Genomic DNA, 141251 nt, shown 5'->3' with positions numbered 1-141251 from the left:
TCGAATATTTTGGCGTGATCAGTGAGGTGTAATTCCAGGTTTTCGACCCAACTCGCTCTTGTGATACTTGCTACCAAAATGATAGTGTTCAATTTGGAAACACCGCCTATATGGTAAGACTGTAATTTTGAAGACAATTCATAATGCGGGAAAACTTTTAGAGTACTGTTTTCATGCAACTTTATAACCCTGCTGGACCTGTTGTTGGACTTGGTATGGATATCCTAGCTATGTTGCTTGGCGAACAACCAATAAGGTAAATTTCTTTTAAAGCTCATACATAAATCACTGTTTCCTTATTTTTAGAACAGTATCAGCTGCCGGAACTCTTTTCGACGGCTACAATGACCCCTTTATCACTTTGATTAACAGTCCGCTTACCAAGGTACACCCTTCTAAACTGTTCCAGTTTCTTTGAAAAAGGAACAAAAATCGTGGCATGATAAAAAGATTACAAAACAAACCATAAGACTAAGATGATTATAGAATCTGCTGGCGATATTAGGAAACCCCATTCAACTTCCTCAAGTTCCAATGGGTGGCTTCTTCCCACAGGTATTTTGGTAATTAATTTCTGACTGAAACAATATTTTTGTTTTTTTAGTACAGTCACACCTCCGATGGAAACTATACAATCAGAACTGGAAAAGACAACACTGACTAGTATGTTTGAAACTGAAGAGACAAACAGAATTAAGTTGTTTTCAGCACCGGGCAAATAACATCATGGAATGGAATGACACATTTGCCATGGTGGAAGGATGAAAAAATTGCTGACGTTCGGGGATCGTGTGACGGAACTATTCAGAAGCCGGGAATTCAGAAAAAAGACTCTGTCGTTCAGTTCCAATCGTTTTTGTGCAGGTATTTTCAAACGAACCATCTCAATTCAGCTTTATATGTTTAGAAAATATAATCTTCACTACCACGAGAGCAAAACAGTAAACTCCATTCCAACTTATGGATTCAAAGTTGAAGATGATTCATATGACGCCATCAAGATGCCTGGATATCGCTACGGTAATGTTGAAAAAGTGGTAAGTTTCCTTGCGTTATAATTTATGATCAGCAACTATAAATAAATGTTTAGAATTATTTCCCAAACTGGCCATGCGGTCCAAACCACACAAGAACTGATAACGGAAACTGCGCTCAAATTGATTGCAACCAATACGACAACTTTTGTAACACATGTTGTGATGGTGCACATGTCAATGGAACCTATATCATGCCACAGGGAATGGTACCAGCACAATGTATCCCGGGACAAAACATTCCATTGCCATTCGGAGCGATTCTGTCGGCACCCCACTTTTATGGAGCACCGCAAGAGGTGACAAACGCAATGATTGGAATTAGGCCAATTCCGGAGAAACACAATCCAGGGACCTTCTATATCAACCCGGTATGAATCCATAGAAAGAAAATTAAGAGATATTAAAGCATTTTAGACAACCGGAAGTACTATTGGGGGAACATTCCGAATGATGTTGTCAATTCCAGTGTTCAAATCGTTATCTTGGACGTAAGATATCAAAGACAAGATTCTAAAAACTGAAAAATGCTATATTATAGAACCATGTCAAATGTCCCCAATGCTCTCCTACCTGCATTTGCTCTGGAAATTGGAGTAGTGATGAAAGATTATGCTGTCAATTACATTTACTTTAACACCGTAACCGTTCCAAATATCATTCTCGGTGTGGGAATTGGTCTCACAGCTGTTTCACTGATAGCTGTGCTCATATGGGGCTTTTGTTATTTCCGTACGAAACGAAATCAGAAGCCATTTGTCTTACAGCAACACAGAACCGAGCCAACATGGAGTCTAGCTGAATGATAATAGTTCAATATTATTATTTATTCTATTTTGTAAATTTCGGTATCGTTTTCTCAAAATGCATAAATAAACCACACTAGTATATACAAAATGCTATGAGACTATCGTTGATTGTGACGAAAAACAATTGAATGTGACATGGATTAAAGCAAAATAAAACAGTAGTTCGATGTACATAAATGCTCGTAAAGTACAAAGCGTATGAACAGGAGAAGATGAGTTACAAAATACTCGTGAATATGTGAAAGTTTGGTGTAGAAAGTTCGGTTTTAATGGTAGAAAAAGTATTAATACAATGGGATCAACGTCGGAGGTAGTTGTATGCAATATGAAGAACGGCTCCAATCAACATCAACAGAAGACCCTTTTCTCTTCGCTTTTGTGCTACAATTTGGCTTTCCAGTACTCCAAGTCGGTTCACCAGGCCAACTGAAAACGAAAATTTGATATCGAAATTAAATTCGATTTACCTGAAAAACGTTCAAGTTTCAAATCTAGGTTTATGTTCAAACAATTTTTTTACGAAACAGCTCGGCTAGTTTGAGCCGGCCGCGGATTTCACAATTTTTCTTCTTGTTCAGCCGGCCATGGCACAACCTTGTCTGCCAGGAATTTGAGCTAATCATGCCCAACTCGCATTAAAAATTCCAGATGAGAAAGTTCTGATGAGCAAGAAATTCCAGATGAGCAAGTTCTCATTTCCTTTTTTGTTGAATATATTTTGCCACTCACCCATTCGTTTCTGCATCAACTTGACTTCTTCGTATGGATTCGCTACATTTGATGATTCTAGTGATGGCGGAACCACCTGAAAAATCCAATTTTATCCATGAATCATCTAAAACAAACTCACCATTTTTTGATTATTGTTGTGATTCATTAAATCTTCAGAAAGGTCGAACACGTTGAGATGGTTTGGAACTTCCATTCGTAGAGACTGCAATTTTAGAACCTTTTGAATTTTTTGCAGAACAAAAGTAGTACTCACAGCTGATCGAAACACTCTTCGCTCTTCTGGAACAAATGTCGAATTTCCATTAATTGTGATGTGCTCCGGAACACTCATTTTTTCTAAAACTGCTTTTCTGGTCGACTCGAATTTATTCATCTGAAATATTTTAACTTGACTTGATAAATATGGTTTACCAAAGAATATCTATATTTTAGATCAGTCCTCAGTTTGAAAGTTTCGGTCTCGTTTTTAACCGAAGACCCATCTATGTAGTTTGATTAGTATGACTTTCCTACAGACAAGAACTCCACCATACGTATGCAACAAAAGATTCATAAACAAATAACTACTAAAGAATGTTTCGCAACATCTCTCTTCTATATCCCTCAAGAGGAAAACGCAATGCATTTTTCATATTACTACGTCTCGTCTCTTGGGGGGATGCCAAGACATGCATTCCCGTCTTTATGTAACAAAAATGTCGCTCACCAGCCTATTGAAAGGGTCAATCTGCATGAGGTCGGCACCTGTCACCGACAGATGGTCCGGTACTTGCATCATCCACACTGGAAATCTAAAAATTGATTGAGTTAGGGGAAAAAAGAAGAAGAAGAACAGCGATACAAAAAGATAGTAATTGATCGGACCTTGAACCGAGAGGAACGTGATAAAGGGAAAAAAACAGAGATAACAACGGTTTCATTACAATCTTCTACTACTATGTACCCGGTTGAGACGGATAGAAGGTTATGGGAGAGAAGAAAAAGAGGAAGAAGGGAAGTTAATTATTTTCTAGTAACAAAAAACGAGATATCAATCAGCAGAAAAACAAACTAATATTAATGGAAAAAAACATTGGGTACTTGTTGCCATGGAGTCGTTGTCGAGCTCATTTCCCCGTTTGTTTCTCTTCTGGTGTAGAGTCGTTGGCTGAAATTCGTATTGTGGAGTATTCCAGTTCAATCTCAAGTTTTTTTAAAAACTTTTCCACAATTCATCGGAGGGAACAACAACTTGGGGGTCAAACAGGTTACAAAAAAGCGATATGTGTACAAATTCCACAATTTGCCGGTACAGAACTCGAATTATTTGTGATTTTCACCCGAAATTATGGGGTTCGTAACCCTAAATCGGTTTGTACCCTAATGATTGTTATTCCCATCGAGTTTTTCCCCAATTTTTTATATTTCAAACCGTTAGTTTGAAAGAAAAATCAAGTTATTTTCAAGTGAATGCATTTCCATTCACCGAATGGACCAATAGTTCAAACAATAGATGAACTTCTTTTGCTCTTATGATTTCTTGAGTAACTTTTCTCAGTTTAATTTTGATCCATATAGTTCATTGACGTCGCGTGTGAAACTCTGAAAGTTCTCATACTAGCCTACTTTCATCTTTCGCTTGGTTGATCACCTGACTTTTCTAATTTTCGCATAGGCATTTCTCTCGTTTAGTTAGTTCTAACAGAACTTCATTGTTACTCTCTTGGCTATCACTGTACATTAGCGGTAAAAGATATACAAAACAGGATTTTCGAATTGCTTCTCGGTCATTTAGACCATATTTAGGTGTCTGGAGCTCGGTTGACGAATTTCCGCTCACTTTGGAAACTTTGGAGGGCGAAAAACAGACCTATAGTGAAAATGTTTCATTTACGTTATTTTTGAGTATTCCTGCGTCTTCAGCTATTTGCCGATTCCTGAGGGACACGTTTCTCTCACGTTTTTAATACAAAATTAGGCCAGAAAGAGGTGTTTTTCAGAAATTAAAAGTTATCTGGATAACTAGAAATTCTCAAAAATTATTTTAATGTGAAGTTTCTAATCTAGGTTGGTTTACACCTTTCAAACTTTCAAACTGATTGGAATCTCGGCAGCCGAGCTCCAGACTCCTAAAAATGCCGGAAATCAACGGAAAATACCTTTCCGTGAATCTTATTGACCGTTATTGTGTCCTTTTGACGCGATTTTCGACTTTTCTTCGAATTTGCAACATTAAAAACTCACTCTTGAAACACTGAGTTCTCATCGCGCACTCCATAAACGCCATTAATTGTTCGCCGCACGCGCCGTTTTCCATTTCCTCATCACTTGACGTCTTCTGACACGAAATCGCTTCTCTGAAAACCAAATTATTTTCTCATTTTGTGTTTTGGTTTTGTGTACCTGAACTCATATCCACATGGGCTTGCAACCAAATGACTGACGCAGTGACACTCAAAGTTTACGGAGCCATCGGGGTTTTCAGGGCCTGTAAATCGTAAATGCTCATGAAAATCGTAAATTCTCATGAATCCTCAGCAAGGAAATAGCACTGCACCTCTATGAACAAGATTTTTGATCAGAAAATAAAACACTAACCTGGATTGTAGCTTGGATAAACATCATTTGGGTCAGTGTTTGCCAACTTTCGGCAATACGGATCATTGATATCGTCCCAGAATTCTTCTTTTCCCATCACATATTTTTGCTGAAAGAATTTACTAATGTTTTTCAACTTAGTTACTAAAGTTATTGCGATTTATAAAGCGTTAAATTCAACTTACATCATTACTTCCGCCAGTCGTGGTGCTTTCGGTCATCTGAAAGATAATTAATTAATGAATAATGAAAAATTGAAGTAAAAATGAGCATAAAGGACATTTTTAACAGTTTCTATATCTTTTCGCTGAAAATACAGCAGAAACGTTTTGAAAAACACAATTTTCTCTGAGCGTCAACAACAAATCTCGTAAATCGACACATGCCGCGGCGAGAGAGTGAGAGACGGCTGAGACCTGCTAAACAATGCGCGGGTAGCGGAGCATCGTTTGAGAGCTTTATGCTGTGAGGGTCCCCTCCATCTCTATCGATTCTTTGAGGTGAGCAGAAGTTTCGGAAAGATGTACATGCCGGAGCATATATCTGGAACCGGAGATCCGATTTCGTTGGCTGGAATCGAGGTAAGGAATTTTCAGAGCAAAAAATAAGCGAATTTTTCTTTTTTCAGTCGTTTTCGCTCTCCGGTAACAGCTCAGCGTACGAGAATCGTGTTGTAGAAGCAGGACATGACCATTTCTTCGTTAGTATCAATGAAAACATTTTACGCAAAACGAGGAATTTTCAGTATCAAATCCCGGAAGAAGCTGTTGGATCCATTGATTACATGCAAATCATGGAGAAATATCAAGTAATGGAGGCAAATGTCTTTGAAAAATAAGACGATATTCATTTCAGCAGTTTGTCGCCAATCCCGATGACGATTATATTGAAGTTGACCCGGTTCGTCAGTTAAAGAAAGTTGGAAGTCAACTAAGTGAGTAAACATTGAAACAGGTTTCTAGACCCGTTTCCGGCCAATAAAATATACAAAAACTTGCTTATTGATCACTTTCGACCATTTTCAGGAGTCTGGAGCTCGGCTCTCAAATCTCCGGTCACTAAAAAAATTTGGGAGGGTATAAAATAGACCTTTAATGAAAATTGTGCATTCGCAGAATTTTTCTACTATTTCTAATTTTTTAGCTATTTGGCGATTTCTCAAGAACACTTATTTTTTGCTGATTTTTGAACCGAAAACTTTAAAACAGGTGCCTTTCAGAAACCGGCAAATAGCTGAAAATTTGTGAAGGCAAAGTTTGTAATCTAGATCTGTTTTACATACTCCAAAATTTTCAAAGTGATCGGATACTTGTCTGCCGAACTCCGGAATTCCAAAAATGCCAAAAATCAACTGAAAATCACGTTTTCGTATTTCTTATTTGCCGGTACTAAATGTTTTATAATATTGGAATAACCGAGATCTTTAGAAATATCATTTTTTATAAAATATTGAAAGTCAATGCGAAAAGTTGGTTCAGGCGTATTTACTTTAGATGTTTGAAACTCTCGTGACGCTATTAGTTAAACAGAACAGTGTTCCTTATCTCTCTCACCAGAGCACCGTCCCTCACCAATATACTTTTCCATTTCAGAAGAAATCAGCCTCACCTTGAACCATCTCATGGAGGAGAACGAGAGACGAGACCGTCGCGAGCATGTTCGTAACGTTTAATTGTTTGAAGAAATACCGACATTTGTGTACGAAGTAGAACGTTGGTGTTTAAACTGACCGGGCATGTGGATCTTCGGAAAACACATGGCAATGAGAATGACGAACAATAGTATTGTTTTCCCTACTGTTGTTTTCGAAAACGTGTTTTCAATCGAAAAGTTATGACTTTGAGGATCTGGGAAAACGGAGTACGACGAGGATTCTCTCAAATAACACATCATGAAGAATTACCTGGGAAAATATTCATTATAAATTCTGAAAATTTTACGTGCACAACACAGATGCACAGTTTGAACATGTAATTAACACGCACTTTTCTTACAGTACCGGTTAAGAAGATATACAAAAGCGTGTTTTCAGTTGATTTCGATCATTTTCAGGGGTTTGAAGCTCCGCTGTCAAGTGTTCAATCACTTTGAAAAATTTTGAGAGTGTGAACCAAACCGAGATCGAAACATTTGCTTTCACAGGATTTTTAAAAAATTCCTAGTTTTTCAGTTATTTGCTGGTTTTTAAAGAACACCTGATTTTTTCACATTTCAGTATAAAAACACAAAAACCGAAACGTTCTTCAAGAATCGGTAAACAGCTGAAAAAATAGGATTTTCAAAAATTCGGTAAATGAAACGCTTTCAATCTAGGTCTGTTTCAAACCTTCAACATTTTTCAAAGTAATCGGACACTGGACATCCGAGCTCTAGACTCCAGAAATTGGTCAAAATTAACTGGAAAACACGTTTTCGTTTATCTTATTGACCGGTACTGTATTTAGAATATTGTAGGATTCCTGAACACAAAAAACAGGATACAACTACACGTAGTCTTTCATGTATCTTTACCCAACATTCACCGGTTATCTTTCCAAACCCCACACATCACAATACGTTCGTCTATTACACACACAGAAGAGTATCTTAGTCTATGGGTCGTCGCAACACACTGTGTGTGTGTGTCTGCCCTGACCCTCATAATGAGTGCACTCTCTGTGCAAGACGACCGACCTATCCTCATAGGTCCCGATGCGTTTATCGATTTTCTTCATTTTCCCCTCTTTGCAGTTCATGTGGGCTGGTCTCGCTGGTCTCACCGTCGTCGCGTTTGTTGCTTTGATTCGAAAATGATGAAACTCTTCAATTTTTGTGCCATAAAGACCGCAAAATCTCAACTTTATCCCGTCTATCCTTTCAGTGGTCACTGAAGTTGATACTCAAAAACTTTTTCTTTTCCGGCTAGTCGTTTCTTTGCTTTAAATGTACAACCGATGTTTTAAAATGAATCTCTCTGTCTTTTCTTTTTCTAATGTTGTGAATTTTTTCATTATATAGATACTATAGTTTTTTCAATGTTCTCTAAATAAATCGCTCTTATCTTTCTCCACTGATTTTATTCTTTGCGTTTTTCGATTCTTTTTATTTCGATTTTTGTAAAAATGAAACATTTTTCGATATTTCAGGTAAAAATACAGGTTACTACACATGATCACACGGGTTTCACTTCTTCGCCTACGTCATGCGAGGACAATATTGGCTAATTCAGGTGAGAATTTTAACTTTTTTAGGCTCAAAAATGATGATAATATTCCGAAAAAGCGTCATGATGCAAATGCGCTCGAGTGGAATGCCGTGCTATCTGCAAGCAAAACACCTAAATTGACTAAAAACAATTGAAAAAATATGCCAAAAAGGAAATTTTTCAGCCTCAATTAGCTCCAAGACGTCTACATTGACTATCGGAAACGTCAGCGTGCAGCTTCAAGATGCCAAAAATCCGGATTTCGTTCCTGCCTACTATGGATTGTCAGGTCAACCACCACAAGATCTTCTTCCGCACCTCAAATGGCTGATTCAGAAAGATAAACTGAAACAAGACGTTTTCCTTCTAGGTGTCCCTGGAAAAATCCGGCTAGAATTAGTATTGAGATACCTGGTGAGTTTTTCAACGAGTTCTGGATTATAAAACGTTATTTGATTATCAGGAAGCAACAAACAGAGAATTCGAGTACTTACCGATTACCAGAGACACTACAGAAGCAGATATCAAGCAGAGAAGAGAGATTCGAGATGGGACTGCGTACTACACAGACTTGGTGGGTTCTTGGAATTACGAGGACGTTGCAATTAGCTAATTCTTTTCTTTGTTTTCAGTGTGCAGTTCGTGCAGCTTTAGAAGGACGAGTGTTGGTTATTGACGGCGTGGAACGGGCTGAACGGAATGTCCTGCCGATTCTTAACAATCTTCTGGAAAATCGTGAAATGCAGCTGGACGATGGTCGCTTCTTGATGAAACACGACAAGTACGATGAGCTCAAGTCAAAGTACGACAAAACGACGCTAAAGAAAATGGGATTGGAGAGGGTGTCAGAGAACTTCCACATTATCGCTCTCGGTCTTCCAGTCCCAAGATTCACTGGAAACTCTTTAGATCCACCATTCCGAAGCAGATTTCAGTGTAGAAACATCGAAGAGTTGTCTTTCAATACGTTCCTAGAGCAAGCAAAACTTATCGCTCCCAACATCAAAGAGTCGGAACTCAACGACTTGATATCTGTGGTTTATGCATACAATTCGGAGGCGTCGACGACAAAACCAAGAATTGCCACATCGGTTGTGGAGAACACGCTGAAAATTTGGAATATGAATCCTGGCTACTCAGCTGGTCAAATCGTGGACTACACTTACCCGGCAAAGGAAGTACTATCGGAAAGTGAAAAATATTTGATAGATACGTTCAAAACTAAATTCAAGCTTTCCAATAAGGAGAAAGCGCGCAGTCTGAAAAGCAAGGAAGGAAACACATGGGTTGAGATAAATGAAAAAAAGAATAAAAAGAAAGTAAATCTCAATTTACCAACTGCTCCTCATCCCACCACCTCGACAGCTACTTGGGTTCCTACTAATCATCAAGAAAATCTTCTCGCTGATTTGGCATTGGCATTCTCAAAAGGAGATTTTATTCTCATTGGTCCCAAAGGATCTGGTAAATCCACGGTTCTCGGGGAGCTCTCCAAACGAATCAACTTCAACTACGTCACAATGGTACTGCATCAAGATATGAACACTCGAGAACTAATTCAACGACGTCATATGAAGGAAAACGGAGATACAGTTTGGGAGGACTCGATTCTGGTGGCTGCTGCACGGAATGGAGATGTTTGTGTTCTGGATGGTGTCGAGATGGTCCATCCCAGTGTTATCATGTCGCTGGCACAGCTGGTTTACCATCGAAGATTCGATTTGCTAAACGGAAACCGTTTGATTGGAGAAAAAGAGTTCAAAACTATCATGGAGAGAGATAGGATAGATGAGGCAGCAATGAATCAAAGGTTTGCAAAACAAAAATGTTCAATCACTAAAGAAAAATATGTTTTGCAGAGGCGTTTTCCGAATCCCCTATTCTTTCCGCCTACTATTTGTAGGAGAGTCACAATCTAAAGACCACAAATGGATCAATGAGAATGTACTTTCCCTTCTACCATTCTACACTGTTCCGGAGCTCTCGCTACCTGAACAAGCGAAAATCATCTCGGAAATTACCCATGGGTCAAACACAAAAGCAGTCGACAAACTTATCAAGTTTGTGCAAAAGATTAAAGATTCACATGATTCTGGAGTGAGTTTCCCTTGTTAGTCAAGTTTTTAATTATCGACTTTCAGCTCAAAACTACAGCCACATCTTTGTCACTCCGTCGTCTCATCCACATTGCTAAGCGAGACTTAATGCAGCCAGGCCATCTTCGTGAGCTTGTGGAGAAAGCTGCTCTGTCAAAATTCTTGCCTCAAATCACGAAAGAAACATTCGAGCACGAATTGAAAGCTGCTGACCTCATCAATGACACCACAATTCGTACCAAAGAAGATCAGAAGTATCTTGAAATGATCCGAGCTGCGACTGAAAGAGCTGAAGACGAGGCACTGATTCCGAACGTGTTGTTCCATCACAATAAACAACACGATGAGGTGTTGGAGGACATGGCGAGAGATATGAAGCTGGGAAGTCATCTATTATTGATCGGAAACCAAGGAGTTGGAAAGAATAAGCTCACTGATCGCTTTCTTCACTTGATCAATCGCCCGAGACAATATATGCAGCTTCACAGGTGGGAAAGGTCATCGATTTGAGATTTTATTAACTTTTTTTTCAGAGACACAACTGTGCAGACCCTAACAATGCAGACAGTAGTAGAGAATGGTATCATACGTCACGAAGATAGTGCATTGGTAAAAGCAGCGAGAAGTGGACAGGTAGGCTTTTTCACAATCTTCTTTTTTAATGTTGTGTGCATATTCTAAAAACATTGATTTCAGATTTTGGTAATCGACGAAGCTGACAAGGCACCACTGCACGTCATTGCAATTTTGAAGAGTCTCCTAGATACTGGTAACTTGGTACTTGGTGATGGTCGATCCCTCCGTCCAGCTTCATCGTTCACGGAGGCTGACAAAAAGAATGAAAAGCTGGTAGCAATTCACCCCAACTTCCGAATCATCATGTTAGCCAACAGACCTGGATTCCCATTCTTGGGTAAATAAATTTTTTGAACAATATCATTAAAACTGTTTGGTTTCAGGTAACAATTTGTTCGCTGTTCTCGGTGACCTCTTTGCAATTCACATGATTGACCATCCAGGAAGGCAGAGTGAATTTGAGATGATTCAGAAGTATGGTCCAACGGTTGCCACTGGCACGCTCAACCAATTGCTCACCATTTTCAATGAGTTGCGTGACAAAACAGACCAAGGAATCCTTCAATACCCATATTCAACTAGAGAACTTGTCAATATTGTAAGACATTGCAATGTGAGTTGACACCTGTTACAAAAAGAAAATTTCAATTTCGTTAAAACTTTTCAGGAGTTCCCAAATGACCCGCTACCAGAAGTTTGCCGAAATGTTTTTGATTTCGATTCCTACAGTGAGGACACCATCGCAGTCATCCACGAAGTCTTCCAGAAGCATGGAGTTCCCCTAGGCTAGTCTATTTTTTCTTTAACTTTTTCATAAATATTGTTTCGTTCGATTGTTAGATGCCGCCGGTTTTTGCGAGATAAATGATTAATTTTATGTTTTTTCATCGCATAAAAATGTTTCAAATTTCAGGTGTGACTCGAAAAAACGACAGTGTATCGCTCACAGATAGAATTTCGCTAGGGGAACTGAAAAACCTTGGAAAATGGTCAATGAAATCAGTTAATTTCCCAAAAGAATACGGATTCAAGCCACCAGCACTAATTGATATCGACCCACCAGTTAAATTAAGTTATGTGGAGAAAAAACTTGACAAGCAAAATCTGCGAAGCGGAGTTTTCTCCGAATCACACTGTGTTTGGAAAATTCCAATGGATACAACAAATGTTATCGGAGACGCGATTCGTGTGAACGACGATTTAGTGGTGACAAGTGTGAATCCTCCAAAGCTATTCCATTGTAAAAACTTCATGGATTCTGACGTGGTAAGCCAGAAATATATTGATTTTTTTGAAACCAATTTGTACAGGTAGAAGAAATCAATCTTCAAAGTTTCCTTCCACCTGTCAGCAACATGTATCAACCGGTCATTCGCCTGGCATATCTCGGAGGCGACAATGTTCTGATTCACGAAGAAGAAGCCAACTTCACAGCTGTTGTCAGTTTACCCGATCAAATGGGAACCGTGATACAAAGAAATTCCAGTTTCACCAAAACAATTGGAGCCAGTAAGTTTTAACCTCACAAGTTCCTGTTAAATCATAAAATTTTTAGTGCTGACCGGTTCCAACTATCCATGGAGACTGTCCAACCAAAAATGCAATCACGCTCTGGTTTATGAATGGTAAGCGACTTGTTGATCTTTCTTTTTTCTGAAATCTTATTTTATTTTTTCCAGGGGTGGAAACCAAATGCTCGTCTACACTGATGAGAAACACGGAGTCACAGTTCAACACGGGTCTCTTCCGTTCAAAATCAAACGAGTTTACGCTAATGCGCCTCAAAATTGGACTGTTGTGTCGGAGGTAGTATTTCGGAACCGAATTATTTTCAATTTTCTATTTGAATTGTTTTTCAGGACAATGAAAATTACATTCTCAAATTGGATAACGAAAAATGTCTGCTGGAAAAAATTGATAGCAACGTGGAAACGGGATTTGACTCAATTGCCACAAAACTGAGAGGCAATGAAATGACAATAGTTGCGGATCCATATTACTTCATTAATACAAGAACTGTAAGACTCTGTTTATCTGCACAACTTTTCGAATAAAAAAAATTTCAGGATGGTGACGTGTTTGGAATCCCGCGTAAACCAACTGAAAACTATCTTACAAAACCTGGCTACTACCGTAATATGGAAAAGTGTGCAAATGTTGATGTCTCAAGAGAAGCTATATTTTTGGGTGATACGCTGGTCCGTGCTCTTCCCACTTTTAGAACACCCAAAGAATATATAGATGAAAGTGAGTTTTCGAACATTTTTCGTGATAAATTATTTGTTATTTTTTAGAAATCGACCCGTACCAAACGTCTGGATTTTTGGAAAGCATTGACTTGGCCGCAAGTAAGATCAGCTATGTACCAGTACCACAAAGTGCCAATCCTGTAATGTATGAGTAAGTTAAATGTATATATTTCAAGTGTTCAAATTGATTATCCAGGTCATGGGGTGCGAAAATGTCGAAAGCTCATTTCCAACTTATTCCATGGGATGATGAGAAAGTCATGACTGTAGACATGACAGGGTTCATCAGATCGTTCGAACTGTCCTGGTCTACACTGGGAAAATCATTCGACGACTGGAAACGGATGACCGGTGGATCAGATGACCACAATCTAAGAATGGAGTTTGATAGACAGCCAGATGATGTTGATATGGAAAAACTTGAGGAACCGAAACTCGGAAAGTGAGTGCTCACAAATTTCAACAGGTCCGAACGGAATTTCCGCAACGAAAACTTTCCAGGTTCGATCCCGACAACGCTCCTCATCACGGTGGAAATCAATGGATGGGTGGTACTGGTGGGTACAACACCGCAGGTCTTGGCGGAATTGGTGGTCCGTTCCGACTAGATGCAGGTCATGACGTCCATCAAATGCCAGATTTTGCAAAAGAGCAAGTTCCAAAGCATATATTGAAGAAAGCTAGAGAGATTGCTAAACAAGAGTACGCCAAGAAACTACGGGTGAGTAGAATTTTGAAGTTTATTTAATTTGACTCATAAAGTTTCAGGAAATTAACATGTCAGAACATGATGCAGATGGGTACGAGAAAGTGTGGAAGAGGGTGCAGGTTCCTTCGAAAAAGTTGGCTGCTGTAATTGATCAGCTTGAGGTATGATCTTGCCAATATTTAATTCTTCTATTAAAATTTGCGGCTTCAGGCTAAGAAAAAAGAGCGAGAGTGGACGAAACATCAAACGAGCGGAGATTTGGACGATGGAAAGTTGATTGAAGGTGTTACAGGAGAGCAGAACATCTACAGGTATTTAATTGCATATTGTTTTAATGTATTTGTACTCTTGAATCATTTCAGACGGCGTGTTGACAAAGTTCCCGATCCAGGGGCACCGCAAACAAAACCAAAACGTCTTCGTCTCTGTCTAGATGTTTCTGGATCCATGTACAGATTCAATGGGTACGACCAACGGCTCACAAAGACTATGGAAGCCGCACTGATGACAATGACGGCGTTGGATGGAAAAACAGACAAAGTGCAGGTTCGGTGATTTTTGGTGTCATCTACTAATCCTTGTCATTTTTTTCAGTATGACATTGTTGGACATTCTGGAGACTCGCCCTCTGTGTCCTTTGTCAAAACGGATCAGCACCCAAAAAATAACAAAGATCGTTTAGACGTGTTGAAACGGATGATTGCTCACACACAGGTAACAAAAAAATGTATTCTCAAAATTTTAAACTTTCTGTTCCCAGTATTGTGCTAGCGGTGATAATACAGTAGCAGGTTTGGAATGGGCCGGATGCGAATTGAATGTGAAAAAAGACGATTTCGACGAAACAGTGGTTATCTTGGTGTCCGATGCTAACTTGCGCAGGTAAAACTTTGACCAACAATTCTCACTGAATTTTCTTATTGTTCAGATACAACATCCAACCAAGAAAAGTCAAAGATGTCATGACTCGACGCCCTGGAATCAATTCATTCGTCATTCTCATTGGAAGTCTCAGCAACGAAGCTGACGAGATTCAAAGCCAATTGCCTGCTGGAAAAGCGTTTGTGCTTAAAGACACCTCGGAGTTGCCTAAAATCATGGAAACTATTTTCTCGTCCACCATTGCTCAGTGATTTGTTGTGAAAATTTTATTGGAATTTTATACGATTTCTGTTCATGTATAGTTAGTGCGTAAATGAAGAATTGCTGCATAGTTACGTGAATGCAAACATAAATGTTTTGAAAACATCCATTGCGTAAGAAGAATAGTTCTCTTCTGCGATTACGCCGTAGCGTGTACGGTACCAAGAAAACTTGTTGTCCATAGCAAAAACATGTGAGTCAGCAGCAGGATCTTGCCAAAAATTCTGGATATTTTTTTTTGAAAAAAATTTTGCGTAGTTCTGAAATTTTGGAAGAGTAACGTGACGAATGAAAAAATCAAAATTTCCCATTTTTAAGTAAACTTTCGCAGGTAAATAAGTTTCAGAAGAAAACGTTCAAACACTGATATTTTCAAATGAAATAAAGACATTTCTCACTGACATTCATTAAATATAGATATCATGGTCCGAAGCAAATACGAGCGAGTTTTTTCACAGGATTAGGTACGGTACCGGTCAGACTGATTAAGAAAAGCATGTTTTCAGTAGATTTTTGGTCATTTTGACCATTGTCAGGAGTCTGGAGCTCGGTTGTAAACTTTTCGATCATTTTGAAAAATTAGGAGGATGTAAAACAGACCTATATGAAAAACTTTGCATTCACAGAATTTCTCGAGAACTCTTAGTTTTTCAGATATTTTCTCATTTCTGAAAGATATTTCTTTTTTTGCCCATTTTTGTATTTAAACGTTGAAAAACTGGTGCCTTTCCGAAATCGGCAAACAGCCAAAAAATGTGGATTCTTCAAAAAATTCTGTGAATGTCTAGTTTTTATTCTAGGTCTGTTTTACACCCTCCAAAATTTTCAAAGTGATCGCAAACTTGATAAGCGAGCTTCAATCCCCTGAAAATGGTAAAGTTGTTTTCGTGTTTCATATTGACCGTTTTCAAATATTCCGGTAAGATTATGGTATTTGTTACTGTTTTTCATTGACATGGTCCGAAGGAAATGCAAACTGTGTTTTTTTCAAATAACCAGAGTCGACGTTTTCTATCCTGATCCCTTCCAATATTATTCCCGGGCGCCATTGGTGATCACTCGATCCCCTCCTACAACTTCTTTTTGTTATGATCCATTTCTCAGACTCGTGACTCGTGACAATAGTCATCTCACCCATTCACCCCTGTCGTTCCCCTTCCTTCTAATAGATTTCACCTTCAGAACAGACCACTGGATATTGTAATTAAAATCGCTCAGAAATCGAATCGTTGAAATATGCAGATAAATAAGCAGGGATGACGCCAGTGGTTTCTCCGCGAAAGTTTTTTGTCATACTGTGTTTTTTCTCTTCCCACACACGGCTCCGTCAACTAGCAATTGTCTTCGGATAACCTTGGGAAGTCATACCATCAAACGAAAGTCCGCGGATGGGATGGGGACCGCATAAAAAACCACCACCGACTTGTTCCACGTTTTTTTTGCATAAGTTTCTCCTAGCCAAAATTTTTCACATCCATCATTTCGGTTTCTTCCACCCCAAGGCCACAATGTGTGGTTTTTTGTGTACGTCGGCAAAACAAAAACCGGTGGACCTTAACAAAAAAGTAAATAGATGGTTTCGATTCCTGAGAAAAATCCGCGGAAAAAAAGGAAATAGCAAAAAAAGCGGTTTTTATCCCTTTCCGTTTCTTATGCAACACTAGACACAATATATTTTTTCTGTTTATTTTATCCATTTGAAACTGTGAAAACGTTTTCTTCTAACATCATTTTTCTTAATATCTAAACTAGTTTTTTTTTCTGTATTGCAGTGAAGAAATCTGACAAAAAAAGGAGAAAAAATTCAAAATGGCACCATCTGTTGCACAAGATGAAAGGAGGTGAAGAGAGATTCGTGGCAGTAGATTGGAACACTAGACGATAATGAAAGAAGACGAGATAAAGAAAGAAAAGAAAACCAGAATGCTTGCACTTTATGCTTCTGCCTGTCTACATTTTTTCTCCTTTTTTCACACCTGGTTTTGGGTTTCAGGACAGAGATTAAGAGCTGAGATTCAGATATCGTCCAAGATAAACGTTGCAAAGATCGAAGCACTTGAAGTTTTCATCTTATCTGGACCACCCATTAATTTTCCGAACATTATCATCTTTGCAAATCCGACAAATCCTGAAGAGAAACAGATATTTTTCAAAGTTTCACAAGACATACATATTTACCAAAGGGACTAACACAAGAGCAATTATAATTAGTATGAAAAATAGGCCAATTACACTATTCAGGCTCATTCTACCATAAACCTCAACTCCGTGGGTGGTGAACTTTGCAAACACAGACACATCTCATGTACACGTAATTACAGTAACCGGACATGTTGTCAAGTTTTAAATGACGGATTAGGAATCTCGACGCGTTGCGCAACACGAATAATGAGGTATCGAAAATGGAATGTTCGATTACACGTGTTCGATCTTGTTGATTTACAGTTGGTTTCCAGATGTTATCGGGGTGTGGATAGATGGTACTGGTGGATAGACCCTATTGCGTGGTTTGGGTTTATGGGAAAAATTATATGAGCTACTGCAAGAGTGATGTGTCATGACGTGGAAGACTGTAAACTAAAGAGGAAAATACATGTGATTTACAGCCAGGACACCAAGTCATATAATCAATACTGCTCAATTTGGGCGTTCCATTTGACTAAACTTCTCCTTCTCAAAATAATCCTAGTTTTGCGCGGCAATATTAACTGAAATTTGAGGCTGTTTTTTTGAATATCTTTTTTATTATGAGATTTTTCAAATTCTGAACTTTTTGAAATTTCATTTTTAACAATATTGATACTGTGCCAGTCAATAAAGTATACCAAAACGTATTTTCAAATTATTTCGACAATTTTTAGGATTCTGCTGCTCGGTTCCTAAGTTTAGCCGAGTTTAGTTTTCACTCTGAACATTTTGGAAAGTATAAAACAAAACTAGATCGAAAACTTTGTATTTGCAGCATTTATCAAAACTTTCTAGTTTTTCTAGATTTTTGCCAATTTCTGAAAGGCACCTTTTTCTTGTTTTTATCGAAAAACAAGCCAAACAAAGATCTTTTATTTCTATCAGAAAACGGGAAAAATCCAAAGAAAAGGATCTTCAAAGTTATCGAAAACATGACGAGCGAGTTCAAAACTCGTGAAACGGGAAAACTCGTGAAACGGGTGAAAATTAATGGGTGGTCCAGATAAGATGAAAACTTCAAGTGCTTCGATCTTTGCAACGTTTATCTTGGACGATATCTGAATCTCAACATAAAAAGACGTTATTGTATATCTTAACGTTCCATTACAGTTTCTCCAACTCAGAAACTATCCATATCCGTTCTCGTCTCTTTCTTGAAAATTCCCCGAATTTTCCCTACCAACCCGAGGAACAGGAACCTCCCTTCTTCCCTACATTAGCATTTTTCCACAGGATTGCGACACAAGAAACACGCAACACTGAGGGCATTCAAGTTAAATCACAATTTAGAACTTTCTCCATGCGATTTTCATTTTTCCCATTCCTCTCCCACCACCATTTTCCACCGACAGCTTCACTTTTTTGTCTCCCCACGGTTACAGGAAAAAAAAAGCGAAGCTTCTCGTTTTTTCTTTCGTTTTTCTTTTCTTTTTTTTTGCTGCCATCCGCGCGCATCTCATCGAATTATACTGGATCGTTCGGGCAAAAAAGGAAAAAGGCTTGAAAGACAGAAGTGGAGGGAGACTGTAGAAGAGACAAAAAACCGAAGAGGAGGTGTGGGGAGGTGGAAGACGTTGGGAATAAAAAAAAAGAGAAAGCAGAACAACGAGAAAACTTGCGATTTTTGTCTATGGCGAAGGCGGTAGTCGCACTTTGCATCGTTTTTTTCAACAAAGCTTCTGCCATTAATGCAATCCCACACTTCCTGGGTAGTCGTCTGGGAGCTTCTTCAAATTTTGGCGCGCTAGGATTCCAGCTGCGTTAGTTTGGAATACCGTAAAACAACATTTCAGTTGAGTCACGCTGGAATCTGTCTACAGTATATTTCGATGTTTTTTTTCGTAAAGTTTGTCTATCATTGGCGTATTGCGTTTTCTACAGTATCTTTTGATTCTCAGTTCTAATGGCTTCATGTTTCATTTCTACAGTATTTTTTGGTTCTTAGTTTTATAAAGTTGGCTTTGATACCACGTCTAAATTGGATCTATCATTGATAATTGGGAAAGCTAGAAAGCTGAGCAGTTTTTAATCTCGAAATTCCAGTTTTTTTTTGTCTAAATATTCCTCATTTTCTTTAGAGAGCATCTTTTATCAGTTTGATATCATCTCTTGAATCTTATCGTGCAGTTATATCAGATATAGGTAAACGATTATCGTTTTTGGAAGCTTTTAGTAATAGCTGCGGGACATGGTGTTTCTTCTTTGTTGGACTGTCAGGGTACACGTGACTTCGTCCGCCTGGTACCCTCCCGACATGTGTTTGCAAGCTAACTTATTCGCTCTTCGACCATAACAAAAATACGTATTTCTTCAGTCAATTTGCTTGGTCAACTATTTATTTGAATCTAGAACTTCGTCCACTCGTTTCTAGCTCATATTCCTGAATGGAAGGGGAGCAAAAACAATTTCTATCTGATCTGCCTAAAGGTAACTCATCGAATGATGGAAATTTATTTACTGGTTTCGATTCCAAACACTTGTATTTAGACTCCTCGCCGTTCTCTGAAACGAATATAAAAGTGAAAGAGGAAGATCCATTTCTATTCTATCCGCTCAAAGACAACTCATCAGCGGATGCTGATTTGTCTCCTGGTTGCAGTTACGAACTCTTGAATTTAAAACTCTCACCGTTTTTTGAAACGAATTCAGAGGTGATTGTGGAAAAGCCTTTTCTGTTCGATACGCCAAAAGTCAATTTATCAGAGGATGCTAATTCAATAACTGATGCTGATCCTGGATACGCAAGTTTTGACTTAACGTCATTCTTTCATGGTAATTCAGAGGTGAAAAAGAGAACACCATCTCTTTTGGACTTGCTTAGAGGTAACGTCGAAAGCGGGAAACTCGTTACTCGGTTTTAATTTTTAACTTTTGAATACAGCATACTTGTCACTCCCTCTACCAAAGTCAGAGGTCAAAGAGGAAAATATATTTCTCGAAGGCTTTCCCAGAGATAACTCATCAGATAATGGCGATCTTGAATTTCTCAATGCGGAAACTGAGTCTCAATGTTGTTACAAGGGAAAAAAGGAAAAGCTATCTTTCATCAACTCAACAAGGGATGAAGCAAGTTCTGATGCTTCCTCAGCAATAAAACCTAACTTATCAACTATTACTAACTCAACCACTGATACACTAACAGAGGATAAGAATGTGGAAAGCGAAGCAACATCCGAAGGTGAGTGAAACAAAACAATTGTTCTTATCTCGGTTCATCTCTTCCGCGATGGTAGGTTAAAGAGAAGGAAATACCCGACCTGGTTTGAATTTTGTTTTTGACTTTTCGTTTTTGACGATTTCTTCTTAGCGCATGACGAGTTTCTTGATTTAACAATGGAGATTGTGACTGTAAAGCGGCTAGACGTTTGTGATGATTGGTTATTGAAAATTGGGAATTATGTTCTGATGGGTTCTGGTTATTGTATCTTTTTTGGAAACGAATTGAGCTTGCTTTTCAGTCCCGTGTAACTCTTTTTCTTCTTTAGGAGCGTCGTTCTTTACTTCTCTCGACTTTTCTTAAAACCAATGGAACCAGCTTTAGAAACCAGGTGTTACAGCTTTCATCATCATACCTATCACACACCTTTTAAAATAAACCTGACGCATTCTTAATTTTAAAGGCATCTTTCTTCTCTCGGCAAATGGTTCTAGGCAATATGCCGGTTCTGCCCCAAGCATTGTTAACCTCTTCTTTCCCTCCTTTTTTTCCCTCTCAATTGTCTTTTTCGCCCATTTGCATTCCAAAATGGTTCTTTCAATTTTTATGTGTCTATGTGTATGTGTACCTGAAGAAATTCAAGTCCTGTCGTTGATGTGAAAATGGTAAACTGATCTACCACTACCATAATTTTTTTTATTTCAAGTCTCCTCTGAGAAAACGGTTTTTTTTCTTCACATCAAAAACAGAATTAGTCATATTGCCCTTCACCCCCAGGTGTGGAAAATGGGCGGAGACTGACAGTATTCTATTCTGTCGTTTTCACACGGCGAGAGTGACAGAATATGAAAGTTTGATGGCATCCTGTAGACAGGTTTTTAGAGAAATTGATGAAGTGAAGAAGATTGACAGTGAGACACGAAAAAAACCAAGCCTTTTTTCTATTTCATATTGTTAGGACAAGAGATTTAGAAATCTTTTTTGCAGCGTTTGAAGTGGTTTAGAATATATGAAGTGATGATAGGTTACGATCTTAGCAGAGAATATGTGTTACTTGTATGTGTTCTGTATCATTTGGGGAATCTTTTGATAGTCATTGATAAGCACTCCTTTTTTTGAAACCAGGTTAAGATTAGAAACTTTGATTGATAATTGATGTCACAGTTTATCTCTTCAAGCCCAAGTCAAGTATTGAAGCTGTTATAGAACCTTAGCCAGAATAGGATTGTGCTACTAGAACAAATAGTACGAACTTGAAATTTGTAAAAAAATCGAAAACAATCGCAGATGTAAGTCTAACCTCACGTGCTTCTTCTTCCCTTTTTTTCAACAATTTCTTTTTTCTCACCTCGTCTCCTCTTCTATTTTGCCGCTGTTTCTTGAATCTTTTTGGAATCCTCACCGCTGTGATTGCGTAAAACGTAAGCGGCCGAAGACGACGCAACGCCTAGAAAAAGATAATAGACTAGCATCCATGTAAAAATCCATCCGATGTTGCCGTATGAAGTCTCTTCAATTTCAATATTGCCTCCGTCGTTTTATTCGCGAGGTTCGTTCCTGTCTAACGATCTGCCAAGTTCTTTTTTCGCATTCTTTTCTTCCACGTAATATGTTGCATTCATTTCCTCACACTGTTTTCCTTCCTTCCTGTAGACGTTCTGTCGTTTTTCATCTCTGTATCTCGAATTCTACTCATGTTTTTTTGTTCAACGCCATCTGAAAGGTTTTCAAAATGTTGCCAATCTGAAAATTGGAATTCTTCCAATTTCGTTTTGTTACTTCCAATTTGCGGTCGGTCGATTGTGAGAACTATTTTTTTTTGGGACGCTGTATTATCTTATCACAATAATGATGACTTCGTGTCTCAGACAATGCCCTTCCCTGTTCCATAAGTGATCAAGTTTCGCAACAATCAGTGTGTTTTTATAAGGATATCTAATTAAAAAGGTGTAATGAAGTTTCAGTCAGTAGTTTTTTCTCTGATTTTTCTCTTGCGATTGGTGTTTCATGCCTGTGCCAGTAATGTGGAATATGATTTTCGTTGAAGCTCATTTCTGAATCAAATTGTTCCAATTGATTGTTTCAATTACAGAGCTCAATCTGAAAATTTATTTTCACAAGTTTTTCCCTTCTTTCAATTTATTTTTGATAAGCTATGATTATCGATAATTATGCGGTTTAAAAATTACCGTAAACACTGTAACAAAAGCCCACATTTCAATCTCTTTTCGAACTCAATTATCTCGATTCTCATTAAAAAATTTCAAAATTTTATCAACTGATACAATTTTGATATTACAATATCACAAAAACTTATGTAATTGACAGATTTTTGATAACTCTTTCAGAAATGGAGATAAATGAACTTAAAGTGCAAGTGAAAGGTTGCGTCTCATTTTGGTTTTTACGGTGTGCAGAATTTGAAATCTATAAAAAAGTATTATGGAATTGATTTCAATGCAGTTTTTGAATATCGAACTATCACATTTTTGAAATTTGTTAAATTTTGATTAAGCTTAATTGCACAAGGTTTGTTCCAGAGTAAAAATATTCCGAACCTTATTATACCGGTATTTTTTCTAATACAAACTTAACCAAACCGTGCACTCCGAGTTTAATTATCTAGATTCCAGAAAAAGATTTGAAAATATCTCAACTTATAAAATATTGGTGGTGTTATGGTACATAATTGCACTGTTGACCATCTTTTCATATCTTTCACAGACATAAAAATGATTAAGTTCAATTATAGATTTTGTCTCTCCTTTTCACTTTTTCTGTTTCATAACAATCATCACAACTCCAAAAGTCATTGAAATGGCCTTCTTACAGTAATTCGAAATTCGCGAAAATCACTTTTTGACTTTCGATTCACCGCTTTCTCAGCTCGATCGTCCTTAAAATCAGCCCTTATAAGATTAATTGGTAGACTCCCAGAGAAGAGGTGCTTTTATAGTTGGTATCTCTCTCTCTATTTTTTGATTATCTCGCAATATCTTGAGTGAACCGGCTGGTTGCGTAATCAAAGATAGAGCGAGCGAGATGGGGGCAAGTTTAGCGGGAGATGATGAATCAAGCGGTTGGGTAGGTAATGTAAGTGAATTGACATGATGAAGAGGTAAGATGATTAGAACAATGCAAAGAAAAAAACGGTAAAAATCAACTCTCGCTTCCTTTTTCCCACCACCTGGGGGTAGAGGGACTGATGTGAGACTATAAAAAAATGATCGAGACCACCACTCCACCCTCGACGCCTACTGTGATGCGCATAGAGAACAAGAGACAGAGATTTCAGTTGAAGTTACTAGGAGGTAAAAAAACGAACTGTAGCGGTGCCTGGCACGACCCCCGGTAAAACGCCAGTGAATTGCCATACTCACACGTTGGCTTTCTTTGGTCGCCGTCGTTTTTCTTTTCTTCCGAGACGACGTCTCCTGGTTCTCCCTTTTTTCACCAAATTTTTTTTCTGCCTCCCGATCATCTTACCCTCATCCTCTCTAACCCCACCGACGTTCAGTATTTCAGGCCCCGGTGTCGACCTTCAACTACAACCCGCTTCAATTCAGTCCCCACATATAGGTAGCCGCTGGCGGATTCACTGGTCGAATACGGACGGCGGTGTCTTACGGTATGTATTGGTCCATCACTCTTCAGGTGTGGCAGAAGGAGGAGATAGGGAAACGAGGGAAAAGAAAGAGGGAGGAGTACCATCTCCCTCTTTCCTTCATCCATCCTGCCGTTGGCTCTCTTCGGCCGCCGAAGGGGGAGTGTCGGAGAGAGTAGAGATCCAACCGATCCGCAACCGAACCCCTGACTCTCACTTTTCCGACTCCGCCCACTTTTTTCTTCCCGTATACCATGCCATCGCAGGGAGGTCCATTCCATACCATGTGCCATTCTTACCTTTCATGCTTCCCCTATCACCTACCGTATACCTTTTGCTTATAGTTCTATAATTTCAGAAGACAAATGACCGACGTAGAGAGAATGGTGTTGCGACCAAATCACGAAGGCGAGCAATGTCCAGTGTGTGGGGACAGAGTATCCGGATATCATTATGGCCTTTTAACATGTGAAAGTTGCAAGGTTAGTCTCGAGATCTTCACTTTTCACCGCGGCAAATCTTCCCGCGGAGAAAAAAGTGGGTGGGTAAAATGATAAGGTCATTTGTAGTAAGTGAGAGTCCCGACTCAGGGACATGTTCGAGCCCTTCAAGGACAGCCAATTCTAACCGCCAAAATCATTCACTTGTTGCCATATGACCCTCATCGGAGTGGTCTCTAGTTTTTTCTCTCTTCTTTTATTTTCATTTTTCCATTTTATATGGACATTCATTATTTCCTCTTTAATCTTTCCTATTTTTCAGGGCTTCTTCAAACGCACAGTCCAAAACAAAAAGGTGAGTAAGACTATAGAGGTAGGCGAAGACAACACTACGGGGTTACTGTAGATGTTTATCGCTTCCTTCTCCTTCAAACGTCGTATTTTCAATTAAATGATTTTTTTCAAGTTCCAGCAATATCAATGCTCAGCAGATGCCAACTGTCATGTAGATCGGACGTGCCGGAAACGATGCCCAAGTTGTCGGTTTCAGAAATGTTTAACGATGGGAATGAAAATGGAAGGTAGGTACCGTCCCCCACTAGAGATATCAATCATAAAAGAGTCACCCCACACAAACCGCTAAAGTTGATCCATATCTTGTTTTTGGTCTCTGGGAGCATTACTCGTTCTGTTTCGCCATATAGATTGATGTGATAATGTAGGGTTACAGTGTAGGTTAGGTTCTTATTCTGCCAATCATCCTTTTTGCGCCTTTCCTGACTTCTTCCTCTACCCGATTTGCACTTTAAGACAAGGCCAAAAGCTTGTTCATGTAATCATCGCTTTGACGCGTTTTTATGGATTTCCTACTTTCTCCTTTTCATTTTTTTCTTTCGTCTCATTTTCTTCGCTTCTATTTCGTTTTTGCAATGTCTTCACAAAAACGATATATTGAAGAAAAGATGCAAAATTGGATATGAAACGATGAGAGTGGGAAGAGAAGAATAGAATTGACAGTAGAGGGCTAAAACCGGTCCATGGACCTGGGGGTGGAGGCGCGCGCATCTCAAATGCTGTGTGGCAGGCGCTCTACCATTTCAAATGTAGGCAAAAAAAGGAAACACCTTTGCAAAAAAGGCAACACAAAGTTCCAGGAAGTAAGCATTCATCTTCCGGTATTCGGAAGAGAAACAAGAGGAATCTAAGCACGCAAATAGGTTGTAAAAGTACAATAGGAGCCGGCTCGATAATTAAAGGTGTAAGGGAAGTGTACAGTACCTCCAACGCGCTTTTGTTGGGGAAACATGAAGTGCCGAACACATTCATCGCGGTCTTTTTTCACCCCCAAATGATGAGAGGAGTCCATCTCAATTGCGGGGTGTCGCGATGTTTTGCGGCAAAAATGGCTGCACTTGCCACTTTTCCCTCTTCACTACATCAAATGGGCCGTGTATTGTGTTGTGTATAGTCATCTGTCGGTAAAGGGGTCGCAGATCTGTAAATTGAAGGGGTGAAGGAGTTGAAACAAGGAAGGATAATAACCATGTAATTGCAGCGGTACGTGCCGATAGGATGAGAGGTGGAAGAAACAAGTTTGGCTCGTTTTACAAAAGGGACCGAGCACATCGGTTACAGAGGAATGCAATGAGAGTTACAGTAATACCATCATCTGGTGTCACATCACAACCACAAACATTTTACACACCCGCAGATCATCAAGTTTCGAGCAGGTAACGAGATTTTTAGGAGAAGCTCCTGTGAATAACAGTGATAATTTTCAGTACAACTGACCAAAATACGCACATTCATTATTATGATCAAACAAAAGTAAAAACTGAATTCATCAAGACAGAATATGACGCACATCTTCAAAGCCCAACATTATCTAGCAGCACTAACCAACAAAGTGAGTTTGCCTTTTTCTATTGGCCCGCTTTGTATTAACAGTTAGTGCTTTCAGTTTCCGATTTCATTATGCGCCCAGGATATTTGGTAGATCATCAAGATAGCATTGCAGCACTTCTCAACACCACAAATGAGGATCATCTCATTCGCTTCCCAACCACATACCCACTCGCCGAGGTGAAGCAAGAGCCATTCGACTACAGTGAGCATCACTTTGTACATCATCCACTTCTGGAGTACCAAGGATACACATCCACTGCCAACTACGCTCCAATGATGCCAATTCCAACAGTTACCACCGCTCAATCAGTAGTGACATCCACTTCTTCCAGTGAGTTTTATAATAGCTTATAGAAGTTTGAATGAATAATTTTCAGGCACCACCGGAAGAGTTTCCGAGCCAACCAGAACATCGCCAGTTCTTCCACTGTGCCCAGCACCAACTGAGAAGACAGTAGATCACTTTTACAACAGCAACATGGCTGAGATGTGCAAGACCCTTCCAGATGATTCTCAAATTATCAGAATATTCAATGCCGCTAAGGGAATGAAGGGAGAAGCGCACTCTTTTGCAGTTACCGTAGCCGACGAGAACTTGAAAGTGATTGTCGATTGGGCAAAGAACAACCAATTGTTCGGCAAGCTCCAGGTAAGATAGATATTTTTTGAATCTTTATTTGTCCATTTTCCCATCACCAATGTTTTATCCGCATGTTCTCATCCTCTTTATCCTCTGATCAAATGAGAACCCATAGAGATAAATTGCTCGCTTCCGGAGATCAAAGAGGGCCAATTGCCCTTACAAAAGGAAGCGCACCTCCTGAATAGATACATAAATACAAACACCTTGTCCATTGTTTTCCTTTTACCGACACCCATTATGTACTACTAGTAATTTCCGTATTGTAATTGCACCGCGAACCATCCTGCCACTTAATTCTCAAGTGTGATAAGTAATTCCTCACTAAAGTGCATTTTCTTCCAGTTGGATGATCAAATGAATCTTCTGCAAACATCATGGTCCACTGTACATCTTGTCGATATCACCAATGCGATGATTCACGGAAACCTCAGTCCAACATACAAAATCACGACTGGAGAAGAGTAAGTCAGAGGGGACCGATTTCTTAATGAGTCGATCAACTTTTTGCGCAACATCCCACAACTATAAACAATTCCCTTTGTGCGGTCTCTTCGAGATCACGCTACCAAGATTAAGCGATAAATCTTTGACTCATCTCGATTACTTCCCCCCCCCCCCCTTTTTTTGCCTCTTCGCAACGTTTGGCTGCCGACCTGACGTAATCATTTTCTTGATTCTCGGGACCCCGATAAAATCTACTGTTTGGGGGGCTCATCGTATAATGTGGTTGCGTGTTTTTTTCCCAGCGGCATTTTTGGTTTTTATAACCCAGGATTACCGTTTAAGGCTGGGATTACGTAATTGTTGAGACAGCCGCCGGGATAGTTACTCAAAAGTTCAAGAATGCCTAAAGGAGCAATAAAGAAATAAAGTTTGCCCTTTTGCAGTGTTTCTGTTGGAGCCGTCGCTCTTCTTGGATACCGACTCTATGTGAACACCTGGAACGATATTGTAAACCGATTGAGAAACATGGGATTCACCAAATTCGACTACTGCGCTTTCCGCTTCTTGGCTCTCTTCGACCAATCCATGGATCACTTCCAAGCCGTGTCTGCTGCCAGATCCCGAGTCCTTCAAGCCTGGGCTGAAGTGCGATGCTCATTTGTCTCTGGATTCATGAGTATTTTTGAGGAAATCAGGTAAGCACCGTTAATAAATCGCTTATAATCGTCACGACCTTGGAGACGGTGGGGATTTTATTCATCCTCCTCTCATCAATCTTTTGCATCCAAATTAGCGTCGTGCTGTATAATTAGTGCTCATCATGCCTTCCTTCGTTCCTTCACACCGTAAAACTTGTTGTATACCGGGCCAAAAGACAAAGAATGGGGGGAAGAGAAGCTTTCGAAGGGGAAGAAAAAACTTATAATAGACGGAAGGCTCATTTATTCTGGTTGGATAGGTGCGCGAGGAACGGACAGATTTGACAATATGTAGATGGTATTGTTGCGCAGCAGGTGGCACTAAGAAAAGGGGGATATAGTGAATCTTAAGAATGAGGACTAAACGCACATATGAATAGACAGAAAACAACTTGACTTATGAATATGAATAGAAAAAGAATTAGAGGAATTCATTATTCATAATCTATATTTTTATTCCAGACGACTATCCCACGATGCCGTTCGATATCTATGGAGCCTTCAATCCAACTTCCCAGAGCTTTGGGCTAGCTTGAGGCCGGATACATCTCTTGTGCTGGAAATGATCAAGACATCTGCCACCCGTCCTACTGATGTCACATCAACCGTTCCACACATTTCAGTACCTCTGCAACAAACCACATACGCTCCTGTAGTATATATGACATCTTAACCGGATTGAAAAAAATCAACAAATCATTTATGAAATACCTTTAGTTTGAGAGATCTCGCTCAAAATTTCTGTAACACGGGGTCTGTGCTTTCTAAAGCACATTATCTATATATAAGAGTTCATCATCCCAATTAAATATCTATCACTGTCATTTCTTACCTCACCCATCTATTCAAAAACATTCCCGGCATAATTTGTTTTAATCTGAGATCTACTGAAAATTGTGATTTATTGCGTTGTCCTCGATAATTTTCAGATGTTGTAGTTTGTCATTCATGTGCATTTTCTCTCACTGTCTTTTCCATAATCTCATATCTGCGTTGTTTTGCTTTGTGTTACCTTGTGCCCAAACTAGAATTCAGCTTTTAACTCTTGATCATTGCTCGTCTCATCCACCATCAATCCCGTTTGTTCCGACTTTTCATGTAATTTTTCAAAAATTTGCAAGTTTTCTCTTTTTCTAGGTTTTGATTTCTTTAAAATACTTTTACTAACTCTTTTCCTGAACACTGTCTCACATCCCACGCGACACACTTCCATTCTCTGTCTCTTTCTCTCGTTCCCAAAACTTTAAATTTGTTCTCTTCTGCAAAACGGATAAGTGTTTTACATGCAATTAAGAATATTTGTATTGTACTCTTTATGCCTGAATTCCCAAAACTTTTGTTTTTTGCTGAAATTTTTTATGTGTGATTTTCTTTCATTTATATTGTTTTCTATGTGCAGATGGTATATAAAATTTTCTTAAAACTGAAACCTTTGCACTTTTTGAAAATTTCAGGAATTTCAAAATTATTTACAGAGTTCAAGATTCAGACCAAGAGTTCTTAAACACCTACTTCACAATCTTTGGTCTGGATTCAAATTGTTCTTTATTCTCTACTTGTGCCTAGTCAACTGTACTTTCTTCCACTTTTCTTTAAAAGTACGTACTTGTTTTTTTTTTCGCTCAGCGATTCTGTGGACTTCCCGTTGGACAGTAACCATCTGAAATGTAGAGAGAGGGTTATGTCAATCATCAACGCAAAAAAAGACATCACTATCTTTCCCATTCTCCGTCTCTGACTTTTTTATTGTTCCGACAGAACCTTAAAAAAAGTGTCGTTTCACTTCACTCACCCATTCCTCCCCCAGGTATAGACGCTTCTTTTTTTCCTTCTTCTTCCACCACCCACGGAGATGGAGAGGCCCAACGATTTAGCCGAACTGGTTTTATATGTCTTCGTCTTCTTCTCATTTCTTCTATTTTTTTTGGCTGATCAAAGAAAGAAAGAATGAAAAGAGGTACCCCCCACCCTCACACGCACTGTCGATTCTCTTCAGTTTTTCAACTTGCGCAGACATCATTCTGAAAAAGGGGCAGATGAAGACACAGGGTACGCATAAAAAATCAAGAAAAGCAGTTAGGGTGGAAGACGAGAAAAAATGGAATTGCGCGAAATCGATTATGCTGAAAGGAGATGTTAAGGTACTGTAAAACAAGAACAATGAAATTCTCACAGATGGCACTGAACCAGAAGATTTTATGTCACACGACGTGTCTTAAAAAATTTTGATGCTGACGGGGTGTTGGAAGGGGTTCAAAAGCGTTAGCACAGGTGATTCGCGAACAATCTGTTACGGACGCTCCGCGTTCGCTCGCGGTTGAAATAGGAACCGCATACGGACCGCACGCAAACCGTTTTCAGTAATAGCAGTACATTATTCGAATTGATCCGCATCCTGTCCGTTTGCGAGCTCTCTTTCCGATCCGATTGCGAATCATAACCAAACAGATCCGTTTGCGAATCAAGTGTTTTATCGAGTTCGCAAACGGATGTTTGGTCATGATTCGCAATCGGATCGGAAACGGAGCTCGTGAACGGACAGGATACGGATCAATCCGAATAATGTACAGCTATTTACTGACAACGGTTCGCGTGCGGTCCGTATGCGGTTCCTATTTCAACCGCGCGTGAACGCGAAGCGTCCGTAACGGACCCGTTCGCATTTCACCTGTGAGTTTGAATTATTAGACATCATCAGAACAAATCCACAACCGATAAATTGTTGAACTTCTAGTCGGTGGTTGGTTAAATTCCGCATAAAACCTCTATTAATGAACTCCGAAAAACTTATCAGAAGGTTCCGACCTAGTAGTATTTCTAATATTTTATCTCGACCCAAATGTGGCCATGACCTTCTTTACAGCCGTTTTTAGGCAAGTTCCGAGCAAAGCCTGGGCAATATTCTTCCAAACCCCGGAATCCATTTCAAATCTGGCAGGAAGTTAAAAGCCGACAGCCGAATGGAAGATAACAAATATTGTACTATCTAGCTCATAGACTTTGTTGAGAGAAATTGCGAACAATACCACGAAGTAACCGTACCAATATCATCAATACCAATAGAAGAAAACCATATACTTGCACTTCAAACTCAATTAACTCAGTTTATATGAAAAATATCAAAGACGTTTCAACTGACAAAATGTTAAAGTCATTATAACAAACATTTTATCAGTTGACAAACTTTTGTTATCCCTCACAGATATTGAGATAATTGAGCTCAAAGTGCATTATAAGGTGGCACTCTATTATATTATTTACGAGTTGTCAGAAGAAGTTCGATTATAACGTAATCAAATATTCACATCTCGTTAATTACGATATTTTTCAAGAATTCACTCGAATACTCTATTGTTATTTTTTACCACGAACCGGGACAACGCAAAATCAGAAATTCATTTTAAAAAATAGGAGGAGTCTTAAAATAACCTTATAAATGGAAATACGAACTGAAAAGTTGGCAATACAAGGTTCAAATTTTGACTTTGACCTGGAGCTGGCAGATGCTTTTTTTTACTCACAAGTACGTTTAGCATTGCCAGACATTTGTGCCAGGCTAAATCTGGTTGACTTCGATAATTCCTCGATCTTCGATAATTTGAAAAGTTTTCTGGGAAATCGTAATTGCTTTGTTTTGCTAACATTTTTTGTATTGTATTCAAATTCCATCTCCTCCCATTATCCCAAAAACGGTTTTGAAATTGTTGACAACTTCTTCACCAAAAATCTTATTTCCACCCAACTACCGTAATCGGGGTGTGTGTGTGTATGTGTTTGCGTGCCGACGCCATCTGCCGCCTTGATTCAGTCGGGTGACGGCATGACGAGTAACGGAATTTCTCATGCATATACCGCTTCCACTCTAACCTCCTTCACTCATCTTCGTCTGTCTTTCTCCTTTTTTACCAAAAGACCTGCCGACCTCATCATCAAATTCTTAATCGGTTTTCGGAGCGAAATTGGGAAGTTGAAGTCAAGTCAAACCAAAACGGACTGACAGTTTGCTATTCATTCATTTCACAACGTACACAACAAGAAGATGTTTTTATGACAATGGAAACCGTTTTTTTTTGTCTGATGTTGTTCTTCAGAATAGAAGTCATCAGGCAAAAAAAGAGAGGGGAGAAGGTGAACGGAGGAATTGAGATGCAAATTAGGCTGTAAATTAGAATTCTATTTGCACTAACAAAGCCCCAATAAACAGGATTAGTCATGTTTAATAGGCAGTAATCACATTCAGTACCGCACTCCATGGGAACTTTACAGATTTTTTTTTGAAAATCTTCAAAAAACCTAAAGGTATTCTCCAAGATTTCAAACCTAAGAATTCAAAAACTCTAGAAATCTCAACGTTGAAGTGTCAGATTTCTGAAGTGTGTAGTCCTCTTCACCTGAGCTCATCTCTGTGGAGTTCGAGTGACTTGTGCTCTGTAATTATCGCTTACACCGCGCACACTATGTTGACCTCTTACGTGCCTATTCATTTTGCTTTGTTGTGTTGTATTGTTATTACAAGGGTGGATGTGTCTTGTAACATATTTCGGAGAACTGAGATTTCTTAGGAATGTGAGGTGAACTGTAGAGGAAATTTGCCTTTATCGGTTAAGATCTTTGCCAATACAACGAAAATTTTTTTGGAATAAATGTAAAAAGAGAAGTGGTGTAGAGGAAATTTCGTCTATTCGGAGAATTGAAATCTGAAAATTTTTCATTTCGTGACGCGATGTTCAGACGCGTTCACTACAGAATTCTTGTCTGAAGAGCCACTTCCAGTTCAAAATGAGAATATCGTTGAATCAACTCTGCAAACACTTTAAACCGGTAAACACGACGGTTTTTGAAAATAGCATACATTTATTCAGCTCGATTATAATACAAAAAAAATACTGGTCGAAATCCAGAAATTACACTTTTAAAAACTCGGCAAAAAAGTACTTAAAGTACCATTTTTCAAACATTCAACATCAGATTTTCAGTCAGAATGAGAAACATTTGTTCTAAAGCAATCACAAATTACACATAAAGCAGTAATTATAATACCGTTCTCTATTTTTGTTGGGAGAAAAAGAAGAATACATATAGAAATGGATATATTCAGTATTAATATACAAATGACAAGCTTGAAGCACATTCTCTACAAGGCATTGGCAGGCATACAAACTGAAAAAAACTTGTCTGTTTTTTGTTTTGTTCTATACTGTTTTTTGTTCGTTGTACGAGAAGCACCGGGAAATGAATAGAACAATCATTAAAGAATAATTTAAATGGAACTGGGAACAGTGGTGATAGATCGTCTGGTAGTGCTCTCAAAATGAGTGCTGAGCAACTGAGAGCAAGCTGGATTGTTTCCCTGAAAAAACGAAAATCCATATAAATGTTTCAGGCTTTTTTGGCTTCTATATATATATAGCTAAAAATATCCTACCGGACTCACTCGTCTCATTCCACAAGCAGTTTTGACTGAATCCCAAAGAGTAACAAATGCAGCTCGGAAGTGTTCGTTACAGTAACCATAGAGGAATGGGTTGACGATCGTGGACCTGCAATAATACAATTATAGATCCTTCTTGTAGACCTTAGAAAATTTCATTAGGTTCTCTTTTCAATGAACTTGTGTCATTGTTGTCCCTCAATTCATTTAAAATTCATCAACATCTCTTTGATCATTCTACTCATTCAACACTAGCTCACTCATACACGTCTTACTTCTCGAGAATGACTTTTAGTTTTGTTGAACCTTGCAATGTTCAAAACACATCAGCTCAACTTACGCCATAGAGATACAGTGAGAGATAATTCCGAAGAGATAATCCTGATCAGCAATAAATCCTGGAAGAGCCGAGTAGTCCCGAAGGAAATTGAAACCAACAGCTGGTAGCCAGGAAAGGGCAAATGTGACAGTCTGAAATTCAATTATTAACATCCAGGCATATTCCTAGGAAACTCTGAAAGTCTTCATTTAGCGTCTGACTAACCATGATAATGAGCATGCGGTTGGTCCTGAGACGTTTTTGCGTAAGCTGACGACGTGCTTCAGACATCAGCTCTTTTGGCTTCCCCGCACAAAGACTCCGTTACGTAATTTAAATGAAATGGATGCGTAACAGAATGTGATAATAGCGAGTGGGAAGACAAACTGGATGATAAACACCATGCTACCTGAAATTCTTATTATAATACTGAAAACAAATTCTTCCCACTAACCATAAATACTTCTCAAATGGGCATCCTCTCGCCAATTTTCAGTGCAAAACTCTCCACAAAAGTTACTATACTTTACAAGCTCCTGTTTGAGGAACAATGGAGCGGAAAGTGCGATAGCAATTGCATTATTGAAAATGATCATTTTGAAAGCAAGATTCTTGCGGATTGGTCTGAAACTTTGAGCCTGAGTGAAATTCAAAAAAGACCTAGAACTCACTCCGAGGTTGGATGGCAAATTAGAATGTATCTGTCAATGGCAATTGCAGTGAGAGTCAAAGTCGAGAAACTCAATGCGGTTCCCTGTAAGAAAATTTATTTCTGGCATCAAAGAATGCTTAAATTACCTGCAAAAGGGGTAGGAAGCGACAAAGTGGTGCTCCAAAGAGCCACACTTTGGAAAAAGCTGAAATCGGTGTGACCGAGCCACTGAAAATTGCGACAAAGAGATCTGACACTGATAACGACACAATGAACATATTCCTAACGGATTGCAGAGCTTTGAATCGTACCACAGACATTACCACTAGTAGATTTCCAGTGCATCCCACTCTGAAAACTCTTTATTGTTTAACCGATAATTCAATAATCAGATATCTGTTTGTTCTTTTAGTGTGTTATGAATGTTTTTCGAAAATCTTCGAAAATTTTTGAAACGATTAGAATGAAAACGCTACTAATATCTTTGGAATCCACTCATCTCTCATCTATGATCCTTTGAGCGGCGTCTCCAAAAAAACCAACCGGAAAATTTAGAGAAAATTTGGTTTTCCGTTTGACCTCGTCTCTGTTTCCGGAAAACCAATTGAGCAAAAACAAACATTGAATAGTATGAAAGCTAGAGTTACACGTTTTGCCTCCTTTTAGTGTATTGAATTGATTGGGCCTCGTTTCAGTAGTACTTCTAGAGAATAAATCGGTATGCTACGCATTTTCTCCTTATGTAAACTTTGTGATTTGAACTAATGTCCAATTTTTGGAACTATTGCACAACGATTATTGGATTGCACTTTTTCTAATCCCCCCGTAGGACCTCTTTCTTGTTGTTCCTTCAAGAAAAAATCCTACTTGGAATTTGGTTTAGCTTTCCACTATAAGCATCAAAAACCGGGAACACTGGCTGTGGAGTTACTCATCTGGCAGTAACCCCCATCCCCTTTTTTGACAGCCATAATTGAGTTCCCCTCGTTATTTTTCTTTGTCTTTCCTTCTTTTTTTCAGAGGAGACCTACTGTTGAGTTAATTTAATTTCACAAATTGGGAACTTGTGAAACACTCAATGGATTCCCTAATAGAATACCGAACAATTGGGTGGTGTGGTCGATGTTGCTGCTCAATGAATGAGCAATGTAATGTTGACATTGAATACAGAGTGAGCTCTTCACCCTCATGACATAGATCTTAGTTTTTTATTTTGTTTCAGACGCCTCTTATGGGGTTCGATGGTATTCAATTTCGTCATATGGGTCCCTTTACAACTCACATTACGATGAAAATGTAGATTGTTGCCAGAATTGAAATTGTGATCGGGTGAAGTGTCAAGTCATGCTTTGTTTCCCACAAGTAGGAGCGAATATCACGACAACTGTTTGTAGGTGTCATTGTGTCTGGATCCAGGCTGAAAAAACATGGTTGCTGTAGTTCTGCATAAAAGTTAAGAAGATAAAACTAGAGAAATCATAGTTCAATTAGATAAAAGGCACTACGAATGACAAAAAGGGGCTAGCCACATAGTAAGAGGATATAACTTTATAGTTTTCATCCAAAATTTCTAATACTACCTAAAACAGATCTCTCAATTTGGCAATTATACAAAAAGCACAAATTTTCTGGAAATTTTTTGGTAGTACGTCGAATACAAAAACATAACAATTATCAGAAAACTAGTCGCTAAAACTCTACGGCAGAAGGAACCGAAGACCCGGGAATAGACAGAAGAGGAGCACCCTCTTCCAAAAATGGGCGGGACATAGTTTTTTTTGTCTCTTGCGTTTTCTTCCAATTTTTAAAGAAGGCGGTCTTGGAGACGAGACGATGGATAAGGCAAGAGTGTTCTATTTTTCGCGCTTTTGACGCTGATTAATGGAGCCAACACTAGGAGCCAATTTTGCAAAAGGAAATTGGAAGGGAGGAGGTGAATGATGATGTTGGGGAATTTGAACATCATGATCAAAGAAAGCTGATATCTACTAACTTGGCTTGAAATGATGGTTGTTTTATGAAAAATGGATTTGTTATAAAAAGAAATTGGGCAAGATTAATTTAAGGATACTGCCAACGTCCACGTTCACTGGCCGCGACTAAAATTTAGGCAAACGCGTTACTCATTATTTTTAGCCAGTCTAATAAAAACGAACATCACTTTTCAGTAACCAAATATTTGTGAATTAAGATTTTGTGATCGGAAATGGTGCGGATGTAAACTTCCTTATTATCGTATTTTAAACGAGTCGGCCCACAGAATGAAAATAAATAGCAACGGATGAACTCTTTATTAATGACATCAACTAGACATAAAACATAATTAACGCCTTTTTTAATTTCTTCAATTAAAAGTTAAAAGAAACAAAACACACTATTAAGGCTGACACATTTTTCCTAACTGGCAAGGATCAAGAGAAGAGTCACAAAAAGAAAAAAAAACAAAAAGTTTCAACTTTTTTTTTTAAAACGCTTTGAATGGAGTTCAGACATGATGTCAAGAGTGGATATTGAAATCGCCAAAATGTTGGGAAAAAGCTAGAGAATGGATTCGATTGAAGCCCGAAAAAAAGAGAGGGTGGAGGAGTAACTTTTTGGAAGGTGAATCCAGCCAACCGAGAGTTTGGCATTGTTTCTTTCGGAGTCTGAGAGCAAAGAATAAGCAGAGTAGGAACATAGTGGAGGGAAGTAGTTAGTCTTAAAAGTAATTATAACGTTATTTTTGGTCTTGTTTAAAAAGTCCAAAATATTTTGACATCATGTCTGAACTCCATTCAAAGCGTTTACAGAGCAGTTCAAACTTTTGATATGAAAAATTGCCTTTTAAAATATTTCGTTTGTATAAAACAAATTGCCTGCTCTTTTTTCATTGTCACTAGAGAAAAATATTTGTTTCAGTTTTTTCGGACTATTCTCGGGTGCCTTTCACATTTCAAAGGATTCAAGAAAAGATTGGGATAAGAAAGTTTGGAAAAAGTTATCTAGGATTTACAACCTTCAACAGGAAAAAAATAAAATAAAAATCCCTGGCGGACATTTAAATTTTTTGTGTTCAGAATAAGATAAATGGGCTTGATATAAAAACGGATTGAATGTGACACATTTGAAAATCCCCTCTATAAAATCTTTAAAAGTTTCTATCACTACGGAAAACTAGTCTCTAGAGTTATTTGGAATCTCTTTGAACTGGGATCTCAAGTTTTCAAAGAATCTGATACCAAAAATTAACCAAGGGATTCTATTTTTCGAAAAATAAAATACGATCCAAAAGATTTTGAGATCATTTTCTGCGGATTTTCTTGTAGGAGGAATGCACTAAAGAGATGAAATAAAAACAGAAAATGTTAATGTGGATTTTTTTTTCCGTCTGGAGAGCTTTAATTCTTGGTAAACAATTTGCAGACTGAAGTTAATGATCTATTTTCACATTTTCATTCCAGAAATTACTACTCAGTATTGCACTTCTTCTGTAGGAAAGAAAATGTTTTAATGTTTGAGTGAAAGGAAATCTCAAAATGTGAATTATCTGTTGATCATGAATTTCAATTCAAGGAAACAAGTTAAAACAAGGAAATTACTAGAAGTGTATGTGTCTGTTCATGACGAAACTTATATTATTTGAATGCCAAGAAAAAGTCATTCACCTGGCTCAGTTTCAGCCGCCGGATACATCTCCATGTTGAGTTATTAATGTTATTGATGTCAATGTGATATCTGAGGAATGATGTATCAGACTGATATTTCAATCTTAAGTTGCATTCAACAAAATTATCCGGTAGTTAAAAAACAGGCGGAGATAATGTACCGCATGTACTGTACTGTACTGTTCAATCTCAATGACCCAAAGTGTCAATTTTCGTTTTTTTTTTTTCATTTGGAATACCTTAAGCAGTAAAAACTGCCTGAAGCTCAGCAGACATCTAGCCTCAAACCTGCACTTTTCGACTGGGTAATTGAAATAAAAGTAAATAAGGAATGTTTTCAACTCTGCCTACCAAATGGATTCCCGACCCACTTTATTTGGTTGTGAGCCAAAAACAGAATACTTCTTGAATGACATTAAATTAGTCTTGAGGGAAGAAAAATAAAAACAAACAGAAGGAAATGAGAAAATGAATGAGCGCTTCGGAAACAAATTCTTGAATTTCATCTAAAACCCGGAAAATATTCGATTTCTAGGACAAGTTGAATTAGTCTGTAAAAACACTCTCTAAAAAAAGAAAGGAAGAACAAGGGAGAAATTAAAAAGTGGGTGATACATTTTATTTTCCAGTGTGCGTGCGGAGCAAAATAAAAACTCATCACGTTTTACTTTCCATTCCCGAATTTTTTATGCAGAACTTGAAAAACGACTACTTCAAAAGTGACAAGTCTGTTTTTCTCTTTCTCGTGCTGAGAAAAACACTTTGGTAGAATCCTTAGATCTGCCAATTTCAGCAATTTATGTTCTTTGAAAAAAAAACAGAATGACAAATTTCAAATATGTATACCTCTACCGAAGTGTCAAAAAAGGAGAAAACTTATGTTCTGTGTTCAGTATTTCTCGCAAAAAGTGATTTTTTAGAAAAAGAGACAAAAAGTGACAGGTTTCTTGCAATGAAGCCGAATTCCAGAATCACATCCAAGGAAGATTGATGATTCTTATATTTTAAACAGTTTTCACAAAAAATTAAAATTAAGTTTTTAAAAAAAGTTTTCCGTGTCCCGACGCGTTTGGAATTACGAACCCTAGGAATCTGGGAGTCACTACTTCGTTCTGGCTCCAGAAATCCCAGATTTAGGATTTTCGGCTGAGAAACACCGAAATATCAGAAAAGTAAATATCATATGTTCTGGATTCAGTTTTCTTGCGAAAAGTGATTTCTACATCAAAAGAAGCCGAAAAATGACAGGTTTCTTGCACTGAAGCCTAATTCTAGAATCACAGTTCTTCTCAGAAAATCTATGATTTTTATATCAGATAAGAATGAATCACGTGGGCGTTTATAATGCTTCCAAAAAGGATTTTTGCTAAAATTCTAGAACAAAAGGGAATAGAAATGCCCTTTCAAATGACTCAGCTTACTTATCTGATTGTTTCATTTTACTCTCCACGTACGTAAAAAATTGAATCCAGCTTTATCCCATTAGTTTTTTTTCCAAATCCACAAGGCTAATGTCACGAGTTAGCATTAGTTAATTAATTTTTATGTAAAGCAAGTTCAACAGTTTTTTTCATTAGAAACAGATTTAGAAAACAAGTTTTTGTTTCTTTGCTCACTTGCCAGATTTTACTAGTATTCCAAAAATTCCACCTACCCAGTTGGGACCAGGTACAACGGAGAGGTACAACAGAGAACAAGTACCTTGATCGTTTTTGTTCTTCTAACTAGAATCGTGAATTAACAATAAGGGTGTGTAGGGAAAAAAGTAAAAAGAGGAGCAAAGTACCAGAAACGTATCGAGAAAAAAAGAAGGAAAGGTAAAAAAACTGAAAATAGTAGAGGAAAAATATATGGGAAGAAACCATATTTTGAACGCTTACTAGGACCAAGGCACCACTTCTTTTTCGGGAGGAGAGGTTACGTCGCACTTCGAGAAGTAGGCAGTAAACAGGATATTGGTAGAGATTTTCTACGTATTTTCTAGGTCCTTTTTCAGGGGGCTACTTGAAGGATCCGCTGGGTGGTAGGTGAAAACGAAGAAAATAAGAAAATCTTAAGACAAATCAAATTTAACGGACGAAACACACCGGCTAGCAGCACACAAAGTAACTGGACCATGAAAAAAAAACTAGTAAAAGATAGAGAGAAAAAAACAAAAGCAAAAAAAAAGAGAGGAACTGGTCGAGAAATATTTGAACATTAATTTCTAAGCCCAAAATAATAATATGCAAATGTTTTCTTATTCTATTTTTGCGTGTTTTGATATACTACGATGTGGGTAAAATTCAGAAATACCTATGACTCGGTGATGTTTTGAAAATTATTATTTTCCCGGAACTTCCAAAGTTTGTTGAAAATTCTTTTAAAAATTCAAATCTAAAAACTTTAAATTTCTATGAATCTTGCATTAGTTTGCATGTTTCGATTTGTCATGAAAATCGCCGCCTTTTTGAATACTTCTTCCTTGAGAGGTGGGTGGAAAGGTTTTTGGTCATTATGACCTGATCATCGACAAAAAGTGTACAGTTTCGACAGTTCACCGACAAATAAATAAGTGAACATGTGTCGAATTACTTTTTCTTGCACTCGCTGGCCCACTTCCAACAATACAGAAATCACCACGCTCTCGCGAAAGAGCACAACTCGAACAATGAGGAAAAAGAGCGGAAAATGAGAAAAAAAACCGTCGAAAGGACATATTGATCTTTGGCTGACTTCCAGGAGGCCAAAATTTGATAGTGGAATTGGTTGTAATAACAACATTTACTATTGTTCAGTTATTGAGCAGGTGCATGTTCAGACGTTACATCAACTCAAAGATAAGGTTAGTCACAAAACTGTGCTTGCGTATTTATCTGAGTTTAGTGTTTTCGAGTGTTCAACTTTTTGTGATAACTCTTCATACCTTTTTAAAGATGTAAAAACCAACAAATGAAAGTAAAAAGAGGGAAGCGAAAAATGTTCGGTAGTAGAAAAAATAGGCGACAACCTTCTTTGTTATAAAGGTTGAGAAGGGAAAAAGTGTTTCTTCTTCATTCAAAATAGGAGAAAAAAGAAGTTTCGTGGGACTCTCGTTTCTATTGAAAAATGAATAGGGGTTCAGGAATCGAATTGTTATTTTATTTTAAGGGTTCACGCGCCCGCGGTACACAGAGTTGTTGCAAAAATTCACACAAACAGACAATTTCTAACATTTTTAGAAATTTTTAAGAAAAAGAAAAATGTTTTGTTGAACATGATCCGCCCCACATCTTATCTTAAAACGGCTTTGTATTTTTATTATCTCTCTCAAGCTCTAAAAATTTTCCAGACATACAAATTAAAAACATTGAGGGCACATTTGGGGCATTTTTTCATATCTGAGGGTGTAAACTTTAAAATAATTGTAAATAAAGAAAAAAAACGTCTACTGAACAAATATAAGGATAGGCCGGAGTTCAATATTTTTTGTGATTTTTGCTTCTAAAAATTACAATTTGTTTGTTTTCAAGAGAACACAAGAAAAAAGAATAAAATGCAAATATGTAAAAAATCTCAATGTCTCACGTGTGAAAAAATGAAAAAGTCAATAGGCTTTTATTTGGGATATTTGGATTCTCACACAAGTCGCCACACACAAACATTGAGCATTTCAATATTGCGTGTGTTTGAAAGTGTACTTTTTTCGCGGCTGAAATTTGCATAGCCTTCACTGAACATGTTGTTTTTCCGCGTTACCAAATTCAGGGGATACTCCTTTTTTCTACTGATTGAGTTTGTTTGGTTTTACAGAGGATATAGTGTTCGGTGGTGGTGATCAGATAGAATGAGTTTCGAATTAGATTTAAACTCACTTTGGTGGAACTTCCTCCAAAAATGGAAGTTCTTTTTTTCTAATTGCTTTACAGAAGGTACAGTACCGGTCACTAAGATGGGCAAAAAACTGATAATTCTGTGGATTTTGGCCAATTTTGATGATTTTCAAGAGCCTGGAGCTTGCCTATCAAGTTATCGACTACTTTGATACTTTCAGACAATGTGAAACTAACTTAGATTTAAATGACCTAGATTTGCATTCATAGAATAATTCGAAATTTCCTAGTTTTTCAACTGTTTGCCGATTTCTGAAAGACACCTCTTGTCCCACGTTTTCCGTATAAATGGGGCTAAAAAAGAGAGTCTTTTCGAAATCGGCAAGTATCTGAATAACTAGAATCTCTCAAAAATTGTGTGAATGCAGAACTTTCAACCTAGGTCTCTTTTACATTTTCCAAAATTTTCAAAGTATTCAGAAACTTGACAGCCAAGACACAGACTCCTGAAAAATGGTCAAAACGGCCGAAAATAAGTTGACAAGTATGTTCTTCTTGACCTGTACTGTAGATCAAAAACGATTGTTATCTCAAAAACAATTTGCAACCTCCAGCTGAACAAAAATCATGACAAAAAGGAAAGCTTTGCTACAATTTGAATATCGCGTGCCGCTCAAAGATTTTGAACCGAATGAAGAGCACTTCAGAATATTTCCTGTTTTGTTCCATAACTTTTTTCACCACGTGATAAAACATGTTTTCTTCTTACAAAAAAATTTCTGCATCGACTAATAATAAAAAGGGTCCTAAGGCTGCTGCAACTATACAATTGTAACCGGTTAGAATAAGTGATTTCACTGCTTCCAGGGTTAAAAAAAAGAAATCCAGATCCCAATAGCTCTGCAAGTTTAATAACTCTTGTGCATAGTTGAGTGGAAGTAATGACACTTGAAACTGTGCTTTTCAAAAATCAAGGGTGTTTTTCTTTTTGAACCCTAAACTTTAACGTCACACTTCATGCATTTTTGAAGAGAACGCGAGTACACAAGTACATCATCATTTTGCAACTTTCTATCTTCTTTTTTGGATGCACTCAGATTGTTAAGTATCTAGTTTGTTTTCCACTTCACACGTGCACCCAAAGTCATATGAAGCTCATTAGGAAGTGCGAGGGTGAACCAAAAACAGGAAAAGTGATATCAGTTTTTCCAATTAACTTACTAGGAGTTGTTGAAAAGAGTCTCGGCGGTGTCGGAAATAGTGTCTGTGGAATTCATATTTATTCTGAAAACATGAAAATAACTCTTCCAGATCGGTGACGCTAAATGAAATGTCATAAGAGCACAAAAGTGGAACGCAGAAAGAGGCGATATAGGCGAAGTGCGAAAATGATGGGCACATTGGATTTCTAAAATTTTTAAGTGTCATAGGATTACGGGAAATGTGAAAAAATTTAACGATGGATTAGAAGAAACACATGAGAGTCTTAAAAAATAAAAAAAACTACTGTTATATTCGTTGGCTGTCAGACAACTTTAAAGTGTAAACGATCACGGTCAATTTCATGTTTCTATTTCAAGATTCGACTACTGTAGACTCCAAGGATCAAAAATCTAAAACGAAAATTAAAATAAAAATTCAAAGTCTACAGTAGTCCACAAAACAAAAGTGAGAGAAAGTTTTGGTCTTTTCTCCTAGTTTCGAATCCAATGGGGTTTTCCAATCTCGTGGAGCTCTTTCCATTACTACCAGGCGTGTGATGCTGTTTGTGTGCACTCACTAAAACACAAAGAAAAAGTTTGGGAGAGAGAGGATTGATCTAATTGAGTCCAATATCGCTAAATGCACGTTCAATGGTAATTACTTTATTGAAACGACCCGACTCGAGAGATGTGTTCCTTTTTAGAAACAGAAACATGAAACAGGGAAATGGAATTTTGTAGTCCACATGGGAAATCCCAAAATCGAAGTTTTGTCCTTTTCAGAGCGAAATATCTTAAGCTCACTTCATATCTGGAAGAATTTTACTAATGACTTGACCTAATTCGTAAGTTTAAAACGTATGACTGATTTTTAGATTAAATTCAGTACATATTTGTCACTGCGAGGAAACCGTTTGCTTTAAATATCATTTTCCATAGTTCCTTGTGTATTGTATCAAAAAGCGGAAAATGCTCGAAGGTTGGACTCCGTAAAACTACCGAATTTCCTTCAATTTTTGCTTTTCTGCTTCTGGAAAGGAACACTTTCAGAAACTAAACTTTGATTTCTAAAGTAGAATGACAAGGAACTAGTTTTTCCTCTGTTTGAATTCCTTTTCAGACTCAATATCCGTTTGGTTGAACATATTTTTCCTGAGATTGTTGTTTTGTTTAACCCAGAAACTTCCAACATTCCGGTCACAATCTGACAAAAGGTACTCCATCTCCGGTCTATCCCACCTAAGAGAGTTTCAATTTGACTCATCGAGAAAACGGAAGACACACTGGGACCAACAAAAAACACAGAAGAAATGGGAAGAAAAATAGACCCCAAGATGAAATAAATGAGTGGGACGAAAGAGAAGAAAATTGTAAAGGAAAGCCTTAAAAAACAGAGCGAAGAAAAAGAAAAGCAATTGAGACTCTAACGAAAAAAGAAGGGTCCACAGGAAGAATACTATAATTTATCTCTCAGTCAGTCTGTCAGTCTTTTTCTCAATTGGATCCTTCTATTCTCAATTCTCCTCTTTGTTTTATTTCGGTCCAGAGGGGATGAAATTGGTTTTCGTTCTGGTTTTAGATCCTACCAACTGTGGGATAAGGATTAAAAAACTCATAGTGGGAGGAAGATGACGTTTTGAGCAGTAGACGATGAAAAAAAACATTGAATGGGAAAGGACAGCTTCCGCGTATGCCCTCCCTCAATTATAACAATTTCAATAAATTACTTATCTTTTCAAAAATGAAGATACTGCAATTTTTGCAATTTAGTGCAATTTTTCTAAAAACAAAAACACAACATACGTCACGTAGAAAAAATTGAATAGTTTTTTTGAGTTTTCCAGGAAATACAGTTTCAAGAACATGAGCTTGGAGAACAAGACGACATGATGTTTGAATGGCTCACGTTTTATTTTTTAGATAAATTATAAATGGGAAATGCTAATTCCAAATTTAAGAAATCTAGTAAACCGGATTCGAAATTATCAAAGTGAAGCCGTAATATTTGGAACGACCAATGATTAAGATTTCAAGAAAAGAAATGAGAACCGAAAAAAAGGACACGTCATGTCTCCTCGGTACACTTTATATACCCCCAAGAGACGTTATTCAGTCATGACTGTACCTTTACCTAATTTGTATTACCGAAAATCAGTTGTACCCAGACCGAACATCAATGTGATCTGGTTCAACCAAAAACAAAGACCAGTAAAATCGCTATCATAAAATTGTTAGAATGGGTGAAATGAAAAATCAAAACGATTTTAAGGCATGTAGATGGTTGTGGGGAAAAAACATACAATCAGGATATATATGAATGTTTCAGATGGATGGCCAACGTGATATATTGCTTTTTTGAGGAGATGCTGTCCTCAAAATATAGCGAAAAAGTTATGAAAGCACTGAGGGAGGCAGCATAAATATTTCATAGTATATTTTCTGGAAATGAAGCTAATCATCGAAGGTTGTCTGCACGGAAATATATAGCCTTCAGTCTGTGAGTAATTATTGAAGATGTTGGTGAGGTGCAAAACGCAAGAAAACAACAGGAAACAGCATGTGCAGCATGGGATTCTTTGAAATTCATCTAGTCTACTCTATGTAGTAACAGTAGAAATGATTGTTGAGATAATACCAAAAAGAAATGTTTTTCTAGATTAGTCAGTCGTAAAAGGTCAATGATTTCCAAAAAAAGGTTAGCTTACATGGCTGGTTATAAACGTATTTCGTTTTATGGCCTTCTCATAAAACCCTAAAAAATTTTCTAGGAAATGGCTCATCAACAAAACAAGAGAAAACTAAAAAGAAAACGAGAAATAGATCTGATCAGGAGGTGGATGTTTCAAGTAAACAATTCGCACACATACATTTCCCGGATGGCTCGATGTCCTCCATTACGTCAAGTCGACGAAAAAAATTTGATTAGCCACATCTCAATGGGGGTATCCAGACTGAATTGTCTAGATGAATGAAACATGTTCTCTGTGTGATTGAACCATATGAGCATCTTTGGGATTTCAAGAACTCATAGTTCATAGGTTACACATTCTTGTGCTATACTGCACAAAATGCCTTGATTTGTTGACTTTTTTCCAGAGAGGACGCCGGCTTGCGCAAATAAGCGATGAGCAGATAAATTGGATGGGGCGGTAAGAAAAAAGGGTGAGAAAAACGAGGGAAGACAAGCTCAAAACACAAGCAAAGAAAAGAGCGAAAAATTGACTGAAATATGATAGAAAAATGGGACCGAAGAATGCTTTAATTCCTTGAAGCAACCCTTAGACTTCTTTGTGCGGGCTTGGATTTTCTGGAATGGGTTCGAATTTCGAGTGCTTCTAAGGGCCCAACTCTAGTGGATGAAAAAGGAATGGATGTGAGTGAAATGTACTTGCTTCGAAAAAAAAAACGAAAAGTAGAGAACCGGGAGGAGAGTTTTAAATAACAAGGAACGGATTTCAATGGAGGGAGTTACTCAAAAATTCGACACGGAATTTTAAAACAGAGATCAGAACTGAAATGAGAAACTCACTAAGATACTGTAGTCCAGAAATATTTGGAATAGCCTTTTCGGAATTGTTGGAATATCGAGAAGTCATATTTTCAAAATTTCGAAAAATCGGAATATTTTGTTTTTGCAAGATTTGCAATTTCAAAATATTCCGATTTTCGGAATTTCGGATTTTCGAAATATTCAGAAAATTCAAAATTTCGGTATTTTGGAATTTCGGAATATTCCGATTTTTAAAGTTTCGGAATCTTGGAATTTTGGAAAACTCCGATTTTGTTACTTTCGGAATTTCGGCATTTTTGAAAATTTTTAAAATTCGAATTTTTTGTAGAAATTTCATTTTCACATCAGAAAAAACCAAAAACTGGTACACTGGCAAGAAAACATTTCGTGTGCGCCTTTGACATACCGTAGACCAGATTTATCTAATTCCGAGAATAAATCTTTAGAAACTTTTTGACCGGAGCTGGTTTCCAAAAAAAAAGTTCGAAGTTTTATTCCGGAAAAATCTTTCGGAAATGTTACGACCGGAATTTCATTTCGAATTTTTCTCTAGGAGTTATTCCGGTCGGAATTTTTAAGATTTAAATTCTTGAACAGTTTATGATCAATTTTTCTGTCACCAAGACTTCTAAAAACTGATTACAACGATGTCTAGGTTTATTCTCTTATTCCCCATCGACTTCGAACACCTTCGAAAAAGCTAAACACAAAACACTACGTTCCTCAAATCGAAAATTATTATCTTGTTCAAAATAGACCAGCAACTTTTTTGATGTGATTAATAGTGTTATTCACATCAACGCGTGAGAGAATTAACATGTCAATAAGTACGAAAAGCGTTCATGTGAGAAAACCTTTCGTCAACTTTTTGATTTTTGCTCAAAAATTCATTGAATCAAACAATATTTTGTTAGGCTCTTCAAAAAGCTTGTAGCGTGTTGTATGTAAAAGTGATCGTGCCCCGCTTTTTTTCGAAATCTGAATCCTTACCAGAAAACTGACACCTTCTTGGTAACATCCCCAAAAAGAGATGTTTGAACAATGTAGAAGGAGAGGACTAGAATCTTCTCTTTTTTTTTTGAAACCAATTCTGAATTAAATGATATTTATATCCAATTAGTCATGGGAGGCATGTAAACGATAAAGAGGGGTAGGAGAGAAGCTCTAAAAAACTGAAAAAATGTTTTTTTTTTCAGTAGTATGAGCAAAACAATTAAATGATCATCAAGTATCTCCAAACCATGATCAGCGCATTTTAGGACTTCGCTTGTAGATGTTCAAATTTTGTAATTATGAACAGCTGAATAGAATAAAGACACAATTTTTGTGAGGTTTTTAAAATGAAAGAAGAACTTCAGGAATGTCTAATTGGATTTTATTCAATTAGGAATTTCCGATGAAAAATGAAAAGTTAAAATAACCAAACCCGGCTCCAGAGATTCAGAATAAAATTAACATTATTTTCAAAAAATTAAAAACGAAACAAAAAAATTCAAAAAGTGATGCCGTCCGCAGGATTCGAACCTGCGCCCTCCGGAGAGGACTGCGACCTGAACGCAGCGCCTTAGACCACTCGGCCAGAACGGCGGTGATAGACCTACACTCACTTTGAGTACACATCACACAGACGGCAGGGGAGGTCGACGTAGATTTTGATGAGGCAAACAAGTAAAAAAAGGACACTCACACACAGAAACATACAACACAGGGAATAAAAGAAATGGAGTAATAGAGACAAAAGTTGAGGGAGACTTAATATTCATTGTTGTGAATAGAATGTTTAAGTTTGGAGAATTTTTCTCGGGAAATTTATTCATGAATTTATTTTCTGGAACTTAAGGGAAATTGGTATTATGAATTTATATTTTTTTTTTTCGAAACTTTTCAAAATATTGATAAATTATTTTCTTACTTCATTTTCACATATTTTGCTAATTTTTTGTTGGTTTTCGTCGTTTTCTTATTGTTTCTTTACAGAAAATTTTAATGAAAACCGGAGAAAACTGGCATAACACATTCTTTTAAATTGAGATAGGTAATCTTTGAACAATTTTTCGCAAAATGTCTCTAATATCTTTCTTCGGAAAATTCAGAAAAAAATACGGTTCCGATTTTCTGGTTTGAATAAGTCTGCTTGCAACTTTTTCAGATAAAGTTTTTTCAGATAAGACTTTTTCAGATAAATCTAGTTTCAGATAAAAGTTTCAGATAAAATTTTATCTGGGACAGAACAATTGCCTGGAACCTTTGTGGACTGACTCATTTCCGTTCATTTAAAAGCAGTTTCTCAATTGATGACTGAAATATTAGCTGACAATTGTGAGTAACCAGTCTAGACAGTTTCTTCTCACAATACGGGTGAGTTATGTTCATTGGAGAGTTGAACGTCATTATAATTGCTTAATAAATTACTCATGGCTGACCCCAAGCGGTTTAATCATAAAGTTTTTATGCAGAATACGAAAAAACAGAAAATACCAAAAACGGAACGAAGAAATAATGGATCTTCAAAAACATTTCAAACCGGGGCATAAAAATTTCGAGATTTTCTTTTTTGAACATGTGAGCCCACAAAATAGTTAGTCATGAAATGAAAAATTCTATTACACAAAAGGAACCGTTTTTGAATACTTTCAGTGTGACGGTTGTTTTGAATCTGTGCATTTAGTAAAAAAAACACAAAGAAAAAACTTTCATTGTTATTGAGAAAGCCCAAAAATTGGAATCGAATTACAGAGATGACAAAAATTAATAAACAAAACATCATAAACTCGCATCGAGAACAGCTGAAGAAAGCTGAACTTGATGTTAGAAGCATAAGAATGATTGGATAATTGGAAACACGGGCTAGGTCGAATTGGATCACACAATTTTGTAAAACAGGAGCTTGTGTATATGTAGTTTCTAATTGTGTAATGTAACAGAGACACAAATGTACACCCGGTGAGTATTTATTCTTGATCTGGAATAAAAAACAAGCAAACCCACACATAGAATAGATACATGTGCGTCCCGTTATCCACATTATAAGAGTTTTTTCTTCTGGCTCGAGACTCTAGGAGAATTATAAACACGACTAAAAACTGAACTATTTTTCTGCAAAGAATATATTTCTTGAAGATTAAGAAGTTATGCTTGAATTTGAGCAAAATTGTATATGAAAAAAAGGGGGTTAAGTATGGAAAATACCCAGAAATTCATATAAAGTTTAACAAGGGAACCTCAACACCTCGTAAACCCAGATTTTGATGACAATTTCAGTGTGTGTTGAGACGCCTATTTAGACACCTCTGAACATTTTTAATACCGCCGGCCAGTTTTAGGCGAGTATGATCGACTTCAGATCAATTTCAGTGCCATAGATTGCATTTAGATTTTATTTAATCCCAGAGCATTTCAAAGCATGAAATGTAATGTGTTATAATTAGAATTTGATGAAATTTCCTATTTCGAATGTTTTCTCAAAAAAAATTTTATTCAGTTTTGAATAAATCTGGATAATCTTGAAAAAATTACAAAATAACTAATTTTTCTGGAGAAAAAGTTTGAAATTTGAAATTTAATTAAATTACACAACAAATTTCATGCTCTAAAACGTCCAAAAACTTGAGAAAATCGGCTTTAAAAACGTTATTTTCGCACTCTTAAGGTCAATTTTGTACTGAAACTGATATAACGCGGCTAAAACTGGCGGGCGGAAACTTTTAGGAGTGGCTAGTTTTGGAGATTTAGTAATAATTTTTAGTGCGCTGCACATAAATGGAGGAAAATCACGTTTTGCGAAATTTAGTGAATTTTTTCTAACTAGGGAAGGTTGTAATCGGGGGGTGGAACTTCGGTATGAGACCTATATCATTCGAAAGCTGAAAATGAGACATTTTCAAATATATATTCTGATTTTGCTGAGGAGCTACCAGTTTCGAGAAAATCGGGTTCGAAATCTGAGAAATTGCTAATGCAAAGGGGGGGCCCCATGGTGATTTTTTTACGAAAATTTTTTTTTTGAAAAAAAACCTGAAAACTTTATGGGATCATTTTCTTTTATTCAAAACTTATGGAATACTTGTGTTCAATGCTTTGAAAAACTTTTTTTTGAAGCATTATTCAAACTACATTTTGATTTTTGAGAGAAAGACATTCGATGATTGGTGAAAGATTTCGGAAGTTTTTTTATTGTAATTACAATTTCAAATGTTCCTCTACGATCTGACAAAGTTTTCTCGATTTTACAGAAAAAAAATTTTGACGAAAAATATCCATGGGGTACCCCCTTGGCATTTTCAAACTATTTTTCGAAAAATTTTCAAATGTGCTAAAACGAATTCTAAACAGACAGAAACTTTAAAATGAGTCTTTTAGCAATATTTGGAAGCTTTATCCTTTTCGGAATCGAGAGCTTTTAATGTTTTTTCGATTATCCTACAATCCATATTTCTTCGATAATCACCCAGTAGTACTCAAAACTTGAGAAAAAACATAGATTCACATTATCTCTCATTGATTTGTCACTTTACAACCCCAATAACGAACAAATCTTGTGGATTTTGAAATAAAGAACTGGAAAAGATTTGTAGTGTTGCTTCAAGAAATTTGCAAAAGCTATGGAGAACTTGTGAAAAAAACTTGTCAAAACTTGTGAAAAAGTAAAAAATAAGTATCCAATTAAAATTTTTCTTTGAAAAAAATGCGTTCATAGCATTTTGAAGATCGCCACAAAAACCAAAAATAAAATCAAAAAACAATAACGGGAAGAGGAATCGAACCTACAACCGGTTGGATACTCTTCATCCCTCCTTGCCACTACACCACTGATGTCTTGTTCTTTCACTTCCCCCAATCTATATAAGAAAGAGGGGAGGCGCGGCGCCCTTAAGAGTCAAATTTGAGCCAAATTTGAAACTTGATTTTCTCGAAACTGGTAGCTCCTCAGCAAAATTTGAATACATGTTTGAAAATGTCTCATTCTCAGCTTTCGAATGATATAGGTCTCATACCGAAGTTCCACCCCCCAATTACAACCTTCCCTAGTAAGTTTGAGGATAATTTCGATTATTTTGATTTTCAATTTTGAGGGTGTTCTGGAGTTTCGCAGTTAATGACCGAAACAGACAGGCATAAAGATACTCTCAACTCGCCCACCTATTGATGACAGCTCCACAGGAAAACGCAATATTTTGATTTACGGTTTTCTCGTTAGTACGTCAACTGATCAGGTTACCATTCGAAAGACACGGCTCTCTTAACATGTTTCCCGACTGTCATAATCCAAACATTTTGTCGAGTTCCTGTGCTCATCGTAAATCAAGTTAGAGGTGTCATAAAATCGACGGTGTTAATCAAAGAAAGTTCGCGCGTGTCTCTTTTCCCCGCCAGACGTCTTTTTAGAGTTTATACCATGCCGTAACATGCAGACAAATACAAACAGGCAGAAAAGTTTCCAAAGTATGAAGTATAGCTTTGCCCAAACAAAATCCGATCCACAATTTTATGGGCATTTGTGCCAATATTGGGTTATATGGGCATGTGTGCCAATACATATTCTTGTTCATTTTTTGTTTTCCCCACCAAATTACTTTATGTCACAAATCCAACTTAATTAACTGTCATTTCATTACACATCTTTTCTAAAATTTCTGTCTTCCATTTATTCTTTTTTTTCTTTACATAAACAATTGAAGACGACCATTAGGCAGTTCCTCTTACATTTTTGGTAAATGAATGAAAACACGAGAAGATGTCGACCTCGGACAGACACATTCAAACACACGCCAAATAAACCTGCGTAACTAAGAAGTCGTCCTTTAGATGAGTTTCCCTCGGACTTTTGCATCCTAGACCAGTTTACACAAATTTCTTGTTTCACGATAAAGAAATTAAGAATTTAATTGAAATTTTAAATATTACGGTACACGTATTTGCATTGATTCAAACAACCAAAAACCATTTTTGAAAACTTGTGACCATCAACTTGTTTGTCACAAGGTTCTATTATCACTCCAACCAAGTGGACCGAATTTCAATTCAAAAATAATTAAAAGAAAGTTGTGGACGCACTCTAATTATCTATATTTCACCTTTTTCTAATGGTTTCCCCAAACAAAACCCGTTAATCAGTGCGACCGTCCTCCGTCTTCACCATAATCTCTAACTTTAATTTTTCCATCTATCGCATATTTTCAATCATATCTTTTCCCTGCCTATCTCACGTTTTCATTTGAACTTTGTTGCAATTCTTCTCTTCTGTCCGGTCACTGCTTCACAATCTAACATTCTCATCTTTATGTCAGTATAAATAGAGGGACATTCGGCGCAAAATTTTGTTGCCGTGTGACTTTCTTCTCGTCTACTTTTTGCTGGCAAAAAATGCTGCTGGTTATGGACAATAATTTTCTTGAAAAAAAGCTTCGATTCCCTCATTTGATTCCTCTACACACAACAAGCCCCCTCACCCCAAATCTGCCCAGGTGCGCATGAGAGCTCAGCTCACATTTGGCCAGATTAATATTCGTTTGTAAACCACGTGAGAGATTAGTTTTCTTACATATAGTTTTAATTCCTCACGTCTCCTGGAGACACACTCTCTCTTGTTGCTTTTTGATCTGTGTCAGCAGACGGAACCGAGATGCTAGAAATCTGTATTAAAGATTGTTGTTGACTGTCATATGCTTTCTGAATATCCAAATTAGAAAACTCCAATCTTGTGATCTCTAGAAGCTGATCTGATTTTTGAACAGTTGATCTCGCAAAAATTGAATCCACTGCAGAAACAATTCTGATTGAGTACTCTCCTGCAGACGCTAAATTCTACCCCCCCCCCCCATTGCTTAAAATAAGAATTTAGTTTGAAAATGACTGTCACTAAACTCTTTCTGATGTGATAAGACAAAAAAGAGAGTAGCAATAGTCTTGAAGTTAGATATTGATAAAATTAGAAAGTGTAATCATGGTTTGAAGGTTTTAACTGATTGAGTTCAGCTTTCTGGGCGTTTTTATAGAAGCGTTGAGTATTCAACCTTGAATAGTCCTAATCAGGTTTCAACAGTTTTTTTCGTTATATTTTTATACATATTAAGAATATCTTGATAAAAACGTTTATCTCTTCAATTTCGTTCGATCAGATTTTGTATTGCGTGATTCTTCATTCAAAAAGTGGACAGTTCTGGAAGTAATTTTATTTTGTTTTGTATCTTTTGACTCTCTACAATTTTCCAGAAATCACGTCACTTCACTTGACATGTGTTCGGTACAGATTTGTAACGAAGACGTCACGCCAATTGCTACTAGATGCTAATAGAAGTCGCGTGATATGCGGACACATGTCACAAGATTTTTCAGTCTCAGCTTTTTCTTGGTTTTGTATTTCCTTTTTAGTCTTCTGTTGGCTGAAAATGGATTAGTTTTCGCTGGTGCCAGCTCACATGACTTGGACAAAAAATTGATCTTGATAGCTATCTGGCCGCGCGATGTTTCCGCTTTTTCCTTGTGACAGGATATAGCACCAACACACGTCAGCGCTCAGCGGAATATATACTAGCGATCCCTTCAAAAACATGCAATTCATAAAACAATTCATAAAAAAGATGAAAAGAGAAGAATCAAATGCATAAAAATGGTACGAAACCCATATAAAATTTATTAGAAACATTTTGGTGTTCACGACTCATTTTTGACACGTTTTTTTAAGTGAAGCAAAATTAGAAACAATTTAGAAAAATTCAGTTCAGTTCTTATGTCACATTTCTGAAGCGACCGTTATTGATAAAAAAAATCAACAATTCACATTGTGAGCTAAAATTCAAATCGAGAAATTCGAAATTCAAGGTAAACTTTGTTTCCTGTGAACTGACACTTTTGACTAGGAAGATAGATTTAAAGATCCCCTGAAATAGAAATGTTTGGCAAAATATGTACACAATTTTTCATAAACAGTTTTATTCAAACAAAGTGCGACTCTTAATTTACATGTTTCAGTGTCCTTGAAATATATCTTTGTTCTGCCATTCCAAACGTCCTTTGTTCCTTTTATGTCCTATCAAGATCCTCTACGTTTTCGGAATGCGATTTGGCGCTGTTTCTTTCTTTAATCTTTTCCTCTCTTCTTCTTCTTTTTCTGGCAAAACGTCCTCAAAGAGAGGGAAATGGGCGGAGCCAGTTTCTTCTCCTTTTCTAGGTCTCGTTTCTCTTTCACCCACATCTCGCTTATTCCCCACTTCCGCTCACTCTCCGCATAAACACACTAAGAGCGTGTGCTCTGGCTCCTCCATTGATTTTCTCCCTTTTTCTCATTGCTGCTCTCGTTTACTGCTTTCGTTTCTCTTTTTTTTCCGTTGAAGTCCCTTTACCTGCCTACTAATTCATATTGCCATCAATTTTCAGTGATGGTTTCGCCAGAGTACCAGTGATCCTTCCGTCTGATCCTATCGTCTGGCGACTTCATCGGGCAAACACCACATTGAGACTTGAATAGCCATCATGCATTGTATCGGAGCAAGTGATGGCAATCGCTTTTTATAACATAAAATAGAAAATGTGAGTTGTGGGTCATTTCAGATGGAGTTACGTGGGCTTCTCTGGTGTGTGAGGTTTAGTTATTTGATATGTTTGATATTTGGGAAACGGATAGAAGATTATTTATTTTTTTGAACTGTTCATTTTCAATTCAACTGTTGATTCAAACTTCTTTCAAAGGAACTTAGATAATTGAGCTCAGAGTGCACGTACAATACAGGCCGATGAAATATACAAAAACTAATATCAAGTGTTTTCTAGCCATTTCGACCATTTTCAAAAGTCCGGAGCTTGACTGCAAAACTTCCGATCACTTTGAAAACTTAGGAGAGGGATGTAAAACAGACCCAGATTAAAAACTTTGCATTCGAAGCATTGTTTTAAAAAGTTTAGTTTTCCAGCTAATTGCCGATTTCTGAAAGACATCTGTTTTTTATTCGTTCAGTACGAAGACTGGCCAAAAAAATTGTTTCAGAAATGGGCAACTAGCTAAAAATCTAGAAACTTTCGAAAAATCCTTCAAATGCAATTTTTTCAACCTAACGACTCATGAAAGCCGAGCAGACTCCTGAAAATAGCCAAGATGCCTACAAGGCATAGTAAATGGTTCTCAGATAAGCCAATGTTGTAGATGAAAAAAATATTGGTTTCACATATTTTACACATTCGATATTGGCCATTTTCATCTGAAAAGTTTAATTGAACAACTTTTGACTGGTGTTCTTTTAGGTACTTTGAAATGTTATCAAATTCCGAGCAAACACTAGTTTTACCGTAACCAACAAGCCAAAGTACTTGCAGGCTTTTCAAAATTAGCCACCATCTAATGATTTTAAATTGATTTCAAATAAAATTGGCTTCATTCCGAACGGAAAAACATGAAGAGTGTAGCGAGACATGTACTATTTGATTAGCTGTGATATTTCTATTGTTGTTTCCTAGATTGTTTCCCAGCGTGATGTGAGCTAATTTACGAAAATTGTTAAGCAAGCGCCGATTCCCAATATAGAATTGAGAAGATTTACGGATTTTGAGCATAGCCTAGGTAATTAGTGTAATTGCACTACACACCAGAATAACAAATGAGGGTTTCATACGACTACTACATCTCAAAATATCAAATAAAGACGTCAATTAGTTCACAAAACAAATCTCTTTTTCAGACGAAAAATGACCCCGTGGCTGAAAGATCTGCCACTTCTATCCATGCCTCTTTACCCTGTCTCTTTATCGAAACAATGTTACCAACTATAAAATAACAAAGTGAGATTTGAACTGACGATCACAGCAAAATTTGTTTTTTTTTTCAGAAAACAAAAAATGCAAGAAACCAATTTTCTTGTTCAAAAGTGAGTTTTACTGATTGACAGTTTTTGTTCTAAGATTGAGTTTTCAGAGTATATCTGTGTTCTCCCATTGTCCTGTCCATGTCTGCGTGTGTAGCGGACCTTCAAAACAAGAATTTAAAAAATGGAAAAAAAACACAAAACAAATGAAATCAGCAACCAAAAGCAAAAGTGGGTTTGATAAAAAAACTTTTTCAGACAATGAGGTTTTTTCTCAGAAAGTAACGAAAAAATTGTAAAAACTCGGGAAGAATGGTTCCCGGCAAAAATCAAATTTGTCGATCAAAGGTGTCGGCAAATTACCATGTGGTCCCAGTGTCCTCTGCGGCCGTATATTTGAATACCGCCCTTTGTCAACGTCAAAATCAAATATCCGGTGGATTCATCTAGAACGTCAGAGTGATAAATAGAGAACTTTTTTGAAACCTGACATTTTCAGTGTATCTTTTTGGAGACCCCTCGCTGAAAGCCGTGGAACACGTCCTGCGAGACAAGTGTGCGCAATAGTTCGGATGAATTTTTCATTGTCTGCCACTTGTTCACTATATATAATCAAATCTCTAAAGTTGGAAATCCACTTAGAGCAACAAAAGTAATATAAGAATCTACACAAAAATCATTAATAGCAATGCATTTTTTCAGTGTTTCCCCTCAAAACGCCCAAACTTTGTACACCGTAACCGCTTGTTACCAAAGAAATCCTAACTTCAAAACCAATTTTTATTAGACTCACACATCAAAAATCTAGGTAATTTAATAAAAAAAAATGAGGAAGAATTAATTTTTTCTCCAGAAAAACCTTCGGACCGTCAATCCGTCAAATAACCACCAAGATGTCCCCGCTATAGTACAAACTGGTAAAAATGTGCAAAATTAGACCCGTGAATAATTTTGTTTTGCAGTTGTACATAAATCTTCAAATATCCTTTTGTACCATTACTTCCACCCTTGTGCCCATAGCGCCTTGGGCTATTGTCTTCTACCATATTCTGTGAGTCTGAAATTTTGAAAATTGAAAATTTGAAAATGTTGTTTCAGATTCTGTATTGCGTCCAAAAACGTCAGAATGCCCCTCAAAAATGTAAGAAACCCCCAAAAACCCAAAAAAAAGTGAGTTACCTTAGTTAGAAGTTATGGATGAAATTTTGTTTCTCTGTTACAGAAACAAAAATAGTTGGATATGACATGCTCCGGATTTCGAAGTTTGTTAATGTCAATCGGCGAGCAGTTCCGTCGAAATTCAAAAAAGTGAGTTCAATGGAGATTGCTGAATTTAGTTTTATTTGTTACAGAGAAGACAATTAACTTTAACCACAACAAACTTCGACACTCACCTACAAGTTCCACTCAAACTACTCGAAAGCTCAACAAAAAACTCAAAAAGTACCGGAATGTTGGTTGTTGCCAATTGTTCTCACTAAAAAATTGGCTGCCGTTTGGCTAGCCTCATCAGTAGGTTTCGCAGTTTATTTCTATAACATTCAAGTAAATTTGCAGGTCGTCCTCTGGAATCCAGTTCGAGAGTGATTAGGCGTGGAAGAGATGTTTCCCAATTCGGCGTGATCACTTACATCACCGAGTACTGTATTTCAATCATTAAAACAAGTCTCCCCCAAAAATCATAAAAAGTAGGGGTTACTGTTACTTCCAGAAAAATATAAATTTTGCAGAAATTGTGTAAACCTTCAAGAGTGCAGATGGAGATAGAATGTGATGAGCTGCGAAAGAGAATGATGTTTTTTTCGTTGTGTGAAGCCTGATGTCCGTCACCGAATCCCGTATAAAGTATACACTGCTACTCTTCTTCACCTTTCCCGTCCACCAATTAACTACCCATTCCAACTCGTTTTATCTTCTCATCGTCGTTTCATTTTGAATCATTCTTCCAAAGAAATTCCTGTTCAGAGAAAAAAAAGAAAATCATTTTCTCGAAGTCCATGTTCTCATTTCTATGACCCACCTTCAACCACCAACCTTTGATATGATCTGTCTTACTTCTTTTGAGAATTTTGTTTTGAAAAGGTCTTGGTACTGCAAACGGCCGAAGTAGTGGCTCTGGAACAGTTCAGTACTTTTCTGGTCCATTGGAAACTCAGAATGTCTTAATTTGAATCAAATTTCTTTATTTTTAAAAGGACGATATTATTAATAAAGAAATGATGATAAGCAGTGGTAATTGCGAGTCATAAGATGAAAAAAACCTCATTCGTTATCGAGGGTTACAGAAATCGCGATACAATGATATTAATTCATTTCCAAAGAACTAAGCTCGAGAAATCGGAGATATGTCTTGGCATTTTGTCGACAAAGTGGAGAAGAGAAATTATTTGGGCCACGTACCATCCCATGTTGGACCATTCGTCATCTGAAAATTTTGGATATTAGTGGAAATAAAATTGCTCTGAAAAAAATTCGCACGATTCTGACTCGTTTTTGTTGTTAGAGTTCTGATTTTTTTTTAATAGGAAAAATTTTGATCTGAACTGAGGAAAAATTAGAGTTTCGTGAAACTTTAAATTGAAAAGTAGTTTCTTTTTTGTCTTTAAAAGCAAAATGATTTTTTTTTGTTGCAAATTCACTTTGACTAACCAAATACAATTGTTTCTGAGAAAAAGCTGGCATCTTTTGGTTCGAAGTCCGTTGCTGATGAAGTTCTCGTGTGCTCTTGGCGTACGGTCAGTAGTCGGCGACGTACCATCAACGGTGGCAGACATCTTCTCGCGTGCTCTTGGCGTACGGTCAGTAGTCGGCGACGTACCATCAACGGTGGCAGACATCATTTTCTCGTGTGCTCTTGGCGTACGGTCAGTAGTCGGCGACGTACCATCAACGGTGGCAGACATCATTTTCTCGTGTGCTCTTGGCGTACGGTCAGTAGTCGGCGACGTACCATCAACGGTTGCAGACGTCTTCTCGTGTGCTCTTGGCGTACGGTCAGTAGTCGGCGACGTACCATAAACGGTGGCAGACATCATTTTCTCGTGTGCTCTTGGCGTACGGTCAGTAGTCGGCGACGTACCATCAACGGTGGCAGACATCATTTTCTCGTGTGCTCTTGGCGTACGGTCAGTAGTCGGCGACGTACCATCAACGGTTGCAGACATCTTCTCGTGTGCTCTTGGCGTACGGTCAGTAGTCGGCGACGTACCATCAACGGTGGCAGACATCTTCTCGCGTGCTCTTGGCGTACGGTCAGTAGTCGGCGACGTACCATCAACGGTGGCAGACATCATTTTCTCGTGTGCTCTTGGCGTACGGTCAGTAGTCGGCGACGTACCATCAACGGTGGCAGACATCATTTTCTCGTGTGCTCTTGGCGTACGGTCAGTAGTCGGCGACGTACCATCAACGGTTGCAGACATCTTCTCGTGTGCTCTTGGCGTACGGTCAGTAGTCGGCGACGTACCATCAACGGTGGCAGACATCACTTTCTCGTGTGCTCTTCAACGCTTAACGAAGCTCGACGGGCGGACGATACTACAAGAGGAATTTTTATTTTCATTTTCATTTTAATTTGAAAATTTCGTATTGTTTTACAATTAACTTATTTGTATACCGTTAAACAGTTGTTTACGAAAGTTAGACTGGTGCGAAAATTTTGGCAGTTGTGGAGTCCTGTTCACATTTCACGTCAAGCAAGGAAAGATGATCAGAAGAATGAGAACTATCTAAAGTTTTTGTATCCTACTGTGAAAATATCTTCGACCTAGAATCATTTTCCGTATACTTATGGCAATGGAAAAATAATCTATAAACGTTTTTATCAAGAACAACGGTTTATTTCAAACCTAAAAACACCGAATAGTTTATCAGGCTCTTGGCGTACGGTCAGTAGTCGGCGACGTACCATCAACGGTGGCAGACATCATTTTCTCGTGTGCTCTTGGCGTACGGTCAGTAGTCGGCGACGTACCATCAACGGTGGCAGACATCTTCTCGTGTGCTCTTGGCGTACGGTCAGTAGTCGGCGACGTACCATCAACGGTGGCAGACATCATTTTCTCGTGTGCTCTTGGCGTACGGTCAGTAGTCGGCGACGTACCATCAACGGTGGCAGACATCATTTTCTCGTGTGCTCTTGGCGTACGGTCAGTAGTCGGCGACGTACCATCAACGGTTGCAGACATCTTCTCGTGTGCTCTTGGCGTACGGTCAGTAGTCGGCGACGTACCATCAACGGTTGCAGACATCTTCTCGTGTGCTCTTGGCGTACGGTCAGTAGTCGGCGACGTACCATCAACGGTGGCAGACATCATTTTCTCGTGTGCTCTTGGCGTACGGTCAGTAGTCGGCGACGTACCATCAACGGTGGCAGACATCATTTTCTCGTGGGCTCTTGGCGTACGGTCAGTAGTCGGCGACGTACCATCAACGGTTGCAGACATCTTCTCGTGTGCTCTTGGCGTACGGTCAGTAGTCGGCGACGTACCATCAACGGTTGCAGACATCTTCTCGTGTGCTCTTGGCGTACGGTCAGTAGTCGGCGACGTACCATCAACGGTGGCAGACATCATTTTCTCGTGTGCTCTTGGCGTACGGTCAGTAGTCGGCGACGTACCATCAACGGTGGCAGACATCATTTTCTCGTGTGCTCTTGGCGTACGGTCAGTAGTCGGCGACGTACCATCAACGGTGGCAGACATCTTCTCGTGTGCTCTTGGCGTACGGTCAGTAGTCGGCGACGTACCATCAACGGTGGCAGACATCAGTTTTTTGATTGGCCACTCTATCTACCTTATCTTTCTTGTTTGTTTCAAATGCCAGCCTCATATTTTGTTATACTACGGATCACCAACAACATAACATCACTTTTTTCACGGAAATTTCAAGTTTAATGGAGTCTAGAGCATCGTATTCTGTTGTTAACCCTTCGTATCTTTTGTTAAATGACCTCACCTTCCGCACATGATTAGAGCTGGGTACTTCTCATCTTCGATAATTATTTTAATCTTCGATAATTAATCATCCAACCACTGAACCGTACCATGAGATTGTAGGAAAAAATGTTCATATCTAAACATCCAAATCAATTTTATACAGAAGTTTTGGTAAAAATCGACTCAACTTTTTGACTCTGCCAAGTGACTTCAATGTTCACATTGTTTGGTTCACTTTCGGATGATGCCACTGATTTTTCACGAGTGGTTAGAAATATAACCGATCTAGGTAGAGACAATTTAAATTTCAGTTCGCATTTCTTTTGTAAAAATAGTACAATGAAAAAATTTCATTATGATGTAGGAAATTTTAAGAAAACTGAAATGGTTGGGAAACACAATTTTTCAAATTATAAATGGTTTTCAAACTTCATCTATGAAAAATACAGCATGACAATTATAAATTTAGGAAACGAATCGAGTTCATAACTTTCTAGATTACAAAACTTGAAATTTTACTTGTAATTGATTTAAGGTTTTTTACAGGTTTATATTTTTTTTTCAAGCTGATTTCATGAAAACAAGCAAAGACTTCGAATGATATCATGTTTTTCAGAGAACGACAGGTGAAGTTAGTCATCTGTATCAGTTCTAAAAATATTCCTAATCAAAACATACCCATCTGATTCCAACCCTACTCCTTTCAATAACTAGAATAACCAACACATTGTTACCAGTGAAAAAAATGGCGTCGCAATGAACTTGGCAAGTAAATTGAAAAACGTTTTCAAGTGAGGGTGCGAAAATTTTAGCAACAAGTTAATTGAAATGAAACAATTAAACTTGTTCTATTCTTCGGTTCTTAACTTCAGCCATTGCTCAGGCTTCTCTCATGAGCCATATTTTCTGTTTTAAGAATCCAGAGCAGTTTTGAAATAGTTTTTCGCGTGTTTTATTTTTCCCTCATGTAGGTAGACAGGTGATAAAATGAAATCAAAACATAACGTGGGACTTGGTAGTCGATCACAACTAACAATATAGGATAAGTTTGAGATCTGAAAACTAAACATTGAAAATAGTTTCTCGGTTTTTGAGTTTATATTGAAATTGTCAGTCCTCTTCATTTTCTATATTCTTCACCGCCCACACATTTTCCCCTTTTTTCTCCATAAAATTCTTCAAGACGTCGTTGTGACCTACGGGAGCATTCTCAGTGTCAGTTTGATATTTCAGTGTGCTCACCAGAGCATCTCATCTTTCATAGAGCGACATTTAAAGCGTTTTGTTTCTGCTTCCTAAAAAGTGTGAGTCTTAGATATCGTTTTTTTCTCTAGTGGTTTTATTTGACACCTAAAATATAATCAAGATGTCTGTTCCATTGGTAAGATCACAAATGAAATTGGGAAATTGAATCAAAATCAAGAGAGTAACTTCTTTAAGTAGACTGATTGACGTTTTTTGAAAGGTAATATTATCACTTCGTTACTATATCTGCGTCAAAGTGATAATTGAATTCAAGAGAAAATTTGTGCAAGGTTTTTTTTTGGAATTATTTCATTAATCTGAAAAAAAACTTTTTCCACTAAAAACGTGTTTTGAGCCAATTTTGGGATTATGTAAATTTTAAAGAAAACCTATGCAAAAAAAACTGGACTTCGAATTTCGTTAGTATACTCAGAAATTTTCAGATTAAAGAAAAACAAGATCATTTGTAATACTTCAAACTTGATTATCTTCCAAGCATTGTGTATTTGTTGTCGGCTACTGTATGCGACTTACCTTGTTTATTTGTCTAAAAGAAATTTTGGCAATTCTATAAAAGCACAACTTAATCAAAGATCCATCTGTTTCACAAAATCTCTATTTTTTTATTCTCCCACCCCTCAATAAATCTATCAAGATTCTCTTCATTTGGATTTATCTATTTGCTTGTTTTTTCTCTCTCTTCACCCAAACATAATTATAATGACTCAATTGCTATAAAATTGCCTCGAGGCTTAAACGATTTACCGGACAAATTTTCCTTCCTGGATATTCTAACATTTTTAAAAATCTTCTTGAGTTTTCAAAAATAAATATCAACCCAAGCAGAAGAAAACGCATTTTCTTCTGGTCCTTGTTTCTCAACCAAAACGGGACTGCTCCTAGTGAAAAAAGATGACCCCGCCCACTTTTCTCCGTCTTCTTTGTCGAGTCCTCCGCATTGTCGTCGTCCTCTAGCTCCACCTCTTCTCGTGCTTCATACATTTTTCTAATTTTGTACAAATCCATGTGGCAAGGTCTCAGTTTTGTTTCAATGTTTCCCTTGTTAGTTTTCGTTTTGTGGTTCATACATCAATTTCTAGAATGTTCAATTCATAGAAATTTTCTTTCAGATTTTACCTAAGTTTTTTGGCTCTTTATGATAACTATCTTCTCCTTTCAAAACTCTAGAGAATTTTCACATTATATTACGCGATTCTGTGTTTTTGTGTTCAAAAACATTTCATGTTCTGTGAATTAGGAGTCGTTCTCATTATCAGTGTGTTCGTATTTATTAAAAGCTCCTCCCATTTTCATTGCCGGGTTTCCTTCTGACGTTATTCTCCTCTATAACATTATACTTCATTTCTGTTTCAGAAAATGGAAGGGCTAAATATGAGTTGGAATGCACACGAGAGAGTCGATCTAATGGTACGTGTTTCGGATTGGCGGTGTGTGGATTCTGTTATGATTTCGCGGAAACTCGACAGGTTTCGAAGGAGTACGAGCAGTTCAATTTGGTGAGTTCGAAATTTGAAAAATAATTGTTTACGGCTGTGACGAACAAAAGAAAAAAGTATGCAAGTAGGCTAGGACAGGAATCGATGCAATTTTGATGCTCGTAGCACTTTTAAATTTTTAAAAGAACCTTCAATTGATCACAAGACTTCTTTTTGAACTTTTAAGTCGCAGGTCGATCATTTGAGAGTAAAAAACATGAATCCACCCTTTTTTTTCTCTATTGGCACAGTCTTCCCTTCAGTCTTATTGTTATTCAGCTCACAATCAAGTTAGGTTCACAAGTTCTCCACAGCTGTCTCCAAAAATTGAACACGGAGGCAATGAGTGGTGAACAGGGAGGCAGAAAAAGCTTGAAGTTTCAGACCGAGCAGTTTCAGTCGTCTGAAGAGCTCACTTCACCTAATGAGCTTTGGTTGTTGGGAGAAAGTATTGCAAAAAAACTAGAGATGAAAAACAAAATTGGGAGTTTAGAAAAGATATTATTTTTATTTTTGAGTTCTCTCAACTCTGAATGACTCGGATAGACTTTTCCCACTTGCCCCATATACACTCATTTTTTTTCCTATTTTTTGCAACACTTTCGCAACTGTTAATTTTCTCCTTGGATGAACTGTGGCAAGTGGTTCAAATTAGAATAACTAGTTTTTTCACCATAAACATCTTCACACATTTTATAAAAAGGAGGTCAATTGGCAACATGAACCCTCATGCCTCCTCGTCATTTAGTTACTCTTTCTCAAAGAGCCCACAGCACGCCACACTTCGCTCCAAGACTGATTAGTTCAACTCGTTCTCTAATGACGAAAACAAAAAAAGAGGTGCTTGCTTTCTTTCGGGGACGCTTGACACGCGCACCAACCTTTTTCTGGAGGCCCCAGCATCATCCCAGCACACACAACCCCAGGGGAGCATCAGAGCAAAAAAATTGAAGAGTGTTCAGGAAAAAAGAGGTGAAAGTGATTAGAGAGAAAGCCTCCCGTTGGAAAGTAGAAAAGTTATTGTAATCCTTTTTACTGTTTTTTTTTTCTTTGCAGATCGTAATCGGACTAATGCTCCCAGCAATCGGATGTCTTGGCTTGATTGGAAATACACTCTCGGCTTTCACCTACTCACGGAGGGAAATGATTTCAAGTTTGAATGTGTGAGTACTGTAGTTTTACGATGTACCTACTAAAGTTTTCTACGAAAAAAATCGAATTGAATTGAAAAGTTTTTTTTTCGAAATTCATTTCAAGAAGAGCTTTATGATGGTGGTACTGTACGTTTGTGTATTTAATTAGATTGAAAGCTTTTAAATCATAAAATAAGGACTGATGGCGTCGGATGAGTGCGTGTGTGTGTGCCAAAAAAACTATTTTATCACTTTAGTAATACTGTAGTTTTATGGTGGAACTTCTAAAAAATTTTGTTAAAAAATTCAATTAGATTGAAAGGTTTTTTTTTTAAATTTAATCCCAGGGATGCTCATATAAAATTTATGATGATGGTACTGTCAGTTTACGTGTTTGATTCGAGTGAAAGCTTTTAAACCATCAAATCAGAACTGATGGCACACGAAAAATTATATCTTAGTATTACTGTGGTTTTATGATTTGAAAGCATTCTCAATCAAATGCAAATTAGAGTCTAGGTTTATAAAATTTCAAACCAGCAGGGATCAAAAAATTGTCAAAAATAGGTGTTGGTATAATTCCTACAAACCGTGAATCCTGTAATAGACGAGCTCCCACACTGTCAATTTTGAGAACAATTATCTCAGTTCCTTTAAGAGATTTTGAACATGTGCCGACAGGCAAAATACCAATAATATCATGACAAACAGTTTATTAGTTGACAACTTTTGGATATCTATCACAGGAACCGAGATAAATTGGCTTCAAGTAAAAATTCTGGGTGTCTTTCTATTACAGGTTTTACGGTATGTATAGTTTTCTAGTCACCGACAAAAGCTATAATTTCCCGAATCCCGAAAGTTTGATAAAATAGAACTTTCAAATTCTTCCGAATTTCGAAACAAATTTTTATCAAAATTCAACCAACAGTCAGAACTTTGATGTACATTTTTCCTGGAATGCTTCTGAACAAAACGGAAATTAGGTTTTTTTTGGGCTCGGTTCCTTGTTTCAAATTTTTTCTTTAAATCGTTAGTTTTTTCACTCTCTCACCATCCATCCACCATCGTCTTACTTTCCATTTTAAACTGCGCCTGAGGCAATGGTGTTGCGTATCAAATGTTTGCTGAGCATGAAGCAACAAAGTGAAAGAACCAAAAGGAAAACTATCACACACACAGGGGGTCCCTTATAGAGTTTCCACGATTTTTGTTCTTTTGGAATAGGCACAGGAAACAAAAAGAAACACTAGACGCTTCTATAAACATTTTTTGTATAACGTTTTACATTTTTTTCCAAGGGGGACAAATATTTACACAGGTCAAATTATTGAAAATATTTTGGTATGTTTTTGTCTGGAACAAAAACATGAATTCAAGAACATTTCGAAAAAGGGAAAATTCAGCACTAAGAATGTTGCAGATACCTCTTCGCTCTGGCTTGCTCGGATATTGTTATAATTCTTACTGCCTTCTTCCTTTTCTTCCTGGAAAACATGAGAAAGCGATCCGAATGGGCAACCTACTACTTCGCAGTCCTATCACCGGTGATGTTCCCTTTGGGACTCACGGCTCAGACAATATCGGTCTTCATAACAGTTGCCTCGGCGTTCGATTGTCTTGTTTTGGTAGCGGCTAGTGATAAGTTCAAGAGCAAGTTCTGTTCGGTCAACACCTCCATAATCGTATGTTCCCATGTTGTTATACACTTCAATCATTGTTTTTTTATCCTAGGTTATTGTCAAGATTCTCCTCTTGGGAGCGCTGTACAACTCTCCACACATGTACGAGATCTACGTCATTGATTGCTGGAGTACTATGTATAACACTGCTTCGAAGGATGTGTGTCCTACAGCTCTCCGGGCTGATGAGGTACATTTTTCTTTCTGTTTCTCAGTACTCGATTTGGCTAGAAGGCTTAACACGTGAAAACATGAAACGTGTACACTGACAAAAATAATCTGGCACTGCCTCAAACGAAATTCCAAATTAGAAGAGGGATTTCCATTGAAAACAAAACATCTGGTGCTCTTTCTTATCCCAGTCTCTTTTTTCGTTTATTACCTCATTATGACCTTTCAGGATTACGTACGAATCTACTACGTGTACATGTATACCATCGTAATGGCTGTCGGTCCCGTTTTTCTTCTTGTCATCATCAACTCTGCAATTGTGATTAGTATGCGACGGTCCTCTTCCCCGAACAGCGAATCTGACATCATCACACTGGTGTTGGTGGTATGCCTGTTCATCTCATGTAATGTCTTGGTGAGTTGTTAGTCCCCTGAAATGGTTTGTGGATTTTTCTTCTTCTCGAAAATTCTTCTCATAAAATCATGTAAATAAATATAATCTCTTTTTGATTTCACTTTTCCATTTGTACTCTGTATTTACAGTTTGTTTATGACTTTTTCACACAGCGTACATGTGTGTAAAACTGAATTCAATTGAATTGAGTAGAATTTAGTTTGCAGTAGGTTTATTTTTGCAATATTTAGAATTGGAAAATCGCAAACATTGTTCATAATAGATCAAACATTTCCAAGAGGTCTGAAAAATTTTCAGCCACTCACTGTTAACTTCTTGGAGCTACTTTTCGGAATCATCAACAGTTATCTTATTGATCTGTCCAATTTGATGGTGGTCGTCAACTCGTCGTGCAATTTTTTGATCTACTACACATTTGGCTCGAATTTCCGTCGTACACTCCGTCATTATCTCAGGAATGCGTTCAACTTTAATGCTCCAATTCAACTCGCTAACAATCGTACACCACCAAGGGTCAAAATGTGTCTTCCTCCAACCGAGGTCTTGATTTGAAAAAACAAATACCTACTTCTTAAAATGCATTGTGATTGAATTGATAATTTTTGCACTCTGGGGGGTTTTTCAAGAAATTAATTCAATTGAAAATTGCAGAAAAATGTCATTGCTTTCAATTTTTATGACTTTTCTTTCTTAAAATATCTCTAGCAAGGGAACCCTAATACCTCGTAAACCCAGAGTTTGATGAAACTTTCAGAATAGGCTGAGAAAAAACTTTCTAGACACTTCTGAAGATTGTAAAATCCGCTCACCAGTTTCAGCCGAGTGAAATGAAAAATTCATATTGACCGTATCTCAAAAAAATCTTTTTCGGAATAAACTCCAAACGGTGAAATACTTCGAAAATTAGAAAAGAAACACGTTTCATGTTCTAAAACGTTCTAGAAGTTGAGAAAATAGGATTTGGAAATTGTTGTCTTTGCACTAAAAAAGTGGTTTTTGGTACTGAAACTTATTCAACTAGGCTGAAACTGACCGGTAGATTTTAAATATTTTAGAATGGTCTAGATAGGATCTAAATCTATTTTGAAATTTTCATAAAAATCTGGACTTACAAGATGTTGAGCTTCCCGTGAAAACTGTAAAAAGCTTCTTTCTTTTGTTTCTCTGTATCTCTGTATATTGGAGCTTGTAGTTTCACAAAACAAATCGTGAGCCAATTTTCTCTTCTCCTTCCTCTCCCCAATCTCGATCTCATTTCATCATCTCAACTTTACCCAGTGCCCTCGAAACTTCTTTCGGATGTCCCTTTCTTTTCCTGATCTTTTAATTTTTAAAACATGAGTCATCTGTCCTTTTTAGTTTTTTTTCTTTCTTTTCTGCTCTTTTCTTTTGTCAAGTTCAATAAAAATTTTGAAAAAAAATACAAAAAGTTGTCGAGCATAATACATCCGACCCCGCACATTTCTTTTGAAATGCAAATCAAACGTATTTCTTTTCAATCAACCGACATTATAAACAGTTCCTCGACCTCTGGAAGAAAAAAAAAGTTTCTTTAGGTTTGAAAAAAGTCAGAGAAACGATGGAGAGAGAAGAATCAACTGGCAGATAAACAGGGCAAGTTAGAAAAAAAAAGAGTAGAAATCAAACAAAGAGGTGGCGAGAAGAACTTCTCTCTCTCTCTGTCTCTCTGTCGGTTCGGCAATTTTTGGTGGATAGAGGATAGACACAGAGTAAACTCAGGTTATCGAAATCTCTATTTTTCTTTGTCATTTATCCTTTTGGGTCAGAAAACTTTTCGATCCACTCTACTATAGTGTATTCAGAAAGCCATGGGTAATTTGTTTAGAGTAATTATCTTTTTTCTCAGTCTATTATTTAATTGTCAACACTTTGCAATTGTGACAAAGGTGAGTCACTCTTTCGGGTCAACCAAATATCCAAACATTATTTTTACGGTCTGGGGGCAATCCAAAAAACCAAAAATCTCCCAAATATTATACTTCTATCCTTATATTCAAATCCCCATTGGAATTTTCAAAAGAAGGTCTACTTGAAACTACACATTTTTTGTTTAACCTACAAATCAAAGTACCGAAGAGAATCACACAAACGTTTTGAGAATCCAACAAACAAAAGGTTTAAAAGTGAGAACTTTTGAACTCATTGACTCGTTTCCCACACAGAACAAAAACTTCTAAACTTTTAAAAAGTAAAACAAAAAAAAACGGAATTAAATTCGATACTCTTTCTCTAGAATAAAAAAATGTTGATGCTTCATTTTTTGAAATCCAAATCTTTATCCTCTCCACTTGCAGTTTATTTGCATTGGTGTGACAATGAACAGAAGAGATTTTTGTCTCTAGTTTAAAAATATTTCGAAACATTTATTTTTTGCAGTGTTGCAATCAAGGAGACCCGAGCCCAAATCAGCCATGTATGACCTACGACAGTTCTATGATGGCTGCGACTCTTGATGAGGCAATGTTCACATTTCCAAATCTGGCAAGTCCAGATCAATCGACATTGTTCAAGCCGTCTAGTGGTTACGGAGGAGCTGGAGAAGGATCAGAGAAAGTGAATCCTAACCCAGTGAGTGTTGGAGACCAGAACGAGGATACAATGATGCCAATGGCTTCAGTGGTATATCAAAAACTGTAAACTTTTAAAAAATTAACTCAATTTCCAGGCATCTGGACCATCTGTAATGACCACCAAAGTCTCAATAGCTGCATATGGAGCTGGGACGCCACTAGTTAGTTTTCCCAGACATGATGTTCTTTATAATACTAATTCGTATTCAGGGCTCGTCGATGAATGGCGAATGTCCTACTTATGCGTGCATGAGTTGTAAAATGGCACTTTTGAATGGATTCCTGGCTAATCCAAACATCGGGGCCGCTGATAACGCAACAATGACAGCGCAAAGAAATGCACTGGCGCAGAGACTGGGTTAGTATTTCAACGAACAACAAACACATATAATACTTGTGATTAAGGCACCACACAAGGCTCATGTGACCAGAATTCCAGAAAGAAGAGATTTTCGGAGGGCTACTCTCATGTTAACAAACACAAACTGAAGAAGGTATGGACTTGAAATTACGAAATAAGTAGCAACATCTGGAACTTGAATATTTTAGCGTCTTGCAAAACGATTCGTCCTAATGAACACCACTCCCGACCCAATGAGCGATGATGAATTAGATAATAACTCGATTGATGAAAATGTGTCGACAGATTCAGGAAATAATGATTCAAATGGGGCCAAGAACAAGCCGCCAGGTAATGAAATACCAATATTTTTTATATTACTAATATATATTTTTCAAGTTCTTGGCGTCGTCACAGGCCTCGGTTGTCAGTACCGTCGAGGAGAAGCCCTTGAAACCAATTCAGAGTGGTGTGGTTTGTGCAATTTGTGTTGGCAATGGAGAAAACTTCCGTCTGACTACTACCCCAACTATTTGAATGAGGTCAATTGCGACCACAACGACGATGGATGTCTCTCAGGTATTCGACATTTCGGCTCAATTTTTCTCATCAATCACCTCGGCTTTTTTTCCAGGATTCGGAGAATGCAAGCCAATTCTGCGGCCGATCAATGTGATGAGAAAAAAAGGTGACGAATGGGTGAAGGAGTCGATTGACACGACGACCGCGTGCGAGTGTCAAGTCGAAATTGGATCTTCTCTTCATGGATTGGTCGTCAAATGATAATATAATATATTCAAAAAAATACTTTTTATCTCGAAAACTGTGTTTGTATTATATGTAGACTTTTTCATTTTTCTTTCCGGTTACAAATTATGTGTGCTCATAAAGTTCAATGTTTAATTACAATTCTTCCGAGAAAGGTTATGAGCAATTCGCTAGAATGAGGAATGGGGGAATACAGCGATTTCAATAAATTATTGATTTTAAGTTTACTGCCAATGGATCGGGGTGAGCTGATTGGGATTCGGGTTCATTTGAATAGAGCTGTTGGAGAGGTCGTGGTACTCTTCTGAAATCAAAAACTTTTTATATCGATGACGTACTAGGAAAAATTTGTACTTTTGATTCAGATCATAGAATGGATTATGCTTTTTTCGAAATAAAAATATTGTCTGTTTCATTGATCCTATTTGGTCGGAGACGAGTACTTACGTTTTGTTGGGCAAGGAAGATACCATGGTTGGGGCATCAAGCAGTGTGGTGGCATGTTTGGTGGAGGTGGTGGTGGCGGAATGTGAACTGAAAAATCAGAAATTTACATGGAATTTCAAATAATATTTCTTGTTTATTTTAAATTACCGAAGTTACAAGATTTTTAGGTTGAAATTTTCCAATTTTCAATGGAAATTTGATCCAAAATCATAAAAAAACAGTCCACTTGCTAGAGAACGTTAATTTTTGGGGATCATTTTATTTCCAATTTCCTGCTGAAAAATTGGCTAGTAATTGCTTAAAATGAGCCAAAATTAATCACAGTAAAAAAAATAATTTGAATGAAATTTAAGCGAAAAATCATGAAAATTAACGCAAAAATCCGACATTCCACCTAAAAACTCTCAAAAAATTTAAAAATTTCACTTTTTCCCGGTTCTAACCGAGTTTTGAGGTTCGAATGGATTTTGTGAAATTTAGGTTAACATTTGTTCTATTCCGAAAATGTTTTTTTTTTTTTGGAAACTTCAGGATTTTCCTGGTCGATTTTTTATGATTTTCAAGGCAAAGATACCGCTTTTCTACCGGAATCCTAATTGCTTGAAACCATAAAAATCACGAAATAGAAAATTTATCAAGCTCACTAGATTGCAACGGTGGCAATGGTGGTGGTCCAGAAATTGGAGTGTATCCATTATTCCCTCTCCACATATTGAAAGCCGTCTGCAAATTATATCCTCTCTTCTCGTCAAAAATCGAATGACCGTACAACTTGCAACCATTCTTTTGCATCTGAAATTTTTTAAACTCATTTCTTCCAATTCATATAGTTTCTAACCTCGTCGAGAAACGATATATAGTCCGTGGCAATGCGAAGTGTGTGTATTTTGCTCATCTTGTCCGAGGGCATGGATGGGATCAGTTTACGCAAAAGTGTGAAGGCGTCGTTTAGTTCCTATAAACAAATGATATCCCATTAGTTGACCTGCTATTGTCGTTTTTTTTCTTCGCGCATAAACGATTATATTACACCTCGATGTGTTTAGATTATATTAATTTGAACATAAACAATACAATACCCTATGTTATATCCAGAGCATCCGAGATACGAAAAAAAGAAGATTTCTTTTTTCCCCCCATTCCAAACGTTTTGTTTAGCTAGCGCCTTCCTTCAGAAATGTCGGCGGTGAGTCGGCGAAAAAATAAGATTTTTTGTCGTCCGTCTCTCCGATCAAACCGATATTTCCAAATTGCCTCCAGATGTGTTCTGAATTCAGGAAGGAAGGGACCTTTTTTATGACCGCCGTCACTCCTCCGTCACAGAGTCCCCCTAGCTGATTTTTTTTTGCTACCGTATCCCGTAGAAAGCAACTCCAGAAGAAAAGGGGGAGAAGGTTGAAAAGAGTCGTTTAATGTTAGCGATAAACGAGCCAAAAGACAAAGACGTCGTTGTGTGTGTTGGGATATGAGAGAGGGAAGAGCTTGCCAGATGATGAGCCATAAACGTTGCGCAGAAGAACAATAAAGTGTGTGGTTTCGAACTTGGCGGTGATTGGTAATGTGAGAAACAAGTTATTAGGGTGGCGGGATATTGTGAGATATGGGTTGGGAACGGAAGCTGTGGGTGGATGATACGTGAGAAGAAATATCCACTCATGTTTCAAATTAGTGATGATTTCATATACGTCATTGGTGTAACACAGAAGTTTTCGAAATCAAGGAACTATTCAAAGTTATATTAGGTTTTCGAGATTGTAGAAAACTATTCAAAAATTATGGAAGCCAGAACGTATCAAACAGAGAAAATCCTATAAATAGATATTTTGTTAGGCTCTTTATTTTTATTAGAGGTAGGATTCAAATAGGAACGGATTTCAATTAGAACAAATACGGATTTTCAGAAATCCCCACAGCCGCTATAAGATGTTTACCGTTCACTAGTACTACTTCACAGAAATGTACAGTGAAAGGTCGCAAATTCACAGCTGCTCAATTTTGTTGCTAATGTTTTCAGTAGAGTAATAAAAATGCAGCTGTTGTAAATCTTTCATTGCGAACGGGTCAATTAGTGCAATTGTACTGAAATAATTTTTAAAATTTCTATATTGAAAAAAGGAAAACTGGTCAAGTTGTATATGGTAGCTATCTGGAGATATATTGAAAATAAAGAGAGTCACAAAGTACCGTATAACCTTTAATAAAATACTCCTAACCATCAACTCTGACAAAATTTAGCTTGTTTGAGAGTTTCAGGAAAATTTTTAACACTGAGAATAGATTAAATAATCTGCTAAACATTTTGGCAACTGTGCACTTTATGATACTTTCCACCGGAAATGAAAAACCTGATTAAATTCAGATGACTGGGACGATAAAATAATGATTAAAAGCAATGCAAGATTTTCTAGAATAAGACAAAACTTATCTCTCGAAAATTAGTTACTTTCCGTTACAAGAAAGCCTAAGTGTTCCTCAAAACATATCTCCAAAATCTAAATAGCTTCAAAAATCTGAACAAATATCGGAAACTGCTCAGAGGCACTTTTAGCAGAATCCCTGAACGTTAAAAACATTTGTAGAAATAATAACATCCCTAACTGTCAATCTCAATCTTCAAAAACAGCCTGAATCTGTCCACCGGATACGGAGACAACAAAATGATATACTTTGAATGTCATACAAAAACCACACAACCCATCTTAGCACCAAATAAATTATAGCATTGGAAAACCACGTGTCACTCACTCACCTTGGTCCTTTGACGTTCTCGCCGATTGGCACATGCTCTCTGCTGCACATTTTCCACTTCGTTCTTCCGAACCACACGTTCGCCTTTTCTACGTGCCACCATCTGCCAAAAAAAGGTTTTTGATGAAACGATTTTTTTGATTTCGTGAAGCATATGAAACAAATAACAATGAAAATCAAAATCACTACAAATACAAACACTCATAGAACACGAAGATGATTGGAAGATCTGCTTTGACTGAGAATGATGGGCGGGGCCAAGAAAGATGCATCGTCCCCGCGATTTCCCGTGACTGCTCAACGGAAAGAAGAGGAAGAAGAATAGGAGAAGCAAAGGAGGAGGTGCTTTATGCGGTGACAGTAATTCATGGCCTGTCCTTTGTTCGAATAGTCAAAAAGTTTGAAGAACAAGAAGAAGAAATAGAAAACGGAGTTTGTGAGAGCAGGTATCAAACCACCTACACTAACAAAGAAGGCATTTGATTTGCGAAACAACAAAGAATGAATTGAAACCTTTATTTCAAATGAGTACGGAAAACCAGATCTGAAATGGGGGTTTTAGTTTCTAAAATTAAACTAGATGACTCAATTTATCCAGTTCTTCTTTTGCGTTTTTTCTTATTGTGAGCTCGAGACTACTCTACAAAGTTCCTTTTGACCACCCATTCATTTTTTTCTCTTTTTGTTCGTTCGTCTTTCCGAATACCAGACTTTGGCATGATGATTCACTCTGAAACTCCAAGAATCAATCCCATCAAATTTGAATATCGCCCTCTCTCCCCCCACAAACAAAAATCTCGCCCACGCAAGCTATATATGGTCTCATACATACAAACCGTATAAAAGGGTAGTATCTTATCTGTAAAATCACTGAAATTTCAACATGAAATTCTTCACTGTTACCTATTTCGTCTTCGTCGCCTTCGCTCTCTTCACCTTTGCCGCTATCAGGGTCGCTGCCAAGGTCCAGCTCGGATGTGTTGACTGCAAGAGCATCTGCATCCAGGATATGTGTGTCACCTATTGATTGATGGCATTGTCTGAATAAATCATTTTCATTGCAAACGTTGGTTTTGTTTTGACAGGTTAAAAATGAATATGTTAAGAAATAATGAAGCAGAAATTAAGGTGTCAATGAAAAGCTCATGCAAACAAACTGAGACAATCAGCTACTTCCATTAGATGTTAATTTCATTGATTTTTCCCTACGTGGAGAAAAAGTTTTCCTCTCAACAATTTCCGTAAAACCTGATATAGAAAAGCCACCTAACGTTTGATTTTGTAACAATTTATCTCGGTTACTGCCAAAGATTTGAAAAAGTTGTCAACTTATGAATTGTTTATCACAATACCATGATCACATTTTAGTTGACCATTTTTTAATATCTCTTATTAGAACCGAGATAATTGAGCTCAAACTTGATAGTGTATTAGCCTTACTGTAACAGGTTTTAACTGTCGGTCGTTTTCATTTTTCAAAATTTTGACCGTTCTGTGTTAATGAAAGTTTACAACCAGAAAAAGAAATTGAGAGAAAATAACAAAACGAATGGGCCAAACCGGGGATTGAAACCGGGATTTCTCGCAATCAAAGTGAGAATCATACCACAACACCGTTCGGCCACAATTTCTATGCTTATCGTTTTGAATGAAGTTTAACTTTAAGAATGAAACGTACATGCAGCTCTCACAGCGCAAATAACTTTTTCCTATTTCCATTCAATCCTGTTTCGGTATTTTCTTCCTCGTTTTAGACAAATTTCCACAAAATTCAATAGCTGTCCTTTTTATTTTTAGAAAAATTTCTGACCTTTATTTTTCCAACCGAAAAGATGGTTTTCTAAAAAATAAAAAGAATGGGCCGAACCGGGGATTGAACCCGGGACCTCTCGCACCCAAAGCGAGAATCATACCACTAGACCATTCGGCCACATTTTATATGTCTCCATATTCTATATGAAATGATCCACAAGCTTGTTGGGAATCACGCTGGTTGTTCAATTTCCTTTTCCTTGTCTTTTCCGATTCTCGATTTCAATAGGAAAAATCACGTGTTCTTCACGACTACAATTTCTTCTCACATCTGATTTCCACGAACAATGTCTACATTTTTGAGCTTTATTAGAAAAAAAAGAAACCAAAAATAGTTTTTTTACGAGCAGCGAAGATTATCATAAGTGAAGCAATCAAGCGAAAACTACAACAAAAATAGGAAGAGGATAAGTATAAATTCAGATTTTTGGGTGAAAGTTATATGGTGAAGATGATCTTGGAATACTTTTTTTGGTTGCCAATGCATTTGAAACTCCGATTTGTTTTTTTTTTTTTGGCTTTTCTGGTTTTTTGAAAGTTTCGCATACACTGGCTTGTGATTATAACCGAATTGGGGAATATTTGGCGAAATTGGTGGGAAACAAGTTGAGAACGTGGATTCAAAGAAACACTGAGAAAATGATAAGGAGATTACAAAGAAAATATGGACCTTGAGAAAGAGAGTGGATGGTGTGAAACGGTACTGGGATCTACCAAATTTGGTAATTTCAATGGGATAGTTTTGGGAGACATCGGGAAAATGACTACACGAACTAGTTTCAAGGGCAGTATTTGAATAAAATGCATGATGAATTAGCGAACGAGCGGAAAACTATCGGAGAGACGAATATCTGAAATTCTAGAGAATCATCAGAAAAACTGAAATTTTTGAGGCACGTGGGGACCAACTGGAGAGTTGTTAATGAATTTTAACACAATACTGGAGGAAAGCAATGTCTCAAATTAAAGATCTCCACCACTCTCAATTTTTTCAGCCAGCTTCTGAATGGGTTCAAAGTTTTTCAGATACGGGTTGGAACAAAAATGGAAGGGTCACAAAGATTTGGGCATATTAACAGTAAAACTAACAGTAAAGTAACTACTGAAGTTCAATACATATTAAAAGTAGGGTCGATGCACGCAGAACAAATCAGAACAAAATTTCCAACATTCCACAAAAACCACGAGTAAATTTTGTCTCAATTATTCTGCATACATATCTAGAGAATGAAAAAATGAAGTGATAGCAATTCAGGGGGTACAAGTGATGAGTAGAATTAATTGGGGATGAGAAATGAATGAAATGATATCTTTTTATAATTTTGGGGGGTTTTTTCTGAACAAATTTTTGGCCGCGTTAGAGGAGACGCTTTATGGCCTTTTTAGTGAGTAGACAACAGAAAAAAAAATGGAAAAAGCACATAGAAAAACAGGAAAAAGATAGGGTAGTGGTGAAAAATGAAAAAATAGCATGCAATGAAGGATGAACCTTCAAAAATAAGGACAAAAAATAATGAAATCATAACCTACAAAAAACATCATAATCACAAATAATAAGATCAGGCTTATTTCTCAGGTTTCTTTGAATCCTTGAAATCATAGTATGCAGACAATCTCTCGTAAAGGTTCTTGGTCTTCTTCAAAAACACTCTGGTGAGCACCACTGATCTTTCGTAGTTTTGACGAAGCGGGCCGGGTTGTAGCTTATCGACACGATCTTTAGCAAAATCCACGAGTCCAGTGATGTAATCTGAAAACATGAAGGTTATGGATGACACTGTCATTCCAGGAAGCAAGAGAAGTTTCTGTAGTTAGAGAATCTGGAGCAGCGTTGTCTCATGACCTTAGAGAATTCGAGAAGCTATAAGCTTGAGTCAGGCAAATCTGGCTTCTTCTAAATGCTGGCGGAGGCTATATCGCTATGTGCTTCAGGGAGCCTTGCCCCAATTTATTTTCAAACGAATTGAGTTCGGCTGGTGTGAACAAGTGAAAAAAGTCCTGCCAGCAAGCGGAAATCAATTTTTTTTGACCAGTAAATCTCCTGTGGCGCATACCCCTGAAGATTTTTAATGGCTTTTTCTTGCCGATTGTATAATTGTTCTCATCTTGCCTGAGCAGGACAAGACACTAAGTAAGGATCCTTAAAACAAAAATTAAGAAACCTGATATCAAGAAAACTAAATCAAGAACCCTGATAACCACCGGTCTGTAACGTTAGTATCCTGAGATTGCCTCATGGCATTGGGCTCATTGGCCAGCTTTTAGCATGATTCCTCAAAAAACTGGTAATGCCATCATTTGTATGGACAGTCAAGCGCCAATTCATAGGTCCAAACACCGATCCTTGAGCAAGTACCCTGATACACACCCGCAAAACATTCATCATGATTTCTTTCAGGACGTGCCAAGTCCGGGCTGATAACTCGCGTTAGAGTTGAAATTTGAGCAAAACAGCATACCACATGATAGAGCTAGTCGACCTCAACAACCTCCAACAAGAATATGCCGACACCGGACTATATTACCGTTCTCAAAGTTGGCTCATTTTTACTGGAGGTTGTAAAGCTTGCGGAGCTCTATATTTTGGTATGTGTTGTTTACAATTTAAACTTTGAAGCGAGTTATCAGGCGGCCCATGCCGGTCCGAAATCAGCTCGTCTACAAGGACGGCTTCATTTCCTAGCCCAGACTATCTTCCCTCTGGTCCCACTCAACACTACAAACTCACTTGTGTAATTGAAGCTTGTAGAACAATGAGCGACCACATTTCCAATAGTGTCGATGTATCTGTTATCCTTCTCGGTGAGTTCCACGTTGTTACTCAACAATTTGATAGCCAGCTGCAGCATTTTCTCTTCCTGCTCTGGCGAGATTTTGGAACTTCCAGTTCTGTAGGTGAGGAGTTGGCCGGCTTTCTCAACACGCGAATACATTTTCTTGATTTCTTCCAATCCGACGGATATGGTAGTGTGTTCAATGTCCGGAATATTGAGCTGTAAATGGTATCATAAGATAGAGCAAGAAGATGTGAAACTCACAGTTGGAAGAACGTCATCGGCGTCAAATTGAAGAAGATTTTCGATCATCTCCGCGTTATGATCGGCTTCTGTCTTCTCTGCCTTGGGTTCACCAGGACCGATTTGTCTGACCAAAATTGGCACAAAAGTTTTGTTTTTTTCGTCTTGTTGCAACATTATAGCAGTTGGTCCATCAAAATTAGTTTTCAGACCGTCTTGTCTAGGAAGATACAATGGGAGACTCTTAGAGCCATCGGCAGTAGTCACTCCGAAAGGGCTTCCACGTGGGAGCATCTGGTTGACCATCCCATATGCACTCATTGCTGATTGGCCTGCGGCAATTGACGCATTCATTGGAGAATTTGGAATTCCCGGAAGACATGGTAGGCTTGTGAGGCTCGGGAGGATAGGGAGACTTGGGAGACTTGGGATTGTCGGAATAGTTGGGACGTTGGAAACAGTTGGAGGACGAGGTGCCGGAGAGGGAGTTGGGACGGTAGCCGGAACAGGATCATCAGGCATATCCGGAATGTTAGAAACGTTTGAAAGGAAAGAGAACAATGGCGTCTGATCGGAGGACTGCGTTGTTCGAGTTTGAGCAATAGTTCGTGGTGGTTCTTGGAACTCTGATTTTCTCTGCAACTCGAGTCGTTTCTTACGGCGTGCAGCCAAATCGTTTCTGTCAAACGCAGGTTTCGGTGGCTCCGTTGGATTAACACCATTAGCTGAAAACTTGGAATATTAATTATGAATTCAACTGACTAATCACTACCTGCTAAACTTTTATTCAGTTCTCCATTCATCACTTCGACTCTTGCCAGCGATTCTTGGCGAGCCTGCTCCTTAACTTGCTGTTTTTGCTGACGATTGGCTTGCTTCAACTTTTGACGCTTCTCTCTACGTTTCTGTCGTTTCTTCTCTGCTTCCGGGTCATCTGCGTTTACAACTTCATCGTCATCGTCAGAGACCGAAGGTTCCGGAGCTTTTGGGCTCGGTGGTGCCACGACCGGTTTTGGAGCAGCCTGCGAAGGAGGAGAAGAGCTCGCCGCTAGGAGTGGTGGAGACGAAGCGCCCGAATCAATCGATTTCTTCTTTTTAACAGTGTGCCAATCGGTTGGCGGAATTGGGGCTTGCTTCTGAACAGGCGTTTTGATATACGAAGAAGACTTGGAAGAGGATGAAGACGAAGATGATGCAGCAGTGTTGTCTTTTCTAGCAGTGAAACTTTCTCTCTTTCCAGTTGCATTGTCTTTTTTATCCATTGGGTATAGCATATCAGCATACGACATTGAAGGTTTGGGTGGCTGATCTCGCCGACCTCTTCTATTTTGTTCCCTCGGTTTGCCTTGTGAAGTGTCATTTGCAGCTGGTGAGCGGGACCAACTTTTTTCAGCTGTTGGTTGTGGCTTGACCGCTGGAGATGGCTGAGCCGAAGTGACACGTTTCGCAACTGGAGACGAAGTCGCGGAAAGGCTTTGCTGAACTACTTCCGCGATGGTTCTATGTGGAGTAGCTGGAGCAGCAGCAGGAGGGGTTGGCTCACTAGTGTCGACAACAAGAGCGGAGGAGGATGGAAGAGACTCTGTGTCGGACGGATTCGTGTTTTTGATTCCATTAACAGGTTTCACGTTGTCAGCGATTGGCTTGTCTGCTCCACCATTGCCTTGCACGAGCTGCTCGTCGGCTTTTCTTGCAGAAGCGTCTACGGTTTGAGAAGTTTCCTTTTCATTCTCAGCTGATTGAGTTGGATTTGGTATTATCTTTGAAGCATAAGTAGTTTTCTTCACTGCCATGTCTTCAGCAATCGGCTTCTCAGTCTTAGCAACAGCTTCGACGATTGGTGCAGTGTTTGCCATGTCCTCGATAATTTGTGGCTCATTTTCAGCAGCTTCCACTGATTTTGCAACTTTTCCGATTGTAAGGTCGATAATAGCCGGGTCCACACTCTCATCAGCAGACTCCATATTTTCAACAACTGGATCGACATTCTCGACGGCACAATCCTCTTCCTCAGCTTCTGGTTCTTCTTGTTCAGCAGTAGACTTTCCATTCTCTGGCTGTGAGGTTTCCTCTACGATGGTTTCCTTGGGTTTTTCTGGAGCGACAGCAGTTGGAGCTTGAACCTTGTGACTAACAACATCGCTGAACTTCCGTGGGGTTGTCACTGTTGCCACAGCCTCTCCCGATTCATTCTGCTTAGCATGGTGGACCGATACGTTTACTTCCAGATTTGCTGATACATCGTCTCCATTGAGTTTAGGGAATGATTGATCAGTTACTTGTTCTGGCTCAGCAACTCGTGCTTCTTCTTGATTTGGCTGTGATCGCTCTTGTGGTGGTGGTACCGAAGATGAGGTATTCGCACGATTTGGGTTGAATCCATTATGATTTCTTTGGTATCCACCTCCACCTCCACCTCGTCCTCCTTTTCCTCTTCCTCTCTGATTATTGAAATTGCGTGGTTGGTGGAATTGCTGCTGATTGTTGTAAAAGCGTTGAGGCTGATGGAACTGCGGCTGTTGTTGCTGCTGCTGTTGATAGAAGTGATGCTGCATGCGTTGTTGCTGCATTTGATAGTCGTGCTGCATTTGCTGTTCCATCCGGATTTGATGTTGCATTGCCAGGTGCTGTTGATGCAACTGTTGCTGTTGCTGCAACTGAATTTGCTCCTGTTGCTGCTGTTGCTGCAATTGTTGTTGCTGTTGTTGCATTTGCTGGTCGTCTTGTGCTCCCTGTTGTTGTGGAGCTTGGTATTCACCCCGTTGAGCTTGGTACTCGTGGTATGCTGTATACAGTCCATCATGCCACGCTTTGAATTGCTGTGGAGACAAATGCATCGGTGACACCACCTGCATCGGAGAGAACATTTGAACACCCATCGGAACTGCTGTCATGGGGTGTGGAGCAAACCCAACTGGAACAGCTTGTGGTGTTTGTGGCACAGCTTCGCCGTTTTGCTCCTGTTCTTGCTGATTTTGTGGCTGCTCCTCCTCTTGCATCTGTTGCTGCTTCTGCTCTTGATGATGCTGCTTCAATCGTCCGAGCAAATTTCCGACCGTCTTCTCGTAAATCTCGCGTACGTCTTTCTTGTTCATCCACGGGTGGTACGGCATTGCTGGAACTTTTGGCACTGGCATGTTTGGGGTTCTGAAATTGAACTCTCTCGTTGTGCTACCTACGTAATTAAACTGTACTAACTTGCTGTTTTCTTTCAAGACACGGTTGAAAATTTCTGGGTTTCCAAAGAGGCGAGTATAGTACATCCTATTGGCTTCTTCAGTAAAAAACTCCTCGCTGTGTGGGGCAAACATGATTTGCGAAGATGGCAATGCACCAGTTTCCCGAAGCTCAGCGATCGTTGATGTCTGATAAATTGGATTGATAGTCCAGTACATTGGGAAATTGGTGCGCGGTTGCGGACCACCTGCTTCTCCTCTGAAAATAAATAAAATTGAGTTTTTACTGAATACCTGCAAGTTAACTTACTTTGCTTTTTTCGAGAAATTGCGAGTTTCGAAATCCTCCAGCGATCGAGACCCAGCAAGAAACTCGTTGAACATGATAGCAGCAACTTCCGTAGTCATGTTCTCTATCAAACCTTCCCATCCTTCCAGTGAACTTTTCAACTGTTCAACTCGAGCCAGTGCGAATTGTGTTGCTGCTTCTGAAGGAGAAATCGTTTTTGATATGTTAGAAGGTTAGAAATTATCTCACTTTCAATATTTTCCACTAAATATGACTTATCCGGCAAACCAGGGGTAGATCTTATCACTCGAAACAGTTCTTCTGGTCCCCTATCCTTGATTAGCCATATATAGTAGTTTGCAAACTCATTCTCCTCCGGTGGTCGGTCTGACATTTTACCCAGCTGTAAAAATCTTGATTTTTCTTGCTATTAAACAGCGATAAAGTTCTAAAAAAAAACGGAAAATCGATATTACGAAGAGTCGAGAGCGTGGATGAGAGAAACCGATAGAATCGCGATGGAAGGTAGCGGGGAGGGAAGAGGTCGATATGCATTAGTGTAATTGTGCGTTCACCGTTGGTTGTGCTGGCAAAAGAGAGAGAAAGAGAGAGAGAGAGGGAGAAACCGAAGGCATATATATATATATATATATAAACACAAATAGTCATCTCTACACATAGCACTTGTAGGAAACTGACAGGTGGAAGGAATGCGCGTCAAGAAGACGTGAATGGCCAAATTTGGATGGCAGACAATGGCAGATGGGAACGAAAAACGGGAGGAATAACGACTGAAAAGTGAACTAACGAAAAAAAAAAAGAAAAAGAAGAAAGAAATGGAGAAACCGCTCCTTATTTTTTTGTTTTGAAGGCGAAACCAAAAAAATTGCTCAGGAATTTCGAGAGAGAAAAAGATGGAAATCAGTGAAAAATGCGAATCAATTGCCGTGAAAAACGACCAAAAACCGATTAGGGCAGCGTGCGACACAACAACGTTGGGTTCTCGCCACGAAGAACATCGAATGTTCTAGATAGCCCAAAAATTGTATGCAATGTATGTGTCGAAATGCATGCGTTCTGGTGTGCAATTGTGCGTCGCTGTGGTTGCACATGATGACAGTGCAGGCACTAGACCGGACGACACTGGGAATTATTAATTACTCATGAATTTTAAATTTTGTATGGGTTCGATGATTTTGAAGAAGGAGACAAAGATATTGATGAAATATTCGAGTGAAAAGTTTCAGATAATTTCAGCCAAAATGGAGATGTTTCTCTAGATATTAACAGGAGCTCCAGAAGAACGTGTGTGATTAACAGGAGCTCCAGAAGAACGCGATCCCAAAACCGAATTACACCCTGATTCAACAGGGCCGTTTCCAGTGCAGCCCTATTAGACGACCACGTTATCTTATCAATTGAAAAACCCATTGTTAACAAAAAAATCGCTCGATTTTGGGCGAATTATCCGATAAAAATAGTGAATGTTGACAGAACTGATTCCGAACGAGGAAAGAGAGAAAAGGCGTTTAACAATAAAAAGGAATAAAAAGTTTTATAAGTGATAGTTAGTAGAAGATTTATTGACGGTTGAACACCAACCGAAGGTTCCATCAAACAGATAGTATCATATTAGACGCAATTGAAGAAAAACTTAAAAATAGCAACAAAGAATGATAGATTTCGTCAACATTACTGTAACAATCAGTATCTTCTCCACGTCGGTTGGGTGCGTCTCTCATCTTCTCGAACGCGACGGTTGAATGCAATGATTTCGACGATAAGACAAAGAAGGGCAATTACGTCTGTAAAACAAATAATGAGAGTAACTGGTTTCGACGGGTCAAGTAGCATACAGAAAATCATGAGGACTTGGGCAATCAGCATCGAAACCAAATAGACTTTCCATTCCCAGTTGTAATGCAAGTTAAAGTCTGCAAAAGGTATTTTAGGCTGCAAATGATAGGCGTTCTGTGACCCATAAGGAACTTACTGGCAATGAGATACAGGACACAGTAGACAGCACCAGCCGCGGCAAGGAGGGCTAGAATGGTTCCAAAACCAAATGCGATTGTAAGAAGAACATTTTTACCAACAAATGTGGCGACGAGAATGAGAATCATAGTCAGAATCTGAGGAAAATATATTAGTTCAGTTTGCAGAAGGAAGGCCATACTGAAAATGCCAAGGTGACAAGGAAAAATGGATGAGGAGCATAAATACAGCTCAATACCAAGGCTACAATCGAATAAAGTAGAGCTGCCGCTGCCAGGACAACCAGGAGTTGCTGCAATTTTCAATTTTTAACCACACGAAACTGTTCAAAACCCACATGAATATCGGCATAGCAACACAATGGACGAAGGACTCGGACTTCGAAGTATTTTCTTGAGCAATTCTCTCTATGATCATCTTTCACTACTATCCGACACGGCTTCACTCGCTCCGGACGCATCTCTGATTCATATTCTTCTATAAACTCGAACTTTTTTTCTAAGTTTTGCAAAAAAGCTCACCAAAATGACTTCCAACCGACGCGCGGTGACACCTGGCCATAGCTACGAATTCTAATAGAATAAAGTAGTACACGTCCAGCGAACATAATGATTCATAGCCTTATGAAAAAACCTCGGAACTCTCTCAGGAACAAAAGGTGCCATGGCGTGCCGTTGTACAAAAAAATCGTATAGTTCCTTTTGTCGGGTTCCCCATGTGATTCATTTCGGCTGTCTCGAATATTTCTGACAAGTTTGTAAAAATCTAATCGCATTTCATGCAAGCTGCTAGTTTAAGAACAGTTTTCAACAAAGAATGGGTACATTATATTTTTATTTCAAACATTATCACATTTCATATTATTGATATGGGGAGGAAAGGCAACTAGAAATTAATATGACACTTTAATTAAGAAAGGGTTGGGGGCTTCAATATTGATAAAATTAACGATCAATCATCTTACATCAAGTCATAGCTCGACGAACAGGATGGCATTTCACAATCCGCATCATATTCAGATGAAAAATAGCCGTTCGATTCGTTCGATTGGTCATCTGAATCTGGAAATGATGGCAACTTCTCAACGACATCCTTCAAGTGGGCGAGATGGTTTTCAGTGGACCCGAAGCTTGTTCTCTGACTAAGCGGAATAAAATACAATCCTTTCGGTATTTCTGATTGGGTTATTGTCGTCTCTGATAGGGTTATCGGCGGTTCATAATCATTTCGGATCGACGGTTCATAGTCTCTATATGGGTTGTATTCCTTCGGGTCAATGATTCTCGTTCGCTCAGCAACTGACATGATTTTTGGAACAATTTTCGGGACGGCGTATTGTGGTTCAACTATTGGCACAACTGCTGGCTCCTTATCTTGTTCAACACCAGAATCGATTTCATAATCCACTTCTGAATCAATTTCCACTGAGAGGTCTCCTCTGGAGTATGTGTATTTTTGATATTCTTCCAGTGCCAAGAACGGAATAAGTCCTTGTCGAATAGTTTCCTCGTGGATTCTCATTCTGTGCTCCATCTCCCAGTCATCCTCATCATCTTCGAGGTCCCTTCTGGCCTCCTCATACTCCTTCATGACACGCTTTCTTTCTTCCCGATCCAACTCGTCCTGTATCTGTTTTTCAGCTTTCAGCTCCTTATTTCTTTCATTATTGAAATCGACAATTTTTGCAATGATTTCACGGGTTGCTTCTGGCACGTCCTCCCTCACTGTCAACTTGGTTCCATTATCAACTTCGTTGAACAACTCCATGGGAAGATCGTTCATCACTCCGTAGAACATGGGATCCAGTTTTCTGAATTTTCGGTACACTTCCAGGAAATCAGTGGGATTGGCGTTCTCAGCGTATTTTTTGAGTGGAACGAAGACGTCATTCCTGAAAGAAAATTATATTTAAATACTTTCCAGAGACGACTAAAACTCACAGCATCTCTTGTGGAAGCTCACATCCTTTCTTTCTAGCTATGTGAAGACAATCCCAATATCCTTTGTGGTGGATAAAGCATTTGGAAAGTCCGGGACGAAGCAGGAATGGTAACTGAAAAATGATAGTCTTGGTCCTTCTACTCTAAAATCAATAAACTCACATCATTGGCTTCCATGAGCTGGAACATGACACGTGGCATGTTATGATTCAAAAACGTCTCTTCCAGAGTGTCACAGAGGTAGAGAATGATCGTAGCGTACTTCTTCCACCCTTCAGAACCTTCTTTTCTCGCCGCAGACCACAGACAGTTCCTCAGAAGACGAGTGGCAAACTGTCCAACATATGAGATGCCAACGAAGAATGGAAGTGGGAAACTATTCATCTTGAACTTCAGAGTTCTCAGAAGGTTTGCTTTAATAGCAGCGTCCATGACTTCTGCCCAGACTACGAGCGCTTCGTTTGCCATTCCTTCCTGGAATATTGAACTTTACACATGAAATATAATTTTCAACACTCACCTGCGCACAACTGAACAAGTAGCACAGTCGAATACTGTAAAATGGAGTGGGAGATGTCACTTTGTCTTTGTACTCGTTGAATAGATCGAGGACTTGTTTGAACGATCCCGCGAACGAGAGAGCCACGGCGAAGTATCGAATGAGATCCTCACATCCATATTTCTCCATGAGCTTAGCGAATAACTTTGGATCGGCTCTCATCCAATCGAATACTTTAGCAGTCATGATCAATTGTTGATGGTAGGGGTGATCCTCGATTTCTCCAGCATGCTTGAAGTCAGCGAACCACTTTTTACAATTCGATAGTTCAGCATTGTCACCAAACAAATCATTTCGACCGTATCCACACCAACGGTCATCGTAGTAGTAGTTCCAGGCGATCATCTTATCACTACTTCTTTCTGGGAACATTCCGAATTTAGTGTACTGAAGGAAATATTCGATGAAGAGTGCGGATGGTTTCTCAACGTCGAAGCAAGGGTCTTGAAGGAACATTTGAGCGGCATTCTCATCTCTGAATCTAGTCAAAACGGTCGATTGAGATCTTTCGAAACAAGCAACTTACGTATTCTGAATGACTCCAAACGTGTTGTTAGCAATTTGAGAAGAAATTGCAAGGAATTTGTTCTGAGCCTCATTTTCTATGCTGAGTTTGTGACCTTTTCTGTACAGCACCCCTTCTCTAGCGAATTTCTTGTTCTCTACTTGTTTCCACTCTAGAACCTTCTCGTAGCAACCAAACAAATAGTATCTGATGATAGTTTCAAGGTCAGCTTTTGCCAGCAATTTATGTTCGACGTTTCGGAAAATGATTTTCATCAAATGTTCGAAGCATGGTGGTAAGTCGCCCTTCGTGGCAATTGCGGAAAACACACGCGACTGAAATTTGGTGTTTTTGAAGTTTGGAAAACGATCCTGTATCGGTTGATTACTTGGCAAATATAGGGGAATATTTTAATTAACTCTTGGTCATTTCATAGACTTGGTAGCATAGAAAATGCCCAAACTTAGTAGAACTTTCCAACGTTTGCCCATTCATTGACCCCTTTGCGCCCCGTGGAACTTTAGGCAAACTTTCTTCTATTCTTGGGTCGAGGTCCAAAGGATTTAGATCTTAACTGGTCGCTTTAAATTTTCAACAAAACATGGTCCTGGTGTGACCAAACATTGAAACTAAGGCCATCATTCGAGTTGGTCAAAAATCGCCGACGGTCGACCGACCCGCCCGATCAGTTGGTTCTCGGTCTGCTCGGTCGGCGGTCGGTTGTTCGGCTGAATTTCCAGAACTAATGCAAGCCTTATGTAAGTTGTAACAAAGCTTACCCGCAACAAAACTCCCTCAACCTTTGCTCACATTTTTAGCCACATTCACAGAGAACAACCGGTATTGGGATTGAGGTTTTCACAAAAATTCCCACGGTCCAGCTAACAAGAACGCTTGTAAAACTTACAGCGTGCTTTCCAGAAGGATTCGGAAGCAGCATGATTTGAGTCGCGAGAAGTTCCGTTTCCCTGTCTGGAGAAGAAAGAACCGATTTGTTGAATGCAGTTGCCCATTCGTACTCTGTCCGGCATTTCATCATATCTAAAATCCCTCGAATAAATTCACTGGAATTTGAAGCTGTTAAACTCACGTGACCACTTCATGATCGAGTTCGTGTTAGACTCATTGTAACAGTACTGCGCTGCATACTTTACCAATCGGTTGATGAACGCTGTCTGTGTCATGCACTCCTTCAGGAACGATTTCAGTCTCATCGACTCATTGAACTTGATGAATCCGTGGATTTGTAGAATTTGGAAATACCCTGCATCGACATTTTGAAGAGCTTTCATTTGCAGAACCCTCGCAGCAGTCATTGTGACCGAAGTGGAGTTGGTGACCAAGAAGTCTTGTACTTCTGTAAAAACCAATTGTTTTAAAGAATCGTTCAAGTCATTTTTACCTTTTGCTGTCATTCTCTTAATTTCACTTTCCGCATTCTGTACTGTGTTCACTCCCTGCTCGGCGTTCTGCTTCGCTTCTTTTTTGTTCAGCTCCCGAATTTCAGAATTGGACATAGTGTCGACCTCGACGTCGACATCCGATTCCGTATCCGACATCCTGAAACGCTGAAAAAAAAACAAATCAATAAAAAATTTTCATGTTACAAAGTAAGTAAAACGATAGATACGATGAATGAGTATTCGTTTTTACTGGTCCGAAAAATGGGAGGAGAGTTGTAGAAGAAAAGAGCACACACGTCACAAAAGAGAAAGAGTGTGAAAAAGAAGAGACAACAGACACTGCAGTCGTCCTCCGCCCGCTCGCATACACAAATAATGAGTTGGGTGTGCGAGAGGGGAAAGGAGAAGAAACGGCCTACGCGCGCAGCGCACCCTCGTAGGTCAAACCGTTGAAGACGTTGGTGGGGAGGACCCACACAGTAAGAAATGAGACGTCTGCGCACAACCTATGGTGAATAATGAAAGATGGTGTGGTATTGGTGCTGGAGTCATTCTGGTGATGTAAGACACAAAAAGAGGGATGGGAGGGTCACTGTAACAATGACAGTAAACCTATCAATCATTAGAAGAACAGACATGGTAAAAGGTGTGTGCTCAATTAGCACCTCCTAAAAATGGAAAATGTAGAGAAAGTTAGTGGCTATGTGATCAATTGGAATAAAGGCTGTAATAGGAATCAGGTTCGAAAGGAAAAGTCACAGGTCAGAAAATAATGGAACCTCTTGGTTTTGTCGTGAATACTCAAAAATCTGAAAAAATGAGACAATTGTATGAATATTTGTTCGGATGCAGATTTGGTACGGTTTAGCTAAAAATCGAGACACATTTTCAACAGGAATCGTCACCTGGACCCAAGGAAAACAAGTTTTGCTCCTAGAATTCAGGAATCATGGGATCATGGAGTTTTGGATTCCTGGAATCCTGAAAATCCTTGAATCCTGGAATCCTGGAATCCTAAAAATTGGATTCATCGAAAGAATTTTTTATTCGAAGTTCGGAGAATTAGAGCTTTAGGTTTCTTTAATTTATTCAAAACTCAGTTTTCTTGGTTTTAATTTTTTGATGGCGCAGCTTGCGCCATTGTATTTCAGTACTTTAACTGTGGACACTTCAAAAAATATCGCGTTTCATATTAAAAAACGTGAAGTCGCCAGAAATCACTCACAAAGGGAGGATACAGTATTTTCATAATATTAGCTGCAATTCATTTTTATTTTCCAACAAGAAACTTCCAATATCCGTCATCAATGGAACCCTTCAGTTCAGGTTGGTTTGTATATTTTATTTATTGCCTTGATGGAAAGAGCACTCAGCAATTACAAAAGACAATTTATCAGATTGATGAAAAACCAGTTAAGACTCGGCCGGTAAATTTGAAGATTTCTTATTTCATTCAACAAAAATTGAGCTGAATACACGTGGTTCACAGATTTTTGAAAACAATTTTTCTGCGTTGGTGGTACTCGTCGAAAAAGTATTGTGATAGTATTCAAAGATTAGCATTGAACAGGAAAAAAAAGAAAGTAAACAATTTTCACGAATGGTATCTCTACGGAACGGAATTGTACAAAATAATGTTGTCAACAACAAAACCAATGCTCTATTTTTTCTACCCTCCTCAAAACTTTTAGGTCCATCGTACGAATTCCGAATTAGGAAATACTTTTCAATTTCACCGATGTGATAGATGGCTTTCACAAAATTTTTTTGCACACCCCAGTCCATTTCTAGATGATACTGTGCTTTCTAGTTTCAAATTCGTTGTTCTATTCAAAAGTATTCAACTTCATATTCATGTCGTCTGAAACTCCGCGCCGGTTAATTTCTATGGCATTATTGAGAAAGTTTAGGTTTTTAAAGATGAAACTAGACTGAACATAGGAAAATCATCTCTTTTTTGAATTTCCAGCGTTTGCACGTCTGCAGATTGAATAGATGTTTCATAAGTTCCCAATTATTTGTATTGATTCTTTATTGCAAAAATTGTTTCAATAGCATCAGAACACGAAGCATCGATTTTTCAACAATTCGTTGGCAGACAACACGATCTGAAATTCGATAAGCTCTATGCGCGATCGTAACATTTGATAAAAAGATTCAATTTCTTTCTATGTATAGTTTACGAAAAGTAGAAGTTTGTTCAAAAATTGATATTAGTTCTGTGCAATTATCAAAACGAACTTTATCAAGATAAGGGTCACATTTCACTTTCTTCTCTTTTAAAAAAATTTGAAATCTAGCCATTCATGTTACAAACATCACTAATAATTGGAGTGATAGTAAAATTTCATCTTAATAATTGATTTTATTCAAAAAAATTTTTTTTTGAATAATCTGAAAATGGAAAACGTACATACCGTACTTCCTCTTATAGAAGCCCAACCGAATCGTTAACTTTGAGCTCAATTACCGTATTTCCTCTATAGGGTGGCTTTTTATTACCCGCGCATCTTTGAATAAGTTTTTCTCAAAAAGTGGAAACCAAAAACAGATGAAACTCAACAATATATTTATTTGGACGTACAAAAATTATATCCAGAAAGAATTTTTCGATTCGGTCATCGTTCGCCTCCGTTACGGTCTGAAGACGTCTTTGGTAGGCATCGATGATGGCACGGTCGAAAGTTTGTCCCATTTCGTGAACAGTGTCTTTTCCAGTGCCTTAAAACTTTAATGGGACCTTGAGCAGATTTTGTTTCGCAAAAATCCAGATGGAATAGTCAAACGGGGTCAAATCCGGCCAGTAGGACGGTCATTCTTCCCCTCAGGCAGGTGCACTTCGAACCACTGCTGGATGCGTTTGGCGGTGTAGGCTGAAGCTCCGTCATGTTAGTGAATCAAATGTTCCCGTCCAAAATGGGACTTGATCTATAGGTGCAGATGCGTCTTGAAAATTCTCCCAATATACACCTTCTTGGTCATACAGACGTCTTGATCTGTGAAATTTGGAATTTGTGCATATCGCACCGAAAACCATTGTGCCGTCCGGATGTGAAACTCTAGGAATGGTTTTTTCTTTTAAAAAAAGTTCCTTGATATCCGTGGCTAACCCACAATAACTTTGAGAGTTGGATTTGCCTTCAATCGTAAACCAGTGCTCGTTAAAGAAAACGGACCCCAAATGGTCTCCTCGTCGCGTGCCATAAATACGAAGTTTAGCCTTCTCCAGACTCTATCGTTTATTGCTCTCCGACAAGATATCGGCTTCTTAGACGCAAAAGCTATTTAGATCAAGCTTTTTTCGGGCTATCTTGAAGACTAGAAACCAATCCATACGCAATATACCAAGACATACCAAGACATAACCATGGCCAATTATCTGAAGGACTTATGTAGGGTACTCCTGATTTGATCTCGAACAGCTTCGACCTCTTCTGGATCGTCAAAAGAAGTGGAGTCATCGTTCGTCAGAAGATGGCCAAAATTCCGAAGATGACTGATGCCTACAAAGCAGCACGTCTCAATTTCGTGAAGAACCATTTGACTACGAAATGGGAGAACATGAGTTTGAAACAATCAATTTTGAAAAGAAAAATGAATTCAGATCGTGTTCTCCGACGGTCCTGATGGCAACAGGAACTACTGGAGAGATCTCCGAAAAGATCCGCAGCTGTTCTCCAGGCGCAACTTTGGCGGCGGCTCTGTTATGATTTGGGGCGCTTTTTGCAATGGAAAAAAGCTCGAACTGCAATTCATCACCACGAAGGAGAATTCTGCCACGTACCAAGCAACTCTCCAAAAGGCTGTGGCTCCGTTCTTCCGCAACAGACCTCACACCCACACGTTCCAACAGGACAACGCATCTATCCACACGAGCACCTCCACGAGGAACTGGTTCGTTTCGAAACGAATCAAGGTGCTCGAATGGCCAGCATGCAGTCTGGATCTAAACCCCATTGAGAACATCTGGGGCATCCTCGTTCGCCGGGTCTATCGAAACGGGAGGCAATTCAAGACCGTGCAAAAGCTCAAGGACGCAATCCAGGCTGAATGGGACGCTCTCACTGATGCCGAATTGAAGAATCTTGTTGCCAGCATGTCGAGCAGGATCGTTGAAGTGATTCAAAACAACGGCGGAGAGACTAAGTACTGATTTTTCGATGTGTTTTTTGTTAGTTGCTTAGAATAAATGGATTTTGTTGACTGAAGGGAAAATCGGATTCAGACATGTTTACTTTGAAAGAAAGTTGCGAGAAACATCTTCAGAAAAATCTTAAAACAATGAAAAACGTAAATAAAACAATTTAGAGTAGATAAAATGGTCAAAAAACGACCTGTGCTCCCAAAACATCTGGGGGTCCTATAGTGCGACGGTCGAAAATGGACCTTTTTCTTGCCGTGAGGGTATGGAAAATGGTGGGGTTCTGAAAATTTGGTTCCTAGGGTTATTTTTGATTTTGAATCCAACTGCATTGACAGATTTTTCATACCTACTCTAGTTTTTGCTGTACACCCCAAATTGAGGGTGGTCCTATAGTTATGCGACGCACTGTAGTAGTTTTTCTTCCTCTCACAATGCGATCAAATATAGACCCACACTCGGTGAATTTATTGATAGCCTCAAAAAACCACATGTCGACAGTACCAATGCGTTTGAAGATCTCGTTTCGACTGACGATCTACTCAAAAAGACTGATGACAGTGACTTGGTGTACGTTAGGGCTTGCCATTCACCTGAAACTCAACCAATAAGGCTGAAACTTGGCAAACATTTCAATTATGAATCAGTGAATAAATGCGCGCCAGCACCGAGAACCATGGCGCCAAATTTGTGCGCGGGAAATTAGAAATCACCCTGTAATAGAAGCCCATGAGCTTCTATTTTTCAACCTCCTCTTGGGTTGGACTACTTTTAGAGAAGACGCTCAAATTGGAGGGTTTCCGATTTTAAACTGAACTGGAATAGTTATAAAATGACAAGAATCAACTGAAAATACCAGAAAAATAAACAAAAAAGGGTATGGATACCCTAAGCGAAAAGAAAAATGCACAGCCATGGTGGCCTTCTATTAGAGGTGGGCTTCAATTAGAGGAAATACGGTATCTTGATTTCTGAAACCGATAACAAAATTTGACAGCAGGCAAAACATTGGTGATATTATGATGAATAATTCATCAGTGGGCAATTTAAAAAAAAATCTCTCACAGGAACAGAGATAATGCGTGAAGTAGGCTGTTTGGCTGGGTTTCATGTGTTAATAAAAATACGGTATCTCTTTTTAGTATTATAGTATAGGTTTTTTTCAATTATGAGCTTTCAAAAAACTGGTTGTCCTATTATACCGGTATAAAATTCGGATCTATGAAAGAAAAACTCAAGTGTGTGTGGCCGAGAGTACCATATCAAAAAACTACCGTAACCTAATTTATTTCTTACCTACGATTTTTCTGTCTAACATTTGCTAACATTTGCTATAGTCACAATATTGATACTGGATGGAAATCGAGAAAAACTTCTGAAAAGGAGAAGATGATGTTACTGTTGTTTTCGTTTAGTACTTTCTGCCACTGCCACCAGCAATTTTCTATTGTTTATATTAGCATAATATCTTGATTAGAACAATATGCGATATCTTTATCAATCGACTATATTAGCAACCAGGAAGTTTTTTTTTAACTCTTCATATAATGTCCTGTTTTCTCGGAAACAAACTTGGATAACTGATGACCTTTACGATACGTGTATCCATTCTTAATCAAAGCTATATGCCGCGAATCGAAGATATCCTAACTGGTTTCTGCTGTAATCGTGTTGTGTGATTCTTGATAATGCTAGATTATCATTAATCTCTTTTGTAATTTATTTGATATACAATATAGTAGAATGAAACCAAAAATGTTAACCATCGAGTGCATGAAAATTCGATTGTTTTGATTTTGATTTTCAATGATTTTCCTTCCGAACACTCATCTTTTCTTATCATTGTTTTCTGTTGACTTTCCTCTTCATGGGTATTGTCTACGGCGAACATGTGTTGTTCTTTCAAAGCATGAAAAAACTTTCTTGTCTCTCTGGAACATAAATGGCAGGAGTTTCCCAATATTTTTTATATGTGATTTCTGTTTTAGTATGGAGGCGTGTATTTTGAACCTGAACATTTAAAAATGAAAATAAAACTATCTCTTCGATCTTATCTACCCACTTCTCTCTTATTACTTTCTTTTAGTTTCTCTTTCGGTACGCCATAACAGAAAAAAAATAACCAATCAAATGTAAAAAAAACTATATATTGCATCGGAGAGTGAGAGAGATTTAGTGTTCTCCGAAACAACATCTGTATTCAGCGTTTGTTTGTTCACACAGTCTCTTCATGTTCAGATTTGCCAAATTTTTTTTCGACAACCCTTCCGCATGTTTTCATTTTTTTTTCGATCTCTCGCACCCAGTCGAGACCAAATTTTTCAATATGCGCTCACTCTAGGTTTCATTTTGTTTCCATTTGATAAACATTATCAACAGATCTTGTTTTTTTAACATCTGGAATATGTCCAATTCGCTGAGTCATCCAATATTGTTTAAAACTATAAATATTTCATTTATTAACGACAAATAAGTAGTGACTATTGTTCCTTAATTTTTCCAAGATCATCTAGTTCTCCTCAAACGATTTTTGCGTTCAATTTTATTTACACAGCTTTCCGTATACACTTTGTTGATTTTCTGTGTTCATTTGGACGCACTTCCCCCAGAATTTCAACTAATTACAAACTAACTATCAATCTTTTTCAAAATTTTAAGCTTTTTTTCATCGCATCACTTTTATTTGAATAACTCATTTCTCCTTTTCCATTTTTTTCGATTCTCCGATTTTTTTTTCGATTCCGTTTTCCAAAACTGTCGGTGCCAGTCGAGCCATTTGGCGGCAAGTAAACGTCTCAATTTGTTATCTTTTTTTTCTGCTGCTTTTTTTCTCGATAATTTTTTTCTCGCTTCTTCGTCAGAGAAAAGAGTACATCTCGCTTAGTTGCGCCCTTTTGCGATAGGTTTGAAAGGTGGTAGCATCGTTTCAAACTAGACGAGTCGACCGGCAATATTTTAATTCCACACATGAAACTTTTTTTTTTTCATATTTCTCTCTTTTTGCACTTTCCACTTATACATCTAGACCAGTAGGACTATGACAGGGTATTGACCACCTAGTTTGCATACAACGTCTGTAATTTTAAATCCCTGCCTTTTGCAAAAATCCAACTTTATTTATTGTCTAGTAAAGTCCGAAGTCTGTGATCGCAGTGCTGGTCATTATTTCTGGTGAAACAAATAATTTCCAACAGAAAATTACGATCGAAATTTGTGAAAAAGGTACAATTCTTTCACGCATCCTTTTTTTGGCAATTGACTGTACAAACTTTTTAAATTACAAAAACAGAATTTTATGTTTGTTTTATAATCCCGGAAGTTTTCAGTCTGAACAGTCACGAAATGTATTTTTTGAGACCTTTAAAGATTACTTTTTTCAAAAAAATGATCATTTTAAGAAAGAACTTTGGCCAGCACTGAATGTAATTGAGATACAACTCAATCAAGCTTATGCTGTTTCATATTCCGATAACAGAATGAGACAGTAGATAAGTGACCGGAATTATGAGTTAAATACGAATTCTTCACACCGATCTCTGATATTTTTACACAGTTTCACGCTAAAATCATTTTTGACAGGGTGAACTTTGAAGCCTTTTTTTGGTCAGTGTTAGTTTCAGAATTACTTTTACTTCTTTTTTTTCTTTTTCTCCTGTTTCCAAACCAATCGCTTCAAAACTATCGTTTTCTTCTTTTTTATAGACTAGGATCGCAAACTTCTGGGACCATTTTAGTGAATGCAAACAACTTTGTGTGTCTTGGAGAGACCAAATTTCAGAGGTAAGAAATGTCGTGTCTGTCTTATCTTAATTTTAATTTCAAACTCATAAATACCACTTTTTTGCGATTTTTATGACCACTTGAGAACGTAAGGAGGTAAAAATGGTTAGTGTTGGAAGCAAAGAATAGATTCTAGGAAGACAATAGATAGCGGGTATCAGAAAATGGGATGAAAAAAAACGAAAGTTGATTGCGAATGGGACCGCTTATCGTTTTTTGGTTTAAAAATTCGGGAGAAAAAAATTTGAAGGAGGCGAGACAGCAAAAATTTCGGGGGACAGTTCGGGGGACGAAATCGCGCCGTCCATATTTTCAAACAAGTGTCCATATTTTCTGAAAATGAAGATCCCAGAATGAATAAACTGTCTCCAGATCCTGTAAGATCAAACTATTTTGATTTGCATAATTTTCTATTAGACTGAGGAAAATCACCATAATTTCTATGAAAGCTTTTAAAACTGTCAACTGATGAAGAGTTTGCCATATTACCACAGACACTGAAAGTGAGATATTTTCCAGATTTTTCATAACTCTCACGTGAATTGAGATTTACAATCCTAAATAAGTATATGACGGTGATAAATGTGAGTCTCCGCTCAAAAAACCTGTTTGTCTCTGTGCTTTATTTTCAAAAATTTCGATTGATTCTGAAAAGTAGATTTCAATGAATCTAGAGCTAGTTGTTGAGGGGTCCTCTAATATACGGAGTAGGTGAACATACCTTATTAGATAGTGATTCCTAAAACGATGACACGTTACAAACTGAAATTTTGAGTTTTCCTTAAATAATTCAAAAATCCGAAAAAAGACATAAAGAAAAAGCTGAACCCTCTATCTATTACTAGGTTACTCCGTTTTTGGTTTAGTCTTTGACACTCGAAAAGTCGGTTTGAAGTATGACTGGATTATTCTGTCAAACATAGACGCACAACTAGTTTGTTCTTTTATACTTACTCCAGACGTTCGTCTACTGATAACCAACTCCAACTAGCTACTTTCTTATTCTGAACAATCTATCGACATCAAGGAACACAGAATCAGATGTCCAATAAACGATGACGTCATTGTAAGACCAATTAATTAGTGAACCTAGCAACCAAGAGAGAGCCTCCAACCATCCTGGAGACTCTCTTATCAGTATGGCCTTTTTCTGTTTGAGCTGCTAATCAATGCTCCGCAGATACATTACTATTGTCATTGTTACACTTTCGTGTGCATGTCTGCCGTCTAAAACTCCCATTCCAACTATAAGTTATACTTTTACTGGACTTTTAACTGAATGTAATTCTTGAAAACTGTAAAAAATAGAAAATGGTGAGTGACTAGATTGGCGACTTACTATAATTGAATTCAAACGAAATATCCATCTGTTCACGAAAAACCGCGCCCCCAATTTTCTAGAAAGATTTATTTTTCATTATTACTCATTATTTATTTTTTCAGGAACGGACTGCTCTTCTTGACACGAGCACTCGAAAAGGTACGTTTCAAAAATAGTGGAAGTTAAAAAATTTCCATTTTACAAATTGTTAAAATGCACTTTTGTACTTCACAAACTTTTAAAATTCAAGACAACTTTAGATAAGGGAATCAGCGGTGTGATGCTCTATGAAACTGATTTTTGATAAAAAATTTAAAGTTGAAAAACAAGTTTTTCACTTCCACACTTCCGCTTAACTAAAAAAAACAAGAGCGGCAATTTCTTTTAAGATGAAAATTTTGAAATCTGAAACACATATTAAGAAGAAAACTTCATCACTGCTTCTTTACAGGGTATAACTCGATCGAAATGAAAAAAGAAGAGCCGAAAGCAAAGGCTGCTTTCAATCAATCGAAACTGAATGTCGGCGACGATAAATGCGATGTGTTCGCTTACAAGGAGACTCTGGGAAGAAAGGTGTGTTTTTTGAAAGTTTTTTTTCTAATTTTTTCACTTTCTTCTCTTTTTTTGCAGATCCTCTTCTGGATCCTAACAATCGTCACTCTTGGATTCTATAGACTGTTCGCATACTGGTCTAAAAACCTATACGTCAAAGTCAGATTCATGGAAAGTAGCAATGATGAAGCTGAATATCTGGTCATTGAAGATCCCCATGGTATTCAAGTCATCAAAAAAATTTGTTTCACCACAAGTGTAATGGAGCACGGTCCTCTCAGACGCCCAACGGTATTTCTTCATTTTTTGAACTAATTTCAAAAGTTTTCGATTTTTAGAAAAAAGGAGTAATGGAAGAAGTTCCCGATATCAGATTCTTCACATATAGAAAGATCAAGTACATTTGGTACGGTTCCGAAGGTGAATGGTTGAACCCTGCCGAACTTGATAGCAATGTGAGTTTATTTGATTTTATTTTGAAAATACAATTTCTTTTCCAGGCTCCTTTCTTTCTCTTCAAAGCTCTCGCTGCGGATCTCCGAGGACTGTCAAGTCAAGAAATAATTAGCAGAAGGCAAATCTATAACAGTAATGCCCTCCAACTTCAACTTACCCCTCTCGGTGTCATTTTGTTCAAGGAAGTGCTGGGACCATTTTACCTCTTCCAAGTTTTCTCGTAAGTTCCCCTAATCACAACTACACGTCCCTCAATAATATTGTTCAGAGTCACCTTGTGGTATTCTGACAACTATGCCTACTACGCATCGGTTATTGTGGTCATTACTGTCATCAGTGCTGGAATATCAGTTTGGTCCACTAGACAGCAGGAAAAAAGAATAAGAGAAATGATTGGAGGCTCAGTCATGGTGACGCTCCGAAGAGACGGACGTGACGTCCAAGTTGACGCTTCTGAGGTAGTCTCTTTTTTTGTGAAAGTTGCATTTGAACAAGAAAATTACAGATTGTCCCCAACGACATCATCATTCTCCCATCCACCACTTTCATTCTCCCCTGTGACTGTCTCTTGATGAATGGAACCGTCATTGTCAACGAGGCCATGCTCACCGGAGAGTCTGTGCCAGTCACCAAGGTCTCTTTGAACGAAGCTGATGAGTGTGGTCCAGAAATTCGTCTATCTTCCGAGCACAATCGTCATACTCTTTTCTCTGGTACCACCATCCTTCAAACCAGAAATTATAAAGGACAACCAGTGATGGTCAGCTTTTTTGAATTTTGTTAGTCACAACAAAAATTCACCTTGCAGGCCAGAGTTCTTCGTACTGGATTCTCAACGCTCAAAGGACAACTCGTCAGATCTATCATGTATCCAAAGCCAGTTGACAAGAATACTCTGAGAGACACCTTCATCTTCATTTCGGTACTTGGAACTATTGCTGGAGCTGGATTCATCTACACCATCATTCAAATGATTATTCGTGAAGAGACACTAGCTCACATTATCATTCGGTCGTTGGATATCATCACGATCGTAGTGCCTCCTGCTCTTCCAGCAGCAATGTCTGTGGGTGTCATCAATGCGAATCAAAGACTGCGGGAAAAAAAGATTTTCTGTACTTCTCCATCGATTATCAACATCTGTGGTCAGATCAACGTGGTATTGAGTGATTTAAGGGATATACGACTGATCGATATTATTTTCAGTGCTGCTTTGATAAAACAGGAACACTCACGGAAGACGGACTGGATTTCAACTGCTTGAAAGCAGTTCGTAAAAACAGAGAAGGCAAACCAGAATTTACCATGGAGTTCCACGATCTGGACCCAGCCAAGCTCAACGAACAAAATGCCAATTTGGATATCGTGACCGCCGCTGCAAGTTGCCACTCCCTGACCAGAATCGACGGACAGCTTCATGGAGATCCTCTAGAGCTCATTTTGGTCGAGAAGAGTGGATGGAGCATTGAAGAAGGAGTCAACTCAGATGAAGAAGGAATCGACTTTGACAATGTACAGCCTACGATCATCCGCCCACCAGCAGAGCAATCCCAGTTCCACCCGGAAAACAACGAGTACTCTGTCATCAAACAGCATCCATTCAAGTGAGTTTTTTGAAGTTTCCCTCAATACAATGAGCTAAATGGTACTATTTATTAATAATTTAATTATAAACCTTCCAGCTCTGCCCTCCAAAGAATGTCGGTCATTGTCTCAATGCCATCAGAGCACAGCGCACATGAGATGATTGTTTTCACCAAAGGATCACCCGAAATGGTTGCGTCGCTTTGTATTCCAGAAACTTTGCCAGACGATTATATGGCAAGAAATGAGTGATTCTAAAAGTGATCTCTAATTCTTATTACAGGATATTGTGGACGAATACGCGCAGAGAGGATTCCGCTTGATTGCTGTAGCTTCAAGAGCTGTCAAGATGAATTTTGCCAAGGCTCTCAAGACGCCAAGAGTTCAGGTAAACTCACAGTTTTGAAGATTTTACTTAGTCTTTAATATTCCAGATGGAAGCTGAACTGGAGTTTCTCGGACTCATTGTTATGGAGAACAGGCTGAAAGATGTGACTCTTGGAGTCATCAACGAGCTCTCCGTGGCTAATCTTCGATGCGTTATGGTCACCGGAGACAACTTGCTGACCGCTATGAGTGTCGCCCGAGAATGTGGAATCATCAGACCAACCAAAAAGGCTTTCTTGATAACTCACTCAAAGACTGAGAAAGATGCTCTTGGAAGACCGAAGTTGTTCTTGAACGAGAGTGTGTCCAGCTCTGCCAGTGATATTGAAACGGACTCAGAAGTCAGAGCGTTCGATAAGAAGGTGCTCGGACAAGCTATGTATCAAATGGCCATCGCCGGACCAACTTACGCCATCATCCACCACGATTATCCAGAATTGTTGGATCAGGTTACCGCCATTTGTGACGTTTATGCACGAATGGCTCCTGATCAGAAAGCTCAGCTCATTGGTGCTCTTCAATCGGTTAGTTGAGAAAAACGTATTTCTGTTTTTCGAACAAAAATTTCCAGATCAACATGAAGGTCATGATGTGCGGAGACGGAGCCAATGACTGCGCTGCTTTGAAAGCTGCGGATGCCGGAATCTCGCTCTCTCAAGCCGAAGCATCGATCGCTGCTCCATTCACCTCTAACGTCGCCGATATTCGTTGTGTGCCCACGGTCATCAAGGAGGGGCGTGGAGCTCTGGTAACGGCTTATGCAACAATCAAATATATGGCTGCTTATTCGTTGAACGAGTTTTTGACCGTCATGTTTTTGTACAACGATGGAACAAACATTTCCGATGGACAGGTGAACGAAAAATTTTGGATTCACCACAAATCGTATCATTTCAGTTCCTCTGGATTGATTTTGTGCTGATCACTCTCGTTGCTTTATTCCTTGGAAACACTCGAGCCGCAACAAAATTGAGTCCAACAGCTCCACCAAACAGATTAGCCACCTCGTCATTCTACTTCAGTGTTTTCGGACAGCTCGTTATCAATATCCTCTCTCAAGCTCTTCCCTATCTCCTCGTTCGATCTCGATCCTGGTATATTCCAAATCCAGAAGCCTTAGACAACACAACCACGATGATTGGCACGGCAATGTTCTACACTACATGTATGACTTATTTAGGCTTTGCTTTTGTATACTCCAAAGGATTCCCATACCGTCGTGCAGTCTTCACAAATTTGCCTCTCTGTCTGATCATCTTCGTAATATCCGCGGTAAGGTTGCAAAAATAATTCAAAATGAAAGTCTTGGAATTTAAGCTCAACTGTGTTATGATCTTCACTAACATCAAGTTCATTAACGACATGATGGGGTTCGTTCCCATCCCAAGTTATGGAATGAGAGTAGTTCTACTGGTCTTCGCGCTAGTGGCATTCTTCATGTCAGTATTATATGAACACATTTTTGTTGATCGGTTCATCGCAGTCCATTTCGAAAAGTAGGATAAATTCAATAATATTATCTCAATGATAATTTGAATTTTCAGCTGGCTCCGTCAAAGACGTCTTCGCAGAGGCGACTCCTCCATTCCCGCATATGAAAGGATCGTGGCCAAGATTGGAGGTGGTCCCTCTTGGTTCGAAAAAGAAATCAATATTTCAAAAAACATGAACGTCCGAAAGGAGACTGTTGAAAGTCAACTCTAAAATTCGTAACGTCATTAATTCCGTGCTTTTCGATGTCTCAAATTTCTTTTTTTCTCCACATTAATGTCTTCCGCATGTGTACATGCAAATTTGCATATTATATCTTTCTATGTATAAAAAGCAAGAAGTGATCAAATCCTAACACTTTAATCCAATCTTCCCCCTTAACCACGCACTTCATTGGCCTTTATATTCTTATCTGATGTTAGGAGTCCTTCACTCAAACCCTTCATCCTACTAGTACTAGATACATATCTAAACGTCATGTTTGTGTCTTTACACTCCACACAATTAGCCTACAAACCACGCATTTATTTCAATGTTGCTTTGTGACTTGACTCAATCTTGGCCCATCCCCTTTCACTCACACTTTTCTTGCGGTTTTTATTTTTTCTTCTTCTTCAACCCACTTATTCCCCCTCCGCTTTTCCCCGTTGCAATTTTTCTTCCCAATTTCCCATCACAAAACGGCCCGCACACGGGTTTTCTCTTTTTTTTCCTGAATTGTATTTGGCAACTTTTTTTTCTTCATCACTAAGTTTTGTTTCAACTTTCTTCTATCTCAGGATTGTCTGTATTTGGTCTGATAAAACGAAATGTGACCTATGGCACTAACCACAAAATAGTCACTACAAATACTACTTTAGTTTGTGTTGCTTGTGTTGAAATGTGAGAGACGGCAAATATATAAATAAGAAACGATAACGCACAAAGACAGTGTATTATTCGTCCTTCCTAAATTTTGTCTGCCCGGTCTTCTTGCCTAATTGTTTACTGTAAAAAAAATGGACCCGATTTTAGAGAGAAAAATCACAAGTTGTTGTTTTCCTCTCAAAAATATTAGTCAGTTTCTTTTTTGGTTAGTCTTTGGTTGATGTTCTTCTTCTATCTCTACCTGGTGTACCCGGTGTATGCACTATACCCGACGACATATTGCGTACCCGGCCTAAGGAGGAACGGTCCTCATTAATCCTCGCACAGTTACTGTCTTTCTTATTGGTTTTTTTCCCGTTTTTTATCCATTTTTGCTGTATTGGTGAGGCGCTAGTGTTTTACATCGTCGAAAAGATGAAAGATTATGTGCTAGAGTTAATAATTACAGTTTTCTTCCTGTGTTGAAGGAATATCCAGAGAAAAATTTTGAAAACGGTATCTATCATTGTTGCCGACGTCGAAGATTCTTGTAGCCAATTTTTTATTTAAAGGCGCGTAGGTGTAATTTGTAATTTGTAATTTTTTTATTGAACAGAGAAAATAATAACTAAAGGGCAAGACATTAAAGACTCAGAAAATGTCCCTCACGAGGCCGATCTGAGCGGTGTTCTTGAAACGCCAACAGCTACGGTTTTGACAAATAAATTTGTGCGCCTTCAAGTTCGATTTATTCTAGGCTGTTTTTCTACTTCATTAGAAAATTCAGCTGATAATTCATGAGAATCTGAAATCGAAAACAAGCAAAAATCTGAGGCACATAGGAAAACATTGATTGTTTCCGAGTTACTGTATTAGAGGAACTCCAGTTTATTTATAAAAACCGTAGCTGTTTTTCTTTCAGGACCAGCTATTCGCTTTTGACAAAAACAGGCCACAAGGTTCATTGGCGTTGGACCTCAATAATACTAATAAAAAATACAAAAAATCAGGCCTTTCGAGGATGAACTACAGTTAGTACCGTTTTCAAAGTACTTGATGTTTAGATCAGTAACCCATTGACCTCCACTTCAGTTCTTTTTGTATTTCGAACAATAAATATCAACAGATGCACCTCTAGACACCCTGTGTCGTCACATCAAACTTCCAAAATCATCTTTCGAGACTTTGTGTTTTGACAAAGATTAAAACTACACTTTTTTGCGGTTATGAGTGCACTTTCCTTCTGAGGGCCCACTTCACTCATATATAAAATCGCAACAACAGTTCGCATTTTCCGCAACATCACGTGTCAATTCGTTGAATTCGTGAAAAGAATACTGAATATCACGTTTGAACTTTTGATCTTTTTCTCGCTTACGTTTATTCTACGAATCGGCAGAGAGAACTGTAAAACATATAAATCCGCCAGTAGGAGGATTGGGTTGTCCGATCATTTAACCAAACACATGTTTCGGGGCTTGTTGTGCCTCGAATCAAATGTTGCCCTTTTATTGTTAATCTCCTACTACTTATTTGATCTATCAAAGTCTATCATATGTCCAACTTTGTGTCTCACTAACCCATTTTATTTTTCAGCTGAACAATGGACTTGAGTTCCTGGTTTGAATTCACCTTCTACGACGCCATTTTCCTTGTCTTTGTGCTTGGATTCTTCCTGTACTGGCTCACCAGATCCGAACAGCCACTACCATTGCCACCAAAAGAGGTAATTCAGCAAATTTCTGTTTTAAATTTTACAAAATGGTTTCAGGTCGCTCCTCTCACAATGACTGACATGACCTGTGAAGAACTCCGCAAGTACGACGGCGTGAAGAACGAGCATATTCTTTTTGGACTCAACGGAACCATCTATGACGTCACTCGCGGAAAGAATTTCTATGGGCCCGGGAAGTCTTATGGATCGCTTGCTGGACATGATGCTACTCGTGCTCTCGGAACCATGGATCAGAATGCTGTCTCTGAGCAGTGGGATGACCACACTGGACTGTCGGCAGATGAACAGGTGAAATCAAAAACAATGGAAAGTAGTGTTCGAGCGAAGTTTCTAGCGAAAATTAAGACATTGTGTCAATCGAAATTTTGGTTCCATTCTAGGCTAGTCTAGCCAAGTTCAACAACATAAAAGTCACTGCAGTTTGGTTTCTAGCCACCTGGCCAAAATGAAAGCACATAATTCGGAGGGTACAAAAATTTTGGAGTTATTGGGGTGCAAAGCAATTTTGGGGTAAAAAATCTTCAATTCACGGGTACAAAGTAACTGAAAAAATCGAATTTTGAACCGCCGAAATGTGTATTTCGTAACCCTAAATCACTTTGTGCCTCTTTGTACCATCGAATTGTACCTTCCGCATTATAAGCCCAGACTGAAATCCAGACTACAAAATTCTGTGCAAACCCGTGGTTTGTAGACCAATCAGTCTTTTTTCTTTCCGAATGTTGATGATTTCAACGCTATCATTTTTGTGTTCTCTATGTGTCGTCATAAACTACAACTTTCAAACAAAACAATTACTTGATCGGTCAACGTTTGCAATTCAAAGATCACCAGGTGGTGGTCAGTGGATTCAGAACTAAACTGCTTTTTGTAGGAAACCGCCAACGAATGGGAAACACAATTCAAATTCAAGTACCTGACTGTCGGACGTCTTATCAAGGATGGTTCAGAGAAAGCTGATTACGGGGGCCGAAAGTCGTTTGTTCGTGGTGCCGAGTCATTGGATTCCATCATCAACGCTGGAGCTGAAGATTCGAAGAAGGATAACTAAATTGCCGCCTGATACTTTCTAAATTTCCCATTTTGATCGTCTCCTTACATTTGAAACGGTTACACTTATTTGTTATCATGCCTAGAAAAGCTGACTCTGTATAATATGAACATCCGATCGCTACACACTCCTTCCTGATCAAAGTTATACATACTGTGATTTAGTGTATATTGATTTTGGTTGAATTCTTTTTCTTTTTTCAAGTGAATCATAACTTCGAAATGTTTTCTTGTGTTTGAAAATGCTCTGGGCAAATTGGAGTATCGATTTTTTCATACAAACAGTCTTGAGTTATCAACTTCAGGGCTAACAACATGTTTTTTGAAAGACATTGTTTTGTGTTCTGCTAAAAACATGAAATCACTATCACAAAAGATAAAATTCCAATCTAATGGTCCTATCGGTAATACAAAGGTTTTCAAGGTAATATTTTTTGCAATCTTCTGGTGATTTATGGCAGAACGAGACACGATAAGATGGTTTGGTTCTTTGAATAGATGTTGTGTTCTCTCGGACAGAAAGGGGATCTGTATCTGCAGATCTGGCTGAGAGACGAGCGAATAGAGATTAGATAGGTGTATGCGTTGTTGTTGCGTGTATGACCCCGGCACGGACGACCGTCATTGGTTATTGATTTGTAGGGTCCGCGCATATGACGTTGTATGACAACGAGAGTTTTATATCGTTCATTTAGTTAGTAAAAATTTGAAACAGCAGAGATATCGGAACGCAGATTCTGAAAATTTCAAAAGATTTTTTTGGAACGAAATTCCGACCAGAATATTTACTTTTTTTTGGAAATTAGAGCTTTTTGAACTACGATACGTTAAAGGCACATGCGAAAAGTTTACTTGCCGATCTCGAACGGAATTACTTTCGATATTTTTTTTATGTTTTCAAAATTTGTTTGTCACATTTTTGCGCTTTTGTGATAGAGAAGTAGGATTCTGAAATTATGAAATTCAAAAAATCGGATTACTACACACTTCCGAAGTTTTGAAACACGTAATTTTCGACATTTTTAGAAATTTCAAGAAACTCATTTTGAACACCCCTGGTCAGTAGCTATATGATATTTAACTTGATAATTATTGCCCAAAAGTTATAAAATCACTTTCAAAATCGAATTTCGAATTAACTTAAATCAAAACAGTTCCTTGCATTAATATTCTCTTTTTTTCTCACGTGAAAATCTCGTTCCAACGCGGAAGCTTCACCGAACATGTATTTCCTCTAGTCCTAGTGTCGACGACAAGAATCGCCAGTCAGTTGACAAACGCATAAAATCATAGCGATCTTCAGCATAAGATAACAAGGCAAGCCGTTTTCAAACTCCACCATTTTCGCACTCCCCCACACAAACAACAAGACCGCTATGCATATTCAACTTTTTTTCGTCTGTTTTATTTTTTTCGACTCCCCTCTCCTTCTTTCAAAAATGTGAATATGTGCTTAGCTTAGCCCAATCAGCTTGGTCCTCCTCTTATATCTTTTGCACTATTCTCTTCTCATGAATAGCCAAGTATAACTGGGAAGGATGTGAGATAGTGGGAGGTTTTCGTACTTTTTTTGCTTTTCTCTTGTTTCTTGGAATAGTTTTTGAACTTCTTTTTCAGAATGGTCGCGGAGATCGTCAGTGGACTCGAGTACTCAAAGAAGGTTCTTACTGAGGTTGGGGAGGCAATCGCCAAGACCCGCGAACACCATCCACATTTTGAATCTGTTTTGGCAATTGTACAGGTATGAAAAATCATAAAATAACTGATAAGAATTGAAGTTTGAGCATTGACAAGTTTTGCAACATTTTGAAAAAAAAGGAAAACATTTTCATTTGAAAACAGAAAAATTGAAAATTATTCTCAATAGATCAATTTTAACGAACAATTAAAAACAAGATTGAATCGCAAAAATCTGACTCAAAATGAAAGCACGGACCTTGATTTTTTCGAGTTCTCAATTTTCCTGTTTTTGTCAATACCAAGGTTTTCTGCTCTTAGCTTTCAAACAACTCTAAATCGCCCTTGGCGTTGTAAATCAGTATTTTGTATAGTTGCAAGCGGTCGGGCCGGGCAGGTGGCGGGCCGGTTGATAGCTTGTCTCTAAAACGAGATATTCAGACGATTTTGGTACCAAATCATAGATCTCAACAGGGCCCATTACGTCTATATCATTTGAGCCGGATTCCGGTCCGATAACATGTCGAAAAATGTGTTTGAATGACAAAAAATCTGCTTTCTTTCAAATTGGTCGAAAACTGTCATTCAAACACATTTTTCGACATGTTACCTGGCCGGGACCCAGAACGATACAGGCGTGATGGGCCCTGTTGAGATCTATCATGTGAAACTAAATCTGTCCGAATAGTTCGTTCTAGGGAAAAGGTATCAGCCGGCCCGCTTGCAACTATGGTATTTTGTAGTGGCAAGTGTTTCTTTTTTGAATGGAACAGTGACTAGACATTTTCAAAAGTTTGCACTTTTGCATTTACTTTTATAAAATGCATTCAAAGATCATCAAAACATGCGTGCAGAAATCACAGTTTACAGGTCGGCAATCGTTCGGACTCAAATGTTTACATCAATGCAAAACTCAAAAAAGCCAAAGAAGTTGGAGCCAATGGAAAACTGATCAAGCTTCCCGATACCATCACACAGGGAGATTTGAAGCGAGAAATTATGGCTTTGAACCACGACAACAACGTTGATGGTATCATTGTTCAGGTGAGGATCATGTGGATACTATTTCCAAAAATGCCAAAGATAAAAATAGCCAGGCTATTTTCGGAATTTTTCCAAAACGGATGTTTAGCGAGCCATTGTCATACTTTGGTTGGCTTTAGTAGCGGTTTTATCCGTAATCTCAACAATCTCTGTCCAGAACTTCACGCTCGAACTGTTTCAAAAAAAAAAAAAATCTTCAGCTCCCACTTGACTGCAAACACGATATCGACTCTGACTACATCATCGACCTCATCGACCCATTAAAAGATGTTGATGGTCTCACACGTATCAACGCTGGACGATTGGCCCGCGGAGAACTCCAGAGAACTATCTTCCCATGCACCCCATATGGATGTCTCTACCTGGTTCAGCAAGCCACTGGAAATCCAAATTTCGTTTCGGGCAAGGAAGTCGTTGTTCTTGGAAGATCAAAAATCGTTGGATCTCCAGCCGCTGCTCTTTTCCTCTGGTACCATGGAACTGTGACTATCTGTCATTCGAAAACCCCAAACATCAAGGAGAAGTGCTTGAGAGCTGATATCCTGATAGTCGCTATTGGAAGAAAGCACTATGTCAAAGGTAATGAAATATCTTTTTGATAATTAATCCGAAAAATTTGAATTTCCAGCTGATTGGATCAAACCAGGAGCATTCGTCATTGACTGCGGAATCAACGTCGGAGACGATCCAACATCTCGCAAGATATATGGAGACGTGGACACAGAAGCCGCGAAGGAAGTGGCTGGATACTTGACTCCAGTTCCAGGAGGTGTTGGTCCAATGACTGTCGCTATGCTGATTCGCAACACCTATGAACAGGCCAAAAGAAGACGTCTTCCAGGAAAGGAATCCAATGTGAGTTTTGAAATTGAGTCCCTTAAAAGAGTGTTTAATTGAATTGTCAAAAACAACTTGTTTGTGTGAGTAGCGACTTTAGAATTTCATGGGTTATCACTAAAATTAGCTCGATATGGCACGTTGCAAGTTCAAAGAACTACTAGGGATCATTGAGAACTTTATCGTTCGTTTTTTTCAGGAAGAGTTTGACCACTGATTTCGTTTGCACCTCGCTGGTTTTTTTACATCACAAGTTAATTTATTGTCGTGCCTTTTTTGTGATTTTTCTTTTCTTTCCCCAGTAAATCTAATTGAATCACATTCTGATTGTATCTTTTTTTGCCTTCTTCACTGAAATAAACATCTTATCTCGCTGACCTCGGACTCTCATCAACCTTTTCCCGTCGAAAGGCCGTGGTCTTCTAGGTTCACGTGGTCTGTGCGGGAATAGACGGACAGCATACGAATAATCGGACAACACAAATCAATAAAGTGGACCCTGTGCACGTTTTCTATCTGCGTCTCTTCATATCTCCACGTCCATCGTCTTACACGCTCAACCCACCGCCTTATCAAGGTGTTTGTGTTTGGTTGCCAACCTCTTTGCCCCAGGTTGTTTGCATCATTCGCTTTTTGTTGTTGTCGTCAAGAGTGGAACGTCTTCTGCTAGACTACTGAATCATGGTAAGTGTTTCAACAGTGGTTTAGGAGATGTGCTAATAGTTATGTTTGTTTGCATATGCAAAACGTGAACGTGCAATTCTGCTCTGCTGAACATAAAACCCGTTTGAAATGTGAAAAGGAACATTTGCAGTCACAGTAAATAAAACTTGTTTTTCAGTTGATTTTGACCATTTTCAATAGTCTGAACTCGGCCGTCAAATTTCCAATCACTCTGAAAATTAGCAGGGTGCAAAACATACTTGGATTGAAAACTTTGCCTTTACAGAATTTGTGAACATTTAGTTTTACAGATTACTGCCAATATTTGGAATACCACAGGTTTTTCACGTTTTTAGTAAAAAATTGAACCAAATAGGGGTGTCATTCAGGATTCGGCGATTAGCTGAAAAACTGGGAATTTTTAAAATACTCTGTGAATGCAAATTTGCCTTGGTCTTGGTCTATTTTCCGCCCATCAAAGTTCAAAGGTTATCGGAAAATTGACATCCAAGCTCAAGACTCTTGAAAATGGTCAAAATGACTGAAAATAAACTGAAAAAACCTTTTTTTATATCTCCTTGACCGGTACTATATTTGAAGCTCCGATTTCTTAAATTTTCAAAACCTTTTTTCAATCAGTTTCTTTTGAGTTTCCTTTGTAAACCATTGATAGTGTTTCAGTTCGTTAATGACCATTCTTTCTTTCTCCTACATTTTTTAAGTGTAGATTCCGCCGACAAGTTTTAGAAACAAAATGTCTACGTTTTTGTCTTTATTGATAAGAATAACATTGAAAAATCAATCATTTGATTGCAATTCTATCAACAAACGCCTCTAATTTGTTCCGTTGTTTTTATCGTCGACATCGAAAATTCGACAAAATGGTAATCTGATTAGAATCTCAATTTAGAATTTTAAACTGGCTGATCAAACATTAAAGTGAATTTGTAGAAAATTAAATTTGTTAGTCACAGTGTTTCACTGAAAAATTTCACTTCAAAACCAAAATTTTTCAGAGCACGTGGAATGTTGAGTATCTGAAACCAACGCTTCTTCAACCGGTTCCCTCGGATATAGCCATCTCCAGAGCACAACCACCAAAGGATATTGAGAAGGTGCTAAGAATCACACAATTTACAAACAATTATCAAAGTTTAGGTTGCCGCAGAAATTGGAATTCACCCAGACGAGCTTGACTTGTATGGTCGCAAAAAGGCCAAGGTCTCTCTTGACATTCTCGATAGACTCACGGAGGTCAGGAACGGAAAATATGTCGTCGTTGCTGGAATCACACCAACCCCACTTGGAGAAGGAAAGTCTACTACCACAATCGGATTGGTTCAAGCTCTTGGAGCTCATCTTCACAAAAATGTGTTTGCTTGTGTCCGTCAACCATCTCAAGGGCCAACTTTTGGTATCAAGGGAGGCGCTGCTGGAGGAGGATACTCTCAAGTCATCCCAATGGAGGAGTTCAACCTTCACTTGACTGGAGATATTCATGCTATCACTGCTGCTAACAATCTTCTCGCTGCTGCAATCGACGCTAGAATGTTCCATGAATCCACACAAGCCACTGAAGCGCTTTTCAACAGACTTGCACCAAAGAACAAGCAAGGTAAGGGTTTGAGTAGTGAATCAAAACTTATATTTGATAATTATAGGCGTTCGCCCGCTCTCCGAAATTCAATTGCGTCGCCTCGATCGCCTCGGAATTCCACGCGTTACTGATGCTGAGCATCTCAGTGAAGAACAGAGAGTCAGCTTTGCCCGTCTCAATATCGATCCAGCTACTATTACATGGAACCGTGTTATGGATACCAATGACCGGTTCTTGAGAAAAATTGAAATTGGATTGGGACCAAACGAGAAGGGACACACACGCACTACTCAATTTGATATCACTGTTGCTAGTGAGGTAAGTCATTAGAAATCTATTTATTGTGGATAATCTCCTTTCTTTGCAGCTTATGGCTATTCTTGCACTCACCACCTCTTTGGCTGACATGCAAAAGAGAATTGCTCGCATTGTCATCGGATCTGACAAAACCGGAAACCCAGTAACCGCTGACGACATTGGAGTCACTGATGCACTGACAGTTCTGATGAGAGACACTGTTCGTCCAAATCTCATGCAAACTTTGGAAGGAACGCCAGTCTTCGTTCATGCCGGACCATTTGCCAACATTGCTCATGGACAGAGCAGTATCCTCGCTGATAAAGTTGCTTTGAAACTTGTCGGTCAGGACGGTTTTGTGATCACGGAAGCTGGATTTGGAGCCGATATTGGAATGGAAAAGTTCTTTAACATCAAGTGTCGCTATTCAGGACTCCAACCATCTGCAGTAGTTCTCGTGGCTACTGTTCGTGCTCTTAAGATGCATGGAGGAGGTCCGGCTGTCGTTGCTGGAGCACCATTGAAGCATGAATACCTTGATGAGAATATCCCACTTGTTGAGGGAGGATGTGATTCCAATCTCAGAAAGCAGATCGATAACGCCAACAAATTCGGAATCCCAGTCGTTGTCTGTGTCAACAAGTTTGCTACTGACACTGACAAAGAATTGGAGTTGGTGTGCTCCAAGGCAAAATCATATGGAGCATTTGACGCTGTGGTTTCGGAGCACTGGTCTCAGGGAGGAGCTGGGGCAGTTGCACTTGCCAAGTCATTGGTAAAAGCTACTGAAGGACCAGCCAAGGAGTTCAAATTCCTGTATGACCTGGAACTGTCCTTGGAGGAAAAGATCGCCACCATCGCCAAGGAAATCTATGGAGCTGATGGCATCGAGTTGAGTGCTGAAGCCAAGGAGAAACTTGAAAGATACACGAGACAAGGATTCTCTAAACTTCCAATCTGCATGGCCAAGACTCATTTGTCGCTCTCATCGGATCCAACAAAGAAGGGAGCTCCAACTGGTAGGTTTTTTTTCAAACAAAAAATTGAGTTAAAAATTTAATTTAAAGGTTTCACTCTCCCAATCCGTGACGTTCGCGCTTCCGTCGGTGCTGGTTTCATCTACCCATTGGTCGGTGAGATGACCACAATGCCAGGACTCAACACTCGTCCATGCTTCTACGATATCACCATCGATCCTGTCACCGAGATCATCGATGGACTTTTCTAATTGATTCTCTCTGCCTGATTTCCTATTTTTCTTTCGCGCTATGTGATTTTTTATGAGGTTGTGATACCTAAGAATTGAATTCTGAAGATTTTTAGTTTGTAAATAAATTTTTGAAAAAGAGTTTGTGTGTTTTTTCCACCAAAGTTTATTTTTTTCTCTCCCACGCGTTCTTAATATTTTTGAGTGCTAAATTTCCGGCGGTGGTATCAAAAATTTTGGCTTTGAAGCGCCGTTCAATTTTTTTAAAGTGCAGCTTTCGAATTTTGGTAGACATCTATTGGAACAAAAAATATTTGAATCATCTTTTTTTGAAAAACATGGACGAAATGGATAGAATAGGAAAAAAAGAACTCTATGTGGAACATACGAAGTGTAAAGAAAATGTGAAAGAAGGAAGTTGTGGTTGAAGTAGACAAAACTAGTAGAAGTGAAGGGGAAACATTTGGAACGTTTTTTTGAAGAATTCTGTTTGGAACTATGGGAGAAGGTACAACTTTAGAAATCACATGAAGAATCTAAGCAAATATCCAGTAATGGAGGGAACTGTGGGGAGTAGGAATGAATCAGAAGAAATGATAGAAAGGCCAGAAGTTGAAGATTTTTCTCAAAACCGAACAATGCTTCACTGTGATTCTGGTGGCAAGATTGAGATTCATGTGGCTCCACTTGACATCCTCTTCCGAATGGGAATACCACGAATAGAATGTGGTTGTCGCGTAGCAATAGTCCTGAAACTCTGATATGAAACTTTTGCCACTCTTTTGAGATTTCTTACAGGCATAGGAACACATCCGCGATGCTGTACTTTGACGGTGAGTGGTCTCATTCCGACTAGGGTAGAATCGCGCGATTTGAAAGCGAGAATATCGAGGTTTTTATGAAGAATAGGGAACTTGTCTCCAGCTGTAAAAAATTGGTTTTGAACATGAATTTGATTTTCGATTCTCACTGTATCCGTCAATCACGGTCACATCTAAGACTTTTAGATCTGCAGCAAAACCCCGTCCATGGATGGGGAGTTCTTCTCTGGTGAAGTCAGTCGGGTATCGACAGAACAGAGTTCCTTCCATAACCGGAGTGTATTTGTGGACAAGATCATATTTCCAATCTTCCAAAGAAGGCCGGCTTTTTTCCAAGCTGTCTCGAAAATCTTTCTCGTTTGCAACCTGGAAGTAAGTGAAGTGAATCTTTCTTCCCTTTTGCTGCTTTTACTCCCTCTTCAATTATCAATGCGTACAGCAATTATCATGAAAGTCAATCACTGATAAATTACAGACAGACATAGTTTATGGTTCTGCGACAAGAAGGCACCGCAATACAACTTTTGAAACGATAGCGCATACGATAGCCTGACTACGTTTAGACGTAGAGAATACGTGAAAAACCAGATGTCGGTTCGAGTGATCCGGAGCTCAAAAATGGGACAAAATGCTGATTCCTTCACCACTTAGGAAGTTTATAAAACTTGTCAGGAATGTCTAATGCTCTCTGGTTCATTCCATCAATTTAGAGCCTACAGTACCGGTCAATAAGATATACATACAAAAAAAAAATACTTTTCAGTTAATTTTTGGCCATTTTGACCATTTTTCGGAGGGTCTGAAACTAGGCTGTCAAGTTTTCTATCACATTGAAAATTTTGAAGTTTCTAGAACAAACCTAGATCGGAAACTTTCCATTCGCATCATTTTTGAAAATTTCTTGTTTTTTCAGCTATTTCCCAATTTTTTAAAGACACCCTTTTTCGGCCCGTTTTAATAAAACGAGAAAATAGACAGAAATGAGTTTAAAAAAGGTGTCTGCTTGGAATCGGCCAATAGCTGAAAACCTGGAAATTTCAATAATTTTGTGAATGCGAAGTTCTTAATCTAGGCCCGTTTCACACTCTCCAAAATTTTCGAAATTATTGGAGACTTGGCAGGCTCTCAGACTCCTGAAAGTGGTCAAGATGACCAAAAAACAACTGAAAAATACATTACTGTATGTTTTATTGACAGGTACTGTATATCCTGTCGGAGATCAACATATCCTGAATCATCTTTTCAAACCAAATTTCTAAAAAAAATGTTCTAATAGTTCTGCTGGTTGGAAATTCCGTGAAATATTACTGTAACGTGTACTCGCGTTCCCCAAACTCACTTCTAGATCCAGCAGCTGTCGAGTGGAGTCGTCTAGTTTTGACTGGTAGCCCTTGAATCCGTTCTGGTCCATCTCATTAAACACCTGGTAGGCTGTGGTGCCAATGATGATGAACATGATAATTGCAAGTTGACTCTTCATGATCTACAAATTTAAAGTAATTGGTGAGCAGAATCCGGCATTAACGAAATGGAAATAAAACAAAGAGGTATTGTTTCTGACTTTCTATTCGTAACAACCCTAAATGTGGGCGGAACTTGTGAAAAAGAAGGATAAGAAATTTTGGAAGGTGAGATTGCGGAGCTAGTGCAGACAGCAAGAAATGAATGGTATTTTCTGCAAAAGCCGGAAACAAAGGATCACTTAGAGAAAATTGAAATATTTGGGGAAACGCTTCGCCACTCAAAATGTATCCTATAATAATCGAGAAATTTTGATGCTCTTTCAAATGGAAATTTGAACAGCTAACTAGAAGAAGTCTAGAAACCTAACATCTGAAAATTCTCAACAAAATCACTGATGTGAGTTGATTGTAAAGAAAAAAGAACTAACATCATTTGAAAATTTTTTTGTCTACCTTTTTCTTTTTAAACTTCAATTATCTCACAAGCAACCTATAATTTGAACAAACTTTCGATTGTTGACAATTGAAACAGAAGTAAAGAGTCTTGTACGAAAAAGTTCTCAAAAAAGGAATTCGTTTTGAAAAGAATCGCTGATTGTTCTCGAATAAAGTTATTATCACATGATTGATGGAATTTACAGCTACCGTATCGGAAGGAGGGACGAACCGAAAAAAAAAATGTTGTGCAACTATGTTCCCTTTGATAGCATGGTTTTTTGAGGGTTGTGTAGAAAAGATAATCAAAATTTGGTTAATGATGCTAACATGGAAATGCGTTTTTCTTTCTGGACTAGACTAGACAAGGAACAGTTTCTGAAAATGAACGTGAATAGAAATAGGGAAAAGGGTTCTGTGAACACGGGTAGAAGTAGAAGTGAGCCAGAAACCAATGAAACTTGGAAATTACTTTCTTGGAATGTGTAAAAAAAACCAATCTAATATGGCTCAGAACATTGTGACTATTCGAGACGTTTAGGTTTTTCTCCCCAATATTATATTTACCTGAGAGAATTTAAAAGCAAATTTATCATTAATTTTTTCTCAACGGCTAAAGAGGAGCGAACTACAGTATCCTTTGAACCAATTTAAAATATTACACTCCTATTTTCTGAATTTTTTGACGCTTTTTATGGGGTTTTCTGTATGAAAAAAAAACGAGTCAAACTATCGAAAACATTGAAAAACATGAAATCTTTGATAAACGTAAAAAATAGAAAAATAATATTCGAAATAAGCTCGTGGAATGCAGTAGTTCGTTCTTCAAGAAAAATTAAACAAGAAATCCGTTCTAAACCTTTTTTCTCAGAAAGCAGTAATAATGTGCTTTGTGTTGCAGACTGGAATATTAAGTGAGAGGTCAGCAGGTCCGTATTTCGAGGATCAAGTGTCAGAAAAAGATGACGTTCACTTTGCGCTTCGTCTTTCCGCTTCCTTAATTTCTTCCAAAAACCCCGTCTCATCTTTTCTCTCTGTTTCAATTTTTGCAGATCCCATTTCAAATGTGATGTAATGATGCCTTTAGATTTTTCATTGACCGTGAAAAGAGCATATGAATGGCATATACACTTTCTAAAAAGGAGATTCCACCTATTCAAAAAAACATTTTTCCGAGTTTCCATGAGGGGTCATAAAAAGCCCTATTATTTCTGTGAAAGGCAGGGAGAGGAGTGTGTATAGAGTTGGAGGAAATCCGTCCCACGTCGAACCACATAAACGGGCCGCATAAAGCGTTGAAAATCGGCTCACTCGCCTTTCCATTTAGTAGTGCGTATTGGAGTCATTCTATTTTCTTTTTTCTCTTGGATGCTTCGTCGGATCCATTCCTCAATTTGTACTACCAAGTGGCACAATACCTGTATGTAGATAGTGAAGTAATATTGTTCTACATACACCTATTGAGCCACCTGGTGGATTCGCAAAACTCTTTGATGTCTATTAAATGGTAGGTCTACGATTTTGAAAAAAAATTTGATGAGAAAACATAGCTAGTTTGAGTTAGGGGTGTTGTGTGTTAATTTATAGAACATGAGCCAATTTGGTGGCAATAACAGATGGCTGATTATATAGGTCAAAGTGACAACTATGAAAAAAAAGCAAGCAATTGTTGTTATCGAACTGTTTCGATTAGTGAACATACAAAATTGATACATCAAAACTTGCAAAAAACAGAAGTTGTTTGGAATAAATTTTTTGAGAAATCGAATGTAAAGTTTAGAAAATGTAATAAAATTACTGTGAAAATTGGGGCACCAAATTCGGAATTCTGACATTTCTAACCGTCCACTTTGAGCTCAACTATTTCGGTTCCTGTAAAAGATATCCAAAAATTGTCAACTGAAAAAATGTGGGGTTTATGTTGTTTTAAAATCTTTCAGTTGACAAATTTTTAATATATTCAACAAGAATCAAGATGATTGAGCTCGAAATTGACAGTTCAGATAGTCTTATATTAGAGGAATTACCGTATGTTTGCTGAAAACTCGAAATTAATTACATCTCATGGAATCTGGACACGGAATACGGAATCCGAACTACGGACTTCACCTAGTCCTATTTTGGAAGCACATCATCATACATCACCAATTTGTCGCTGCTATACAAAAATATGAAATTTTCAACTCTGAAAATCCACAATTTTCAGATTTTTTCAGATTTTTCCAGATTTACCGATCAAAAGTTTCATTTTCTGCGTTGTTTCATGGAAACTATAATATCAGAGTAACAACTCTGGGTGAGCACTTTTAGTACCATTTTAGTGTCAAAGAACGCAGAGATAACTCGACTATTTTCCCATTAATCTTACACCAAACGAAGCAAAGAGAGAACGTTTTTGGGAGAAGAGATGACTCCATTTCGATTTCACACAATACTTTTTTTTATTTCTTCAACTCAATTCCCGTTACCTCTCTCTTGATTTATGATTTTCCATTCTTCTTCCAGTTTTTCACTCTTCCATCAACAGTTCAAAAGCACTCCGAATTTAAAGTTGAATTGTATTTTCGATTGGTTTTTTTTTCGAATTCTGGAAGATTTCAATATTTTGTATCTGATTTCTGGTGTAAAAGGATGGCATAAAATAGATATTGGTATGGCAACACGTGATTTACTCATGAGCATCTGGTAGTTACCAATCAGAAATCTTTCTGATTTCTGATTTTTTAAATCTGACTTTTCCAATATTTTCAAAAATTAGTTTTATCTTCTGTTACTGGTTGCATATCAGGTGAATTATTTTATGTGTTCTCTTTTTTTCAACTTTTTTTTATTAGAAACTAATCAAGTAATCTTCATACAATGAATAAAAATTGGATTATGTATTCGTTTACATGATATTAAGAATGATTAGTCAAATTATGTGCGTGAGAATTTGGTTCATCTTTTTATTTTCGATGCAAAATGTGAAGATAATGAGTTCATTCAGTTCATAGAAGAATTGAGTTTTAAATTCAAAACTTTGACGAGCTTATCTAGGCGGAATCCAATCAGGCAGTTCCTTCAACCGACGTTTCTGCAAGATAGAACTTATTTCTCATTAAAGCACGAGTATCTGATTTTTAAGTCTCAATTCTTGTTATAATGAATGACCGCTGCTTTTTTAAAACGGGATACCGACTTACTTAGAGTAATGTCAAACAAAACTATAGTCTAGATTTACTGTCAATGCAGATTAACGTCAATCCCTTAACTCCGCATTGAATATGCTTTTATGCTAAGGCGAAATCTGTCATAAGGCCAACGGAGGATTAATTTCATGACGTGTCATAATTTTTTATGGCTCCGCGGTATATTTACCTAGCTAATAAGTTTTTTCGGTTATTTAGATATGTATTTCTTTCTCTCATTCTTTCTTCAGATTTTTAAAGATTTGACAGACGCCACTACAATTGTCATAAGTAAGGGATACTTCGACTCAACTTTTTTGTTTCTGTACCACAAATAAAAAAGAGTAACTGACGGAATGTTGCACTAGTATCTCAAAAATAATTTACTGATTAATTTTCTCCGGTATCTTTTACAGGAATCAAAATAATATTGCAGTCATGTCAAATTAGATTTACCAGAGATGATCTTGTATACAGTACTGGCCAAAAAGAATGCGTCGACAGCTTAAAAGCGTCGACAGGACTGTAACTTTCTTCAAAATAGAGCTAGGGTCAAACTTTTTTTTTTTTTTTAAGTGTCAAACTTTTTTGTAAAATGTAGCAAACCACCCTTTAAAAAATATTCAGTAACATTTTTACCCAGAAAACGGAAAACAATTTTTTTTGGCGAAAAAATTCACTTTTTGGAAATGTTCGGATTTTTGATTTTTTGTTTTCTATTTTTTTCCAACTTTTGAAAAAAAACCCCAAAAACACGAAATTTACCAAAAAGTGAATTTTGTAGCCACAAAAGTTGTTTTTGGTTTTCTGGGTTAAAATGTTTTAGAATATTTTTTCTTGGGTTATTTGCTACAGCAAACAACATTTCTATTCCGCTTGATCTCACAAAATGTACCGAAATATGTGATTTTCAGTCACACTTTCCTTTTTTTCCGCATCAATTTTGCCAACTCTTAGGAGCTCATTTTTTATTTGTCTTCATTAGAAACTGAAAATTCTACAAGTACCAAAAAAAATCCGACACCTATATCACCTGTCTTCCTATTTTCTATTTTCTGTGCCAAACATTGTAGACATTTGACAAAAACCCGCCATCTAGTTTTTTTTCAAGTTCTGAATTATTCCGCAAATTTTTTAATACTGATAATTCGAATAATAACCTGTGAGGGTTTCATTCACCGTTATTTTTTCTGTTTACTCGAGTCGTTCAATGTACAGTTCTTGACGCTATCATTCCGGTAAATTATTATCAGTGATGAGAATAGACGCGAGGAAACTGAAAACCATATTTTGAGTTCGAAATTATGTACTATCATCAACGAGTCTGACCATCTTGAAGGAATGTGTATTCATTTAGTGAACTAAGAAAAATGAAAACGTAATTCGGATTACAAAAATTTGTGCAAATAAAATCTTTGAAATCTGCTATTGAAACCCAACAAACATTCAAAACGTAGAATAGAAAAATGATGAAAAACGAAGACTGAAGAAACCCTCTAAAATCAGTGCTTCTATTGTGACGACAAAAGACGTATTTAGATTTAACAAAAAGCTAGTGATTCCGTGAAATTAATTTTAGAAATATTTTTTCAAATCAAAGTTCTCCTTTTTAAATATTAATTCAAATTCCTTTCTGTTATTCAACGTTAAGCCAATTTTTCTGTGCCGAACTGGCAAAATACCGTAAACACTCTAATAAAATGCCTTCCTCGAAACTTCTACTTTGAGCCCATATACTTCATTTCCAATAAAATACATGATAAAGTATTCAACTGACAAAATGTCCATTATAATTTCAAACATATTTTATCAGTTGACAACTTTTTGGTATCACAGAAACCGAAATAAATTAACATGAAGTTAAACGTGAGATCATTCTATATAATATTAGGATTCTTAGTCTCTCCAAGTACTCATTGTTTCCATTTTTCCATTTTTTGAAAATGAATCAATTTCGCATCCGAACTATTATAGAAAAATTAAATCATATAAATTCAAAACTGGATACAATATAACAACATTTCAAAAAAAGTCAGAAGTGTTTATTTCCATTCAAAACAGGTTATATTTACACAAAAAATAATTTTCAAGTTTACTCAAAAGCGATATTTTGCACCTTGAGCCATTTTCTGATTGCCACCAGGAACTTGTCAAGCTCGTTAACGGTAAATCCCTTCTTGAATGTCTCACCAATATCCACCTTCACATTATAGAACTGATCCGCGTGAGTGCGAAAGTTTCTGGAAAATTCAAATAGAAAGTTTGAAAGAATTGAAATAATATTTTACCTCTTCATATCGCATGCCCACCATGTACCAAAATCCCCAGATCCCCAATTTTTGGCGTATCCTTTATCTTGACGAATTATTTTCACTTGTTGAATTTTATCAATGTCGATTTTTAAGCTTTGCGTTGTGGGAAAGTAGTACCATTTAATTTCGAGTGTTCCATTGGAGATCTGAAAAAAATTCCAAGTTAATTGAGGAAACTATAGGATAACAAATTTGCTGAAAGACTCTTAGACATAGCTGTCATTATTAAATATCTAATTTACCTTACTCCACTCTTCTTCAAAATCAATCGGTGCTTTTGCCATCTCAGCAATGCGTGCCGTCGCGAGCGACAAAACTGACAAGAATGACAAAACTAAAATGTATTTCATATAGACAACCATTCAATGCCTGTTCTCGATAACGCTGGTTCCGTATAATACTTACTCGTGATGGGCGACCAATGTGTACCTTTTACTTGGTCACGACCAATTGCGAAATCCAAAAAAAAGTTAGCTGCAAATGTGAAAAAAGAGAGCAAAACTGATAACAGAAAACAAGCAACTGGCTGTATTTTTGTTTAGTTTGGTCGTGTGATCAACCACTGACCACCTGTTTGGTTGGGGATAGTGATGTCGGTAATGATCGCATGGGAACGGTTTTTATATTATAAAACTCGAAGGTTTTCGCGGAATCCCTCCACGATGGGAGATTCTATTTTTTTCACCCATCCTGAAATTTTCATCAAAATCGGGGTTCACAAGCTGTGGAAGTTCCCTTGTTAAAGAATGAAAGCTTCGTCTAACTAGGGAAGGTTGTAACTGGGGTGTGGGACTTTGATATGAGACCTATATCATTCGAAAGCTGAGGATGAGACATTTTCAAATATATATTCAAATTTTGCTGCGGACTTACCAGGTTCTAGAAAATCGAGTTTAAAATTTGGCTGAAATTCGAATATTTTGGGGGGGGGGGGGGGGGATGCGAGATCTCCCCTTTTCTTATATGCATTGGGTAACCAGTGGTAAGCAGCAACTGGCGGTGTAGTGGTTAGGAGGGAGGACGGTAACTGACTAGGGTTGGGTTCGATTTCTCTCTCCTTAATTTGCTTTTGTTTTTGTTTTTGGTCTTTGTGGAAATCTTCAAAATGCTCTGAACACATTTTTTAAAAAAACATTTTGTAATACTTAAAAATCGTACTTTATCAAAAATGTTAAGCAATACATAGTTTTTTGGCGATTTCGTTAATCAACGCTAAAAATGTTCATCCAGTTTTGTATGTCGGAGTTCATTAGAATTGTTAGTTTTCCGAGCCACACAGTGATAAATCAACGAGACATGATTTGAATCTATGTTTTCACAAGTTTTGAGTGCTACTGGGTGATCATTGCAATACTACGGTCTGTCGAAAATCAGGAATAGAATCAACATTTCTTGATTCCGAGAAAAAAATAGGTTATCAAATCTTGTAAAAACCTATGTTGATGGTTTTTTAACGTTTAAAACTTTTCTAGCTCTTTTGAAAATTTTCGAAAAATTAAAAAAATCAAAGGGGATAACCCATGGAACTTTTTTTATGTCCCCCCTTTGCATTTTAAAAATTGAGATTTCAAACTCGATTTTCTCGAATCTGGTAAGTCCGCAGCAAAATTTGAATAAATATTTGAAAATATCTCATCCTCAGCTTTCGAATGATATAGGTCTCATATCGAAGTCCCATACCCCACAAACAACCTTCCCTAGTAAGCTCTAAAAGAAGAACTAATCTCATGAAGCCTTAACAAAGCCAAATCAGAAACTTTGTATTTTGTTCTGGTCAATATAAATGTTTTTGAAAAACATCTTTTCTCTATTTGAAAATATATGTTAATAATTTTTATAAATATATGATTAACAATAATGAGGACATTTGTTTTATTCTCGAATGCTTGGAATCAAATAAAAGATACTGTTAAATTATTACATAATGATGAGTCAAAAAGCTGAGGTTGTGGAGAATGACTTTCAAACTATAGAAGTATTTCATATCGAGATTGTTATTTTTTTAATTTTCTGAAACCCCCAAATGTTTCATCTCGATGACCTATCAAATATTTTTTAGAAAGTGCGATCTCTATAAAAACAGGTTTTTTTTCAAACACTCCAGATTTCAAACTTTAAAACGTGATAAATGAGACGGAATTACGAGAAATTAATCCACACGTAGGCTACAGTACCCATAAACGTCGGTGTTCTTCTTTATACTGAAACCAGGTTCATTATCTGGTCGATTGAAACCAATTTCATTCTATCTGTTTTGAAAGTCAAACTTGTCGGAAAAGGGCTAATTATTTATCCTGCTATAATCCGTTGTAGAAAATTGATTTTCTTGTTAGATCGTTATCATCCTAGCGTTTTCTCTAACGGTCAATCAGATCCTGTGTAGCATTAAAAACGCAAAATAAGAAATTTGCAGTGAGATGGATGAACCAAAACCACCCACCACTGCCAATCATTTGTCTCATTTGTTGTCTACATTCGTGAAATTCGAAAAGCCATACAACAAAAGCGGCCAGAAAACCACTAGATCGGTGAAACGAAACGTGACTGTCTCTAGTGAACTTAATCAGAGTGATACGAAACGACTACGAAAAGACGAAAAAGTCAAAAATGCCTCTCCTCCTGTTGGCAGTAATTGTCAACATGTAATTGATAGAGATTATCTCTCGAAACTAATCGGAAGAATCGATAACTGCTACCGACCAAACCCGTCAAGAATTGTTGGGAACAAAATGAGCGCCGCTCGCCAAACAAGACTACCCGTACATACACATTTCGATCTATCAGTGTTTTTCGATGGGTCATACAATGTGGAAGTGTATAAGGAACCATACGTGGTCGTTCAACATGATCCAGCTTATCGAGTTGTATTGACGGAACTGTTCAGTGATCATATGGTAAGCATTTTGATTGTTTTTTATGTTGGAATTTTGGAAAGTAACAAATTTGTCAATGACAACTATTCTTCTGAAAAAGCAAAATCTGGCCTTTTCGGGCCCTGCCATAGTTTCTTTTAGAATTAATATTTTTTACCAACTACATAATGTATGATAGAACTCAATGAGTACTTTAAAATAATGAAGTTTGTTAAACTGTATATTTCCTACGACCAAAGTCACAGAAAAAAAAACCGAATAAAACAGGCCCGGCCCAGCCACTTTGTGGTTTTAAACTTTGTTCTTAGACATGACACTGTTTTTTCATTAATATCATTTTTTATTTTTTAGTACTTGTCTTGTCGAGTTTCGTAATATTCATATCAGTTGCTTCAAATAATAATTCTGAAAGAAACTATGCTTTACGACTATACAAATTTGTATAAAACCTTGTTTTAGCACACCATCATCCCCACCGATTTGAATTATACTGCCATGCGATGGAACGACGAAAGTCTTGCCAGTCTTTTAAATTTCGTCGACTCTCCACACATCCATTTTCTTTTCCTTCCGTTCACTATGAGAAGATGGACCAAATATATCGATCCAGCTTTTCTAGACACTCATGGTGACTCAATCTTCACAGGATATTTGCTAACTTTTTCGTTTTCCAGGTGTCTATCTTAGTGCAATTCAATACGACAACTGGTTTTTCGCGGTTTTGGAAAAACTGCAAAACAAAGACTTGTTTAATCTGAACCTCACAGGTCTAACTGTTGGAGTTCGAGTTCATTGTTTCTCTGGAGAAGCTATCTTGCAAGCAAACGTGTGTTTTACTTTTTTTAAAATTTTCATCGGTCACTGTAATTAACAGAGGATCAAAAACGAAATTTGCTGGACGATGCAGTTTCAAGCAATACGGAAGCGGTTAAACTGGAAGGTCAACAACTATACAAAAGACGAAAATTGCGACATAACACTGGTGGTGACCATTTCTGACAAATGCATGATGACAGGTATACAAGTCCGGAAGTAAGTCATTTTCGGAAACATTCCAAAAAAGATGATAACTGTTTTAGGCGCCAACAACAAATTCCGTCGTCCATGACAATCGTTGGAATAGGAACCATGTGGCCATTTCTGCATGCAGCCGAATCATTGAGATGTGTCAAATTGAAGCTTGATGAGAAGTTGCTTTGTTTTTGTCTACTCACCCATAAGGTAACCTTTTTTTGATTTTCCATGTACAACATAAATTGACTTGTTCCAGGAGCATGTTGTTGCATTTCACAGAGTTTTTGTCGAACATGGAGTCGAAAAAAAGAACATTGAGTGCTGGGTTCCAATGACAGGATTGGATATGGAAACAATCCAAAAAATCTGGGACAAGGAAATACAAAGTTTGTCGTTTCCCCGTTTTGAAATAATAATTTTTCTATTTCAGCTGAACTGGACAGAGAAACCAATAACGTGTTACTCCATTATCAGAAGTTTCTCCAAATGAACATCGAAATTCAGCAAAGAATCTCTACTGACTTGACAATTAATTCCAGATGGGTCACATAACATTCAGATCTCATAAACTACAACCTCCCACATCATTAAGTCCAGTTTAATTTCTCTCATTTCCTATTCTCAAATTTCCAAAAAAGATCGTGATCAAATATCAGATCTCACTTCTCTCTTTACAAATTTGACATTTTATTGCTGACCTTATGAATGATTCCCCACCCTCCAGCATAATTTTCTTTGCACACCACTAATTTCTATCAATGAGAAATGTTTCCATGAAAAGTTCTCCTATTAATTATTTATCACTGTCCATCTGCAGATCATAGACATTTTAATTGAATAAAATCGAAAAAGTTCACACAGCAACACTTTATTCATATTCAGAACAAACGAACAGGAAACCTGAAAAATGAGGTGGACAAAAGAGAAGCTTTTATTCATCATCAAAACGTTTGCGCCATGAACCGAAGAAAAGTGGACGAGAGGAACCGCTCTCAGCAAATGCCGACATTGGTCCGTAGCCTTGGATCTGAAAACTACGAGTCTGTAAATATCACACGCGTCATAGCTAGACTAATAAGTTACATACCTGTCTGGAGCGTTGAGAAGTTCTCCAGGATGGTTGGTTGAAGGAAACCGAGTGCCACTAAAAATAGGAATACTGTAGAAATTATAATTTGGTTATAAAGTACCTTAACAACCTTGGCAGTAGACTCGACAACCATAAGAAACAAGAAAAAAGAAACGAGAAGCTTGAAGTTGAACATTTCGACAGAGCAGGTTCTTGAATAGTGAAAACTTAGTTTGATGTTTTCTTTCAACCTGGATAGTTGAGCGGCGAGATGGGAACTCAAGCGGAAAAATAAAATGAAAAAGACATTATTCTGGATAGGGGAATGAGTTCTCAAGTGAGAGTGTCAAGTGAGAAAAAAGTTTTTGAAGGAAATGATTTCATGTGGGTGGATGGATTGACAAGGAGATCAAAAAACCTTGAGAGAATAGAAAGAACTGGAACTTTTAAAAATCAAAGTTTTGAAATAATTAGCCTGTGGGTTTCTTTTGTCTAGCAGGGGTTCTTGTTTTTCGAACAATCAACCAAAAAAAAAGTCAAAAATACCCGTTATGAGAATGAAAAACAATACCAAATTCATTTCTTTTTTTCGTTGTTTTTTGGGTAACCATCATTTGATATTCCACTTGGCCAAAATAAGGGTCAAATGAGAAGAGAAGCTGGCGGAGTGAATGATGGCATCTTCTTTTTCTACGACCTCTTCCGAAAAAAAACACAGGCACAAATCCATTAGGACAATTGAAGGTTCTTCCGAGAAAAAAAATAACGAAAATGTGACGTTTTCACGTCCACACGTCTGATCACAAATTGGAAATAAACTCACATCGTGGAAAAGATGTGCCGGGACCAGGCATGTGCGACAACAAAAATTTTTCGGCAATTCGGCAACTCGGCAATTTGCCGAATGCTTTTCGGCAACGTTTGGTAACTCGGCAATTGCCGAAAAAAAATTTCGAAAAATTCGGCAAATTTCGGCAACAATAGATTGCGTCTTATTTTTGTAAAATCGATTCGTAACTCACCTGAAAATGCTCCGATCAGGTTCAAAACTACAGAAAAGGTGTGTCATGCGTTTCCTAACAAAGTAATTACAAAAATTGGCAACTCAAGATCACATTTTTATGCTAACTACTTATCTTGAAAAATAGATAGTATTCCAATGGTTGAAAATATTTTTTCTGATTGTGAGTTTTGAAAATAGTGCGCTCAACTTGTTAGGCAACTCACGACACACTTTCTGACAACAAAGATGTGTGTGAAGAATTTTCAAGCAAGACAAAAACGCACTTTGTGGAGTTGCGGGGAGGGGACTTCAGGGTCAATAAGCGGAAATTGATGGTTTTTTATTTTCATTGAGGTTTGGTTTCGTGAGATGGTTGGCTGAACCTTGAGTCCCTAAAGTTCATATGTGTATCATAGAACAGAATAGTGGAGGGGGGGGGGACCCCTGCAGGTCCGGTAAGGAACAAAGTATACTCTTCCAGATGGGGTTCAAGAACAGAACTCTTTGGACCCCATGGTGAATTGCTGTAGTTCATACATACTCGTTGAAAATATTATTCAAATTTGATCCCAAAAAGTCAAAGGCAATTTGAGCACTGTTAGTATGAAAAATTAATGCTCCAACAGTTGATTTTCGGTCATTGTGGCCAATTTCAGAAGTCTAGAACTCGGATATCAAGTTTCCGATTGCTTTGAAAATTTTGGAGAATGTAAAACAAACAGAAATTCTAAATTTTGCATTTACAGTGTTTTTTGAAAATTCCTATTTTTTCAGCTCTTTGCCAATTTCTGGAAAACACCAGTTTTCTCCGTTTCTAGTACGATAACGGGCAATGAAGGGGAATCTTTTCAAAATTTTCAAACAGCTGAAAAACTAAAAATTTTTAAAAAGTTCTGTGAATGCAACGTTTTGGGCATAGGTCAGTTTTACACTCTTCAAAATTTTAAAACTTCACAACCTATTTTTTGTATATCTCATTGACCGGTAATGTATCTCCGATTTTCACAAAATCCAGAAAAAGTAACTAAACACAGAAAACTGGCATATTTTCCAAAGAACGAAATGATGCTAACCTAATTGAAATTCCGGTCAACTTACGGGAAATATGAACGCCGTCTAGTTTGTCGTCTAGTTTGGACGGACCATCCAAAAACACAAAGTTTGACAGAATGATGTTGGATGTTTTTTTTTATTGATGAAAACAAAATTTTCTGGGAAATACATTTTTCAAGTACTCGATTAAGAATAAAGATCACTTGAATGAAGTTTTCAAATCCTTAGAACAAATTGGTTTTTAAGGAAATATAGCCCCTCCCACGACTCCCACAAAGAAAATATGAAAATGCCAAAAGTAGGAATATATTAATGGCTATACGATTTCAAATGCTAATTTTAGTGAAAAAAGAGGAGAGAAGAGAATATGGAGTTTGAAATAGTTTCCAGAAGAAGAATCGCTAGGTCCAAAAGTTTATGAAAATCGAAAGGAAAATATAGAAAAATACATATTTGAGACTATTCCGTTTTCAGGATAATTGACATGGAGACACTGAAAATGAAAGAAGTCGAAAAAAGTTGAAAAACACCTAAAAAAGTGTCATGGCGAGCATTCTGGAGGCGTAACCAAATAAGATGGATCTGGTGAGGCTGGTGTCATGTTTGGATACTCATAGGATGCCTTGTAAACCATTTCACTGCTATCCGTTTCAGATGTAAAGTAGGTGTCCCAGGCGAGAAGAGCTCCTGAAAGAAAATTTATTTACTTCTTCAAAAAGGTGCTCTCAGAAAGAGGATGTGTGCTCAAAAAAAGAACGAGAAAATGAGTTTTGAATTGAATTTGTAGTAGCAAGGGGAGCTCAATGTCGTGTTTTGAATGAAAGTAGGGGGTTTGGAATTTCAAAGAAAAATGGGGCCAAAATTAGATTGAAACCGTTTGCATTGTATGCAAAAGAAAAAGACTATGCCTGGAAAATCTTGACACGTTTTTTTCAAAAGACCAAAAGAAGAAAGTGAGAAAAAAAGTTGCGATTCTCGGAATGACGTTTTGAAAAATATTCGTAGTCCATTCAAGCATCAAAACGAAAGAACACACGTGCAATATGAAAGAATTGCTCTGGTGTCCAGCAGCGAGGCAATCGTTTTTTTGTTCTGCATTTTGAGAATCACAAACTTCCTTATACTTTTAGTAATTTCAAAAGAAAATCGAGACAAATAGATTAGAAAAACATATAGTATAAAACCATTTTCAAGAAAAAAAATACACTTCATGTTTTGCCCAACAAGCATAAAAAAGTCACATTTATTATTCAGGAAGTTGGTATTTTTCATGTCACTTCAAAAAAAACCTTTTAGGCGACCCCACTAACAAAAAATGCCTGGACTAATATTTTCCGATTATTAAAGCTTTTTGAGCACGACTATTTTTTAAACGAAAAGCTCAGAACAAACCCCTTAAACGTCTTAAAACTGCAAAAAAAAACAACGAACTTTTGAAAACCCCTAAAAACCCCTAAAACCCAAAAAGAAACCGTAAAACCCTAAGAAGAAAGCCACACCTGTCGTTGCATCTGCGTACGCTGTCACCAAGAAAGCGGATTGATTAACGTTTGTCAACAACACCTCGTTTGGATTTCCTTGATACACAAAGACTTTTTCTCCATTATGAGTCTCCTCCTGAAATTTAGCTTTCCTACTTTTCAACCAGAAATAGTATCCAACTAACAAATTCAGAGTGATGTCGTTCTAGATTGGTCATTCCCAGGTTTTTGATGTATGTCAAATAATTCATGTTTGGGTCGAAACGGCATTGCTGGAATGGGTAGGGAATTGAATTTAAATGGGTTTTGTTTTCTATTCACCGGCTTTGAAGCTGAAGTATCGTACCAATAAGCGTGATGATCAAATGCGTAAATGGTTACGGTAGGGGTGATTTGATGAACCAGAGTTTTATTAGTGTCGCTTTGGAACCAGAAGGATTGATACTCTTCTTGTTTCTAAAAAGTTTGAAATGAAGTTCAGCGGAAAAATTCGAACTTAAAACTCACTGGTACTTGATTAGTTGATCCTTGTGGAAGCCGATACGTAGTGATGTACATTCCCTCTTTCTTGGAATACTGGTCGATGAAAATTGAAAAGTTCTTCGACGCATCCCGATGATGTACGTTGCTACACTCATCGTCCACCCCGCACTCACCTGAAAACTTGAATTAAACTATCGTTAAGGAATTAAAGTTCGTACCATTTACAAAAGACCAAATGACGGCACCAGAAATGCATCCAATAAAAAATAAGGATATCAAAAGCCGAATCATCAAACTTTGAAGGCTAAAAAAACGAAAATTTTTAAAAAATTAACCAAGAAATTACTTTTTCGCACAATCTGGTGAATCTATGAGCTCAACCTCCTCATCATCTTCATACTCGTCTGAGAATCTTGGGAGCGATCCGCTCTTGCTCATATCTGAAAAATAAAAACAAACTTTCAAAATTAAAAAATAAAAAACTGATAGAAATTCAATTTTGTTGAAACCGGAAAAGAAGACGAAAGGCATTATCACACATAGGAAGAGGCAATAATTGTTCTAAACGTTACGTGGAGAGTAATAAATGTTGGGCAATGGAAGATTTATCAGTGGCGGTTTTGAGAGTGGTGAGAAGAGGAAAGCACGATCGAAAGTCGTAATTTCTAAAATACAAATATCGTATGAGTTTCGACCTAATGAGAACCATAATCAATATTAGCCTGATCAATTCCTAAAAGAACAGTAAAATGTGTTTTTAGTGTAATCAGTACAGTAGCACGTGTGAAAAGCTGTGCGTCACAATTAATGATAAGGTTTTATGTACATCAACACCGAAATGATGTTAATTTGATTCTCGGAAAAATCAGGGACAAATCGCACTCGAAATACGAGAAGTTGGAAAAATGAGTCTCGCAATATAAATCACGGTTTTATAGGTATTCATTTTTGACGTAAAGTACAAAAGAAAACACGTTGGAGGCCTGGAGAGTTCAAGAATTATTCAAACAGACATGCCACGCAAAAATAACTAATAAATTTGATTACGAGAAAAATATTCATTGCTTTTACAATCCGGATTCATATAATTTGATATTTTTTTCTGGAAAATGAACAACTTTTTCAGCTACGTATCACCTCCAAATTAGGCTGCGATTGTGAACTGATATTTTCGGGAGCCCTTTTGATTATCTTTGTCCGAAACGCAGTGTTCACGAGGGAACCTCAAAAAATACCTGACATAGGCAATTTCATTCAATTCGAATAAAACACAACAGGTTTCATGTTTTAAAACTCCATAGAAGTTGAGAAAATCGTCTTTGAAAGTCGCTGTTTTACATTGAAAACGGGATTTCTAGCGCTGAACTTGCAGATTCTGAAATTCTTATAGGTGTCTAGATAGATTATTCTTAACCTATACTGAAGTTTTCATAAAAATCTGAGTGCACAAAGTGTTGAGAACACCTTGTTAAACGATCAGATTTCGCTTTAAGGTTTGATACATCTTAACGGCGATTGTGTGCTCTAAATGATTCTGAGTTTTTGGTTTTCAAAATGAACACATTATTCCTTTTCCACATTTTCCCTTAAAAGATATCAGCTGACCATCGAGATGATACATGAACTTCCTCAACATCCACGCGAAAGACAACATTAAGCAGCTCATCTCGCAGACAAGCTGAACGGGCGCTTATTTAAGTTGTTAAAGCAAAACTATATATCTTTCTGAAAAAATTATTTTCTTTTTTCACGTCTGTACTTCAAATATTTTTGTCTCTATGTGATATGGAAACCTAAAGAAAACCGGTTTCGTCTTTGGCAAGGTTTTCTCACTTGGCGATGAAGATTACATTGAACTGTTTTTAATCAAGAAACTCAGAAGCAAAATATAAATAAATCGGAAACGGTCCCGTTGAGTATCATGGGCACCAATACATAATCGTTTTCAGAATATGTTTCATAACGTTTTTTTTTCATTTGGAATATTTTGGAGCATTCGTCTGAACTGAGAAAATCTGATTGCATCTAAGAGTATTGAGAGAGCTGTGAGATTATAATTCCATCAAAATTTATATTTCATTGTTTCTTTTTTTAAACAGGCCTCTTGAACTTCATTTTTTGTGAAATCGAGTTATCTCAAGTTCAACGATTTCCCACGATCGGATTTCCTGAAACCTTTACTTCTTTTTTATTTTTTTCTCTTTCTGCGTCTTCAAAAGCCAGCTCTTTTCTATGGCACTCTCTCACTTTTACGTCTGCCTATCTCTCTTTTCTCTAGCCTCATGTCGTAGAATATCGATTGATTGACCTCTCCACTATACACGTAATATGGTCCACACACGGGTGGTACGAAAAAGACAGTCGACCAATCAGAATGTGTCCACGTAAGAGTGTCCTTCTCACTGTGTCCCATCGCGTGGCCTTTCTAACCCAAGATGAAGGCAAGTATTCGCGTGGTGTCGTACTGCATCAGGTCACCAGTGTCTTCCTGCCAATCGGTCATTGCGTCGGACCACCAGTGTCGACACTAAACCGACGAATAATCCTTCACTTGCGCACAGCCGTCTTATAATTTAACATTACGATCTAAAAAAATTAGGGCAAAGACTAAATTTTAGAACTATTTTTCCAGTTTTTCAGAACAATGATTTTTGAAACTGTATCTAAAATTGGTGTTTCAGTGTGAATAACTTCTCAACGGAAAATTAAATCTTTAGACAAATTTGTTTCATCAGATTGTCTAATCTAACACATTTGGTTATGAATGTTTTCTCTAATCCATTTTTCCTACTCCAGTACTTTAGATCTCTTCATATTTTCTATTTCACTTCCTGTTGTTGTTCCAGTAAACAATTTGTGTTTTCCCGTTTCCTTTTTCTGTACCACTCTGTTCCCGTTTGGAAAGCCTTGTTCAACCAAAAGCTCCTTTCATGATTATAGAAACAACATTTCCAGCAATTCAATGAGTTCTTGCAGTACAATAACAGTATATTCTCAGGACAATGAGCGTCCGGTGAGTTCAATATTAGATTTTTTGGTAGCATTGTGTCATTTCAAAGTACTCGTTCAACAGATAACTTAATTTTGAATATGGTATTATATTCCGTGGGGGATTAGAAACACAGAAAATTTCTGAACCTAGTTGTATTATATCCGAGGCTCGCAAAAACCACGCACACAGAAGACGTGGTAAAAAAAGAGGAGAGTACGCAATATGTCGTGAGGTAATCACATACACACTGACGCCATTGCGGATAGTGAAAACTTTTGCGGATTCCATTAATTTAAAATCACCTTTTCGCTTGGTATTTGCAAGAAAATTGACACAAATTTGTTTGTTTCAAAAAATGCAATAATATTTTTTATTACAGGGCACCAGCAATCGTAGTTTTGGTGAATGCGGCTCTCGTTCACAGTTTGTACGGGAAATCGAAAGTAAGACCTGAAAAAATGACGATTTACATGCAATTTATATTTCAGAGTGGTCCGGACTGCCACGAACTTCGACCCCAATTAAAAACCCAGGTTGCAGCACGTCAATTAGACCCAGTATGTCCCAATACATTGTTTTCCTTTTCGAAATTTAAATTTCAGATACACGTCACCGTGGACGAACGCGAGATTCTCCTCAACTAGCATTGGCGCAACCAAAGCTAAGTCTGACGGCAATTCGTAGTCACTTGTGTAAGTCATAAAGCAAATTTTCAGTGAAAGACGCTATAAGGCAGAACTTTTTGATGTACCCCTAAATCATGCCTTGCATCTCAATCAGATAAACATCATTTAAACAGATTTATTCCAGCTAGCTTCCGACCAATCAGCAGAACAGACCAGTGGGTCGAAGATGTTAAAAAGCTGAATCGATACGACAAGACGGAATATCTTGAACTTCTCCAAGGCAGCAATGGGAGCAACGCAAGCATTCAGATGCTTCTCAAAAACCAACGTCCGGATTTGGATGACGAAGGTGAACCGATTGGACAGGAAACCATCAAAGAGAGGTCTAACAACAGACATCCGTTAGGAGAATCCAACCCTTTGGACAAAAGCTTGAGTCCACAAGAAAAAAATGAAACCACCTCTCGGTCGCCTCAAAGACGTCCTGCATCCGATTTAACCGTATTACTTGACACTCTCCAAAACAAAAATGGAACAAACCAGAGCATACAAAGGCTTTTGAAGCGACAACGACCAAATGTTGACAGCGAAGGAGAATCTGAAGATACAAAACGCCCCAGGATCAGTAAAGAACCCTTGCTGCCACGATCTGACTCTAGTTCGCCGGAGATATACACGAACGTTCGAGGTTGCATGGAAAGAAACATGGGAATGCTTTTGAGGCAACAACAACAACGTCAAGATGAATCCGAAAAGAGGGCTATTCAGGAGAAGCAGAGTACGAGTAGTGGAGCTAACTATCCAACGTCGTTGGTGCGAACAAAACCAAAAACATCCGAGAACTCGTCATTGCCCCAAATACGACTTCTGTCGAAATCGCCGATATCACATCCTGCTGAAAATCAGATCAACACAAGTATGCATAGAAACCTCAAACGCTCGACTGTTGGCTCCAACCAAGGTGATGTTCGAGCCAGAAAAAGCTTAAGCGGTGCATTATCGCCAAAGGTGAGAACCAGATTAAAAACAGCGGAGAAAGTTTGGAAATGATTCAGGTTTGCACTGGAATCAATGAGAGTGTACAACAATTGTTAAGGCAACAACGTCCGGATGTTGATTCCGAAGGGGAAACGATCGATGAAAAGAATAAAAATAGATCTACTGAAAAGTCATTGGTTTTTAAATCATCAGAGTCAATGAAATACATTGGAGCGAATCAAAACGTGCAAGAAATTCTAAAACAACAACGACCAGATCTGGACTCCGAAGGGGAAACAATTCGAGATGGCAGAAGTACTAGTAGCTCTCTGTCGCCTCAGCTACAAATAATTTCAAACGAAATCATTCCGAGTACACTGAAACCACTTTACGGTCAAATTGGAATCAACGAGACCACGCGCAGGTTTTCTCAGCAACAACAAAACAATTTTGCTGTTGGAAATGGAACTATTCAAAAAAGAAAGAGTGTCAGCAGCTCACCAGCGGTAAAATTCATTGAAAACCTGTGTTATAATAAATCATGCTTTAGAAATACCGTGGAATCAACCACAGGGTTCAGCAACTGTTAAGAGAACAACGACCAGATGTGGATTCCGAAGGAGAAACAGTCGAAGAAAGAAGGCCTTCGATTACGGCATTCAAGATTAGATTCATACCAGAATGTTTGGAACCAACTGATACGTGGCAGGACGAAATTGGAACTAATGAAAGGGTGCAGAAACTGATGAAAGAACTACGGCCGGATGTCGACAGTGATGGTGAATCGATTGATATAATTTATGAGAAACCTGACACAACAACAAGTAAGCAGAGATCTCCCAGGAAACGAAAATCGATGATGGATTGTGAATGGAAAACCATTCAAACAAGAATGAATAAGAGTGATACTTTATTGCAACAGGTGAGAATCATATTTGAAATGATTTATAACTTAGAAATCCTTCAGATTAACACCGGAATCAACGAAAGTGTACAAGAATTGTTGAGGAAACAACGTCCAGATGTCGATTCTGAAGGCGAGACAATCGAAGAAAGAAATAAAAAATGCACAAGAAAATCATTGGTTATTAAATCAACGGAATCGATGAAATACATTGGAGCGAATCAAAGTTTGCAAGAAATTCTGAAACAACAACGGCCAGATCTAGACTCCGAAGGGGAAACAATGCAAGACGGAAGATGTGTCTCTGAAGCCGATGGAGTTAGAGGCAGACACCTCAAGCAACAACGAAATTATGTTGCTTCTGGAGGAGGATCTATTCGAAAAAGGAAGAGTATCAGCAGCTCGCCAAATGTAATTTTCGTATTTCAAATTTCAGTGAATAATAAAAAAAAATCCTTCAGAAATTCACTGGCATCAACCACATCGTTCAAGAACTGTTAAGACAACAACGTCCACATTTAGATTCTGAAGGAGAAACAGCTGAAGAAAGAAAAACTAGGAGCCCGACACTCAAAATTTTATTCATTAAAGAATGTCCAGAACCAACTGAGATGTTGCCGGATGATATTGGAACGAACAAAAGCGTGCAGAAACTGATGAGGGAGCTACGACCGGATGTCGACAGTGAAGGCGAATTGGTAGAAACAAGTCAAACCAGAATCACTGATCGTTTGTTGGTGCGATCGCATTCAAACTCATTTATCCCATTTGAAAAGTTTCGAGGCTGCACTGGAACCAGTACGCTTAAAAAAGAACACGCGAACGCAGATTCTGAAGGGAGGGCAACTCAAAAACGATCTTGGCAGGCACCATCTATTGCCAAATCGCCGAAATTATTGGGAGAGCTTAAGACTGTTACTGGATCACCTCTGAAAATGCAAGAGACGATTTGGCGACAACGTCAGGATATTGAGTTCAGATGGGAATCAATCGATGATAAAAACATCAGAAGAAGTTATCAATCATCCCAACCGTCGCCTTATAAGGTTACTGGATTCAATGGAAATGTTCAGGAATCACCGAAGAAGAAACATCCAATAATAGACGAGAGAGAAAAATTATCCTTGTCATCAACGGATCCATTGCCTCACAGAAAATCACAATCGTTGGAGAGTTCGCATGACAGTAAACGTCTGAAACTTCCAAACGTCTTGGATACACCATCAAGCAGCAAACAATCCGTACCAGAAGACACCAGTTCAACGAGTATGAATGATTCTTTTGGAAGCAACCTCTCATTCGTAGGTTTCCCTCAAATTTGATGTAAAAGCAAAAAAAATTGTTTCAGGAGCCATGCAGTGCTTTTGAAGAAAAATATGCATTCGGACCAAGAGGAAGAGTATTGTATATAACAGTTCAGTGGATAAATCCAGGAAGAGCAGGAATCAAATGCAGAATTGGGACATGGACAGAAACTGAGTTTTGTGATGGTGAGTTTTTTTTGTGCTAGTGTCATTAATGTGTTAGGAAGCTGAGTCACATTGAGAGAAAAACAGACAAAAGAAAATGAAAATAGGCAGTCATTATTTTGTTTCCTTTAATGAGCAGGTGTATCTTCAAAGAACTCTGCAAAAGCACATGAGCTAAGAAACAAACAAATGAGAGTAGGGATTACCATTGGTGCACCTCCTTTTTCTCTCTTCCTTCCGACAAACATAGGAATATAGTACTTGGATGGCGATGAAAGTAAATGTAAAACGAGGAGGGCAAAAAGCAACAAGTTGTAAAGAATAGTCAACACTATCGGTCTGTCTCGGGAATGTTGAGGTTTCTGCATGTACGTATATATATTTATTGAAGTGATGGCGACTGACGCAGGATTTGCTTTCATACAAAACTTTTTTTGATATTGAGAAGAGGGGGGAGAGAGGGAAAACATGTATTTTCCTTTTTTATGCATCACTGCATTATTATTCGGAAGTTACTAGCACTATATCGAATTTCTTATTTTTCGTTGATAAATGCGATTGATTATTAGATCTGAGATCGAAATGAAATTTAGTAATTTTTTTCTAAAATGTACTTTTCCTGGAGCTTTTCTGTTTTCGCAGACGTCATCCTACATTTTGCATTCATCTCGAAAACACCAAGAATCTTGTTTTTAGCTTCCTCTGGTGTTGTAATTGGTGTCATTTACGACAGTTTGCTGCTGTTCTCGTTTTTGAAACTGTTCTTTTCTTCCACTCCAATCTTTTGGGATATGTTTCCTAAATTGAAAGATAACTTGAAAAATCGAAAACTTGAAAAATTGAAAATTTTGCCGGTGGCCGAAAAATTCGCTTCTGGGTTTTTAGGCCTTTGATTTTGGTTTGTTTTAAGCAATGTTAGGGATATTTTCATCAAATTTAATCTATTTCCTGTCTTTTTCAGTTAGAAAACTTTGAAAAATTGAAATTTGAAGTTTTAAAACTGATTCAACCTTTTTATTAAACTTTGTTGATGCTATGAACTTTGTTGATGCTATGAACAATTTCATGCTATGAACTTATTACGCACAGATCGCAAAAAATAGTCTTCACTTACCGTCCACACAATGCGCAACTTGTCCTTTTCACTTTTTTCGTTTACTTTTTCATTCAGCACACACAATGATTTGCGCTGCTTCTCAAAAAAAAAAAGAAAACCCCTTTTTGTGCTCTACTGTCTGTGCTCTTTCTCATAAATATTTCTGGTTTTTTCAGAGATTCTGTGTTCTATTATTCTTCTGGTAGTGTTGATCTGAAATGTAGCTTTTTTCGGAAGTTGAGACTTCATACAGTCAAAAATTCTCAAAAAAAAGAATAGAATTTTGGGAAAAAACAGAATCGGATTTCGGGAAAAACACATTTTTGCTTTGTGTATGTTTTTCCTTTTTAAAGTTAATATTTTTTGAATTTCGCACTCGCGATAACGAAATTCTATGTTTTGAAAACATTCTGGGAGATGTTGTGATATTTAACCTAAATAGGGCTAATCTGAATTCAGTTTTCACAAAAATCATACTCATTTTTATTCATCTACCTTTTTTGATTTTGGCTTTATAATACCAATGTTGTAGCTGATTAAAATTCTCTTGAGAAAATCGGCACAAAAATAGATTTTGACTCAATCTTGTTGTCAATGTGACATTCCAATCATTTTTAATTCAGAAAGATTACTCTTGTTTTGATACTTCCACTTGTCGTCTACTGATTTTTTACTTTTTTACCCTCGATTCATCTGATTGGTCCCTCTGCCCGCTCACTGAAGATTGTGGGGGACCCCCGCAATACGTTTCTTTCGATTCTTAACAAGACCCGAACAGTCGAGATGAACAGTTGTGGGGTGTTGGAAGTGTAGAGTGATTGAAGAAGACTTTCTTCTTCGTTTTCCTCAATTTCATCCGAGCAGCACTGATGCTGATGAGGGGGGTCCCGCTCGGTGTCGGTTAAATGAGCAAATATCTTCTCGCGACATATGCCCAACGCGATTCGTATTACGCTTATCTGCTCGTCTAACAACTGAAGACGACAAAATTGATAAAACGTGGGTGGGAAACTGAGAAAGATGAGGAGTTCAGGAAAATGAGGCAAAGATGATGATGAAGATGATGCTGAGGGTGGATGAGGATGATCATACACTATGTGTGTGTGTCGTCTGCATAATGATCTATGTAGGACACTCAATAAAGATTGTATCGCAATTCTCGGAACTTTTTTTGATTTTTGAGATTTTTTTTCGGTTTCCACGTCGAGGTGACTGACCAGTAGGCGTAGGTAAAGGTCAGTAGATTTTTTCGATTACTAATTGTTGTGGTTCTAAAAGTCGCATCCAGCGTACATAGTGCTTCCAATCATGATAGGAGACACCATCTTTTTGTTGATATCTTAAAAACGAACGAATGTATGTGAAAATCCTAAACGCCATTCGATTCCAATTCAAAAAATACACATGGACAATTTTTTTTTAAATATTCGGCCGAAGTAGTGATTAGGAGTTTAGCATAAATTGAAAAATGGGTGAATTTCAACCATCCAAAAGTGCATTTTTCAAAAATTGTTAATATTTCGTCTTTTTCGATGTCCCAAAATTATTAATGTTCTAAAAATTTAGCGAATACTTGTTTTTTATCATGTAAAGTGTTTTTAAGTCTCATACATCCCACAATTGACCTATTTTTAAGTACATATTAGTTTTTGTACTGTTATATACTGTTCTTCTATCTTGATGAAAATTTACTGCCTTTTTGACTCGATGAAAGTGTCAGCTATTTTTTAGCTCTTCCAGAACTTTCGAGTAGTCTTTTTAAGTCCTCTAATTTCAATTAGAGCTTTATAAGTGATGATATCACGTATCATATCAAATACGTTCCTCCGATCCACTTGAAAACTACAATAGGTTAAGTTTGTTCTCTCAAGTGTATCCGTTTTATCAAACTCATTCTCATCCTTCCAGTTTTTCCCTATATCGCAGATATGATCATTATCTTTCTCTTTCTTTGAAACAGACTCCCGATATCGAGTGAAATATAAAAACCTTTACGTATCGCACTAACTGAAATTTTATTTGTCAAGACCGAGAAAAGTTCCTTTTTGCTGCTCCATCCTTCTATCTCCTACTACCTGAGGCATGGGAGGGGGTGCGAGCTTTTGTTTGTCAACTTGAGCTATTAAAAAAAGATACTGTTGAGA

At 37.9% G+C, this 141251-nt stretch overlaps 27 protein-coding genes and 3 non-coding genes across 30 annotated transcripts in view; 12 read left to right on the top strand and 18 right to left on the bottom strand.

Annotated features, from left to right (window-relative positions):
• The window catches only part of Cbr-scav-4, a gene marked incomplete at both ends in the record, with an annotated part of 3209 nt that extends 1369 nt beyond the window's left edge, over positions 1-1840 (top strand). The window contains 9 exons of the mRNA XM_002645142.1: positions 39-121; positions 307-385; positions 487-555; positions 605-663; positions 709-864; positions 908-1037; positions 1091-1405; positions 1452-1525; positions 1576-1840. Of these exons, the coding sequence (XP_002645188.1) occupies positions 39-121; positions 307-385; positions 487-555; positions 605-663; positions 709-864; positions 908-1037; positions 1091-1405; positions 1452-1525; positions 1576-1840 (1230 nt within the window). The remainder of the gene's footprint in view (positions 1-38; positions 122-306; positions 386-486; positions 556-604; positions 664-708; positions 865-907; positions 1038-1090; positions 1406-1451; positions 1526-1575) is intronic.
• A 301-nt stretch (positions 1841-2141) lies between these two features.
• CBG27853 lies at positions 2142-3350 on the bottom strand (the record flags this gene model as incomplete). The annotated part of the gene is made up of 5 exons (XM_045240064.1): positions 2142-2269; positions 2573-2648; positions 2694-2777; positions 2829-2948; positions 3282-3350. The coding sequence occupies 5 exons, from the start codon at positions 3348-3350 to the stop codon at positions 2142-2144; spliced, it is 477 nt and encodes a 158-aa protein (XP_045099924.1).
• A 331-nt stretch (positions 3351-3681) lies between these two features.
• On the bottom strand, positions 3682-5373 carry CBG16918 (the record flags this gene model as incomplete). Its single annotated transcript, XM_002645141.2, has 5 exons — positions 3682-3722; positions 4799-4911; positions 4958-5042; positions 5153-5261; positions 5338-5373. 5 exons carry the CDS (start codon positions 5371-5373, stop codon positions 3682-3684), a joined length of 384 nt encoding a protein of 127 aa, XP_002645187.2.
• Positions 5374-5673: 300 nt separating this feature from the next.
• CBG27852 lies at positions 5674-6824 on the top strand (the record flags this gene model as incomplete). The annotated part of the gene is made up of 4 exons (XM_045240063.1): positions 5674-5733; positions 5781-5960; positions 6008-6086; positions 6745-6824. The coding sequence occupies 4 exons, from the start codon at positions 5674-5676 to the stop codon at positions 6822-6824; spliced, it is 399 nt and encodes a 132-aa protein (XP_045099923.1).
• Positions 6825-8299: 1475 nt separating this feature from the next.
• Positions 8300-15099, top strand: CBG16916 (the record flags this gene model as incomplete). The annotated part of the gene is made up of 25 exons (XM_045240062.1): positions 8300-8360; positions 8521-8750; positions 8800-8910; positions 8969-10146; positions 10196-10433; positions 10478-10920; positions 10966-11065; positions 11129-11345; positions 11392-11621; positions 11676-11793; positions 11922-12274; positions 12319-12517; positions 12564-12633; positions 12688-12814; positions 12868-13026; positions 13075-13255; positions 13303-13408; positions 13454-13699; positions 13759-13978; positions 14026-14127; positions 14177-14277; positions 14329-14512; positions 14561-14680; positions 14727-14848; positions 14895-15099. The coding sequence occupies 25 exons, from the start codon at positions 8300-8302 to the stop codon at positions 15097-15099; spliced, it is 5421 nt and encodes a 1806-aa protein (XP_045096087.1).
• A 4581-nt stretch (positions 15100-19680) lies between these two features.
• Positions 19681-20482, top strand: CBG27851 (the record flags this gene model as incomplete). The annotated part of the gene is made up of 2 exons (XM_045240061.1): positions 19681-20119; positions 20178-20482. The coding sequence occupies 2 exons, from the start codon at positions 19681-19683 to the stop codon at positions 20480-20482; spliced, it is 744 nt and encodes a 247-aa protein (XP_045099922.1).
• A 3788-nt stretch (positions 20483-24270) lies between these two features.
• Positions 24271-24318, bottom strand: CBG27850 (the record flags this gene model as incomplete). The annotated part of the gene is made up of 1 exon (XM_045240060.1): positions 24271-24318. One exon carries the CDS (start codon positions 24316-24318, stop codon positions 24271-24273), a length of 48 nt encoding a protein of 15 aa, XP_045099921.1.
• Positions 24319-24422: 104 nt separating this feature from the next.
• Positions 24423-28860, top strand: Cbr-nhr-25 (the record flags this gene model as incomplete). Its single annotated transcript, XM_045240059.1, has 10 exons — positions 24423-24539; positions 24820-24852; positions 24970-25078; positions 26053-26227; positions 26279-26403; positions 26458-26733; positions 26780-27051; positions 27388-27506; positions 27933-28184; positions 28650-28860. The coding sequence occupies 10 exons, from the start codon at positions 24423-24425 to the stop codon at positions 28858-28860; spliced, it is 1689 nt and encodes a 562-aa protein (XP_045096086.1).
• A 4587-nt stretch (positions 28861-33447) lies between these two features.
• Cbr-npr-10 lies at positions 33448-35990 on the bottom strand (the record flags this gene model as incomplete). Its single annotated transcript, XM_045240058.1, has 8 exons — positions 33448-33537; positions 33613-33727; positions 33959-34089; positions 34252-34346; positions 34392-34561; positions 34609-34691; positions 34736-34940; positions 35872-35990. The coding sequence occupies 8 exons, from the start codon at positions 35988-35990 to the stop codon at positions 33448-33450; spliced, it is 1008 nt and encodes a 335-aa protein (XP_045096085.1).
• Positions 35991-48240: 12250 nt separating this feature from the next.
• Positions 48241-48324, bottom strand: CBG28797. The gene has a single exon. It is a non-coding gene (tRNA).
• A 672-nt stretch (positions 48325-48996) lies between these two features.
• CBG27849 lies at positions 48997-49110 on the bottom strand (the record flags this gene model as incomplete). The annotated part of the gene is made up of 1 exon (XM_045240057.1): positions 48997-49110. One exon carries the CDS (start codon positions 49108-49110, stop codon positions 48997-48999), a length of 114 nt encoding a protein of 37 aa, XP_045099920.1.
• A 9730-nt stretch (positions 49111-58840) lies between these two features.
• CBG16908 lies at positions 58841-60016 on the bottom strand (the record flags this gene model as incomplete). The annotated part of the gene is made up of 2 exons (XM_045240056.1): positions 58841-58956; positions 59212-60016. 2 exons carry the CDS (start codon positions 60014-60016, stop codon positions 58841-58843), a joined length of 921 nt encoding a protein of 306 aa, XP_045096084.1.
• Positions 60017-60400: 384 nt separating this feature from the next.
• On the bottom strand, positions 60401-61297 carry CBG16907 (the record flags this gene model as incomplete). The annotated part of the gene is made up of 1 exon (XM_002645136.2): positions 60401-61297. The coding sequence occupies one exon, from the start codon at positions 61295-61297 to the stop codon at positions 60401-60403; it is 897 nt and encodes a 298-aa protein (XP_002645182.2).
• Positions 61298-64090: 2793 nt separating this feature from the next.
• Cbr-frpr-1 lies at positions 64091-71324 on the top strand (the record flags this gene model as incomplete). Its single annotated transcript, XM_045240055.1, has 13 exons — positions 64091-64141; positions 65266-65372; positions 66766-67027; positions 67077-67214; positions 67425-67610; positions 67908-68150; positions 70008-70250; positions 70297-70362; positions 70412-70559; positions 70607-70695; positions 70751-70892; positions 70941-71120; positions 71176-71324. 13 exons carry the CDS (start codon positions 64091-64093, stop codon positions 71322-71324), a joined length of 2004 nt encoding a protein of 667 aa, XP_045096083.1.
• Positions 71325-71533: 209 nt separating this feature from the next.
• On the bottom strand, positions 71534-74607 carry Cbr-hlh-8 (the record flags this gene model as incomplete). The annotated part of the gene is made up of 5 exons (XM_002645134.1): positions 71534-71613; positions 71757-71843; positions 72401-72548; positions 72595-72711; positions 74506-74607. 5 exons carry the CDS (start codon positions 74605-74607, stop codon positions 71534-71536), a joined length of 534 nt encoding a protein of 177 aa, XP_002645180.1.
• Positions 74608-76055: 1448 nt separating this feature from the next.
• On the bottom strand, positions 76056-76127 carry CBG28592. The gene has a single exon. It is a non-coding gene (tRNA).
• Positions 76128-76362: 235 nt separating this feature from the next.
• CBG28867 lies at positions 76363-76434 on the bottom strand. Its single transcript has one exon. It is a non-coding gene (tRNA).
• Positions 76435-77881: 1447 nt separating this feature from the next.
• CBG16903 lies at positions 77882-83192 on the bottom strand (the record flags this gene model as incomplete). The annotated part of the gene is made up of 6 exons (XM_045240054.1): positions 77882-78066; positions 79045-79309; positions 79355-80058; positions 80106-82795; positions 82820-82997; positions 83048-83192. The coding sequence occupies 6 exons, from the start codon at positions 83190-83192 to the stop codon at positions 77882-77884; spliced, it is 4167 nt and encodes a 1388-aa protein (XP_045096082.1).
• Positions 83193-84502: 1310 nt separating this feature from the next.
• On the bottom strand, positions 84503-84921 carry CBG27848 (the record flags this gene model as incomplete). Its single annotated transcript, XM_045240053.1, has 2 exons — positions 84503-84732; positions 84792-84921. 2 exons carry the CDS (start codon positions 84919-84921, stop codon positions 84503-84505), a joined length of 360 nt encoding a protein of 119 aa, XP_045099919.1.
• An 832-nt stretch (positions 84922-85753) lies between these two features.
• Positions 85754-89356, bottom strand: CBG16900 (the record flags this gene model as incomplete). The annotated part of the gene is given in 7 exon segments (XM_045240052.1): positions 85754-86684; positions 86734-86846; positions 86896-87207; positions 87227-87767; positions 87819-88132; positions 88684-88838; positions 88888-89356. 7 exon segments carry the CDS (start codon positions 89354-89356, stop codon positions 85754-85756), a joined length of 2835 nt encoding a protein of 944 aa, XP_045096081.1.
• A 9076-nt stretch (positions 89357-98432) lies between these two features.
• CBG16898 lies at positions 98433-103128 on the top strand (the record flags this gene model as incomplete). Its single annotated transcript, XM_045240050.1, has 15 exons — positions 98433-98435; positions 98565-98601; positions 98894-99288; positions 99336-99673; positions 99722-99911; positions 99959-100213; positions 100262-100612; positions 100660-101057; positions 101136-101274; positions 101321-101425; positions 101472-101948; positions 101996-102277; positions 102322-102696; positions 102742-102920; positions 102969-103128. The coding sequence occupies 15 exons, from the start codon at positions 98433-98435 to the stop codon at positions 103126-103128; spliced, it is 3684 nt and encodes a 1227-aa protein (XP_045096080.1).
• A 2236-nt stretch (positions 103129-105364) lies between these two features.
• Cbr-vem-1 lies at positions 105365-106547 on the top strand (the record flags this gene model as incomplete). Its single annotated transcript, XM_002645130.1, has 3 exons — positions 105365-105487; positions 105533-105784; positions 106371-106547. The coding sequence occupies 3 exons, from the start codon at positions 105365-105367 to the stop codon at positions 106545-106547; spliced, it is 552 nt and encodes a 183-aa protein (XP_002645176.1).
• A 1617-nt stretch (positions 106548-108164) lies between these two features.
• On the top strand, positions 108165-110409 carry Cbr-dao-3 (the record flags this gene model as incomplete). Its single annotated transcript, XM_002645129.2, has 5 exons — positions 108165-108287; positions 109094-109267; positions 109468-109846; positions 109896-110122; positions 110407-110409. The coding sequence occupies 5 exons, from the start codon at positions 108165-108167 to the stop codon at positions 110407-110409; spliced, it is 906 nt and encodes a 301-aa protein (XP_002645175.1).
• Positions 110410-110785: 376 nt separating this feature from the next.
• On the top strand, positions 110786-113889 carry CBG27847 (the record flags this gene model as incomplete). The annotated part of the gene is made up of 6 exons (XM_045240049.1): positions 110786-110788; positions 111784-111882; positions 111926-112388; positions 112429-112682; positions 112732-113680; positions 113729-113889. 6 exons carry the CDS (start codon positions 110786-110788, stop codon positions 113887-113889), a joined length of 1929 nt encoding a protein of 642 aa, XP_045099918.1.
• A 563-nt stretch (positions 113890-114452) lies between these two features.
• Positions 114453-116169, bottom strand: CBG16895 (the record flags this gene model as incomplete). Its single annotated transcript, XM_002645128.1, has 4 exons — positions 114453-114617; positions 114665-114792; positions 114839-115055; positions 116029-116169. The coding sequence occupies 4 exons, from the start codon at positions 116167-116169 to the stop codon at positions 114453-114455; spliced, it is 651 nt and encodes a 216-aa protein (XP_002645174.1).
• Positions 116170-121846: 5677 nt separating this feature from the next.
• Positions 121847-122350, bottom strand: CBG16894 (the record flags this gene model as incomplete). Its single annotated transcript, XM_002645127.1, has 3 exons — positions 121847-121994; positions 122043-122212; positions 122309-122350. The coding sequence occupies 3 exons, from the start codon at positions 122348-122350 to the stop codon at positions 121847-121849; spliced, it is 360 nt and encodes a 119-aa protein (XP_002645173.1).
• A 2133-nt stretch (positions 122351-124483) lies between these two features.
• Positions 124484-126505, top strand: CBG27846 (the record flags this gene model as incomplete). Its single annotated transcript, XM_045240048.1, has 7 exons — positions 124484-124960; positions 125399-125567; positions 125614-125765; positions 125814-125971; positions 126019-126160; positions 126210-126339; positions 126384-126505. 7 exons carry the CDS (start codon positions 124484-124486, stop codon positions 126503-126505), a joined length of 1350 nt encoding a protein of 449 aa, XP_045099917.1.
• Positions 126506-126884: 379 nt separating this feature from the next.
• On the bottom strand, positions 126885-127218 carry CBG16892 (the record flags this gene model as incomplete). Its single annotated transcript, XM_002645126.1, has 3 exons — positions 126885-126980; positions 127041-127097; positions 127144-127218. The coding sequence occupies 3 exons, from the start codon at positions 127216-127218 to the stop codon at positions 126885-126887; spliced, it is 228 nt and encodes a 75-aa protein (XP_002645172.1).
• A 2401-nt stretch (positions 127219-129619) lies between these two features.
• On the bottom strand, positions 129620-131480 carry CBG16891 (the record flags this gene model as incomplete). The annotated part of the gene is made up of 7 exons (XM_002645125.1): positions 129620-129765; positions 130578-130695; positions 130745-130831; positions 130881-131015; positions 131067-131215; positions 131261-131346; positions 131389-131480. 7 exons carry the CDS (start codon positions 131478-131480, stop codon positions 129620-129622), a joined length of 813 nt encoding a protein of 270 aa, XP_002645171.1.
• A 2524-nt stretch (positions 131481-134004) lies between these two features.
• CBG27845 lies at positions 134005-138986 on the top strand (the record flags this gene model as incomplete). The annotated part of the gene is made up of 11 exons (XM_045240047.1): positions 134005-134055; positions 134414-134477; positions 134523-134591; positions 134637-134726; positions 134845-135668; positions 135716-136144; positions 136189-136560; positions 136606-136953; positions 137004-137843; positions 137891-138032; positions 138973-138986. 11 exons carry the CDS (start codon positions 134005-134007, stop codon positions 138984-138986), a joined length of 3243 nt encoding a protein of 1080 aa, XP_045099916.1.
• Positions 138987-141251: the final 2265 nt, after the last annotated feature.

This window comes from Caenorhabditis briggsae (assembly GCF_000004555.2).
Source record: "Caenorhabditis briggsae complete genome, chrX, whole genome shotgun sequence".
NCBI lineage: Eukaryota > Metazoa > Nematoda > Chromadorea > Rhabditida > Rhabditidae > Caenorhabditis > Caenorhabditis briggsae.
Note: the sequence above shows the minus strand (reverse complement) of the source record. Positions and strands in the feature narration are given on the sequence as shown.